This window comes from Vitis riparia, chromosome 11, assembly GCF_004353265.1.
Source record: "Vitis riparia cultivar Riparia Gloire de Montpellier isolate 1030 chromosome 11, EGFV_Vit.rip_1.0, whole genome shotgun sequence".
Lineage (NCBI taxonomy): Eukaryota > Viridiplantae > Streptophyta > Magnoliopsida > Vitales > Vitaceae > Vitis > Vitis riparia.
The window spans coordinates 17473078-17613550 of record NC_048441.1 but is presented as its reverse complement, the minus strand read 5'-3'; the positions used below and the strand labels follow the sequence as shown (position 1 = coordinate 17613550).

Here is a 140473-nt window from a genome sequence, read left to right as displayed (position 1 = left end):
CTGTGACATAAGGCTATCCATGAAGGTCAACAATGAGAAATTTCCATATCTAACGAAGCTCTAGACCAATCAAAGAGGGAATTAATGAAACTCCCTTTAACCTCTGATCTGCAAGTTCTCCATTAAAGATTTTGTGATTTTTCTCTTTCCAAATGCACCAAAACAAGCAAAGGGGCCATTAGCCAAACATGGAAACTCTTGTCCAATTCCTTGAACTTCCATCACTCATGGGCTGGTCCCTCATGCCCTAATAATCTCCACTCCAATGCATGAGGGAGGAAAACCAACCTACAACTACCTTAAATGAAGTTTCATGCTTGCCATGATCAGTAATGAAAATATCGGTAATTACAGATATATCAGTACTTTGATTTTACAGATATATTGAAGATATATCGACGGATATTTTGAAAAAAAATATCGATAGACTTAAAATTGATCGAAACTCATAAAAATGTAAAAAAAAAAAAAAACCGTCATAAAAATGTAATTAGAAGTATAATAGATATTTTAAAGTTATTTTGTTGAAGAATTTGATATGTGTTGATATGATTTATCACATTTGATAATAATATTATATGCATCGATAAAAAATATGCATGTTATAAGTGTATATTTATTATTAAATTACATCGAATATTATTTTATAATAATATTGTGATATTTGATTATAATATATCTAATTTTAAAATATATTTATGATCCATTTAATTTAATTATATTAAGTGATATAAAGTAAATGATGATATATGTATAATTTTTTAATATTTAATTAATCTATTAATATTTTTTAGAATCAATTAAATAATATAATTTTCATTTAATCATATGTTGGTGAAATATAATTACCAAAGAGTAAACTTTCCCTAGGCTACAAAAATCAAAGGCATGCATTTTTGAGCTTGACTGGAGCAGGAGCCGTTTTTAGGGAGCTTTGATTGGACTGGGGAACGCCCATTTAATCATATGTTGGTGAAATATAATAACCTTTTTGACATATCGACCTCCATTTTGCTTCACCGGTCACCAAAACCCAAAATTTCGGCGAACTTTCGCTGAAAAAAAACGAAATTTTCGTCCCTGGCCATGATAATGCACAACTCAAGTTTTTGCTAGGGAACTACCTCTTATTTGATACATTCTTCTAAATGTGGATCTTCTCAAGCTAAGCTGCCACTTCTTCAACTACAATTTTCAGCCTATGATACCTCATATTAATGTGACATATTTCTCCAATTTAGACTACAATAATACAACTCCCCTTGAAAAAATGATTAAGTACCCAAATGTAGACCTCCTCCAATCAATATCCTGTGTCAAAGGACAGCTTTGCTGTCCACACCTTCCTTATTTTAGCCCTTCACACCTTCCATATTTTAGCCCTCCACACCTTCCATATTTTAGCCCACAATGTTTCCTTATTTCTCCATTGATTATTCTGTACAGTTAGCATATATTATTTGATAGATTATAGTTTACATGTATAGGGCTAGAATCATGCTGTAATTTATTTGTTTTTTATTTGCTTTCCATGTAAAGCATCCTTGTAAAGTCTATATATAATATACAAAACTCAAGGCCAAGGTATTCGGTCATTCACACAATATTTTGACATGGTATCAGAGCAAGGTTGCTAATTTTTCTTCCCTCAAATTCTTTTCTGTCTTTTCGGTTTCGGAGGTGCCTCTCGTATCTTTCGGTCAAGTCTGTGTTGATCCGTGCTGCACCCAACCACAACCATTTTTCTCAGTATTTCTGTGGTTATTCAGTTTTCTTCTGGGATTTTCTTTTGGTCCATCCTTTTGTCTCGGGTTCTATTTTTTTCGGTCAAGTCTATTTATTTTCTATGGATTCTGCACCTCTGTGTGTTAAGTTTACAGGCATAAATTATTCTACCTGGGCATTTCAATTTGAACTTTTTCTCAAGGGAAAAGACCTTTGGGGTCATATTGATGGCACGGATGTTGAAAAACCATCAACTTTTGACAAATCTCAGGATGTTGGGTCTTCTCCTTCATGGGCTGTGCTTGATGCACGCATCATGTCTTGGCTTCTTGGTTCAGTGGAGCCTCATATTGTCACCCACTTGCGGCCCCATCGCTCTGCTCAATCTATGTGGGCTTATTTGAAGAAAGTTTATCATCAGGATAACGATGCTCGTCGCTTTCAATTAGAACATGCGATTGCCACGTTTCAACATGGTAGTCTTTCCATCCAGGACTACTACTCAGCATTTCTGACTCTTTGGCATGAATATGCTGATTTGGTCACAGCGGATGTTCCTATTGCTGCTCTTTCAACTATTCAGACTATTCACGCGACTACCCGGCGTGATCAGTTTCTTATGAAACTACGTCCGGAATATGAATCTGTCCGCTCCTCTTTACTGAATAGATCTCCTGTTCCCTCTCTTGATATTTGTTTTGGTGAGTTACTTCGCGAAGAGCAACGCCTTAGTACTCAAGCTATTTTAGAGCAATCTCATGGCAATTCCGGGACGACAACTGTAGCTTATGCTACCCAAGGCCGCGGACCACCTATGCATTCTAAAAACTTGCAGTGTTTTTGCTGCAAGGAATATGGGCATATTGCTGCCACTTGCCCTAAGAAGTTTTGTTCTTATTGCAAGAAGAAGGGTCACATTATCAAAGAATGTCGTATTCGCCCCCAGAATCGTCAGGCCCACGCATTTCAGACTTCGGTTATTATCCCTCCTGTAGCAACTTCTGCAACACACGACTCTCCTTCAGCTGCGTGCTCTATTCCTGCACCTCCTGCACCAGATTACTGCACCCCAGAAATGGTGCAACAGATGTTAATTTCAGCATTATCAGCAATGGGGTTTCAAGGTAACAATTCTACTAAACTCTGGTACGTGGACTCGGGGGCCTCTAATCACATGACTAATAATCCCACCGCTTTGTGTCATGTTCGGCCCTACGCTGGTCAATCTTCCATTCAGACTGCCAATGGCAACTCTTTGCCCATAGCTGCTATCGGCGATGCCTCCTCTAAGTTCACTGACGTGTTTCTTGCTCCTCAGCTTTCCACGAATCTTATTTCTGTTGGCCAATTAGTTGATAACAATTGTGCTATTAATTTTTCTGGTAATGGTTGTGTTGTGCAGGACCAGGTAACGGGGAAGCCGATCGCAAAGGGACCTAAAGTGGGCGCTTGTTTCCACTATTTTTACCTGTTCCAGATTTTTCTCCACTTTCTTCTATTAAGTCTTTTGCTTGTAATAATGTTTCAGATCTTAGTATGGTGTGGCATCGTCGTTTAGGTCATCCCAATACTCAAATCTTATCTCATGTATTGAACTCTGATTTACCTGGTAATAAGGATCGTTATTCTTTATCTCTTGAGTGTGATTCTTGCAAACTTGGTAAAAGTAAAACTCTTCCCTTCCCTTTGCATGCAAGTAGAGCATCTCATTGCTTTGATCTTATCCATAGTGATGTTTGGGGACCTTCCCCGGTTAGTTCACATGAGAAATTTAAATATTATGTGACTTTCATTGATGATCATAGCAGATTTACTTGGGTCTACTTTCTTCGCTCTAAATCTGAGGTCTTTCGTACTTTCACTGAGTTTTTAGCGTATGTTGACAATCAATTTTCTACTTCTATTAAGACATTACGCACAGATTCCGGTGGTGAGTATTTGTCTACTGAGTTTCAAGCATTCTTGGCTTCTAAGGGTATTATTCATCAACGTTCATGTCCCTCTACTCCTCAACAAAATGGAGTTGCCGAACGCAAAAATCGTCATCTTTTAGATGTGGTACGTACTCTCTTGTTAGAATCTTCTGTTCCATCCATGTTTTGGGTAGAGGCTCTAAAAACTGCTACTCACTTGATTAATCGTTTACCTTCTCAAGTCCTACATATGGAGTCTCCCTATTTCCGCTTATTTGCTAAGCAACCTAGTTATGATCACCTTCGTATTTTTGGTTGTGTATGCTTTGTTCATTTACCTCCTCATGAGCGACATAAATTATCTGCTCAATCTGTTCGATGTGCTTTCTTGGGATATAATATGTGTCAAAAGGGATTTGTTTGCTATGATCCTACATTACATCGTACACGTATTTCTAGGAATGTTATTTTCTTTGAAAATCAACATTTCTTTCCTATATCCTCTTCTACTGTGTCATCCTCTTCTACTGTGGTCCTTCCCTCCTTTGAGCAACAGTTCTCAGATCTTCATCTAGTCAGTTCTCGCTTTCAACCAGGTATTGTGTATACGAGACGCTCCCGCCCACAGTCTCTTTCAGTGGCTCACCCGATATCTGATCCTACCACGCTCCAGATGCAGTCAGTTGCAGCACCTTCAGTACGTCGCTCTTCTCGAGTGTCTGTACCTCCGAATAGGTATGGATTTCCCTCTTCCAGTTCTGGCAATTCTATTTCAGCCCTTACTGCTGCATTGTCCAAATTTGATATTCCCACATGCTACTCACATGCTGCTAAGCATGATTGTTGGCGACAAGCTATGCAGGAAGAAATTGTCGCTCTAGAGGCCAATCACACTTGGGACATTGAGCCCTGTCCTCCCACTATTGTTCCTCTGGGTTGCAATGGGTTTACTCAGTCAAGGTCCGATCTGATGGAAGTTTGGATCGTTACAAAGCTCGGCTTGTTGCACTTGGGAATAATCAGGAATATGGTGTCAATTATGAAGAGACCTTTGCTCCTGTGGCTAAAATGACTACTGTTCGTACGATTCTAGCTCTTGCTGCTTCCAGTGATTGGCCACTACATCAGATGGATGTAAAAAATGCTTTTCTTCATGGGGATCTTAAAGAGTGTATTTATATGAAGCCACCCCCGGGATTGTTTCCCTCTCCAACTTCACATGTGTGTAAGCTTCGTCGCTCTCTTTATGGTCTCAAACAGGCTCCGAGAGCCTGGTTTGATAAATTCCGCACCACTTTATTACAATTTTCATTCAGGCAGAGCAAGTATGACACTTCCTTGTTTCTTCGGAAATCAGACATGGGTATTGTTGTTCTTTTGGTTTATGTTGATGATATTGTGATCACTGGTTCCGATTCTGCTTTACTTGGTCAGCTCAAAACTCATCTCTCCGAGTCCTTTCATATGAAAGATCTTGGGTCTCTCACATATTTTCTTGGTCTTGAGGTGCATCATAGTCCCTCTGGTATTTCCCTCAATCAACATAAGTATGCGAGTGACTTGGTGGCTACAGCTGGTCTACAAGGGGCTACTTCTGTTGATACTCCCATGGAATTAAATGTCAAGCTTCGCAAAGAGGAGGGCGACTTACTTGCTGATCCCAGTTTATACAGGAAGTTGGTGGGTAGCCTTGTTTATCTCACCATTACTAGACCGGACATTTCTTTTGCTGTACAGCAAGTCAGCCAGTTCCTTCAGACTCCTCGTCATCTTCATTTGGCTGCCGTTCGTAGGATCATACGCTATGTTCAAGGCACTTCTACTCGTGGCTTGTTCTTCCCTGCAGGCAATTTTACTCGCCTTGCTGCTTATAGTGATGCTGATTGGGCTGGTTGTGCGGATACCCGTCGCTCCATCACTGGTTGGTGTGTGTTCTTAGGTGATGCATTGATATCTTGGAAAAGTAAGAAGCAAGACAGAGTCTCTAAGTCATCTACAGAATCTGAGTACCGGGCGATGTCTCTTGCTTGTTCTGAAATCATTTGGCTTCGAGGTTTGCTTGCGGAGTTAGATTTTTCTGAGACCGATCCTACACCTCTACATGTCGATAATACAAGCGCTATTCAGATCACGGCCAATCCTGTCTATCATGAGCGCACAAAGCATATTGAAGTGGACTGTCACTCTATCCGTGAAGCCTTTGAAGCTCGTGTTATCACTCTTCCACATATTTCCACCGACTTACAAATAGCTGATATCTTCACCAAGGCTCTCCCTCGTCATCGACATTGCTTGCTAAGTAGCAAATTGATGCTTGTTGATCAACCTGCATCAATTTGAGGGGGGCTGTCAAAGGACAGCTTTGTTGTCCACACCTTCCTTATTTTAGCCCTTCACACCTTCCTTATTTTAGCCCTCCACACCTTCCATATTTTAGCCCACACTTGCTGTCCACACCTTCCTTATTTTAGCCCACAATGTTTCCTTATTTCTCCATTGATTATTCTGTACAGTTAGCATATATTATTTGATAGATTATAGTTTACATGTATAGGACTAGAATCATGCTGTAATTTATTTGTTTTTTATTTGCTTTCCATGTAAAGCATCCTTGTAAAGTCTATATATAATATACAAAACTCAAGGCCAAGGTATTCGGTCATTCACACAATATTTTGACATCCTGAACCATCTTCGTATTTAAAAATCCTTCTAAAAAGGTTTTGAGCTCTTGTAGAACACAAACACACACTTAAGCTTCCCCTCAAGTACCTAAAAATCCATTTAATTGCCTCCTAGTGTTTTTTTTCCCTAGGTTAAAAAAGAATTTGCTCCCCACTTCAGCTGCGTAAATAATATCCAGTCTTGTGCATATCAAGACATACATCAAGATCCCTATAGCCGAGGAGTATGGAATGCTTTCCATTTTCTTTGTTTCTTCATTTGAGAAGGGATAAGACTTCTTGCTAAGCTTGAAATGGTCACTAAGAGAAAAGCCAACCAACTTAGCTCCTTTTATGTTGAACCTTACAAGCACCTTCTTAATATAGAAGATAGCCACAACTTCTAGGACTTCCTGTCACACGTGATTACAATTCTTAGAAACACCCTGGTTGTCCCCAAATCCTTCATATTGGAGGCATTACTAACTTTTTATTAACTTGGTATTTTGTGTAAGGATAAGCATATCATCATCATATAACAATGATATAACAAAACTGTTGTTAGATCATTGCTTGACATAGACACAAAGATCTGCTATTATTCTTCCAAACCCATGGCTTATCATAAATGAGTCGAACTTCTTGTACCACTTTCAATTTGTAGACCGTGAGCCCTTTTATTTTCAGTGCAAGCCCTTTTAGTTCTTCCCTGTTAATTTTTTATTGCAAACTACCATGAAGAAAAGTTGTCTACACTTCAATTTGCTCAAGCTCAAAGACTAAGCTAGCTACTAATTCCAAAGCAATTTTAGTGGAAGTCCTCTTCAATATTGGGGAAAAGTTTCATCAAAATCAACATATTTCTTCAGCCTAAAGCCTTTCACCACCAATTCTACATCTCTCTTTTCAACTAGAGCATCCATTTATTTTTTGAAGTTTCTCTTGCTCTAGGAAGTTCTACTAGTTCATAGGAAGTTTTTCTTTTTTGGGATGCAAAGAATCCATGTTATCCTGCATATTCCTGAAAACATTTTGGATCCCCTTTATCTGTAAACACATACTTTGAGGAGGGATATTTAGTTAGACTCTAATGACTTCTAACTAGTTAAAAAAAAATCAAGTGTTTAGGCAAAAAGTAAAAACTTGGAATAAACTTAAAATAGGGAATTGAAAGGGTAATATAAAACAAATTGAAAAAGATATTGAAGTGATTTAAGGAATTTTAATAGCAGACCTCTAAAAGAACATCTTTCCTCTTAAAATCTTAATCAATTATTGAAATTTGAAGAAATCAAGTGGGCTAAAAATGTAAGACAAGCTTAGACCCTTAGGAGACATAAATAGTCGTTATTTCTAAGCAGTAGCCCTCAATAGGAGAAGGAAAAATATGATTTGGAAAATCAGAGACTCCAAAGGAAATTTCAAAGGTTTTTGTTAATCATATCTCTCAAAGATTCACATCTGAAAATTTGATGATAATCAGAAGGAAATTTTGAAGGTTTGGCACAATAAAAGCATTTAATTATTTCCTTGTAGTTATCACAATTTTTTTGTCCTTAGATCCTATTTTTTCCCCTCTTTCTTTATATCAAGGGCATGTGCACTATTTGTAAAAGAAATGTTCCTTCTTGTTTCTTCATTGAACCAGTTACTTTTCACAATTTCCATAGATAATGTACTATTTGGGACAGAGGTACTAGAGGTCACACAAGAATCACAACTGTTTGATAATAAACACAAGAATAAGAAAGCTTATCTCATCATAAATCACCAATTTCACAGTAGTTAGTTGATTTATCATGCTTTGAAAAGCATTCCAAAGGTTATCTACTCACATGTCATTTGATCCTTACCCATGAGCTCCATCAGATTGCCCAAAAGGCATAGGAATGAAATGAAACTTGAAAATTTACAGCAGGATCAGATAGTAGTAGCTTTTGTAAGATTCCAAGTTTTCTTTTCTTTTCCTATAACTTTTCAGCAACCAGAAGGATCAGTATAGATCTGTACCAAATAGTTGCAATATAATTTAACATGTGCAACTTTATATGATAACCTTAATCAAATTTGAAATAAAGAAAGCTTGCAAATTGCAGAAAAAATCCTGTGAAAGCACACATTGTTCTTCTTATATATATATATTTAACAATGCTTCCAAATTATTAAAATGCCCTAATACTCACAAGGAAGAAATTTTGCGATTCATAAAAGATTTCAAGCATCTTCTCCCGCTTCTCATCCAATGAAAGGCCTCTTTTCTTAGACTATACCACAAACCAAAAAATGCAAAGGTTAAGCCTTTCGTCATATATGCCATTTAGGTGAAGCAAAACAACATAAAAGCGGTCGTGTGAGAAACTTTCCACTCACAACAACAATGACAAATGATAGTCCATAATATAGGGGGCCTCAGCCGCATATTTTACTCTGTTTGGTTGCTAAGAAACCGATATATATATATATATATATATATAATTTTGGTCCAACTGAGCTTTCTACAACTACTGAGCTTAATTGAGTTGAAAATTTCAATTTCTGAACACCAAAACAACAAGAAATGTATGCTCTCATATTTTATTTTCCTTTCCATAGTTTTCTCAGCAACCAAACATAGCATTAAAGGTCACGATCGAAAGGGTCCCAGTTCGCTCGCATGTCAATTAACATTCATTTGAATATAACTAAACAAAAAAACAGTTCGCTAACATATTGATAAAAGACAATAATTAGGGTTTCAAGAGATTGATTTTACCATTGAGACGACAATTCAGTGTTGTTTGTCTGGCAAGAAAATGAGGGCTCGTAGATGACTCCAGAGTCCAGACGAGATGGGAGCGTTTCGATTTGGCGGGAAGGCTCTTTAGTTGCCAAATTACTCAAATATCCCTGCCTTTGTGTGTATCTATAATGTTGCTCAAACGACGTCGTGTTAAACAGAAGTGTATTGAGTCCAAATCGTGGGGAAAGCAAATTTATTTAGTTTAAATACATTTCATATTTTTTTTACTTTAAAATATATATATATATATATATAAATTACGACACCTTGTATCAAAATAATAAATTTATCTTTTTTTTTAAATTAAAGTTTATAATATTAAAGTTTTTTTAAATTTCAATTTTTTAAACTATTATTTTTCAATATAAGACTTAAAAATCTTTTTATTGTATACAAAAATTATTGTTATTTTCTAATTTTAAAAAAAAAAAAAAACTATTTTGGTATCTTATTAAAGAGCAATAATTAATTAAAATTTCTTTTGGTTTATTTTTTGCGGAGAAGTTTAAAACTTATTTAACAACTATTTTCAAAAACAGTTTTATGTTATTTAAAAAAAAAAATTGAAGACATGTTTAACAATTTAAAATTTGTTTTTTTGTGTTGTTTTAAAAAAAATGTGATATTTGAAAAATATATATTTTAATTGTTTTCGTTGTTTTCATTTATTTTTAAAAAGTTATCTAAAAAATAATTATATAAATAGGTAGTATAATTAAAAATAAAATATTGGATATAAAAAATATTTTTAAAATATATTTAAAAAGGATTTTTGCCTTGCAAACTATAGAATAAGAAGTTCTTTTCAAAATTGTTACCATTATAGAGTTAGATTCCTTTATATAGAATTCTCTCGTTTATTCTTGTTGATTGAAATTATTTGACAAAGGTGACATACAATATTGCTCATTCGTTCCATGGGAAACACTTTTACGCCCAAAATAAATTCCATAACCTTGCTTTTCTCCCCCCATTTTTGCAATTTTCTAATGAAACAAACAGAGAAGATGGGCAAGTTCATGAGTTCCATTACTGCAGAGCCTACCAATCTGTGATTCTTTTTTTGTGGCCATGTGCTCAGGGTGGAGGTCAGTCCGAACCTTTGCCCTTCCACTCTCAGTTCAAATTGCTTTTGGTTTTATGTCAAGAGTTTTCTTTTTCACACACATGATTCTATGGATGTATAGCTCTTACCTGTTTCATAATGACCTCCACTCACGAGTCATCGGCCTTTCCTTACATGGAAAACTTCCAATTTTTCAAATTGGTCACTATGCCTGTGGGTCTGCTGCCATTACAAGCGAGCTCATTTGTGTCACTTTTTGTTTACTTGAATTGCAGGACTGGAATACTTGCATCATGGTTGCAATCCACCTATAATTCATAGAGATGTGAAGACATTGAACATTCTATTAGCCCATAAGTTATATGCTAAAATGGCAGATTTTGGCCCCTCTAAAATTTTTCCTTCCGATGGCCTTGATACATGAATGGGCACAATAGGATATCTGGACCCAAAGTATGCTTCTACTACAGGGTTTGTAATGTCTCATATCGAATAAGGGAGAATGTTTCTAACTCTATATATGTAGAGACTTCTCTTAATGAAGTAAATGTGTTTTAAAGCCATGAGGATCCATTTGAGTTCAAAGCGGACAATATTTAAACAGGACGAAATTATAACCTATTTAGAACTCATTATTTGTGATTCAATTCAGTGAAGAACCATATGTACTAAACCCCATCAATTAAGAAAACTCATTAGAACAAATTGATGCAATTGGTGCATATGGGTTGGATGGATAAGTACAGATTGTTGGAGGTTGAGCTCTAGCCTCCATAAAATAATCCCTACTACCTATTGACTTTGAAGCAGCATTATTTTATAGCATAGTGATGAGGATGCCACACTTTAATTTGCAGATGAACACATAATTGATGAGAAATAGTAAAGAATTCAACTCAACACATATAATTAGGGCCAAGGGATTCAATCTAGTTGCTGAATATTAAACATGCATGCTGCATTTCAGTGTCGGTTTCTTCTTAAAAAAATGGGATTATTCCTTGGAGCTTGCATGCCGATAGCCTAGAACCATTTTTAATATGCTGTGGCAGTGATGAATGGGCTTGGACATAGCAAGGTGGGTTGATTCTAAGATGAAGTAATTTGACCTTTGATATCATGTGTGGCACCTACCCAGTCTCTGTCATGTAATGGCGGCATTTGTTAATACATCATATGGCAATGCAGCCACCCATGATTTAAGGGTTTCGATTCATTTGTTTGTCATATCTCATAATCGCGGCATTCTGCCTTTTCTTAATAGGCGTTTGCTCGAACAATTATATGACAGACTCTGCTTTAGAAAAAGGTTTGTGGTTAGGCAAGAACATTTGGCTCTTGGGCTGCAAGTCAACGAAAAATTCCAAACACATAAAACGACTCAAATGTTCGATTCTTCAGTTACACCCCCAGACAACTGAGTGTTCAGCTGCATGTCCTTTTCTTCAATGTCCAGACAATAGAAGCAACAAATGCTAAGCCGCCTGAGTGTAAAAGGACTTCCACCTGCCAAACATTAACCCAGACCTTAAAACCCTGGATTTTTTATAATTGTACGGTAAATTTAAAATTAATTTCTTTATTACTTTTAAAGGTGTTTCTTGAAAAGACATTTTATATCATTTTTATATAAATGATACATGTTAAAAAAAAATTGAATTTACATCGAAGGTGTCTCTTCCATAATTTTTATATCAATAACACACGAGAAACACCTTTAACAATTCTTGTGTCGGTCATCCATTGAAATAATTGAATTTATGCTAAAAATGTATTTTCAAAAGACACATTTTATAATTTCATAAAATTAAATTTATATTAAAATGTTTTCCTTTTAAGAGACACTTTTAGTATAAAATTAATTTTTTGATAGTGACTAATATAAAAATTGTGGAAAGTGTTTCTTTAAAAGACACATTTAGTATAAATTCAATTTTGTGGAATTATATAGACTCCTTCAATATAAATTCAATTTTTTTTACTATGTGATTAATATAAAAATTATTGAAGATGTCTCTTCTAAAAACACATTTAGTATTAATTTGATTTTATGGTATTGTGAAAATGATATTTCTTTAGTATAAATTCAATTTTTTTTAACGTGTATGATTAATAAAAAAAATTATGAAAAAATATCTTTTGAAGAGACACCTTTAACTTTAATTCAATTTTATGGAATTATGAAAGGTGTCTCTTCAGTGTAAATTCAATTTTTCTTGAACATTTATGGTTGATATGAAAAATATAAAAGGCGTCTCTTCAAGAAACACCTTTCAAAGTGGCAAAAAGTATTGTAGATTTGGACTTATTTTTCAAAGTACCATTTTTTAAGAATTATTTTTTAAAATAGCCGTACAAGTTAAAAAAACCCTTAAAACTCTGTTCTTAAATTCAATCCCATATTTAGTTAGTGATAAGATAAGATAAGTTATTCCATCAGTTATCTTATACAATATTTAACTAAATATGAGATATATTATTTACCTTCTTTTTTACATCCCTACATGGAATATGTTAATTATATACCATGCATATTTCATATATCATAAATTTATTTATTTTTTTATTAATTTTTTATTTTTTTATGTTACTCATTTTAATATACACATTAAATAACATAAGATAAAAAAATTATTTATAAAGTTTTGTTATGACCCAAATTGGATAAAATTATGAAATTTTTCTAAGAAATATAAAATTGGATATAATTTTTAATAAAATATGATATTCTTAAATTTACGTATTATTCTGTCCCGTTAGGATAAGGTTAAGAATATGTAACCCTTCAGTTACGAAACTCAGTCAAAAAGTGAACTCACATGTGAACAGGATGATAAACTAAAGGAATGGTAAGTCAAGGAGATGTTTCCAATTCCATTATTGAACTTGAACCGTCACGGGAATTGAGAACCTAGCTGGTTACGAACGAAGGTTCCAGGAAGTTTAAGGATTGACTTAACGCCACGTTTTTAATTAATGAAAGCAACATTTCATTAAACTAAGCACTTCCTTGGTCATCACATCACGTCTAAAATAGTAGCAACCAAAGACTAAGCTCCACCATGTGTCATATTATAGAACCCCGGCCTAATATAATATAAGGGAACGTCGTAATTCGGGGACCTTGGATTTGTAAAATCTAGATTCAATACATTCAACCTAAAATAATTAGGGTTTTATGTATGTTTAAGTCAAATTTATCGAGGTATTTTCTTTTAATGATCTTAATACATAAAATTTCAATTATTTTAAAAGACCTCTTTATCCGTTTTTTCCTTTTTCAAACTATATGTCAAAACACGGTTTTTCTTCTACTATGTCTGATTTCCGGAAAATAATAAGGTAAGAAAAAAATGTTTTAAAAAATGATTTTCTTATACCTGATTTTACTATAAAAAAAATATGAAAAAAAGTTATATACATGGAAGAATTAGATCCGTGAAAAAAGTCTTAAAATAATATATAAAAATAATTATTAATTTAAGATTTATTTTTTCTTTCCCCTACCTCAATTGTCGCTTTGTCCTGCCATTCAACGGAAACTTTTGACAGTGGAGACAGTTTCATCAAAGTCCAAAACTTATAGGATGAGGCTAAGAACAGTGCACCGGAAATGATCTAGAAATTTGGCAAGGAAAAATCCAAATTTGGAAGACAAATTTTCCATTTCATTATTCAGAACAGGTAGTTATCATGCTTTTCATAGCTAATGAGCCATTTTTCTCACATTTCATCACAAATTTAAGAAAAGAAAGATGATTTTCGTAGTCAATTTACTTGAGAGAGAGGGTAAATAAATGACTCCGCCATCCAACGACTAGTCAATAAGTTGACACAGGATTAAATGAATCCATAATCAAATTGTCTTTGTTAAGGTGGTAAGCCAATGAGGCCATACTGCATAATTATATTGTTGAAAAACTTGGCTTTTGATTTGTTTATTTGCCTTTTGGTAAATATTCAAAAGTTGCTTCTTTCACATAGATTTTGTGTATCAAACAACTTTGGATTCTTGGATTAGTGTCGGATTTTCTTGGTGTTACAGTGAGATCTTTTCAATAAACAGATCTTTTTGGTCACCTAAATGATATATGGGCTCAAACTACTTGTTTGGATGTTGGTTAACTAACATTTTAATGCATTAATCTCATCTACATGGCCTGCTATATGGTCTCATAAGTGATGTACAAGTCTGGAAACAATCCTATTAGAAGATACAGGAAGGGGGTGATATTCTAATGACTTTGCATAGACCCATTGAAGGAAGTTTCTAAGAAGAAACACATGGGGGAGAGAGAGAGAGTCATAGATGGTTATTGTCAGAAGGCGCGGACGTTTTCTTTGAATTGGCTAACCCAATGCAACTTTCGTGACCACTGACCAGTCAGAGGCAAACAAACTTGCTGACCACAACCGCTCCCACACATACACATTCATGAAAATTTCAAACAAGACAGTATATCATATAAGGTGATGTCATATATATTCTGGGATTTGCTAAGCAAAACAACCTTGATATTACAGGATACAACTAAAAATATATACTAAATTTCATGATTCCACAACTTACAAAGCCAAAGACTAGTAAAACATTCCCTTCTTGTCTGATTTTTCTTTGCAGTATTAGTTTGTAATACTATGGTGATTAAACTTGTGCCTAAGTACTGTCAGCCGATCAAGTGTTAGCTTGCAAACTGGTATAGGGATAGACTGGATGGTTCCCTAAATTTGATTGACCAGACCAGCTTCATGGGCTTGTTCTTGAAAACCAAAGCCACTGAGGAGTTCATAAGGGGATCCAAAGTCAATAAGGAACTCATCCTCTTGAACTCTAACTCCATTGTAGCTGGACCAGGAGGCATGAGTGGTGTTGTCTAGAGCCAGAGAAGATGAGGCAGCTGAAAGGCTTGAAACTTCCTGAGATGATGAAATGCTGTAGCTGGTGTTTCCACTTGTGTTGAATTCAGAAACTTCCATCCGCCCTGGGAGAGGGAATTGAACAGCTGGATTTGAAACCAGACCCTGTGAATGAAAATCTTGCTGGTAACTCACGCCTGTTTGGTATGACACCGGGCTCGAATGTGTACCGAAACCAGCTGAAATTCCATAATCATAGTCCTCAACTTTAGGGATGGAACCCGGGAACTGTACTGAGCTGAGATGAATGATGCTGTTAGAAGTTGCATTGCCATTGTTGTTGCTGCCTTTCTTAAGGTCAGCTTTTCCTGAGAGCTTCTTCTTCAATTTGGTGTTCCAGTAGTTCTTCACATCATTGTCTGTTCTCCGGGGCAGGTGTGAGGCTATGACTGACCACCTAAAACATATAATATAATTTATAAATCAGTGATTATGATCACAAACAAACGATACAATGAACAGATTTTGAAACTGACAATAAAAATTAAAAAATTAAATAAATAAATAAATAAATTTAATGGAAAACTAGCCTGCTTCCTATGTTGTTGTAGAGAGTGATGATAATGTTGTCTTCGTCCTCAGTAAAGCCTCCATGCTTGATGTCTGGCCTGAGATAATTGAGCCATCTCAGCCTGCAACTCTTGCCGCAGCGCTTAAGCCCTGAAACATTAGAAGGAAAGCTCAGAATTTCAGAATATTTTAACAGAAACTGTTTTCAGAACCAGAAGTTAAGGGGAACAAGAAATGGGGTTTTGAAAACACCTTCTGAAGATCAAAGAAACCAACCCCACCAGTCCAAAAACGCCAAAACCATATTCTGGGGTTGAATTAGAGTAATCAAAAGGGAAAAACACATGAAAAAAAGAAAAGATCAAAAGAAGGGAACCTGCTTTACGAGGAAGAGCAATCCAGTTACCACCAGTGCCATGGGCCTCAACAAAGGCCCTGAGAATGTTGTCCTCTTCAGGAGACCATGGTCCCCTCTTGACATTAGCCTTGTCACAACAAGGAGCTCTACCCATGTCCACAAACTGAATTGAAACTTACAACAAACAACAAACTTCAAGAGTTGAACAAGGGACGTGAATCAATCAACAGTAGGCATCCATGTGTGATCCTTTTAAAGATGGATATAGGGGAGGACTTAATTGAAAAGCTTGACTTCGTCTGACCCTTTATTTTAATTGGAGTCGTCATATATAATTTCACTCAGCCAGCCATCTCTCTCTCTCTCTCTCTCTCTCTCTCTCTCTCTCTCGTTTTCTTGTAGGCCAGCAGAAAAAACCCAGTCAACGAAGGTGCATGAGGCACGGAAATTTCATGTTTGGTGTCTCCACTGGGAGTCTCGTACATGTATCATTAAATGGTGAATGCAAAAGCGTATTTCCATTTCTCCTTTTTCTCTAGCCTCCAAATGGGAATGAAAATTTATAATTTATTAATATTTTTTTATTTTTTAATTAAAAAAAAAATGAATTATTAGAGTAACCATGTTTCATACTCATAAAGATTTGAAAAATAAGTTTGATTCAATATTGGAGCTATACATGCCCAAGATTAACTAAACTCGGGCCAATAACGATTTCCGATTGAAATACTTAAAAGAGGTTTATGGGATCATGTGGATGTCTGTACCTATTTTTACTCCTATATTAAAAATCACAATAGGTGTACTAGCAATTGTGTGGTTAGAAAGAAAAATATCGACAGGGATACAACAACGTATTGGACCTGAATATGTCGATCCTTTAGGAATTCTTCAAGGTCTAGCAAATGGTGGTTAAGGATTTGAACTACACTACACCAAAGGAGTGCTCAAGATTGTAATGAATATAACATACCACTAAAATTATTAATTTAAAATCAACTTAATAAATATTAAGTTTTATCAAACACTCCTATATATATCGTAGAATCATCGTAATGCATTATAAGTAAAAACAATACCAATTTGGTCCAGGATTAGAGTTATATTATTACAAAAGAGTGCTTATAGTTTTAGTCGATTTAAGGCTAAAATCGGTTCTATTGAATTATAGGGTATAGAGCCTAATACTGGAATAAAATGGAAAATTTGAAAAAAAAAAATGTATGTGTGTACCACACAATCATCGTAGCGAATTTTTAAGTGTAACAAAATTAGTTCGATTCGAAATTAAAGTTACATTAAATTGAAGGAATGCTCATATTCATCGTTGTTATTGTCTACTATATTAAAATTGGTTCTTTTGAATGATAGGGTAGAGGAAAATTAGTTTGGTTTGAGATTAGACCTACACTTCATCAAAGAAGTGTTTATGGCATTACTTAAGATTGCTTAATCAATTCCTTCAAATTATGATGTCCAGGGCCTTGTATTGGAATGAATTGGAAAATAGAAGTATAAATATGCTATAAAATTAATAGAACAAATTTTGAGGTTAAACAAAATTAGTTTGGTTCAGCTACACCCAAATTTTTATGGGCTTTTGTGTTAGCTCAAACACTCTGTGGGCCATATCACATACTGGACAAAATTTGAAGCCAAATCAAAGCCCAATTAGATCCTACAGAGTCAATGGGCCACTGCACATCAGTGGGCCAAGCCCATGCTTTTCATTGTGCTTCAGTGGGCTTTCTCAGTTCTCTGGCCCATTAGAATGCTCCAATCCCACTTGGCACTCATGGTGCCATAATGGGCTTTCCCAGTTCTCCGGCCCATTAATGACAAAGTGGTTTTACTAGTGTCCCTTCCATACAATTTCTATTTCTTGTCCATAAAATTAGAACTTGTAAAAAATCATATTATTTTATATCTTTAAAAATCACTTTCACGAATTTTAAATTTTGAAATAGTAAAAAAAAAAAATTAATACCTCAATTTTTTCTTTAAATCATTACCTTTTCAATATAAGCTTTTAAGAATTTTAGCATCTTATACAAATAAAAATAGAAAATATATCCAAACAAACATTTGATTAGAATTTTTACCTTAAATTCTCCAAAATCACTATTTCATGTGAAAGTGAAAAGATACTAAAAATAAATAAAAAATTAGTCATAGATGAAACCGAAAGCAGATTGATTCATTGCACTCCCAATGTAAAAAGAAAATGATTGTCACGAAGGAAAAAGGAATCATTATTAAAATATCTCCACCGGGTGATAAAAATTATGATTCAACCTTAATCATCATATCTTATCTTATAATCCAAACCTTATTTAATGGTTTAAGCAATAGAACACTATACACCCCCCATTAATTTATTTCTTTGTCCTTTGAATTATTTTTTAATCCAAAAGAAGAGGAAAGAGGGCGTTTCTTTTGGAATAAAACCCAATAATTTTACCTTTAATCAAGGGATAAGATGGAAAAAAAGTCGATGCAACCAAACAAAATTTGGCTTAAAAATCAAGGGTTGAATGATGGGGACTTGGGGTTTTCAAATGGGTGGATAACTTGGTTTGACGGCAACCTCAATGGGCCTAGAAATCAACCCACATGCAACCCATTTCTTGGGTAAACTTTAGCTTGTCATTGACAAAAATATGGAAATATTTTCTTAATCTATAGTGTGATGGTTGACAATGCATGGGCCCAATGAGAAGTTTTGGAGTGCAAAATTTAAATTAATTGATGAATTATTAAGATTTTCAATTGACCTTGTCAACTACAATGACTAAGATTTGAGATGGCTTTATGGGGGCTCTAGGGCCCCATGCAAGAGGAAAAAAAAAGGAACAAGATAAAAGGGATACAAAATTAGTGGTGCAAATTGTGGGATGGTTTTCTTTGATCTTATTCTAAAATCTAATCTCATCATTGTAATTTAAATTATTGAAAAGAAAGTGTTGGGTGTTGAGTTCTTTCAATTGTTTTGGTGTTCCCTTTCTTTCAAATGAATTGGAAGCTAGCGAATGAGCCGTCCATTTCAGGGAGTTTTGAAATGATGGGTAATATATTAGGAAAATATTAAAATTTCATTATAAATATATTTTTTTTTTTTACCATGGGTTATTGCACCCTGTAACAATCAATATCGAATAAATTCGATGTATAATTCAATATATTATCAATGGTAGGATTTGAATTTAAAATACCCTGACCAACTAAATTATGCCTACAGGTGAATAGAGAACTAAAATAACTTTTTTTCTCGATAATTTTTTCATTAAAAGTCTATTTCACATGATTAAAGGCACTTACATTGCTTAAATTGAAAATTACTTTTTATAATTTTAAAAATCATTTAAAATGTTTTACAGATGATCATTTGATAGATGATTATTTTAAAAATTATTTTTTCTATCTTATATCTTATAATTCAATATATCATTTATGGTAGGATTTGAATTTAGAATACTGAGATCATATCTTTTAGTGTTTGCCCTGATTGATTGAGCTATGCTCACAGGTGAATAGAGAACTAAAATAACGTGCTTCTCAATAATTTTTTCATTAAAAGTTTATTTCACGTAATTAAAGGCACTTACATTGCTTAAATTGAAAATTACTTTTTATAATTCTAAAAATCATTTAAAATATTTTACAGATGATCATTTAATAGATAATTATTTTAAAAATCATTTTTTTATCTTATATCTTATATTATTAAAAATACAATCAAAGTATTTTCTATACAATATTTACAATGAAAACACTGTCGATAAAATATACTTTAATAAAAAAACACTCTGTGGACGTATAAATGAGATTCAAATAAAAAAAAATGATATGATTGATCTCATTTACCTATCATGAAGTTTTATATAAATATAACTAATTTTATTTATTTAAAAAAATGAAAGTAATGAAATGTATTTAACTAAAAACCGAGAAGAGAAGTAAGTGAAATTAACTTGAAAATGATAATAATAATAATAAGTGGGGAAAAAAAATTCCATTTACAGAAAAAGCCAAGATGATCATAGAAAAGATGGGACCAGGTAGTGAAGATTATTTTGCATGCGTGTTTTGGGCCACACAGGTGGAGGAGCGGTGAGGCCATTGTTGAACACGGGACGCCGCCTACTGTGGCTGTCGCCATTGTCGACATCTTGTCCTTCTCCCTTTCTTTTATATTTTATATATTCGCTCGTCTGATAAACTTGTTGGTTTTATGATTTTGAGTATGTTTCTTTAAAAAATAAAAATACATTGTCCGAATTTTGAGAAATTGTTAAAAGCTGAAAATAGCTGAGTTTTCACGTCACTGATTCATCATCATCAATCTGGGTCCAACTTTTCAACACCCCGAGAGGGGCCAAAAGATGGTGAATAGTGGTTCTGTCAAAACCCCATCCCCATCCCCATGTCTACATCAACTCAAGAATGTAAAGAAAAATTGAAAATCTTTCCATGACCCAGTTCAACCCATCCTCTGCCAGCAAAAATGCAGGGAAAAAAAGAAAGGAAAAGAAAAGAGAAGAACACTGTATATTTAATTTAAAGATTGATTGATGAATACAGTTCACTAACCACATTCAATAAAAATAAGTGAGATATCAAAATCAAGGGAGAGTAGGTTTTTTCAGGGTCTAAATCAACTGAGGCAGCATTAGCCATGCTGTAAACATCAAAGAGAACAGAGGCCCATCTCCAAAAACCCATCAACAATCCAAGGGTGGAGGCCCCATATTCTAAAGAACAAAGGGGAGAGAGAAAGAAGTCATGAGGCATGATGTGGTCGTGTGACAGTGGAAATTCTGTTTGGTTGCGTGCAGGAAGGGTTAAACTCATGAAAGATGAAGTAAAGTCGAAACCATGGTAGATCCCACAGTTTCCACCATAACCCTCTTTGTCAGAGATATTTCATTTTGGTTTCTACTCCTTCCTTTCGTCCTCACTCCTCATCCATGTCCCCACCCTCGCAGTGTGGAACTCCATTTTTCCCTTCTTTTCCTTTTTCCTTTTTTCTTTCTTTAAAAAAAAATTATTATTTGTAATTTACTAATTTCTCTCCGGAGTTTCAGAAACTTTTGTCAAACGAATCCCGGAGAAAATGTCTCCCCACTGCTCTAAATAGTCGTCCCCACTGGTTCCAGTTTTTCAGCCGCTGTCTCGTCAAATACGGACCATCCATTGACTGAGATTCTTTACTATATTTGCTCATAAATGAGCAAGATTTTGAGCTTTTTGTGGATAAAGCAGACTACCAAAAATCCGCCACAAGTAAAACACCGGCGAGGCATCCTTGTTGGGAGTTGGGAAATGGGGATTTTCATTAATCTTAAAAGAACAAGTATTTGAATATGAAAACAGAGGAAACATGTAGAAAAGAGAAGCGATAAGGGTGGTGGCAGTTTGATGAAATTTATGCATTACATTGATAATTGCATGGAAATATTTACAATAAGATCAGTAAAATGGGATGATGACAATCGAAGTAGACACAAAAATCAAGCAAAAAACGCGAGGGGATGATCCACCGACTGCTGGGCGATTTTTCAGCAGCAGAGCTCTCCCCCAAAAGCCTTAGATCATCACTATATATGCATATACATATATGGAGTCTGCAGATTATATATATATATATATAGTATCATGACAAGCCCTAATGCCTTCTGAGCTTCTCAGACGAATCTTCCCCCCCCCCCCTCAAAAAAGAGATTCTTCTCTTCACCCATCGCCTCCTAATAACATTTATGTACAGAATCTTTCCTCTTTGGCTTGGCTTGGCTTCTTGATATAATAATTTTCACAGTCGAGGAAATCCAACATAAGACCCACCTGATGAACCCATGATGGATTCAACAAATCAAAACAACAATCACCACCACCCACCACCTTCCATCCATCACCTTCAGAGAGTTCACTTTACCAGCTCTGACACCCACCCAACATCTGGACCAGCACCTGAGGCTGAAGGATCGGGTCGATCCAAAGAGTTTTCCTTGCTCAACTTTTCGAACATCTTGGCTCGCAAGTCTCTCCCTGACTCCACCCTCTCCATGGCTGGCTCTTCTTCGAAGAGGTCCACGAACCCGAGGCCGTGCCGTTTCGGGGCTCTGGTTGGGGTCGACGGCAAGCTGCAGAAGCCCGGTCGGATTATGGAGGCCCTGGGAGACCCGAACCCACCTGGAGAACCCATATGAACGCACCATGAGGATGGTGCTGACTTCACCTTGCTGAGTTGGAGTTGTCGTAGAGACGCAACCATTTCGTTGATGGAGTTCGAGCCCAGTGAACGGCTCATACTCGATGTAATGGGAGACATCGGCGGAGACTCCGGCGGCGGCGATCCCGGCGGGGAAACCGACCCTGGAGAAGACATAAAAGGCAGAGTTTTTGCACAGGAAGCTTCCAGCGCTTGCCTAAGCGGCGACCCGTCATAGGACTCCACCGACCCAGGCGTCCTCGGACTCTGCTGAGGCAAAACCCTCAGCTGCTCAGCCGTGTGAGCAAAGAAGCAAACCCGCCGGCGACAGTTGGGCCCGTCCTTACATGGCTGGGTGCGATAGCGAGCCGGGTGGAGCCAACACTCAAATACGCCATGCGCGAACTCACACGAGTCACCCTTCTTGCAGTTCCCCTTCCTGAAGTCAGGACACGCCGTGCCGGAATAATGAAACTTCCTAGGATCCCTGCGGCGAGCCTTCTCGCCTGGATGAGCGTACGGACACTCAGTCCAGTCATGCGACCGCCCACGTGCGCACCTCCTCACCTTGAACTCAAACATCCGAAAATGATCGCACGAGTATGCGTCCACCGGAATGTCGGCCTCACGACCGGAAATATCGGAGTCCGAATCCACATCAACGTCATTGGACGGGAGATAACGTTGCAGCGCTGTCAACGCCTCCCCAAGAAGAAATGGGGAGTGTTCACCGCCCTGAAGACCGTTAGCATTGGCGTTAGAGTTAACGGAGACACCACTTACCGGATACGGGAAAGACATATCAACCGTAGGATCGTCAAAGTGGGGCCAAGGAGGAACCAGGACCGTCGGATTTGGATGGCGCGATTCTCCGATCATCATCTTGATGCGCTGTCCCCAGAATTCACAGCAACACTTCCAAGGTGTCCCTTTGTTTATAAACTGCTCCAGAACTTCACTCTTAATCATGGTTTGGTTTGTCTTAACCCTGGTCCGGTCCAAATCCTATGAGCCATATTCCAACTGCGGTTAAAAATTGTGGGATGACTTTTACTAGCGCTGAGTGGAATTACTAACGTACCCTCGTTGTTCCTAGGATATGGCACGTGGTTTTACGCTATTGGTTTCTGAAATCTCAGGATAACAAAGGGCTGTTTGGCTCTGAGTCTCTGACTTCTTTAATAATTTTTTTTCCCGAGGATGCCCCTAGAGTTAAAAAAGCCAACAGTTCGAGTTTGGTTGGTTGAGAATTTGAAGATACGATAAAAAGAGGATCCAATCGTTTAATTTTTCAAATTCTCTTGCTTTCTCTCGTTTAATTTCTCGTAAAATTAAAATAAAAGATATCAAATAAAATAAATAAATTTAAAATAACATATAAAAATTAATATATGAATTTTAAATTTATTTGTAATGTATTTATAAAAAAAATACTTTAACTGAGTTTGATTAATTATATCTATATTTTAAATACTACAAAATATTACGGGGTTTAAAAGTATTTCATATTTATTGTTTTTAAAATTTATATCCTAAATGATGAACTTTCTTATAATGTTTGACTTGAAATAATATTTTTTCATATGGTCAAAAATATTTATAAATATATTATATAATAAATATTTTTTTAAAAGCAAATATATATCCATTTATAATTTAAGAAGATAATGTAACTTTAATACCATTTGCACTCAAGATATACAATAATTCATACACGCGCTAATAAACTCTGTTTAATGAACTTCAAGCATAAAAATAGAAAAATTTAATGTCTAATTTTATCTAATTTATTACAAAAATTTAAATATAAAAATACAAATATTTCATGTTTATTGTTTTTAAAATTTTTATCCTAAATGTACTACTTGAAATAATATTTTCTCATGTGGTCAAAATATTTATAAATATATTATATAATAAATATTTTTTAAAAAGTGGATATATATCCATTCCTAGTTTAAGACCCTTTTTCATTTCAAATTTGAAGTCATAATTCTTGTTAATATGTTAGGTTATTAATTAATATATCTTGTGATTTAATGCTATGTTTGGTCATCCACCGACTTAAAAGCCTAAACTTAACATATCCATAAGAAATTATTTTCGATATTGTACTTTGTATAATAATAATATTATTATATTTAATATTGTACATCAAACCGATATACTAGAACTTGATATTTTTATTTTAGTATTTATATTAAAAATAAATTAGCAAATTGAGAAATAATTTTGATTTAGTTATGCCTAAGAATATATAACTCCTGTTTGGATTCACCATTTAAGTGAATCCAAAAACTTAAAAGGTTTTTAGTTTTTCGTTTAATAAGAGTTTTTATATTTGTTTCATATTTTTTATTGGAAATTTGAAATGCTATTAAATTATTTTTTGGTGTTTTTAAATATTTTTATTATATATAGTGTTTTATTTTTAATTATTTTTTATATTTATTTAATAATATTTTATAGAAATTTTCAAAAAACATGTACAAATAATTCTAAAAAATTATAGGATTTGTTCGATAATTATTTTAAAAAATAAGAAAATGCAAAAATGAAAATATAATTATCAACCAAAAACAGTTTTATGTTTTTTTTTTTTACGGATTATTTTCACTTTTTTCTGAGTACTATTTTTTAAAAAATAATTATAAAATTTAGGATGATAATCTAGAATAAAACATTGCATTTATTCGTGATTGTGAAAACATTTGCTATTTTTTATTTTTTAAAAACCCAAAAACAGTATTTGAAAGCAACTTCCAAAAATACCCAATATTTTATTGCTTTCTTTTTTGTTCTTACTTTTTAATGCCCCTAAACTTTTTTGTTGGGAATTCCCCAACACAAAAAAAAAAAAAAAAAAAAAAAAAGGGAGATTCCAATCTTGATAACCATGAAATGTAGGTGCACATGACTCATGAGAAGTGAGAACTCGGTTGGTTGGTTGGTTGGTTCATAAATTAAGTGTCTCCAGACACTTCTAGACAACACCCATATAATTCAACCCACTTTCCATACATTTTCAACTCTTGAATTCCTCCATTAGAGGACAGGTGGAGTTCAATCTGGTGGCAACAATCAAGAACCCATGTGCAGAGGCCTAACCCTTCATACGTGGCTACCCCCTTCAATTCAAATCTTTAATCCCCACGAGCCATGGCCCCTGGGGTACCCTACAAGAATAGGGCTTTTCATTGTATCCAGAGAACTTGGGGTACCAAGGGCTATTAATAAATCATGCCCACTCCACCGCAGAGAATGAAGGGCCCCACCAATTTTAATCCCTTAGTACTTTTCCATCAAACCACTGAACCGTCTCCTGTCGCGCCCCCAAGGTGGGGTTGGTGTTAATACCTTTTCCTAAGAAAAAAAATAGTCCAAATTACAAATTTGATGTGACTTATTTTACATCAAAACTAGGTACGGTTTAGATTGAAGCCGCTAGCTATGAGAAAGGAGAAAATAAAAGCGCCAGAGTCAATAAGACTCAAGACAGTTGGGGGCTGAACAAAAAAGGGTGTAGTCAATAATTGTGAACCGGAAGCCATGTGCCCATGCCTTGACTGTTGTGGTCTACCAGACCATCGCAAGGAATGAGGGTCAAGAGGAGATGGGTTGGAACTTTGAAATTATTAATCAAAACAAAAATTATCTTTATTCCTCTTAAAATATAATTTTTGCAACAGTTAATAATTTTTTTTTTAAAAAACCCAAATATATTTCAGAATGTTTTAAAAAATAAAATTTACATCTAAAATATATTCTTAAAAAAATACTATGGTTTTTGTGTTTTTAAAAATGTTTTTTATTGGTAATTTTTTTTATATTTTTATTTTTTAAACAAAAAATATTTTTTAAAATAGTTAACAAATCAAGCTTATTTTTTATTTTTTTCACAAAAAAAAATTATATATATATATATATATATATATATTTAAAATACTAAAATTTTAAATTATTTTTTTATTATTATTTAAAATATTATATTAAGAAATCTAAATTTTATTATAAAAATAATTTATTTTCGAGTAAATTGTTAAGAATTTATTTATTTTGTTAAAAAATTTTCAATCATATTGTTTGAGTAAAAAAAGTATTTAAAATTTTTTTTTTACGTAATTGAAAATTTAAAATACCAAGGACAGTTTTTTAATAAGTAATATTGAATGAAGAGTAGGGGCAAAATGATAATGTGAGGTGGGGGACAGGGGCACGTGAACTGTTGAGTAGGGAGGGCTCAAACAGTGCCACCATGGCAAAAGGGACACGTGGCATCCAAAAAGACGCGTTCCGAGTTCCGACAAAAACACATCGCGATCCTCTATCCGTACGACAAGGGGAAAATCTTCTCTCTCACGAATGGGATACTGTACGGACGATTAACACGTTTCATCTCTAAAGGTGACGATGCATTCAACTCGGGCCCTGCACGGTACACGTGTCTCTCTGGTTATCTCGTAGGTGACACGTCTTGTACGCGTGGCCTCATTTGCATGTCCTTGGTCTCGAGATTCGCGTGACTTTGACGCTGCTTTTATCTCTCTTTTATTTTTTAATTTATTTTTTATTTTTTCCTGATTTCGATATTATCAAGACGAGAATTTGTTGTTATCCGTTCTGCTCATGATATCATAACTGGGCTCGCTCCGAAATTTTCTAAAGAATTTTTGTTTTATAAAATATTAAAAACTAATTTTTTAAAATTATTTAAGCGATATTTATTCGTTGAAAATATTTATTTTGAGTCTGATTTTACACCTTTTAACTTACCAAAAAATTTTGTTTGGTAGTGAAGAAACCAAAAAACCAAAAAATTTTGTTTGGTAGTGAAGAAAATCTAGCGCTAGGCGGCGATCTGAACCGTTGTTGTCAAGTGTCAAAAAATATGTCGACTTCAGCTAATTTTTATTTATTTTTAATTTGTTATAAAAAGGATAAAACTCTATCCTAATCAATTTTCGAGGAATTAAAATAATTTTTTAAAAGTGTGATAAGACTATAGTTGAATGACCCTTTTTGAAGGTAAAAGTCTATTTTGGCCTTTAAAAAAGTTTATAATTTAACAAAAACTTTAATACAAAAATAAAAATATATATTAAAGCATTTTAATAAAAATATTAAAATATTAGTTACTCAAGTTTATTTAAAAAAAATTTTAAAAATTAAAATATTAAAAAAGTACTTAAAATATTGAAGTATAAAAAATAAATAATATAAATAAAAATTTATTTAATAATGATTTTTTAAAATAAAAAAATTCATGTGAGTTAGGATGTTCAGATCGATCAAAAGGTGCAGAAATAATTAGAATTAAATGTAAAAAATATGACAAAATATGTCGTTACTTGTTGCGGAATTTCGGGTGTTAGTGTAGATTATTAAAAAGTATAATAAGTATAGTAAAAGCATATAGTTTTTGTAAAATATTTTTTAAAACGTTTCGTCTAAAATGACTTGGCGGTGATACACCATGGATTTGGATTTGGAAGGAAAACAAAGGAAAGGTGAGAGTCCACAAGTTGAATTGTTTCAATAATTCCAATATTGAAAGGATGAAAGTCCTGGAGGTTGGTAATGTGAAGGAGAGACCGTGTTTGAATGGTGATTGATTGGAGTGACCAAAAACTTATCCGAATTGAAGGGAAGCTTTTTGAATCGATAAAAGTGGAGTATGTTGCCATGATTCACGAAATGCCTATCAAATCATGGAGTCTTAGGGGTAGAAATGACTGAAAACGATGCCCCTTGGGCCTTGGGCCTTGCCCCTTGGGGCACCTGATAAAACCACTCCGCTCTCAGGGCCTCACAAAACACCCCAAAAGAAGCAGCCAAACGGGGCCTTCAATGTGTGCGTCGTCCAATTGACTCCAAGGGTGGGTGATGAAAGGCGGTGGGATTAGATTAAGATTTTACTAATGGGAAGTGGTGTCAACATTATTGGGATTTAGGAGATCTAGGGTTTTTATCAATTGAAAGTGACATTTAGGCCGAGAATCATAACCTAGTCCCAGTTATACTTTTGGTAGTTCCTATATCCAGCCATATGTGCCTTGAAATGGAGGGCATGTGGCCAAAATTATATAGGGACAGTGATGGTTGTTCCCATTGTGGTCCTCCAAACGAGGGCTCCCTGCCCTAACGCACCTGCCGTTGCCCATTCCCAACAACCTCCACCCTCTGACTCCAAATTTTAAATCCAATTAATTGCATCTATCAAACTCTCCTTATGTTCATCCGAATAATTTTTGTTTAAAAAAAAAAAAAAATCCCTCCCGTACTCATCTTCCTTTCTAGGGTTTGGTACAAGCATGATAGCATAGTATCTGACATAACATCTGAGATGTTTTTAACTTATTTTTTATATTTTAAAAATAAATCATATATATTCATATAATTATTTTTTAAAATATTCATAATAAAACAAATGAAAATAACTTGTTATTTAAAAATAATATATATAAATAGAAAATTATTTTATTTTTTTATTATTAAACATATTTTTATTTTTTCTTTTTTTCTTAAAAAAACAAAAGGTTGTTTTAAAAAATAATTACCAAACAAAACTTTATTTTTTTTTTCTTATTTTTCTTACATTTTTTCACAATTTTCCACTCCTAAATCATTTATAAATTCTTCTTAAATGTGTTTTCATTTATGTTTAAAACAATTTTTTTTAAATCAAAATCTACATAAAAAATAAGTCTTAAAACATAGATTCTCTTAAGTTTAGTTCTTTGAGAGTATTCAGAAAAGAAATGAAAAGTTAAATACGAAATAAGATAAAATATAATTAAGATTAGTTATAAATTCACTTATTTTTAAATTATTTAATCTTTGTATAAGTAAGGAAAATAAGTTCAATGTATTTAAAGAAGCATATAAAAATAATTTATTGATTTTAAATACATATTTTTTTTAATTTCCTTATGTTTTTTCTCATTATTTTATTTTCTTCACATTTTTTCTTAAATTTTATAGTAACCAAATATTGCTTTAGGGTTTGTTATTGAGAAGGGAAAAAAAATAGAAGAAAATTAATGTGGAAGAGAACAATTGGAAAATTGTTTTAGATATATTTAAATTTTATAGATAGATGTATTAATAATGTCAATGCTTTAAAGTGGATATGCAAACAAGGTAGATGGAAGGAGAAATTGATGGATGTAAACATGATTTACATCATATTTGATATTTATTGGCTTGGATGCAATGCATCTTGATTTACCATTTTATGATTACATGATTTTATTTATCTATTTATCCGACACACTACTTTACTTTGGATATTTGATTTTAGTATACGTAGATCGAGTAATGTAAGAATTTACAAGATTACAATGCATTATGAGACTATTCGCATGTGGTTGGATGTTTTGGGTAATGTAAATTCTTTTTTAGAGTACTAAGGGGTTTTATGCAATAGTATTTTGTTATAAAATTATTGAAGGGGAAGATTGTTAGGACATTAAGTCTTGTTTGTAATTGTTGGTAATTTTGTCCTTATTCATATTGACTTATGAAACTTTTTAGATTGTGACTTACTCTCCATTGGAGATTTAAGGTTGCTGCTACCTCAACCAAAGTGTCACAGGTAAGTTTAAAAATATTTGTTTAATGATAAATTAAATGATTACAGTGTTAAAGTGGGTCAATATTTTTTTTTTCTATGAACTAAAATTATTTGAATTAATGTTTTGGAAAAAAATAAGGGACACTCGGGTGGTGGAAACGATGCTCAAGTGCTGTAACCTCTCAAACACTTATCCAATGCTCAAACGCTCGAGTGGTCATCTAGAATATGTTAGAATATGAAATAATTCGTTTTTTGAAAATTTATGAGTATTTTTTTTGGTAAATTCTAGATATCAATCTCCTATGCCTATAGGCCAATATAAACCATTTCTTAACCCAACTAGGGTTGAACACTTTGAGAAAATCAACCAACTTACCCTCTCATTTTCAATATCTCAAAAAAGAATTCAATCTATTCATATAATTGAATTATGAGTTGTTAGAAGAACTTGCGTCATCTTAGAAACGAAGAGGAATCTATTGGAGTATTAGAAATGCTACCTTGTGTACATAGATCATAATATCGGTGTTAGATAGCAAGTCTTTAAGCTAAAATGGTTAGAAAAATCTATATATTTTGATCTCAAATAGTGAATAGTAGATTAAACGTCTTAAACTCCATGGGTTTTTTTATCTTCATAGTTAATATTAATGTGAGGGTTTTTCATATAAAAATTCTTATATCCCTTGCTTTATTTTTTATTTATTTAATATTTAATTATTTTTGTTTATCCTTCATATCTTTTAGTGTTGATTTGGGCATAAGTTTTCAAAAAATCACTCATTCATCCCTTCTAGGCGTTGCCGACAAGAGAAAACGAAGTTTCAAGTAACAAACTCACCGAATAAATCCTATATTTTTTTATTAATTTAATTTTCCTTTCTCTTTAACTTTTTTTTTTTTCTTTTCTTTTCCCTTCTAGTCTTTCTTTCAATTCCTTTGTCCTCTTCAACTTTCCAACAACCAACTAGCCTTAAAATTTGTTGCATACGCGTGCTCTCGTGATCAAGAGTCAATACAATACTTTTCCTAAATTACAATTAGGCCCCGATTAAAGAGATCACTAGAAGTTGCTTTCATATGTTTTGTTTTCTCAATAATAATTTTTTAAGAAACACTTTTATAGGCAATGAATTAGCATATAAATTAAAAAATATTTTTATAATACATTACATAATAAAAAAAATTAAAATAAAATTTATTAAATATTGCTTTAAAATTCGCTTTAATAATTTTCTAAATTAAAAAATTATTGGACAAAATCTTAAATTGAAAATATTTATTTTTAAAACATAATAATTTTTTAAATAAATTTTAAGACTATTCTCAAAACCAACCTTAAAAAAAATCACTTTTAAATAATTATAATCTTAATTTTAAACTTTTTTTATGTCTTAATTTTTTTTAAAATATGGATTAATAATAAAATATTAGTATAAGGTAATACTCGGTCGTTAACTTTAGGGTTCCGTGAGATTAGTCGAGATGCGCGTAAATTAGTCCACACATCCAAGATTATAAAAAAAAATAAAATAAAATATTAGTCTCAGGTGGAGAGTGGTGGGTCTTATATGATAAGTTCATGCCGACTTACCACATGAGAAACACGCTGGCTGCAGTGGGGGCACATCATAGTAGTCAAATTCATATCAAAAGGGCATCTCTATTGTCCCATTTTATTAAAGTGGACGTATTGTAACACATTGGGACCAAATTACTATGTCAAAATGGACCGACGGGAAAATAATTTTGATGCTAACCGTTGCCCTTTGTTAGAACTTATGAGAAGGTACAAAGATGTCTCCTAGACCCGACCAAAAAATAGGACAAAAGCAAATGAAATTCACGACAAATTTGAGGTAATTTCCTTTTTGAAGAATCTCATCATGATGTTTTTTAAAATTTAATTACATTAAAATATGAAGAAAAAAAAAACTTGAGCCCGTTGAGGTGAAAAGTACTTTTCAAATATCGAAAAAGAATTTTTTTTATCGAAATTATGTATTTGATAATAATTTCAAATCATTTTTAAAAAGTTAGGTTATCATTTAAAATTAATACTTGTTACAAAAATCCATTTTTTGTTATGTAAAAAAATCATAAAAATATTACTAATTTTTATTGATATTCAAATAATAATTAATTATTTATATATATATATATTTTTTAAATGTGTTGCATGACACTTACAGGACAAAAACATTTCCACGATAATGACTTTCAAATGAACTTGAAATTATATGAAACTCATTATTGACATTTTTACCCTAATATGTTTAAAGTCGCATTTAACCTTGAAATATGTGTTGAAAATCTAGAACACTAGAGTTAAACAAAAACATTAAATAAATAACATAAAGAAGAAAAAAGGTCATGTATCCAACCCAATAGTTTGAAAGTGAAAGATCCATTTAATAAGCCTTATAACCTAGGATTTTGAAGCAATTATGATGCTTATAAATGATCAACTTTAGTAACTATTCTTGATATCGAGATGACTTAGGCTATGTTTGGTCTCTTAAAAGTGTTAAGGAAAATAGTTTTTTCATATTTATTTTATCATAAAAAAATATAAAATCAAATCAAATATAATTAAAATTTATCAAAAATATATATATTTTAAAATTATTTAATCTTTATATAATAGAAAAAAATAAATTTAAAAAAACATATAAAAATAATTTATTAAATTTAAACCTGTTTTTTACTTTTCCTCTCTCTATTTTCTTTTCCTCAAATTTTCCAAAAATCAAACATAGCTTTCGGAAACCAAAACTCACAATCAATAAAAATCTTGCAACTCAATGCAAGGCACGTATAAGAGCTTCATCTTTATATGAAATTGACAATATATATATACAAATGTCACAGTCCATAAAATAAGAATATTGTAAACGATAAATATCCTGAGAGGTGGGTAATTTACTAATATTATGCTAATGACAGGCTGGTTTGGTAGGAAACCAAAGAAAAAGACATTTGATTGAGACATTTGTATTTAGTAATGAGCTTGATTACTTTCCGACCTAGTTGATGGGTGTTGATACCTAAACACCTTCCCTATCACAGCTTTGCAATGATCGATATTCCAAAGTTTACCAGGGACTCAGGGACTCAGGGACTCAGGGTGGGTCTTTTGAGCATGGAAAGGGGTGGAATTAAAAAAAAAACACTATAGGGGAGTTCGAGGAGGTAATTAGGGTTGAAGATATGGACTAAAATGAGGTCAGATAGGGTATGGAACTGGGACAGAAGGAGGGCAACCCATGTGTCCTCCATGAAATCACAGGAGCAAGGTTGTTAAATGTGACATCATGAAGGTAGGACTGGTCCCATGTTTTGCTTGGAGATTAAACAAATCCATGTGAACTACCATTATGTGACTCTGATCTTTAAAGTTGGAAACCCTTTTTCATCAAGATAGAACCTGTAAAGTAGATGCAGGCCTTATCTAGCTCGAACCGAATCATCGTCCTTTTCTTAATGATTATTAATTTGATGCATAAAAAAACAATTTTATCGCTTCTGGTTTGGATTTGGTTGCATCTCTAGCCGAGTATTGATTCCATCAACCTACTGGTTTGGACTTTATAGGACCAGCTAGCTGATTGTGAAGGTATAATAAGGCTACTACATTCTTCATTGGGAGGACCAGGTTGGTACAACTAGCTATACAAAACTTGAACTTGAGACAGGACTGGCTGGAACAAAGCCCAGAAACCCTAGCCAAGCCCAATATAACTACTGGCTTGGCATTAGAAATCAAGCAAATTCAGTATCTTACAGTATGGTTTGTCGTAAAACTAGGGAAATTTTTGTACTAAGTCTTGCAAACAGACTAGATGATAGAGCCTTTTCTGACCATGGAATAGGGTAGAGAGAAGGCTAACACTAGAAAAGCCTATTCCACCATGCAAGCTTTTCAGGGAAATTGCCCAGCCCATAATTCTCACCACTGTCATTGAAATTGGGTTCAATGGACTCATTGAAAGCACACCCAAGTGGAAACCCAAAACCCCTGGCCCAAGAACACTCACGCAGTCACATCGTTGGAGCCGAAAACCACATTTCATGCCATCATCACAAGAGCAGGAACTTACCAACACACATTGCTTAAGGCTGTTGAGCTTGTACAGATGTAGAAATCATTTGCTCTGAATCCAAAAGATTCTTACGACTTTAAAACTTTTTCAACCAACATGGAATATCATAACCACATTCCATGCTACAAATATTTAGGTTATTGACAAGCACTTGCAGGAGAACATTCAGCTAGCTAAGTGAAGTTTTTTGCATGCATAAAGAAGGGTGACGTTGATCATGAATTAGTGCAGTGAGATGAAGACAATCTCGATCTGGGTCATCTCTCCCGATGGCTTCTGTAGTTTGCAGGAGGTGGATTTGATTTTTTTTTCTGTAGAATAATACCCCCTACTGTTTCTTTTCTTAATTTCGCTCTCTTTCTAGTAATCCCCGAGACTCAATGGAGACGATCAGTGATGGGCATATACAAATGAACCATAAAGAAAAACGATCTTGCATTGTTTTAGGGAAGAAGTAAGCCATGATTTCGAGCTGAAGGACTGCCCAAAAGCATAGAATTGGAACGGGTTAGAGTCGGGTGTTGAGTAAGAAAAATATCAAGATTGAATTGGGTTAAAAGTGTGGGCATGTCACCCGTGAAAACCAACAGGAATTATTATTTATTTGTTTATTATTAGTTATATTGGATATTGTTTTATTTGAATATATAAAAAATTATAACAATTTTTACTTTTTAATCACATTAGAGTTAGAAGTTTATTGCTTTTATTTAATTATTAAAATATATATCTTTGATAGGTGAAGTTTGAGTTTATAAAAAAATATTTATATTTAATTAGTAAATAATAATTTATCTTATGATTTTAAAACATTTTTACATTAATATTTTATAAAAGGATTTAATGTTATAATTGTTTTGCTAATAACTTATAAGAATTGTGATTTTTGATAAAATAAATCTCAAAGAATGACAGTGAGAAATTAACCAAACCCAAAACAAATAAATAGGAATAGAAAATTTAAATGAGGATAATTATCGAATTAAGTTAAGGCATGATAATCACTATCTTTAAAATAGATCGACCCTTCGTGGGTATTAGAACTTAGTATAAAAGAAAACCAATGGTCTACTTCCAGAATTCAATAATCAATAACCTTGCTTTCAATTGAATGAGATGAAGGGATTATAATAGAAATTTGCAGCATATTGTCACGGACTTAGTCGTTCACTAAGCTCGTGCGGCACTTAGGCAAGTCAAAACGCTTGATCTTGCTAAATCAGCCTTGATCCCCAATGCTTAGCTTGCTCGGCTAAGACACTTGCGACTCGAAAGCTTAAGAAGCTTAGTAGGCAACTCCTTAAAGAATAGAAGCTCTTTATTACTTAAAGAAGCCTTTACAAGTGCTTGGAAGCTCACTTGCTTGGTTAGGAAGTGATTTGGGTGGTGCCTTGGCCAAATGAGACCCTCACCTATTTATAAGCACCAAGGGAACTCTCTGAAACGTGGGAGGGTTCCTTACAAATCAAGAATATTCTAGAACATCCTACCCTATTCTATGTACAACCCTATGTACAATAATATACAAGAGATTCCTAGAAGTCTCTAGAAAGCCTTGTACTCCTCTCATGCCTTCCACTATAGTGTAGAGATATGTGGATATCTCTAAGCTTCTCTAGAACCTTCCACACTCTTCCCACCAATGGCTTGGTGTAGATGGCTCCAGGAGTCTTCAGAAACTTCCCTCTTCCTATATAAGCCCATGGGGAGGGTCATTTAAAGTATCTTGTGACAATATGGTTGGAAGGCTACCTTGTAGGAAAAGTGTTAGTTCCTTGGTGAAGTGTACTCTACTAGAAAGTAGAAAGTGTCCATTCCTTTTAAATGTGAGATTTGCATTTTCTTTCTTTTTCACTTTAAAACACTCTCATATACCAACAATGATAACCCATTGTAATTTGAATTGCATATAAGTGCTTCTGACATTAGTTTAGGAGTTCCCAACTTGATCTTAATTGGATTTAAGACACATCGATAGACGAGTTTGAATAGATTAACATTCCAATAAAAAATATAAATAACTCTTTATTTTATGGACAAAAATGTTTGGTGCCTCTCCATTCAAAATTGGTAGGTGATATTTCCAATTCAAAAATTAGGCAAATTTCCATTCCCATATCCAAATGGGTAACCTTTGGATTGACGGAAATTTGTAGAATAATGCAAAAAAGATAAAGTATAATTCATTGTTTATACATTAGCCTAAATGAATATCTAATCATTTTAGACAAAAAGATAAGGCAAATCATATTTTCTTTGGATAAGGTTGACATTACAAATTATTGATTACATAGTCTTAGAAATTTATCCATTGTTCTTTGATTTTGTTGTCTTTATCCATTTTGGTTTTCAATTTTGACTTTGCATGGAAGTTTTTAGGATATTTTATTTTTCTATTCCCAAAAATCTTTAGGGCATCTTTGACAACTCTTTTTTAAGATAATGTTCTATTTTCTAAATAAATAAAAAAACAAAAAAGGTTTTCAGATAATATTTTTTAATTATTTTTACCTTTTTTTGAGATGATTTAAACAATAATTATGCAAACATTAAAAATAAAGATTTAGACATAAAAATTATTTTTAAAATATATTTAAAAATATTAAAAATAATTTTAAAAATTTCAAATTTTCAAATTTTACATAACATCGTAAAATAATTTTTAAAAATTATTATTAAATAAGGTCTTAATTTTTTAATCTAGAATTCTTACTTGTGAAGGTAAATGTAGAGTAGAATCAAGGTATAATATTCAAATAATTACAAGTTTTATGAATGGATAATTGGGATTTATTATCCAAATTACTGAGCTTTAGAAAATACATTCTAACAATAAACCAGTTTCATTTAATATAAAAATGAAAAAAATAAAAATAAAAGGGGATATAAAAACCAACGAATGTGAGTAAGATTTAGTCAAAGGCTTATTGAATGAAAAATACATAAAAACTGCCACCTTTGGCTGGAAAAGCGTCCCAATAGGTTGTAGGAAATATCATTTTTGACCCTCTGCATGAGCATGAATAAAAAATAGGGGCGACAAATCACAGCCCTGAATGATGGCAGTTCGGTAGTTTGGTCTAACTGTTAGGGTGTGAAAAGTAATTTAGAATAAGATCAGATTGTATTTTTTGTGAAGTGGAAGGGGATATTAAAAACCAACGAATAGGTAAGATTTAGTCAAAGGGTTATTGAATAGAAAAATAGAAAAACTGCCACGTTGCAAATTGGTTGACCATGACTGGAAAACCATCCCAATCGGCACTAAGAAATATCATTTTTTACCATGTTTAAGAGCATGACGAGCGCTTGAATGATGTTGGGGCTAACTATTGTTGGTGTCAAGCCAATGGGAGTAAGGTCTGTCCAGTTGTGCTGAAGTTAGATGGACTTTTTCCTTTATTCGTGTTTCTAGAGGATTTCGTCTAGTTTACCGGGTCAGACGGACTTCTTCCTTGCACAAAAGGGTGTTTAGATAGGTGGTCCGAGCACGCCTCTCAAAAGTTTAAGTTAGATAAGGATAGGTCTAACTATTTTGTAGAAGAGAATGAGCGTATGTGCGCATGTATCTTATTCGTGCTTTTTGAGCAGTTTATATAGAGCTAATGACAACTATGCACTCTAACCTTTCTTGTAATGATGGTTACCCTTAGGGCCGCTGGACAATCATATCAAATAAGAACAGTTGACATGTGTCATCTGCTAACTTGCCAAAATCTTTGATTGTGCAGTTGACTGTCCATTTAGTTTGTCAATGTTTGGAATTGTCTGTAATAATTAATTGACATTGACTTTTCGGTGTAAATAGAGTCTCATCCATCCTCAAGTGTCTAGGTTGACACTCAGACGTTAGGCGTGGTTGATCATGCCAAAAATCTTTAGAACTTAACTGGATTGATTTTCCCGTCTGAGAGTTCAATGAGCCCAACCTGTCAATTCCGTTTGCCCTTGTGGAAGAAAAGAAACTTCTCACTTTTGGTATTAGACGGAACTTATCTTGGTTTAGACAGGGTCTTGAACTTGAGAAGAACACATGGAGGGAAACCCCCCACAACTATCAGGGTGTTAAAAGTAAATTTAACAAAAAGATCATAATATACCTTTTTTGTAAAATGGATGATAACATTTCCAGTTGTCTATGACTAATCCAAGAGTGAAAATAATAAAATACATGTCAGTATATTGGTGTTTTGTTGATTGTAAGTGCTTACGTGTCAGCTTTAGAAACGGAAAGTTAAGAGCCTGACGGATTAGACTCTTTGCAAGTCTCTTAAGACAATAGCATTGATACTTATTAGGTTTAGTGAATGCTTACTCTTAAGGGTTTGATACATTGACGATTAATTTGATCAATGATATGCAAAATCCTCATATTAAGATAGGTAGTGCAATTAATAGACTAGGATATATATGTGAAAAAAATGCAACACCTTTACCAAAAATGAGATTATTATAAATTTATCTTTCAATTGGATTCTGATTACGATAAAACAGTATTTTAATTTAGTTTTATGATTTTGGAAAATGCTATATTATGATAGTGATATAAATATAATAAAAAATTCGAATCATTAAATATATCTTATAGACCTAAATCGTTGAATAAAAATACAAATAAATAAGATCAAAACATCAAGATAAAAAAAAATACAAACACTTAGAATTAGAATATAAACTACAAGAGTTAAAAATTTGTAAATAATATAATATCTTATTAACGATGCTTCTTTTATGCTCGTGAAAAAAAGATATTCGATGGGTGTGCAAAACATAACATAATAAAAAAAAAGTTTATAACACATATTTAACCTTCACTAAGATCATCATGCTTTTATTTTCACCTTGACGTGACAAAATAATAATAATAATAAAAAGACAAAAAAAAAAGAAAAAATTGACCAACTCAAAAGTTGGCAATTCAATTACCTCATCACCTTTTGGATCCATTATTTTAGTGGTTTGGTGTTGTGATAGGTAAGGCAAGTTGATAGACTAAGGCGACAAATGAAGTGACCCCACTCCATAATGGACTCTATGTAAAATCTAAGGGTGGGTTGATCATATTTCAACTTTAAAATCTTTCTTAATTGAAGTAGGATTGAACCTACTAAATAAAAAAAATATAATTTTTTGCAAGTGGGTAAGAGGGACAAAGAGAATTGCAATCCTCCCAAGCAAATTACATTTCAATATGTTGAAATTTTCTTATTTCTTATCTATGGATTAGTCGGAGATTGATGTGATTTTGGAACTATCTAATATATTTTTCTCATATTTGATTTTGAAAAAAATATATATATAATTAAAATTAGTTAAAAATCTATACATTTTAAATTATTTAATATTTATATAAAAAAATAAAAATGAAATAATCTATTAATTTTAAGTTTATTTTTTCCCTCGTGAGAATCAGATTAATTTATAATTTATTTATTCCAATTAATATTCTTTTAAAATTTAATTAAATTGAGCTTAAATTCTAATTTCTCTTTCCATAACTATCTAATTTTATTTCTCTAGATATTTCATTGCTTTTTCCGTACTAGTACAATTGGTACTGGCCGGAACGTATGAAATAACTTCACAACGACCTCTTCAAAGAAACGTTTTTAAGCAGATATTTTGGGAGATCGTGTTTTTTTTTTATTTTATCTGATAAAATCACCGGTCTGTCCCATGCAGGCGGCGCCTGCTCAGAATATCACAAGTGGGTCTGCCGTATGGATGACGTGGCGTAGTGATTGCCGTCATTGCTCGACCGTCATTTATATTTTTCCGCGTTTTGCTCGAGTAGGACACAACTCAGCCGTTTGATTTCACCAGCCTATTTAAGAAAAAGTCAAATCACTCGTCGGTCGTGACTAGATGCCGAGTCAGTCGGCCCACCTTTGCTGTATAACTGAAATTTTGATATCATGTCCACGCAAAGCTGACTCATTCCCAGCAACTCCTTTGAACTCTCCAAGTAACCCCTCACAGAAGCGCGTCGCAAAAGCATATAGACATTTAGCCAGATGGCGTGATATCATTGGACGTGGGCTTCACGCGTGTTAGGAATGTTGTATGGGAATTTTTAATACACGTGTCCGATTGATTAGTTGTAAAACCAAGATTTTCCTGTAAGGACTCCAAAGCTTCCAAAATATCAGACAAGGACTTCCAGAGTTTTAGCATAAATAGGCTTCTAGAAAAAAATCATTCGCATATCCATTCGCAAGCTTTTTGTTAATCAATTCTGAGCTCTGCGTCTCTTTTTCATTTCCCTTTCCTTTTCGATTTTCTGTCACTTTTTCTCGAGAAAATATGACTATCCTCATTGACCAGCCTGAGCTAGGTATTGTCTTTTTCTCCTTTGATTCAATCCCTTTTTTTGGGTCTTGCATGTGGCTGATGTTTTGATGGTGATTATGATCAGGGTCACAACCGGAGAAGCTTTACTCTGAGACCATTGAGTTGGTGTTGGACGGCGGATTTCCGGTGCCGAAAGATGGGTTTATGGCGCCTGAGATCAATTCGTTTGGGAACTCATTCAGGTGGTTTTAAATTTTAATTTCTTTTTTCTTTTGAAGTTTTAAATATATTTTTTTTCGGCTTTGGTGGGAATGACTGATCTGACGTGAAAATGGGTGGCATGGTGGCAGGGATTATGATGCGGAGAGCGAGAGGCAGAAGACCGTGGAGGAGTTCTATAGAATAAACCACATTAACCAGACATATGATTTTGTAAGCTAATTCTTAACAACCTTTTCCGAACTTATACGCAGTTTGGGCTCTTTCGACCCTCCCGGTTTTAACTATATCCCATTATACGAGGTTTGAATTTGAAGAAAACTCATAATGCAAATGCATGCAGGTGAAGAAGATGAGAGAGGCGTATGGGAAATTGGACAGGGTAGAGATGAGCATATGGGAATGCTGTGAGCTTCTCAATGATGTTATAGATGATAGTGATCCTGACTTGGATGAGCCTCAGATTGAGCACTTGTTGCAGACTGCTGAAGCCATCAGGAAAGACTATCCCAATGAAGATTGGCTCCACTTGACTGGCCTTATTCATGGTATACAATATACATATATATATATATATCCACACTTTTCAATTTTTTTGTTTCACAAGAACTGATATTTCCAAAGTATTCTATATATGCTTATTTATTTGTTCTTGAATGGGTTTACAGATCTTGGAAAGGTCCTGCTTCATCCTAGCTTTGGAGAGCTTCCTCAATGGGCTGTTGTTGGTGAGCTTTGTGTTTCAATGATGTCATGGTCAATACATTCATTTCCATTTAGACTTAAACTAACAGTTAATATAATTATTGCCATTGCAGGTGACACCTTCCCTGTTGGGTGTGCTTTTGACGAGGCCAATGTCCATCACAAGGTATATTTTCTTCTCAAAAAATGGTACTTCAAATGCAGTAGGTATCTACACAAATTTCTCAAAATAATTTGTGTTTGCAGTATTTCAAGGAAAACCCAGATTACAACAACCCTCATTACAGCACCAAGAATGGAATTTACTCTGAAGGGTGTGGTCTAGACAATGTAATGATATCTTGGGGACATGATGACTACATGTACTTGGTATATATCTATTCGCTTCTTCATATGAACTTGGAATTGGTTCAATGATTCCACAACCTGCATCAGTTTAAAAATGAAGCTCTTCCATCAAATTTGCAGGTAGCCAAGGAAAATAAATCAACTCTACCTCCAGCAGCATTGTTTATCATCAGATACCATTCCTTCTATCGTAAGATGTTTTGGATTCAAACGACTTCTCGATATGTGAAGTTATTCATATGATCTCAATAGAAACTCTCTTTCTTGCAGCTCTACACAGATATGGAGCATACAAACACCTAATGAATGAAGAGGATGTTGAGAATTTGAAGTGGCTTCATATATTCAAGTAATCTACCTTATATGTTTTCTCTTTTTCTATTCATCTGATTGATTTTTTCACACTGTACACCAACCAATTAAACTTATGATTTTTACAGCAAGTATGATCTCTACAGTAAGAGCAAGGTTAGAATTGATGTTGAAAAGGTCAAGCCATACTATCTCTCCCTCATTGAAAAGGTGAAACCACCATTGCTAATTCTTTGATTGATGACTAGTTCCCTTAGTTTTCAGTTTTGTTCTTGCTTAACTGGAGAATTCTATTGCAGTATTTCCCTGCAAAGCTCAGATGGTGAAGAGAGGCTAAGGCATAATGGATCAAGAAAAGGGATTAATTTTTTATTCCTTCAAGTGACCTTGGAGATTGAAACAGTTAGTATGTATGAATAACTTAATAAGGAAGCTTGATGGGCTTGCTTCAGTTTATTCTGTATATCACTGTATCCTGTATCAAATACTAATGTTTGTACCATGCCTTTAATTTGTTTTGAGAAAAACATTTCTCAGCTTCAATAAATGATCATGAATCTTGACTTATGATGATGCCCCTTTCAAATGCTTAGATCTGAAACTGAACCAGGTGTGATCTTTCTTTTCTGATTACAATGAGAATTAAACCTGGACAATTAGATATATTTTTTCTTGGGTTCAGGGAGAAGGCAAGACTTACACACGTTGTAATAGGATCATTTGAGATGAGTTATAGCAAGAGTGCGCGTGCATGATAAAGTAATTATTGTAGAAAAGCATCCCATACCATGAGGAGTCATGAGCCTTGACCATTGACCAACCACCTCCAAAAAATGTAATTGATTATTAAATTTATTCCTATATAAATGGCTCCAATATTTACTAAAAAGATAAATAAATAAATAGAAATTAACCTTTGTTAGTGCTCTGGTGGGGTTAGCCCAGCCCAGTGGGTTGGAAAAACTGGGCTGGCCCATGTTGTTTTCATGCCTTTTGTTTTAGGGTAAGTTTAGTTAGTAGGGAGAACGGAGGGAAGGAAAAAAAAAAACCTGAAAAATGTGAGGAAAAAATGGAGGGAAAATGTTAAAATATTTTCTTCTCCATTTTTATTTAAAAATTTGGAGAGAATGCATTGCTCAACATTAATTTATTTTTTCTTTCCCTAATTTTTTCATAGACAATTAAATAAGAGAAAAATATGATAAATTTTCTTTATTTTTTTTTATACTTTTTATAGAAGCTCCAAGCTATTTTTCTCACTCATGACTTTGATATCCATGCAACATTTTCGATGAACACTTATCTGAACATGCACAAATGGCAACCAATTGTGTTTCTATACGACATGGTCTTTTGAGCTTTTATTTTATCTTTTTTACTTTTGCATTAATGAATGATTGTATTGTCACACTCGAGTGGGGTCCCTATACTACTACTAGCAATAATGGCTCCTTAAAAGGCCATGTGTTTCTATCGGCAAAATTTGTGTTTTTAGTACTCACGACAATCATTTGAAGTGTTCAATTAATTTGGTAGCGAGGTAACTATAATGATGTTTCTTTTCTAGGGAACATGTCTTTTGGAAATTCAAACACACATTGGTTGGTGAATGGGCATTTTAGACCATAAATGACATACAAACATAGTGCACCTAAGGTTCATCACCTCCCATGTAAATAATTGTTTATGAGCACTTTTAGGAACCCATTGAAGACTTCCATTGAAGACTTTCCTACGAACCTTCCTTATTCTCTCTTTTTCCAATTCTTATCACCCTTTACTTTTATTATTTTCGTATTCCATTGTTCTTTGTTTGTTTTTTTGCCTCCATTGGTTCCATTACTCATTCTTCATCACTTTTATGTCTCATTTTTTCATCTTTTATTTTATTTTTACTTTTTAGATTTTTCTTTCTTTTTTCTCCAACCCATGGCCACTTCGTATATCCTGGACTCCTTTGAGAGTATGTTTGGCTTTTTATACTAAGTAGGCAAAAGGATTGATCTCTTGCCATATTGCAAGGACCCTAATTTTTTAATTGACAACTACCAATAACACACTTCACCGTTCTCATTTCTAAATTGGTTTAGACTTATTTTTTAGTCTCATTTGAGGGATTCTTCCATTTCTTTTAGCTCCACCCTTGTCGAATATATTCCCATGTCATTTGTCTACCTTTCGATGCCTAGTGCTACATCAATGGTTCAACCTAAGCCTCAACTTAGGGGATATTTTTTTCTTACATATATAAAAGGAGATAAAAAAGAAGAGTATGTTTGTACTTGTTGTCCCCTTAAAGAGATCTTGCCGCTTGATTTTGAACTTGCCATGTGATATTGAAAGTTGGGAGAATGGCCATATCAAGGCCATAAGGGAATGAGAATTTGATTCTTGAGATGAAAACAAGTCATTGAACGTCCTCATATCTTTTGATCGACTAGTGAGTTTCCAACTTAATTATATCATTCTATCAAATTTCCTACAAACCTTGAAGGTGCAAAATTGATGCTAACTTTTAACTTAACGTTATTCACTCCACTTTGCTTTTCACCTATAAAGAAGCATGACAAATTTTGCTATCTAATCAAAAGTGAGTGAATTAATGTTTCAACAACTACCTTAGAAAAATTGGACTAAAAACCATATTTAATTTTCCTAAGGAGATTGGTTAATGTTGTACTACACACTCTTCCATCAACGAATTCCATTTTTTTCCAATCCCAAGTGCCATCACAGTACCACAAACAACTATTAGGTAATTTGACGAAAAACTTAGACTATGTTAAGCCTTTCCAAAATACTAATTTGATTGAAACGGAAAAATTCCTTTTTACATATTTTGATATGTAAATGTCAGCTAGTAACATACCAAAAGGAAGTGGAAAGATAATTGTGAGACTTGATTTAGCCTAGTTGAGAGTTCATGTTAGCTAGTTGTTGATTAGAGCAGAATATGTGTTCCAATAGTACATATATGATATATGATTTATGTAATATAAAGAACTCAAGGTATTTAATTGATCTCAAATTGATTTTAAGATCCTAATCATGAACCCAAAACAATAATTAGTGAATGGTCATATTGGTATTGTAAAAATATTTATTAAATATGAAAGAACTTATGCCATAAGAAAGTTTCTATATGAAATAGTATTTTTTTTTTTACTTTTATATTAAGTTTTATTATTATTATTATTATTATTATTTTAAGTCATGCATTCTTAAAACATAGTTAGTTATACAAATATAGAAACACTTATTGAGTTTTAAAAAAAAGTTTTTGATTTTTTAGAGTCTATATCTTTTTACATTTGCGTTGGCAACTCGACCATTAAGTTCGAGTGAAGATACTTTTCATATTTTATCTATATTTTACTTATTTCAAGTATTTGAAACCAAATATAGAATTAGATTTGAGGTAGAAGTTAAAGTCAAACTCAAAGATGATTTTCAAAAAATGGTATTGGTATTTTGAAATTTTATTAAATATAAAATAAATTTTGAAATAATTTCAAATTTGTGTATAGAAGAACAATAGTTGACTTTGGATTGACATTTGGGAGGCAAAAAAGTATGTATGTTTTTTTAAAGTTTTAAGAAAAAATAATATATATATTTTTTTATAAAAATTAAGATATGACTTATGTGAGATATTTGGAGGTTAATAAAAGTTAACATTAGGGCTTGATCTTCCATGGAGTTGTAGAGAAAATTGAAAAAATTACCCCCAAACGGTCCCCAGAGACTTGTGGTTTTTAGAAATCAATCCAAGCTTACATTTTCGTCTTCTTCACCTTTTCCTACTGCGTCCCTCCTGCGTCCCTCTCTCTCATTCCCTTCCTACAATTTGTCCATAGACTACGCATAGAAACTAATAAAGAAAAATCCCCGGAAATGATTTCATTTTTGCTCATCTGTGGAATTCCCCCATTTTTCGCCTTGGATTTCCCATTCAGATCCTCTTAAATCAATACCTGATACAGTCATAATGCTTTGATGATGTTTCCACTGATAAATTAGAATTTTTTTTTTTCATTTTCCTTTTTATTTTCTCTGGTTGTTCATTTCAGAATTAGGGTTTGTTTCTGTAATGAGTTTCGATCCTTTGAATGGCGACAGTTTCTTCATGTGTTCTTTACATCATTCTTAATACGTTTATCCTTTTTATCAGAAACCCTAGTTTTATCTTGGGTGAAAACGATGAATTATCCATCGTCGACTTCGATTTCAATTCGTTTCACGGTGATTACACGCCTCCGTCGCCGCCACCTCCGGCTTCGCCACCCCATCCTCCGTCGCTGTCGTGTGAAGGGGATCTTGGCGGAAACGGGTCGTTTGATACCATATGCGAGCTCAATTCCAGTTTGAATTTTGGGAAGGATGTGTATATAGAGGGGATTGGGAGCTTGCATATACTTTCCGGTGTAATTGTTAGCTGCCCTATGGTGGGATGCTCAATTTTGGTTAATATTAGTGGTGAATTCGTTATGGGTGTGAATTCATCGATAATAGCGGGTACTGTGTTTGTGGAAGCGCAAAATGCGAGCTTGAGTGACGGTTCTATCATCAATGTGACGGCACTGGCGGGTGCACCACCACCCCAGACCAGTGGGACGCCATCGGGAGTTCAGGGCTCTGGTGGAGGGCATGGAGGGAGAGGGGCGAGTTGTGTTACTGATAATACTAAGCTTCCAGAGGATGTGTGGGGTGGGGATGCATACTCGTGGTCGTCACTGGATGAGCCAAAGAGTTATGGGAGCAAGGGGGGGACTACAAGTAAAGAAGAGGATTATGGTGGGGGTGGAGGGGGGCGAATTGAGTTTGAGGTGGAAAGTGCAATTGAAGTTTGCGGGAGTCTCGTGGCAGATGGAGGTGATGGGGGTGTTAAGGGTGGTGGAGGGTCTGGTGGCAGCATCTACATCAAGGCCCCTAGAATGTAGTCTCTTCTCTCTTGATTGGCTTGACTCAAAAACGATTACCCATTCATGATTGCATACCTTATTTGGTGGCTTATCAAAATTTTCCCCCTTTTGCATGCTTCTTCAATTGTCCGACCTAATGCATCGGCTGAAATGTCTTTTGATTGCCCAGTATTATGTGTTTTCTTTTTATCATTGCAGTTACTGCATGCACCCATTTTCATGCATTCTTTTTTGTATTGCTCCACTTATTCAAATTTGTGAACCATTAAATGTTAAAACAAAGTTGTTTGGCAATGGTTTAGTAAAGATTAAAAAGTTAAACAAGAGGATTTGAAGGATGTGACCTCATGGTGGACATGAGAAGTTGTAGAGAAGAAAAGAATTTCAGGTACATGGTACCTATAATTTTTTTATTTTTATTTCCTCTACATGCTTTTGCTGATCACAAACGAGGGCCTCAAGTTGCCCAAGAAGACCTGTTCCTTGCTTTCCCTCACTCCATTCTAGCTGGTGATCATGATCAAACGTCTTCAACTCCTTTTGTGAAAACCACGAGATTATTATTCATGAAATAACACCTCTTTACTCCTTTGAACCGGCTTTAGGCATCATATCACTTGTGAGGGGAAGCTACCTTCTTTGTGTGTCACATGTGAAATAGGATGCCCTAAAAAAGGACTAGTAGGACAGTACACGAGCTATGGAAGGGTCATGCACCCAATCTAGCATACCTCAATGTGCAGGGGTGCTTTGTGAAAGTTCCCTTACTCTGAACCTAAGAAGAGAAAACTAAGTCCAAAACCCCTAGGGTTCATAGGATATTGCTGAAAAACAGTGTAATACATAGATTCCTAGTGGTTAAATCTGATAGTAATCTAATATAGATAAACACCATAATGGAGATAAAAAATGTTGATTTCTTTGAGACTATCTTTCATATGAAGATCATAGTTTTAAAAGGTGCGCCTAGGCACAAGGTGTAACCACACAATCCTCTCAATGCCTTGCTTGAGGTAAGGCACATCACCTTCAAGGAGTAGCGGCCTAGGCACATGAAGCATGCGCTTCTCACCCAGATGTGGGACTCTCTGTTGGCATGTCTTCTTTTCTCTCCCAAAACAAGGTTAAAATGGCGTTGTTTTGCCCTGTTCTTTTTTCTTTTTAAGAGCAACACCAAAATTGTGTGCTTTGCTCTTTGAAATAAAAGAAAAAAAGACCCAAATTAGGGCTTTGAATCTCCAAAACTGTGACTATCAAAGGAGAAGAGGAGAGAAGAAGAAGAAGAGAGGAAGGAGAAAGGGAGGAAGGAAGAGGAAGAAGAAGGGCATACCCATGGGTGCTTAGAGGCTCAAATCTCATATTTCTTCACTCAATGGTGTATTTTTTTCATGGCTTGAAATTTGTATTTCTCATTTATAATTTTATATTGATTTTTTTAGGCCTCATTTATTTTATTTATCTTTATCATACTAGATAATGATATCTATATTTATTGTGATAATTATATAATGATACTATAATATTTATCTCATTTTTTATTTTTATTTTCAAACCGAATACATTGTGATTTATGTTTATTTTATAGATTGGTCGTAATCTATTTATCATAATAATTACATAATGATAATATGCTAGTTTATATGCTTGGAACTCTTTTTTATTTTTTATTTTTTGTTGATTAATGTGAAGTTTTAGATAATATTTGATGATTATTGTGTCTAGGATAGATGTTATCTGACCCTTTGATGATGCTAATGGGAGTTCAAGAGGTAGAGAGTAGAGCTTCCTTTTGGTAGCTAGTTTGATTTGACCTAATTCGAGGAAATGTCTCTTCACTTACTTTATTGCCACCAACCCTTTCTCGAGAAAACATATTAAAAGCGCATAAAAGGAGGTGCCCTAAAGACACATGAAGTATACAAAAGACGCCTAGTCTAAATGTGGAGAATATAAACGAAAAACTCTTTCCTTTGCTTTAAGCTCGATCAATCTACCAAGTTTTATGTACACTTTGATGCAATTTACAAAAGTAAACAAAAACTTGGATTTGATTGGTTGAGTTTGACGTCTCAATGTTATTAAAAGCCTTCTCGTTCCTTTCCTTCCAAAGAGTCTAAAACAAGCACAAGGGTGTAGCCCTCGACATTTTTTTTCCATTTCTTTCCCACAGAGGAATGTCATCCCAAAAGGTTCCTTCTAATTGAAAAGTGCATCACCTAAACCACTCCAAAGAGAGAAAATAACTACTGCCATAACATACTTGCTTTGGAGCAATGGAGAAGTAAGTAATCCATTGTTTCTTCGTTGCCTTTGCACAAATAACACTTATTTGGCAAAAGTCCTTTTAAGCTAGTCCAATGCTAAAATTATACTCCAAGAATAGTTTTAAAAGGTGTGCTGTAAGCGCACTTAGGCACAAGGTATAATGTCTTGCTTGCCTACAAATGTGCCTTGTTGAAGAGGCATGCTTTGTCTACTTTACTCTTCCTTTTTAAACACTTTTATTCTTGAAATTTCTAATTGTATATTGAAATTTATATAATTTTGTTACATTGTTATTGAATGTTTCTTTTAAATGTTTGGAATCTTAAATTTTTAATTGATTGGATTAGACTTTGAATCATATTTTATAAAATTTATATGCATTTCAAGTTGCAACTCACTTCACTCAGGCTCACGCCTTGTGTTTCACCTAAGCTGTATGAGACTTTTGCGCCTTAGGTGCACGTTGCATCTTTTCAAACTATGACTACAAGTTGCTTCCCAAGCAAAGAAGTCAACCTTTGTTGGTGCCCATGTGTTCCACACTACACTTGTTAGGAAGGGTTTTTCATCTCCTGTGACCGAGGATGAATGAAAGGATTTAATCGAAAATTGCCAGTCTTGGCCTCATTCCATCACAATTTGTCCTCCACCTTCCTTTGAATCGAAAATGTTTACAGTTTCTATATATATAAAAAAACTTTACTTCCTTAAGCTCCCAATCTTTGACCTGCCTTGAAGAGTGGGGGCTTCGCCTCCCTTTTGACCAACCTACTCTCACACCTCTGCTACCCACCCATCTTTGTTAGATGTGATAGAGAATAAGTTTGGGAAGACTTCTTTCAAGGGTAAATCCTCACACCAAAGAACTTTCCAGAGTTTAACCCTTCTCCCATTCCCAACTATAAAGTGAGATCTACTTTTTATACCTTCTCACTCATTTATGATAGCTTTCCACACCCTCATTCCAAATCCTTCTCTTACGATCTCACCCCTCTCGAACACCATCCCCCATCATCCTCTTCAAACTTCCCTATAATGATTTGTCTCCAAAATGACTCATTTTTTGTAGCAAATCTTCAAACCCACTTACCATGCAAAGTCACCTCCCCATAGAAAGTCTCTTTGGATCTTTTTAAGTATTGAATCGACCTTTCTTGGAATGACAAACAAGGACATGTGATAGATTGGAAGGTTTGATAAAGTGCTTTTGATTAGATTGATTGTCCCTACCTCATAATGGTATTGTATATATAAAATTTATACATGTGACTTGAGGTGCATCTCACTTCACTAAAGCTTGCGCTTTGTGCCTAGGCTCCGGATGACTATATGCCTTAAGTGCACCTTTTAAAACTATGATGAAGATTAAGATAAAAAAATTAAATTAAATTGTGCTAGGAAATATCTAGAGACAAGTTTAATGAAAAATTTGAAATTCAATTAAGAAGTAAAAAAAAATAGAAAAGAAACAAACCTTGGAGGTAATGTTTACACATTCCTTGTGAATGAAGACCCTAAAATGTATAAAGTAGTTATGGCATCTCCTGATGCATCATTTTGGAAAGAGACGATAAATAGCCAAATAAAATCAATAATGTCTAACCATACTTAGGTGTTGGGAAATCATGGATTTACCATTTGGTGCTAAAACCATTGGTGCAAATGGATTTTTAAGAGGAAATTAAAACCATATTGGTCAATAAAAAATTTTAGGGCTAGGCTAGTTGTCATGGGTATAAATAAAGGAAAGAAGTAGAATACTTTGATATCTATGCCCCTTTCACTAGGATTTCCTTTAGTCTTGATGAGTTGTTAAAAATTTACAATACACGATTTGAAACAATGATATGATACAATTTTTATGAAATTGCAATCCATATTATATTTAAGTGTATCTTATGATGCATATATGATACATGATATGATATGAGGTATAAGTGATGTGGAGACAAACCATTATGTGTTTCCTTCCCCTCTTTATTTGCCTTAGCTGCTTCTAAGGAAGTTTGGGTGGCGGACGTTTGGAACTTAGTAGTCGAAGAGGGTGGATGGGCTCCTTGTTTCTCTAGGCCTTTTAATGATTCAGAGGTGGAAAGTGTGAAGCGTTTTCTATTGAAACTTCAAGACAAAAGGGTATATAGGAATGAGGAAGACATGGTGGTTTGGAAGGAGTCAAAGAACAGTAAGTTCTCAGTTAAATCCTTTTCTTTCGCTTTGGAGCCCAGTGACCCTTTATTGTTCCTGTGGAGCATCATTTAGAGTTCTTGCGTGCCACCTAAGGTGGATTTTTTCACATGGGAGGTGACATGGGGAAAAGTCTTAACTTTGGATTAGGTCCAGAGGAGGGGGTTTTCTTAGGCAAACAAATGTTTTCTTTGCCACTTTGAAGAAGAAATTGTTGATCACATTCTTGTTCACTGTCCAAAGTCAAGGATTCTATGAAAATTGCGTTTTACTCTCATTGGAGTGTTCGGTTAAAGCACTCTTTGGGTGGCATGGGTCTTTCTTGGGTAAAGTTCACAGAAAGTCTTGGAAGATGACCCCTTTATATATTTTTTGGATTGTTTGGAAGGAAATGAACATGCTAACTTTTGATAATGCAAAGTTTTTAGTTCAGAGGATGAAAAACTCTTTTGTTTGTATTTTGTTGTCTTGGTCTAGGATGTTTGTAGATGTGGGCCCTATGTCTTTTTTTTTTGGCTTTATTAATTGGCTAGATTCCAAGTGAGGGTAGGTGATGTTTTATGTTCTTTTCCTTCCCCCCGCTTGGTTGAGTCTTTGGGTAGCTGGTTTATACTTCTTGTATACTTTGGGATGCTATTTTTGGTGTTTCTTTTTTTTTTTTATATACTCTTCGTTTTACCTAAAAAAAAAAAATACATACATTTTTAATTATTTTTCATAATTTTTAAGAAAAATCAAATTTCATTTTTTATTAAAAAAATTCTTAGATTAATTGTTTAAAATGCTATGGTAAGGTTATAAATTGGTCATAAAATGGAGAGAGAGGTAAAATAATTCTATGTAAAAAGCTACATTCTTGTTGTCAAAGGTGATGTTGGTAGTTAAGTAAATTTATTCTTATAGTGAATATTGAAGAATTTCTATTTGAATGATTTTAATTTTGACATTGAAAATGATGGTAATTGATGAATAAAAACTTTTACTTAATATATTTGTTTTGAGAGTATAAAATGTTGGAACTTTAAAGATGATATATAAAGACATGTGTATCAACAACACATATAAGTACATATGCCTAGTAAAATTTGGAACTAAAAATTATATCTAAAGAATTTAAAAGTTTATTTTTGTGAATTTCTTGATGAACCTATACATTAAACTTATATTTTGTTAAATCGAACTTTTCGAAACTTTAGTATTCAATGTATTTAAATGTTATGTTATAGTTTAAAACCTTTAAATCTTACTATCATTCCTGACATTGGTACCATATTATTCCATATTTCATGCTTCCAATTTATATGTACATGTATGCATATTTTTTCTATCTAGTTTTTCACTATATAAGAAATTTACTATACACAATATGATATGATGCATGATACAAAAAAAGAAAAAAAAAAAAAGAAAAAGTAAAAAAGAAAAGTGTGTGCACTATATGTTTTATGACTTAACAACTATGCTTCTATCCATAACCTGGTAATTCCTTAGATGGACGTCTAGACTGCATTTTTGAATGAGGAATTGAAAAGGAATGGATATCAAGTTTGTGTTTTTGAATGAGAAAGTAGAAAAGGAAATTTATATGGACTAGTCAAAGGGTTATGGTCCTTGGAAAGGAGCAACAGGTATGTAGACTAGTCAAGTCCTTGCATGGAATTGGAAAAGAAATGGATGTCAAGACTGTGTTTCTGAAAAAGGACTGGGAAAAGGGAATCCATTTGGGTGAAGGGCTGTGTAGTTCTTAGTGAGGAGCAAAAAGTATGTAGTCACCTGAACAGGGTAGTTTTACATTTGTACTCATGCATCCTTCAAATCACACTTGCAGGCACTTTTCTTCTTAATGTATTCTTGTATAGTGATATAATTAATTAGTTTATAATCTCTAACTGTTCTTGGAAACCTTATTGACATAATATTCCCATATGAAGCGCAGGACTGGAAGTGGCAGAATAAGTGCGGCTGGAGGTAATGGGTTTGCTGGAGGTGGTGGTGGAAGAGTTTCTATCAATGTTTTCAGCAGGCATGATGATTTAAAATTCTTGGTTCATGGTAAAACTGTTATACTTTGAGGAAGAGCTTGTATCTGATGAAATGAATAAGAGGAATGCTGCATTGATCACACACCACAACACCTCCCCCACTGCCACTTAACATATATTATATTTACACCAGTACCTTTGCTGTTTGTGGAGCCTTATTGTGTCACTAGAAGCTCAACATCTATTTTTGCAGGGGGCAGGAGCTTTGGCTGTCCTGAAAATTCAGGTGCTGCAGGGACATATTATGATGCTGTTCCTAGGAGACTTATTGTCAGCAACCACAACTTATCTACAGATACTGACACGCTTCTCCTTGAGTTCCCTAATCAGCCACTTTGGACAAATGTTTATGTTCTAAATCATGCCAAGGCTTCTGTTCCTTTGCTCTGGAGTCGTGTGCAGGTCATTGAAGTGCTAACATATAGTTTTCATTTTTGAATATTCTCTTTATTTGCCTTTCTAGGTAATGGCTGTTGTGTTGTTGAGATGAAAGGCCTTCTTTGGCACGATGATTTTCTAATCTTGCATGCTGTTTTGTCATTGAAACATTGTATTGATCTGGGAATAAACTGTGTTAAATAGATGTGGTCGATTAAAGTAGATTATTATTTTTTTATTTTTTGGTTTGTGGGGCTGGGTGGGGGTGGCATTTGTGCTACTGAGCCGGAAATTAAGAAATTTGGATGAGATGATGGGCTGCCTTTTTCTCTCCCTAAGATGAGCTGGCATATATAAGTCGTATTTTGTTGCTTTAGGAAGTTCCACACGACACCTATTTTTTTTTTTTTTTGATAGGAAACGACACCTATTTCCTGCACTGCTGACTTCCTTGTTTTGTTTATTTTTGAATTGCTTCAATCTTTGTATCTTTTTAAAATTTTTCTGTATTGTTTTTTCTTTTACCATTTTTTTATAGAAAATTCTCATATTTATTTTGTGTTTGTGGTCTAAAATAGCCTAGGAAAATGTTGTTTCTCATTGGCATCAGTTCCTCTTCCTTTTCAGCTAAGTTGTTTCATTAGGGGAAGAGTCACATTTCCTGTGTTGGCATAAATTGAATTTGTCTTTTCTCATCTTCATGTTTTACTGCAAATAGAATTCTTTACCTCGGTTACTTTTTCTTATGTTTCTCTTTCAACTCACAGATATCTTCTTTCAATATTTTTTTATAAATTCTGAAATAGAATTTAAGTGGTTCCATTGTGGTGTACTGTTTCCCCAAATTTATTTACTAATGCATTACGTAGGTTCAAGGACAACTTCATTTATCATGTGGCGCAGTTTTGAGCTTTGGGCTTGCACATTATGCCTCATCAGAGTTTGAATTGATGGCAGAAGAGCTTTTAATGAGTGACTCGGTGATCAAGGCAAGTGGCAGGCAATACGTCTTCTCTATTGTTTTTTGGTTGGTGATCTATTGCCCTATGTATGATTCTCTTTTTGTTTTTAATTTTAATTTTGATAAGAAACACACATTTCATGGATTTATATAAAAAAAAATAAAGGATACAAGAAGGATCGACTTTCCTTAGATACAAACAATGGAAAGTGACCACAAACAAAATGGTTTCAGCTGAACCCATAAGATATGAGCCTAAATCATCAAACTAGTTGTAAGGAACCAAAGATCCAGATAAACACTTATGGGGTAGGGTATCCTGGGCAAAAGCTTCTAGCAGTAAACCTCCTCTGATAGCCAGTTGTTCCAGTACCGCATTGGTACATCTCAACATTTGAGAAAAGCAGGCTCATTTTTAAAAGATCAAAACATCTTTCAGATCAACATATCCCATTTTCATGCTCCCTCTTCCCTTGAGCAACTCATGAGATAACAATTGGCAATCTTCCTTCCATTGGGAAATTGCTAATCTCTAAAGTTTTCACCTTAGTTGAGCTTTTCATCAAGGCTAGGATCTCTGCCTCTATAACCATCCTTGATCCACCTTGCTTAGAAAAAGCCCTTATCACATTGCTCCTGAACGCTTAAGGGTTTCTCAGTCACAGCTTTAGCAAAAAACCAAAAAGAACTTTTCTGCAAAATCCTCCTGAATGGGCATCAACAAAGAACCAAATAGGAGCTTCCCTCTTTTCAGAAACTGCTTTCTGAATGGCAGATCCTTCTTACACCCTCATGCAATTTGCAATGTGTTAAACTATCAGATAGTAGGGAGGATAAATGGAAAAATGACGAGATCAAGAAACTTAGATTCAATTATCTGTTGCAATTAGTCACCTCCAAATTCAGCAAATCTATAGGCGATCTACTCCAGAAACTTCCTTTGATTCTTAACAAATCTCCCATTTCAGATTGCTGTGTAGTTCAATCAAATGACATCTGAAAGCTCTGTTGATTTTTTTTTTTTAATTTTTGTAAAAAATTATAGCAAACCATATCTAATCTGTTCTTTTTTTTTTTTGGTATCGAAATTTAGATACCAAAATGACACCAGGATTTGCTGAAATGGAGAAATGGATAACAACTTCCTCTTTCCTGAACCCCCCAATATAATGGGTGTATCATAACTTTCTTTCTCTATTGGAAAACCTGATTATTATTCCTTGGTTATCAAGGCCTTGGTTATCAAGGCCTTGGTTAAAGATTTCTAGAAGAGCAAAGAGAATAGAGCATAAAGAAGGATTGTAAAAGGAATTTTAGTTGAAGGTGAAGTTAATTATTTTCTTATCGGAATGTGATACAAGAAGCAAGGGGATCATGATGCACAACAAGATTGTGGTACATGAAGGGGACTGTGGCATGCTAGGAAAGCATAGCACGCAATGAAGCTGTGGTATGGAGTAAGGATTTGGTTCAAATAAATTTCTTGAAAGAGTGTATTATAGAGTGATAGAAAATTGACATAATGAAATTTAATCCATCTTCAATCTATTGCTCTTTTGCCTATAAAAAAAATAAAAAATAAAAAAATAATCCAAGGTGGAGGTTGTTGGAAAGTGTCTCAAATTCTTAATTGTTATATATATTTCTTTTTGTTATAAAATATTATATATAATTTCCTAAGTTCATATGTCATCACAATTAAATTCTTTATAGAATAAGGAAATTTATTAGGAATATCTTTATAAATATTCTAGGTTATGACAATGTTTTAAAAGGCCAAAGGTGGTCTTGAGGTGTTTTGCCTAAATGAGGTGAGACTTAAGCCTTGAGGTAGAATGAGGCGTAAGCCTCAACTTAAACAAATAAATAATTAAAAAAAATATAAAAAAATAACAAAAATTCATAAAGTCACAAGAAAATTGAATAAGAAAAAAGACAAACTTAGTAATGATAAAATTAATTATTTTTCATTGTTAATATTTTTTAATTTAGTTCTTTTTTCTCTAAAAAATTTTAGTTGTCTTATGGGTTCATCAAATAGTTTTCAACATTACTATTACCATCATTAATAGGATCCTCTAAGGAATATAATCATATCCAATTGTTATATTATATTGCCCATTGGTGTTTATATCTATCTATCCTCCTTCTTTGTCCACCAATTGAAGTGATATCTTTTATCTATCAATAATTAGATTTTATACGAGATCAACCACTAAGACAATTACCAATTCCTTTAGTCTTCTCAATCTCTCTTTTTCCTTCCATTTAAAAGGTTAATTGGAAGTCAACTAAGCCTTATTTTGTAAAAGGTTTAACTAAGGATCCAATAAAAAACTCAGAAAATCTATATTAAAAGTCCACAAAAGCATGGATGATAGAACTCATTGAATCTCATTGAATATTAATACTTAAGTCTCATTTGTGGATGTAGGTATAGTTGACTAAATGACGTTAAAACCTTATCTACTTTAATATGTGGATCGTTTTATCTTTGTGTTCTTGCATTAACATGTCTGCATTGAAACTTTTGCAATCACAATAACTTCTTCTCTAACTTGTTTTTTCCACCATGCAAACTTCCTCTCCATTTCTTTGAAAATGGAAGTTGGGATGAGGCTATCCTTTGATTTTCAATTATATTGGACTTTCACAAATTCTTATCCATATTTCCAACCCAAATTTTAGCTTTTATAAGACCAGCTCTTTAGAAGTTTCATTCTGTCCCTGTCCCCATCCTCCCCCTTCCTTGCCAATCAAATCAATTAATTCTGACTCACAATGTCCTGTTGCACCTTCATATCAGCTTGTCCTTGCTCCCATGGTTTGAGAGAAATGTTTGTTCTATGCATGTCTGAGATATTAGGCAAGTTAATTACAAGAAAGGTGGATTATCTTTACATTGATGGCTTCATATCAAACTTATTTTATCTCTATCTTCCTTTGATGTCCTGCTCAAATTTTCTTTTTGAACTTCGATTCTGTAATTAAGTATATGGTTCTTAGATATTCTATTTATTTGCCAATTATTATTATAATCATTATCACCATGATCATCGTTATTATTTTGGATTTTATCTTGCATTTCACTTCTTCATCTGCACATATTATTATTATTTTTAGTATGGAGTTTATCTTGTGTTTTTCCTACATATCATGATTACTGTTTATTCATACTCTTGCTGTTTGCTTCTTTATCTGCTCATTTGGGTGTAGCACTTTCTTCAGGTATTCATAAATTCACATTTGAAGGATTTCATCTCTATTCTCCTCAAGCCCCTTGATTGTTTATTTATTTATTTTTTTAAACTTCTGTTTAGCATTACTTGTCTACACAATTCTATGCTGTTTTATTTTATTTTACATGTGTTTTCTTTTGAAATTTTATCATGCACTTGCTTAGTGAATTTTTATCAGCAAACGTTCTTAATTTGGTGGTGCTTCTTCATCAGCTCATCTTAATGACAGTTGGACTGGAAAAGAGATATAAGAATGAGTGTTTTCTTTTGGAATTATATCATGCATTTGCTCAGTGACTTTTTAGCACCACAATTTCTTAATTTGGTGGTGCTTCTTCATCAGCTCATCTTAATGACACAAACTTCTGGAGACATTCATAACTCTACTTAAGCTCTGTATTATCATTGCCTCTGCTTATTGCCATATGTAACTGCGGCAATTTAATCACTCCTTATTGGTCTGATAAAAAAATTGCTTCCTTTTGGAATTTGTTGATTTGAATACTGTAAATTTATTATATGTAATAATATCCCATTTCATTTTTATTTTCTATTTAGATATATGGGGCTCTACGCATGTCTGTCAAAGTGCACTTGATGTGGAATTCCAAAATGCTTATAGATGGTGGTGGTGGTGATTCACTTGTTGCAACTTCTTTGCTTGAGGCCAGCAATTTAGTGGTTCTCAAGGTATTTCAAACAAAACAACTGAAAAAACCTTGTAATCCACCAGTGTCTCTCTTTTTTTTTTTTTTTTTTTTAACTGCAAAACCATGATTTATGTTGCTTTCATGTATGATATGCCAATCATATTTGGTTGTCAGGAATCATCCGTGATACATTCTAATGCAAATCTGGGAGTTCATGGCCAAGGTTTGCTGAATTTGTCTGGACCAGGAGATCTAATTGAAGCACAGCGTCTGATTCTGTCATTATTTTACAGTATCAATGTAAGACAAAATCTCCCCATGCATTTCACTGTGCATATTTTCTTTAATTTGAATATTCTTTTCAAAACCAAACCGGCTAGCTTAGAAAGAAATTTAGGCATTTTTGAGTCATTTGAAATCATCTGTTTGTCTTTCTTGTTAGACGAAAAAATTAGAATAATTTTGGCAGCCAAGTAAAGGCCAAAAATTCATTTTGTATAAATTGCCATTCCTCTTCTAGTCTTCCTTTTCTGTCTCTATTTTATGTGGTGGAAATTGTATGTACCTAATACTGTTTAGTTTCCTGGCTCATTAGATGGTCTTCCTTTGCCCTTGCTAACAATTACATTTTGATGGTGTCTTTGACTTTGGGAAAATTGTTGAATATCTTCTGGTTCTCATAATTTTCAGTAAGCCTATTTCAGATGTTGTACTTGAATATTGGAATTAATGGTCAAAATGTAATGTAATTTTGTATTCATTGCTTTCTTTTAACCTTAGAATGGCATTGTTCAAACTTCACCATTCCACATTTTTTGTTGTGCTGGGTGGTCCATGCTTCAGGTTTGGGCTCATTCTCATAGTTGAGTAGAGGGATAATATGGACAAACTTTTGATATGCTAATCACTTTAGATAGAGAAGGAATCTTTGTTTATTTATTTTTATTTTTTTAGATTACATACTTCAATTTAATGGTTCATTTTATGTTTGGGATTTGTTTATTAACTCTTAGATTAAATTGACTACAAGAACTGGTGCCTTAATGTGCCCATTTGGATGTTATTTGATCCATTGGGTGTATAATTTATTTAATGTAGTGTTCATGTCTTGAACATAAGTTGAAAGACGAGTGGCTTATACCTTGTTACTATTCTTGGTGTGAGGCTCAAGGCAAATGCCTAAAGTCATCTGGGCCGATCCTTCAGTTTTGAAGTGCTCACAAGACTCAAGCCTATGGTTAAGACTGTCGAATTGGTCAGGAGACTAACTCCTTGCTTCTTGTGGCTCTGCTCTTGGTCTGAAATAAGCGTTTTATAAATGAACCAAAAAATAGGGAGGCTTTGTTAGCCAGAGCGGAGGGGAGAGAGGCAGATTGAATTTCTGAAGCTGACAAACACGAATATATTTGGGAGAGCAGTTTGATCCCCCTCTCTCTCTCTCTCTCTCTCTTATTAATTGAAAGATTAAATTTGTAGAACTATTATGACCAATCATATTATTTAATATGAATAAATGATTGGATTAAGTTGCTTTGGTGTTTATATTTTGAACAAGTTTCTAGAAATATATTGAATGTTAGGTCTACCTTTATCCCTAAATTTAAACAAATACATTGTGCTGACAATTAGACATGTTTTTGGATTTTTTAAATTTTATTACTTATGCACTTATGCTTGTGTACTGTTCATTTCATATTTTTCCCTATGCCCCATTGAATTTAACTGTTTCCTTTTATGTGTTCTGAAATTTGAAATTCTTTAACCTGCTTTATGCATCATTTGATGTCATGACATTGTTCTCCTGCTCCTTGGATGTGGTTGAGTTTTGAAAAATCTTGAAATTATCTTTTTCACATGAAGGTTGGACCTGGATCTGTTCTGCGGGGTCCATTGGAGAATGCCAGTGATAATGATGTGTAAGTTTTGAATAATATACTCTTTCAGTCACAAATTATGCACAGGCTGCCATTATTTCTACTTGGTTGAATATCTATTTTGATGAATAAATGGTAGGACACCACGACTCTACTGTGAAAGCCAGGATTGCCCCATGGAACTACTTCATCCACCTGAAGATTGCAATGTGAACTCTTCACTGCCCTTCACACTTCAGGTGTTCCTTTTATCAGATTGATTCTTAATTATGATCTTGGTTAGGTTATACCCTTTGTGCTGTGATGGGTTTTTGGTTTCTTATATGGTTGGTTGGTTTGTTTCTGCAGATCTGTCGAGTTGAAGATATTATTGTTGAAGGCCTCATAGAAGGATCTGTTCTTCATTTCCACTGGGTTAGAACTGTGGTTGTCCACTGTTCTGGAATGATAAGTGCATCGGGGCTGGGTATGAATTTTGCCCCTTAACTGTTAAAAAATTTCAACACAATCCATGATCAGCAAGTTCATTTGGACACGAAATAATAAACACCATGTTCTTTCATTATTTTTATTTTCTAGGTCCTGAAGTTTCCTAGATTGACATAACATTATTATTATTTTTTAATTTAAATCTTCTCTTTATTAGATTTAATTTAAACTATGTAGGGGTTAAATTATTTTCTATGAAATTTGGACTTGTGCAGGCTGCACAGGTGGGGTGGGCAGAGGAAAAGTTTTTAGCAATGGCCTTGGTGGTGGCGGTGGGCATGGTGGCAATGGTGGGGATGGATATTACAATGGCAGTTATATTGAGGGTGGTGTTGCATATGGAGATGCTGATTTGCCTTGTGAACTTGGTAGTGGAAGTGGAAATGTTAGTCTACTGGGTGCAACTGCAGGCGGAGGGATCATTGGTGAGCTTTTGGATATGATAACTATATATAATATATATCTATGTATGTTTGTATGTATGCTTTTGTATGTATGTATTTTGTGTTACTCTTTAGACAAGACTGCTGCAAAATGATAAGGATCGCCAGGTGCATCCATCTGCACTCAAATCCCCATTTGCTTACGTGATATCTGTTATTTATTTGTTGATGCCACACTCAAAATGCCTCCAGGTTCAGCATTAGGGTCCCAATGCTCGAGTCACTAGAGAAGAAGTTAAGTGTCATTCTTCAGGAACACATCTAACATTGCTAAGAAACTCAGCCTGAAAAATATTTTAGGAGTTCTGCAGATCACCCATCAGTTGGACTATTTTTGTAAATATCCCTATCCTTTGTGATTCATTTGTTTTTCTCCATTGGTTTTGTAAAACCTTTTGTTATGATGGTTCTGAATAAATTTCTGAAAGAATAAATAACAGATATTATACAGTGCTGTTCCTGCCTTGTGGGGTCCTTGGAAAAATCTTATGCTATACATCAACATTCTAAATGTATGGTTAAAATTATACTTTCAAGAACAAGATGGATAACAGAAAAATTTATAAACTACTAAATTTGACTTTAAGTTAGGAATCTATATGATAATCACCACAAACAGTCATAATGAATCCAAACAAACAAAACATCATCTGGACAGGGCTGCTTATCTTCAATGTGCTCCCCTAATTTTTGGAACACTTTACCAATTTAAATGCATGGTATAACTGTATAAAAGAACTGACTTTACATGAAACTTGGGTGCAAGATTTTTGTGTTCAAATTGAGAAATTTTGGAAATGCTTCCATTTTAATAATTTATTATTATCTAAAAACTATGAGAAAATAAAATTTGACCAAAATAAGTTATGTAATTGAATTTTTGGTTTTAGGATTTCTAGGAATATCTTTCCCCCCTTTTTTTTTTTTTCCAAAATATGGAAACCAAGGTAAGCTGTTCCTTTCTTTGTTTTTTAACTTTCTCAAACACAGTTGGAATATGGACAGGCCTTTTGAGCCTCTAATTTCAGATTGAGGATTGCATTGATGGTCATTATCAGAGGTTTAGAATCACTATCCTGCAATTTAATCTTTTCAAATATGCATTTGAATACATGTTTGAATCCTTATTTGCATCTTAATAAATGACTTATATGAAAAATTGATCAATAACCGAATCTTGATTTTTTCAAATTTTGTTAGCCTTGATATTCCTTAAAAATTGCACTTATCAATTGTTTACTGAAATTAAGTTTGTCTATTGAAGTTTATCATATGATTTTTAAATTAAATCCTTGCTTGCTCTACCATGAGGTTTCCTCCTCTTCTCTCATTATTTGCTCTTATTCCCTTTTTCGATATATTTTGTTTCTATATCGAAAAGGAGCAAGTTTAACCATATGCTTTTGTTTTCAAGCTCTTGGGGAGAACAACCTTTTTCCTTTTCATTCTTTCCCACTTTTATTGTTTTGATTGTAATTTTAAAGAATAGGTGATACTTATGTTCCATGGCTTTATGGTGTGTCCATTGTCCTGGGGAATTTAGTATCTTGTCTTTTAAAAAGCTATGGCATTAGCTCCATTGCATACTTAAGTATTCCATTTCATTATATTATTTAAAAATTAGCCCCACTGCCTATTTCTTTCCCTGATAGATCTCATGAGTAAAGGATAGGTTGTATAGGTATTTTCTTTTAGTGCTGGTTTTTTGCTTGTGTTTGTTTTTGCACTCTCTATATGCTCGTCGTGTACTGGGGTTGCACCCCTTTTCTGCAAGTGCTCTTAATCTTATCTATTTGCCTATCAAAAAGATTAGTCAGATTAATGCTCCTCTCATCATTAAAAGCAGGTTTTGGTATTTGGTAGGCTTCATAGTGAAGCTCTAACTTACATATTTTTTTTGGTTTTCTTTAATACATTAGAAACAAAGGTTATACTAATACTGCCTACAATTTTTTACTTCTCTCTTTTGGTTGTTTGGACCTTTTTCTTTCTTTCTTTCTTTTTTTTTGGTTTGTTCTGTTTTCCCCATTTTTGAATTTGTTTTGTAGTGAATCAAAAAGTATTTGATACTTATACCCCAAGTCTTAATGTTTTGCCTTGTCTCTTGTAATGATTTAACATGTAGCCTCTTCCCTTGGTCCTTCCAAATTCTGGCCTTACTTATGTTGATTATTTAAATGCTCCATTTTCTCGTGTTATTTAGCCAATTAGATTAATGTTTCTTTAACTGTTAGTGGGTAATTGCAGTTTGGTAGCCTTGAAGCAATAATCTCTACTTTGGGTCATTTGAAGGAAGTTTAGAGGAAATGGCACTTGCATGACGTTTTCTTGATATCAGTTTGGGAATTGATTCACCTCTTTTAACATTCTTTCTTTTACCTTTTTTCATGTAGTTGTATTTTCATCCATAGGGAAAAAGAAATGCCTCAAAACTTGGGTTACCATTCACATCCTGCGGATATTTTGTGTTCTTTTCCCCCTTTAGAAACTTGCTTGTGATTCTTATGCCCTCATTAACAAGAAGTAGCAACCATTTTTTTTTCTTTCTTTCCTGTTAGGCAAACAAAATTTAAATTAGATTGTGACAAAAGGGGGGTGCAACCCAGTCCAAGGGATGTCTACATAGATCATTCAGAAACAAGAAGTAGCAACCTTTGCATTATTGTATCTTCAGTGTACATCTCTTTTCTGTACTTATGCCACATTTCTTTTATTAGTCCAATATTTTATTATTTAAGAGATGAAAATATAATCAAATGCTAGTGATTCCATTTGTCTGATGCTTTAGTAGCAGGTGGATCTATGGTATAATTTATGGGTGGGATTTTTTTGTTTGTGTCTGAAGGCCAGTAGGAGATAATTGTGAGTTTAATTTATCAGACTTAGTTATTGCTTAAGCTCAGTTTTCATGTTGCGCTTATGTTAATGATTCTGGTCTAGTTACATATTGTTTTTATTATTTCTTTTGTATGCATAAATAGTTATTACTTTATATTTTCATTTTTTGAACAGTGATGGGTTCATTGGAGCACTCATTGTCAAGTTTGTATGTCAATGGTTCACTTAGATCTGATGGACAAAACTTTGGAGAAAATATAAAAAAGGGGGATGATAGGATCATTTCAAACATGGGGTCTGGAGGTGGATCTGGTGGAACCATTCTTTTGTTTATTCATACATTGGCCTTTGCGAATTCTTCTCGAATTTCAGCTGCTGGAGGATATGGTAGTCCCAATGGTGGAGGTGGTGGAGGTGGTGGAAGAGTTCACTTTCATTGGTCTGACATACCCATTGGGGATGGGTATCTGCCCATAGCAAGTGTGGAGGGAAGCATCTATACTGGGTTTGTATCTAATCATATATGATTTTTTCACTAGTTCACTTGCTTAAGCCTCTTGTCCTAGTATGTTGCTTAACATAAACGTTGAAGGGTCCTTATATTTGATGGTCCTTTTTATTTAATAATGATTTTAGCACAGATCACCTTTGTGTTTTGAGCAAACTACCCCACACTGATGCTTGGATTCAATTTAAAATTGTAATATTCAACCTTGTAGAACTCATCATGAGATAATTAATAGTTATGAAATAACCGAACTTTGGAAAATATGTCATCAATATGTTACTTCTGATTCTTTTTTCCTTTCTTTTGATTTCTTTGTATAATGCTCAAAATTAAGTGCATATATAGTTGTGGACTTTGGATAGGGATTTATCCACTAGAGTGATAGCCAATTGAGATCTCACTAATAGGACAAATTGAGACCGAGATTAAACTCAATTGGGTAAAATCCTTGATAAACCATTTAGTTCCAGTAACTTGTTGCTGTTAAGTTGCTGAAATAATATAAGAATAATTGGCAGTTTCTTTAAATGATTATTGTTAAAGGTGAGAGGTGGTGGAAATCTTCAATTGCACTAAAAATAAATAAAATACGTAAATAAAGTTATGATTTTGATATTTCTAATCTCTGCGGTAGGGCAACTTTATTGTTGGCCCCTAAATCTTTCCCATGTATCCTTGGTGCTTAAGAAAATGCAGGATAAGTTCCTCAGATTTTGAACCTTTTTTCTTTCCATGGCAGGGGAGGACTTGGTAAAGGTCAGGGCCGTTCAGGGGAAAATGGAACTGTTACTGGAAAAGCCTGTCCAAAGGGCCTCTATGGGATCTTCTGTAAGGTAGCTTTGAAATATTATCATGTCATTGAATCCTTTGGACTTATATTATGGTCTATTTTATTGTAGGCTTTATCTTAGATCTATCATGAAGTTGATGCACATTCTGTCTAAAACTTTTATGTAGTCAGCAGAGGCCAAAAACTTCAGTTGACTTAAAGTTTGCTTTGGCTGATTGGTTCATTGTTTGTTCTTGCTGGTATTTTACCTAAATTTGCACGTATCCTCACACATTTGAACTTTTTAACACATTTTCAGCCAATTGCTGGAACTATATATCATTTGGTCGGTGAGCTGTTGGTAGACCTATATATCAGTTTGTTTCTCAAATGAGTCTTTGCAGTTCATATCATTTCCCTTTATTCATTTCCCCTGCTAACGAGTTCGTGAAGGATGCTTTCTGATGAATTGTTTCCCATAAAAAAGATATCAGTATCAACTAGTATGTTGAGGTTTTGAAATTATGAAGATATTGTTGAATATCAATATCAGTTTAGAAAGAGCATATGTTAGGAAAGGACTTGGAAACTTTAGATAAAAACTTTGAGAAATGTATATATTAACTTTCATAGATGTTGGAGATAGTGATGGAGATATTGTGTTTACGTAAATTGTACTGCAGGAGTGCCCAATTGGTACATTTAAGAATGTCAGTGGATCTGATGAAGCCCTTTGTTATAATTGCCCATCCCACGAGCTTCCACATCGTGCCATATATATTGCTGTTCGAGGTATCTCTTAAATTTTTCTTTGGTTGCTTTCTTATGCTGAAAGCTCTGGTATTTTTTATGCATGCTTTTACTTGCACAGTATTGTCCTAATATTTCTTATACCTTTCTCGGCCTTTTGGCTAAGAATCAGATCAAGTATTGTTCTAATATTTCTTTCTAGAAACTTGAAATATGTCATTGGGCGGGATAATTGTTTTTTTCTTAGACTGAGAGTCACATCTCTCTCTCACACACACGTGCGCATATGTGTTGTCTTTCAGGGTAGGCTCTTTATTTATTTATTTAATTTTTATGGTGGTTATGAGGTTGTGGTTGGGGGTTTTGTGTGGATTGGGTTGGCTATGTTATCATGACAAGGAAAGAGGGTTGGTCAGTTTTTCACCAAAATCTTATTTCTTTCCTTTTAACAGGTGGCGCTGCTGAAAGTCCTTGTCCTTACAAATGCGTTTCTGACAGATATCACATGCCACACTGTTATACAGCACTGGAAGAGCTGATCTACACTTTTGGTGGGCCATGGTTATTTGGTCTTATTCTTTTAGGGCTCCTCATTCTGTTGGCCCTGGTGCTCAGTGTTGCACGGATGAAATATGTTAGTGCGGATGAATTACCAGCCCTTGTGCCCCCTCGACGTAGCTCTCGGATTGATCACTCCTTCCCTTTCCTGGAGTCCTTGAATGAGGTTATCCACCAATTTAGTTCCTTGCACAATTAATTCTTCTCATGGCATATTGATCAAATTAAGTGCCAACATTTAAATCAAGCTGCTAACTCTACAGTCTATTCTGAGGGTGATAATCCTATTGTCTTTCAGGTTTTGGAAACGAATAGAACCGAGGAATCCCAAAATCATGTGCATAGAATGTATTTTAATGGACCTAATACTTTTAGGGAACCATGGCATCTCCCTCGCTTTCCTCCAGAACAAGTAATAGAAATTGTGTAAGCTCTCTCTCTCTCTCTTTCATGTACAATGGTAATAGTGAATATTCAGTTACAATGAACCAAAAAATTTAATGATTTTTTAATTGCTTCATGTTATGATTTTTTCAATAATCTTCTACATGGCAGATATGAGGATGCATTCACTAGATTTGTGAATGAGATTAATGGTTTAGCTGCTTATCAGTGGTGGGAAGGATCAGTGTACAGCATTCTCTGCATTCTTGCATATCCACTCTCATGGTCATGGCTACAGCGACGACGGAAAAAGAAATTGCAACGACTTCGTGAATTTGTTCGCTCAGAATATGATCATGCTTGCTTACGTTCTTGCCGTTCACGTGCTCTGTATGAAGGGCTTAAGGTTTATCTCTTCACAAAAAATCTCTTCTAACTGCTTTTTTCAGGCATTCATAAATCTAGCCTTTCTTTGTATTTATCAATTCATTGCATTTAATATGTTGTTTTTAATTTTAAAAATGAAATCATCGAAACAAATATGATCTTTCTTATTGGACCGGTTAGGTTGTGGGATGTTACCCAAATTAATTGTGGAATGTTCGCTCAGAATTTGTTGTTTTTTTTTTTTTGTTTGTTTTGTTTTTCATTGTGGTGGTTGTTGTTGTTGTTGTTGTTGTTGTTGTTGTTGTTGTTTTTGGTGCTATTGTTTCCAGTCTCTAGGTTTTCTGTGTTTTTACCTTAAAAAATTTCAAGGATCGACTTTGATGGTATTTCAAGTATTTGCAAATCATTTATGATGGCCCAAGTCAAGGTAAAGGGTGACAAAGGGTTTGTGGGAGGTTACAGGTTCAAGTCCTAATGGAAACAACTTTACCTATCAACAAAAATGAAAAAAAAAATCATTGATGATGGACTGAAGGCTCCCCTCTTCACAAAATCTCTTCCACATTCACTTTTTTTGCAACAATCATGAATATATCTTTTTTTGTTGGACTTGTGTGATGCAAATAAAATCATCCGTCATTCAAAATTTGTGTTGTCTTGTCTGCAGCACTCCATCTATTCTTTAGGTTTTCTCACCCCAGAGAAGTGTAATGGTCAAGATTCAAGGGTCTCAATGTTGGTGGTATTCTAAATTTTAAGCATGTTGAGACATCAGTGTTAAATTCCTCTAGTACTTGACCCTTTGTTTGCTTTGAGTTATATAAGTGGGGAGAGAGAAGAAACAATGATATAAATAATACTTTGCGCAACATTAGCAAAGAATTCATTGTAAAAGACAATTTCAGAGCTTGAGTCACCCTTCATTTGTCCCTTCTGAATCTCTTCAACAAGGGGTGTTAGTTTTAAAATTAAGGGAGAATTTTATTTTCCTTATACCTTTGTTCTTTTTCATAATCTAGTTGAGTATCTTCATCTCACTTTCTTTTTTAAACTTCTACATTAAAGTTTTTATTGGAAGAAAATGGCTACATCAATCACATATAGAAACCAGTGGAGCTGCAGCAAGTGTGAGTGCAGAAATGGGGATGCTGAATGTTTACTGAAAACAACAGATCTTATAAAATATAAACATCTTATAATTTTAACAAGCAGAATGCATACCCAAAGAAAAAAGAAAAAAAAAGTGATGGTATAAAAGCATCTTATTTTTTAATGAGCTTATTCCACTTGTGGTTACCTGTAAGAAGATAATTTTGAATAGGAGAGCTCAAAATCATCAAGGATTCTTGTACTTTGCTCCTCCCAAATGCACCAAAGAGGAAATGAGGCACCTGACCTCCTATAGGCTTGCTTCTTCTGCTTCACGCTGTAAACAACCAACAGGAAAACAATTTTTTTTTTCTTTTTGGTTTAGCAAAAGGTGAAAATGTATTAACAGTGCCTAAAAAAAGGGTGCACCAAAGTACACACAATGTATATAATGGGTATCGACCACAAGCAACAAGAAGCGAGAAAACAAAAAAACCAGCTTCCTCTCCTTACTTGAGTCAATCCAATCAACAAAGCCTATCATGGTCGATGAATGTCATCTATGTACACTCTAACTCATTCCCAAAATATGCTAAAAAAAGCATATTTATTTGCTTGGTTTGACTGTTCAATGTCTTCAGATGATTTTCTATTTCTTTTCTTCCATAACATCCAAATAGGCACAAGGTAGCAACACTTTTAAGCTATTTTCTGTTTCTTTCCTATGAACCATGCCAACTCAAAACAGTTTCTCTTACTGTTGAATACATCATCCAAGCCACACCAAACAGAGAGAAAACTAGCTGCGCAAGATACATGCTTTAGAGCAATGAGGGAGTATATGATCAGCCGATTCTTCCTCATCTTTGTGTATAAAGCATCTATTTGGTATTATCCATCCTCTCCTTTTGAGTTGATCGATTGTCAAAATCCTTCCCCAAGTAGCTTCCCAAAGAAATGAATTCCACCTTTATAGATACCCAGGGATTTCACACTATGTTTGCAAGAAATTACTATCTTCACTGAGCAAGGTAGAAGTATAAAGATTTAACAGGGAACTTGCCACACTTATTTTCCTTTGAACCCATTCTATCTTCCTCATCTCTCTTGACCGAGCTCAATTGCAATCTTTGTAAAAAGACCACCACTTCTTCAATTTCCCAATCGTGGAATACCTTGAGAATTGATGATGCCACCTCCCTCCCTCCCAACTTGCTCCGACACCTCTGCTACCCATGAATCTTTAAAGATGGCTATGGAGAATAATTTCAGGAAAGATTCTTCTGAGGATAGGTCTCCACACCATCGATCTTTCCAAAATTTAACTTCTCTTCTGTTGTCATGGAGCTGCAAGTTTTATTTCTTCTTTAGTATTCTTGATCCTGAAGGTTACCCAACTCAACTTGGAAAAACCTTATTCCTACTACTTAGGTCAGTTACCTGGATCCATTTCTGCCATTTTGCTTAGTTCAGAATTCTTGGCCTCTATGGGATATGCAGAACGAAACAGGACAAAACAACAAAAAAAAAAAACTTCTAATCCCAACCAGTGCTGGTAATTCTTATTGGAGCCAGAGTTCTAACATTTCTTCATGGATCTCATTTGGGATTGGATCAAGTTTACTCTGTACAAGTTTCTTTTCAGTTTTATGTTTTTTGTTTTCTTGCTGGTTCTTGAGCTCTTTTTATAGTCCTAATGTACTGGGTATGTGCCCTCTTCTTTTGGTTAGGCACCCTTAATCTAATTTTCTATTTGCCTTTCAGAAGGGGAAAAGTCAGTGACAAGTCTTGCTTTGTGAAGTAGCATTTCTGTTACCGACTTCCAAATAGTTGTGATAAAGCATTGTAGATTGACCAATGCTGATGTTCCATCTAACCTTGTTTCTTTATCGGTTCACATATTATAACATTGCTTGTCTCTGTTTGACCCTGATGGAAATCAATATCTCCTGGAGTCACTGATGAGGATGGCTTTTGACAAGATGACACTAAGCAAATTTCTGTTACCCTGTTACTGTTCCCTAGTAGTTGGGATGAGGAATTTCTGATTGATTTAATTTGATTGTCCTTTCCTAGTGCCATAAGCTTATGTTCCTTGTAACTTGCTTGATAATAATGGAAATTAACAGCCTTGACTTTGCTATTTATGGCATGTGACCGCAGGTAGCTGCAACTTCTGATCTTATGCTTGCTTATGTGGACTTTTTCCTTGGTGGAGATGAAAAGAGAACTGACCTCCCTCCTCGTCTTCATCAAAGATTTCCATTATCTCTAGTTTTTGGTGGAGATGGAAGTTACTTGGCTCCTTTCTCTCTGCACAATGATAATATTTTAACAAGCCTCATGAGTCAGGTAGCTAGCTATCTCTTATTGATTAAGATAATTGACTATTTAAGATTGTCATTTATATGAGTTCTTCAAACCATGTAACCTTTTTTTCAATTGTATTTTCTATGGAAATAAATTCTTTTGATTGTTTTTTGGTTCAGTCTGTCCCACCCACCATATGGTATAGACTTGTGGCTGGTCTGAATGCTCAACTGCGCCTAGTTTGCTGTGGACACCTAAGGATAACTTTGGGTTCTGTTGTCAGCTGGCTTGAAACTCATGCAAACCCTACCTTATGCACATATGGTGTACGCATTGATCTGGCTTGGTTTCAGCCAACAGCTTGTGGCTATCGCCAGTTTGGACTTCTTGTATGTGCTTCGGAAGATGAAAGTGTGCCAACATCTGTTGAAGGTGTAGATGGATCTTCATTTCCTGAGCATCTGTCACGGTAACAATTTGCATGTCATATTTTTGGGGTTCTTTTGCTGCCATTTTATATTTTGGTTTCTTGTTTTTAATCTGTAATTTGTGTAGTACTCGGAGGGGAAATCTGCCGGATCATTTGGGAGCCAGTGAACATCTAATCCCTTGTAAAAAGATATTTGGAGGGATATTGCATGCTAAGAACTTACAAAAGCTTCAGGAGAAGAGTGCTATATGTTACCCCTTCTCTTTTATCATTCATAATACTAAACCTGTTGGTCATCAGGTAATTTTATTTCTTGCAGTATGACTATAGAATCTACCATATATAAATATTAGTATCTGGTGGAACTTTTAGGATGCTCTTTCTTCCTTTTGCTCAACATCTTCTTTTTGCATTATTGCAGGATCTTGTTGGTTTGGTCATCTCTGCTCTGCTCTTAGGAGATATTAGCTTAGTTTTGCTTACTTTGCTTCAGATGTATTCTATTTCACTACAGGATTTCCTCTTAGTTTTGTGTATCCTTCCCCTGGGCATACTGTTCCCTTTCCCATCTGGAATCAGTGCTTTGTTTACCCATGGACCTAGGCGATCGGCTGGTCTTGCACGTGTGTGTGCTCTGTGGAATATAACATCCTTGATTAATGTTGTAAGTTGTTCTCTCTCTCTGCCTTAAATATTAAAAAAATAAATAAAAAATCAAGCATAAGTTGAAGCTTCAAGTAGTACTGCATAGACATGGGCAAATCACTGATATTCCCCAAGCAACGTAATATTCTGAGTAATTCATGAACCGTTAATGATTGACTTAAAATAATTCCACCATACTTTACCTATCAATCCAGAGTTAGTAATTTCTCCCAGGAGCAAATATATCTTAGTCAATATTCATAACAATGATAATGGAATGATTTGCAATAAAAATGTGTCAATCCTTTATTGACTTACATAATGATCCTCGTTTTGGCACTTCAGAACTTTGTTTTATGGAATGTTGACATCCTGTCTGAATAAGCATTTTAGATGTATCCTAGAATTGTTTCCTAGAGCTCTAATCCTGTCTGACTCTTCAATTATTTAGGCTCATTTCTTTAATTCTATGATATTGAAACACAAAATGTTCTCTTTCATGATTGTGAAATTTACAATTACTTTTCTTTCTTGTAACAGGTAATTGCCTTCATATGTGGATTTTTTCATTACAAAAGCAAAAAGCATGTAAACTTTCAGTCCTGGAATTTTAGCATGTAAGGAGCCCTTATCAGCTGATTGATGATAATTGTTTGATAGCAGTATTACTAGTTTGTATTAGTGATTGCAGCAGCTGTAGCTGTTACATTGTGAAAATTTTCTAAGCATTATGTGGTGGTGATGGTGATGGTGAGTGCAGGGATGAAAGTGAATGGTGGATGCTTCCTTCTGGACTTGTGCTGTGTAAAATTATCCAAGCACGACTCATCAATCGCCATGTGGCTAACCTAGAAATTCAAGATCACTCTTTGTATAGCAATGACCCCAATGTGTTCTGGGAGTCATGAAGGCATTCACTGACCAGATACTACATCCCAAGTCAAGTCAAGACACACCTTTCTCCATCCCCCCTTTTCAAATCTTTTTTTTTTTTTTGGTTCCACTCTCTTATCTCTGGTATGTTTTGAGAGTGAGGTGAGTGAGTGGCGTTTAAAGGTGAGAGAGTGAGGCATTAATTATTATGTATTCCTCCTGGACTCTATGCTGTATGTTTCTCCATTATATTAAAAGAAGGCTTGAGCCTATTCTTTATAGAGCTTGTCTTCTCTTTTCAGAACCGTATTAATCATGGCCATTGCCAAAGTGGAAATTCTGGTAGCCACATGAGCTGCCAAGTGTTCTCCACATTTGTGACTAGCCTAAATCTCACGACCTTTTCATCTTTCTTCTCATGAGGCTTTGTTTGTGAAAGGCCTGTGGAGGTTCACTGGAGATGATGATGATATAGCTTGCAGAAAGTACTTTATAAGAAACACTTTTATTGAGAAAAGACAATGATACTTGTTAGTAGGAAAGCATTTTTTTCATAAGCACATATTTGTGATTAAGAGCACTTTGTGAGTGATCTTAATGTTTGAAAGCGTTTTCTTGTAAAAATTAGGCATTTATTATTTTTTAAAATTTAAAAAAAATATTTGAAGTGATTTATGGTTAATCATAGGTGATTTTTTTCAAAAATTATTTTTAAATTTATACTTAAATAGTAAATGATTTTCTTTAAAATTGAGTGAACTATTATCAACAGAAGTGTTGAAAGTAAAAATATTTGTTTGAGCCAAAATCACTTCAAGTGAGGTCTAAAAGTGGCTTCTATTTACTAAGCTTATATTTGGTTATTTTGAGGAAAGAAAAAAAATGATTAAACAATAATTTTCTTATATTTGATTTTATTAAGCTTATAGTTCTTTTAAGGAAAGAAAAAAATAATTTAAAAATCGATGAAAAATAAGGCTTTCAGGTCATCTTTTGAAATGCTCAAAAATCATGATTGATTGTTTCATTGACAGATTTTTTTTTACCTCCAAGTTATAAATGGAACTACAAATACGAGAATTATTCTTTTCTCATAGCACAAGAGTTTTGACATTTGTTTTTCAAGAGAAAATAGGAAAAACTTTAAGAGAAATGATTTTTGTTTTTTTTTGAAGAATTGTATTTTTATTTGTTTTTTATGGGAGAGAGAAAGGAAAAAACATATTTTTTTTTTCTCCTTAGTGTTTAAGGAGAGTTTTTATTGGAAAAAAAATTTATTTATTTATTTATTTATTTAATAGTGACAACTGTTGGATAGTTTTAGAACTTCTAAAAACTACTCAATTTTCACATTTATTGAGTAAGGCTGGGTCAACCCACTTTGGCACCCAAACCCAACTCCAACAAAATAATTTTTTTATATTTAATTTTATTATAGAAAATAATAATAAAATTTAAATACAAATAAAATTAATTAAAATTTTATATATTTTTAAATACATAAATACTTCATTGATTTAAAATCTTTTCTTTATTCTCCTTGATTTTTTTTTTTTTCCTATTTTCCCTCAACTTTTTTAAAAACTAAATATAAAGTTGTTATGTAGATAATAAAAATGACATGCAATTAATATTCTTCTTCCAATAACATTATTGCTATGAAATTAAATTTATTTCTTATTAACTAATTTTGACAACTTCAAATTAGTTAATAAGAAGTAGATTTAATTTCATAGCAATAATTTTAAGTGAAGCAAAACTCACAATTTTAAATTCCTTTATTACGTGAAACTGATAATCACATAAAATAAGTGATGATCACACTCCACTTAGGCTAAATTCAAATTCAAATTCAAATTCAAATTCAAATTCAAAATCAAAATTGATGGGCATCAATTTCTTAAAATCAAATGATGGTCACTCCCACCTAGGGTAATTTTAATTGAGCACGGCTAATTCAAATTCAAAAATCGTGGGCATCAATTTCTTAGACCCAATTAGAGTCTACATTCATCTTTGGTTTTTCTTTCTCATCCTTCCGAAAAACGTAACAATTATTTGACCAGAATCTTTTGTTATATCATTATATGACATTTTGGGTATTTTCCAAAAATATGCGCCGAGGTAGAAGCAAAGCCGATCAACGGTGGAAAAGGCGTCAGTGGTGACGATATTTTAATGCACGTGAGTGGCCCCACACTCGATCATAAGGCGTTGTGATTGGCGGATGGTGGTCCGCCACTCTGTTTTAGCGTTTTGCTGTGTCCAACCGATGTCAAGGTTAAGGTTGAGTCCTAGTTTCATATCCTACACTGCTTCTTCTTCTCTTTGTATGTATATATAGGTATTGGCAGTTGGAACTGAATTGAGTTCTTATAGGTTTTTCGTCATCTGGCAGTTGTCTATTTTGTGGGGGTGTGGAAATGGGGCAGCGGGGCATGGAGGATCCACTTCTGGGCTATGGTGACCACTCCAAGAAGAGGAGTTTTGGCAGAGCTCTGTGCTTCTTCCTTGCTTTGATAGCCACCATCACATGTGGGTTTTTCACTGCTTTTTAATGCAATTATTTGTCTCGACTTTCTGGGTCTCTCTTAAGATTTGATGATGATGATGAAACCCAATGATGAGAGATGGGTGTGGGCTGATTGTTTTCTTGTTTTTGGCTTGGGGTTTTCGGGTTCTTTGGTTTTGATTCAGTTCTTTTGTTTCCTTCTCTTGGAATTTCATTTTTTATCTTTATTGTGAGAATTTAATTACATTGGGATGCGTCTGGCTTTCATTGGATGTAGTGGTGGTTGGGCTTTATGATTTATGCACGTAACTGCTAGATAAGCTTGGCAGATCCATGGCCATAAACGGGTGGCCCCGGTTGGAGATGGGTTTTTGTCTTGTGTTTTTTTGCCAAGACTATTTGATTGGTTTTCCATAAATTCCAAACGTTTTCTTGGACGGCTGTGCCTGTGGAAAGTGTTGGGACTTGCAAAATCTGATTGACTTTCCCGAATTTTACTCGTGAAGTTTCAAAAATTGTTATTTGAGTGTTTAGCTGAATTTTACTCGTGAAGTTTCAATTCTATTTAGGTGTGATTTGCGAATCTGAATTGAGATTGCTTTCATGTGAATATGAGCTAATCCTAAAAGCATGATAAGGACGCTGTTTTTTCTGTAGAAGAGTGCCATTAGATTTACCTTTTCTTTTTTTTTTTAGACTTGTTTGCTGTTCACATTTCGCTTTCATGGGGTATATTCCATTTAATGTTGAGCATATTGCTTGGTTCCTGTTATAGGCCTTGTACTTGGGTTTGTGGGCAATTCAACTAGCTTGTCACTCACAGCTGAGAGCAAGTATAATGAGAAGACAGAAATTGAAGATGCTGGCATCGTTGAATCAAAGCAGGGTGTGGTTGCTGCTGATGATGGCCGTTGTTCTAAAATCGGTGCATTTATGCTTAGAAAGGGAGGGCATGCTGTTGATGCTGCAGTTGCAACTGCATTGTGTGTGGGGATAGTTAATCCGATGGCAAGTGGAATAGGAGGTGGAGCTTTCATGATTGTTCGATCTTCATCAACCTCAAAATCCGAGGCTTTTGACATGAGGGAAACTGCTCCCTTAGCTGCTTCACAGGTTCCTAATTCTCTCCTTAACTTCAATCCTTAGAACAGGTTGACATGGTCTGGTTGGACCCTTGTTTCAATGGGTCCAATCTATCAGATATCTCACATCACAGAAGCTCAGTCAAGTTGTCATTTCTACTAGAGGTCTCTTTTAGGCTGGACCCATTGGATGGTAGGGGAACTTCAAACCATTTTCTCCAGAGTTCAATTAATGTGTGTTTGTCTCCTGGCTGTGATATAATGATGTATTTCTGAACAAACAGAACATGTATGAGAACAATCCCAGTGCCAAGTATCTAGGTGCACTGGCTATGGGTGTTCCTGGGGAGATAGCTGGCCTTCATGAAGCTTGGTTGAAACATGGGCGACTGGCTTGGAGGAGTTTATTCCAACCAGCCATACGACTAGCTAAATATGGGTTTGTGGTTGCTCCTTATCTCGCAAAGGCCATAGCTAATGGTGCCCAGTTGATCCTGAATGATCCTGGATTACGACAAGTATTTGCTCCAAATGGGAAGCTGTTACAAGCGGGGGATATATGCTATAATCTGGAACTTGGCAACAGCTTAGAGGCAGTAGCAGAACAAGGGCCACAAGCCTTCTACAATGGAGTTGTAGGGGAGAAGCTAATCAAGGATGTGAGAAAGGCAGGTGGGATTCTCACTATGGAAGATTTAAGGAATTACAGAGTGGATGTAACTGATGCAATGGCTGTGAATACCATGGGGTACACTATATTTGGAATGCCACCTCCTTCAAGTGGAACGCTCGGGCTTTCCTTGGTGGGTGTTCTTCCTCTTCCTTTTTACACTCTTCTGTTCTCTTTGTAGCCCTTTAGTACGGTTCAATTCTAGTATGGAAAATCCCTACACTTTCTCCTAGTGGTATGGCATGCCAATTGAATGACTCTAACCACTTTGATTAATGGAACTCAGATACCAGTTGGTGGGGCTGCGTATTAGGACCTTGGTTTAGCTGATTTTTGGATGACATATGTTGAATTTTATTTCCCTACAATCCCATATTTTTGCTTGAGAAGCATGTGGACTCACATTCTAAAGTTTGGTGAAAAATAGGTTCTAAACATCTTCAATAGCTATGGGAGTTCAGATGCTGCAAGAGGATCTCTGGGTCTTCATCGCATGGTTGAAGCACTGAAACATATGTTTGCCATCCGAATGAACTTGGGCGATCCTCATTTTGTAAATATTAATAACTATACATCTGATATGCTTTCTCCATCTTTCGCTGACAAAATTCGGCAAAAGATACTTGACAATACAACTTTCTCTCCAGATTACTATTTGAACAGGTACAAACTGCCTGCCCTAATAATAATTCCAGCAGTCTAGTATTGTCATCAACATGGTTGTGATGCTGAAACTTTTATTTATGGATTGCCAGGTATAGTCAGCTTAGGGATCATGGAACCAGCCATTTCTGCATTGTAGATGCAGATCGAAATGCTGTGTCTATGACAACAACTGTAAATTATGGTTTTGGAGCAGGGGTTCTATCTCCATCTACTGGCATTGTGCTTAACAATGAGATGGACGACTTCTCAACCCCAACAGAATTATCTCCTGACAGACTCCCTCCTGCTCCTGCAAATTTTATCAAACCAAACAAGAGACCTCTATCTTCCATGACCCCGATCATTGTTGTGAAGGTAAGTGTGATTAAGCTAGAAGTGACTACAAATGCATGGTTAATTTATCTCCAAAAAGGGCTCGTCTCTTGCATTTTTCTTACTAGTTCCTTGGACAATTGTATCTTTTTTTGATAAGTTGTTCTTCCTTTGGATCACTTGCCAGGACAACCAGCTAGCCGGGGTCATCGGCGGGAGCGGTGGTATATACATAATTCCGGCAGTGCTTCAGGTTTTCCTCAACCATTTTATCTTTGGAATGGAACCTCTAGCTGCCGTTCAGAGTCCAAGGGTCTACCACAGGGTTTGCAACCTGATCCTAAACTTAGAATATATGAACCCACATTTTAGAAGCAGTCCTTTGATTTAATCTTGATTCTGTGCAGCTAATACCCAATGTGGTTTTCTATGAAAACTGGACGGTGATTGATGGTGACCACATAGAACTTTCAGAGGAAAGGAAGCTTTTCTTGGCGGAAAGGGGGCATCGACTGGAGGCTAAGGCAGGGGGTGCTATCAGCCAGCTTGTTGTTCAAACCCTTGAAAAGCCCATTGACATGGGCAGAAAAAATGGCAAAGATTTTAATGCAGAAACATTCCATGGAACCCTTACTGCTGTAAGTGACCCTAGAAAAGATGGGAGGCCAGCTGCTGTGTGATCCTTAGTTCTTGCTTAATTGAAATATCCTGTGTAAAGGTTAAGGGGTCCACCAGCATGCTGTATTAGAAGATCTTTTTTGATGAGTTTAATAAAAAACAACAATGTAAACGATCCCTAGCTACTTAGAATGATTCTTTTTCTTTGAACCACAACTGAAAGCCATGAACATATTTTATTCTTCAACCACTTCAGAGAGTAGTGTCCATGTTTTTAATGCTAGAAAAATGGAGTTGATGTTATGAGGGTGATTCCTTGCTCTCAAATGAATTTAATGTTTCTTTGGTGCAAGTCAAGTGATTATAGAATCTGAATCTTGTATGTGAAACCAAAGTTTGTTTAATCTTGACTTTAATGATAATAAAATAAGACTTGAAACTATTGATTTATCTTAAATGCGTTTAAGATCTTCGTAGTGATTGGCATTCAGATAAGTCAAGTCAAAGGAATATAAAATAGAATCAAAAGATCTTAAAAAGAAGATTAATCAAGATTATTTATCTAGGATTTCTTTGTACGGATGTTAATGCATCAAGTTCATATTGTACTATATTTTTATTTGAGGCATTTAAAATATCCAAGTGCCTAAATCTGTTTTATTCTTTTATAAATTGGATGATGAATCTTTCTAAATGAAAATCACCTTTGTTTAAGTATCATTTATAGTTAAAAAGATACTCAAAATGATAAGGAGTTTATGTTTATCTAGCTAAGTTTCTTGAAAGATTTTGTGCTTAAAGATGTAAAAGTTACAAAAATCATAGAGTCCATTTATATGTCTTTTAATGACTTTTATAAAAAATGAGATTGATTGTTTCAAGGATACAAACCATATTTTGACATGTATTTTATTATTTAAACAAGGTTTTTCAGTCTTAAGTTTTCATATCAAAACAAGTTGAGTCATTAAAAGTCATTTTACATCATTTTTTCATATTTTTTTTGTATGTTTGACCAAGATTTAATCAAATCGACTCAACCAATTACTATTCACTGAACTGGTTATCGTTCATTCGATCGATTGAATTGATGATCGAACAATAAAGCTCCTATGACCTAATGGTCGCTTTTTGTACCTTCTACCACCTAACAACTAGTATTAGTTCAATTAGTTGGTCGACAAGTCAACCTCATATTGTGTTTATCGGTTAATTTAGGTTTCCAACATCTATTTCAAGGTTCCTAACTTGCTATTTTGCATGGAAGAGAGTTTAAAGAATTTTATTTGAGTCTTAAAGAAGAGTTTTTTCAATGGACTTTGCTTTCAAATTTCTATATCCATTTAGTGTGCCTTAATCCTAGTTTACCTTACATCCATTTGAGCTTAGACTTGTACTAGGATTTTGTAAAGTCAATTCTCTATTAAAGTGTAATCTTGTGAAAATTACTCAGAAGTGAAGTATATCTTAAGAGGGTGCTTTAGAACCATAATTCAAAGATAATAGTTTGCAAGCTTTGGCTTCTCTTGGAATCATAATCCAAGTGAAAAGCTTGAAGGCTTGAGAATTTTATTTAGTAAAATCCTCACCATCCAATTTAAGAAGAGTAGACATAGACGAGGTTATATCGAACCACCACAAAATCTTGAGTTCGTATTTCTCTTTTCCTTGCTCTTTTAATATATATCAAATTATTTTTTATTATATTTGTTATATTATTACATACAATTGTCACTTGCTTTCTAAGTTTAAATTTGTAAAAAGTGATCTTCATACAATTCTCCTGCGAGGGTGATTATCTTGGATTGATATAGCTAGGATCTAACACTCTACAAGACATGCATGAAACAAAATCAAACCAACTATTCCTAAGTGCTTGAAAGGCAGACCCTTTTGGAACCATCAGGAGAGTGCTAAGATATCCCTCTAAATCCAGATTTTTCACCTTTCTCGAACTAACATTGAACAATAATCCTACAGCACCCAGTACAGAAATATCGTTCACCATTGCTGAATCTCAGCATTGTGGGTTTTAACTCTCCTCCATATTCAATAAGTACAATTAAACCAGGAGAAATTTCTGATAAGGGGGTTAGAAATTGATACCATTCATTAATATTAGAAGCACTGTAAAAGTAACCCAGCTTTTACGGTATCCCAAGGATTATTAAGCTCAGTTCACCCCATGTCCAGACATGGTTCTTAGGGTTCATAAAATGCTGTCTCAAAGGATTTTTCTAACAGTTCCATGAAACTTGCCATCAATTTCCAAAGAATAAGTTTAGGCACTTCCAAATCAATCTGAGTACCCATATTTTACTACATGATCTATTCAATCAACAAATGATCTTTACGTTTTTATAGAAAACTGTACTCATGCTCTGTCTTTTGCTTGTTGTACAAGAAGGTAATAACACAAATGAGATCCAAGCCTCTTGATTCAGAGGGAAATTCCTGGCTTGGCAGTGGAAATTTTATGATGCTTTGTCCATCAGCTGTATTGGGGCCAGAATGTTAGCCTTGCTTGTCTCAACAATACACCCATTCATGACCATTTCCTCCAGCATGAAATGCGCTTTTTCCAGATGGAACATGATGTCTAGTTCACACTGCAAATTTAGACAGACAAGAAATAAAAGAAATGAAACAATTACCATGACATGTATTATATGGACCAGAATGGGGAAGATCAAAACTTGGAAGATAGGTCAGAAGTCCTTTCTGATCATTTCATGGGAAGACTTACCACATTGCCAAAATGGCGGTCCATGGTTTCGACTAACAGATGTATGAACTCCAGAATCGCAAGTTCATTCTGCAAAAAACCAATGAAATTAATGTAGAAAAACATGTCACATGATGATTGAGATAAAGAAGAGAAGAACCTCTCTCGGTCATTTGAGGTAATACACACTAAAAGGTCAGCTTACAATGTCCTAATGACTTCGCTAATAAATAATAAGGTTTTAATCCACAATCATTTTTGTTCCCTTAAGTGCACAATTGGATTCTCCCTTGCAATTTTATCTTATTTTTAATTTGTTGTTTTATTAACCTTTTCACTCCTGTGCATCAAATGGGATCTTCTAAATAGTATCCTTCATCACAGTTTGTTTCTATTTAAGTGGACACATGGTTTAAGTAGGCATTATTCATGTGTTCTTAAATAGAAGACATGTTTTATGACACCCTAGGCTTTGGCTCCTTTCAGCTCACACATCAAAGGCAGTTGTTGTGTGTGTGGTTTGGCATAACAAACGCCACCAGAGAGTTGAGCTCGAAGCCAAATTCATTTAATCACAAAGGTCTTAGGACCTAAGGACACAACTTAATAACATGATATCCATTTTATCTCCTTCTATACTGAAAGTCAAATTCAAGTTTATACTGAAAGTCAAATAACTGATGTTAATCTAACTTTACTTAGAATGGACTAGGAATTGGTTCTTATTTTTCTTTGTTGGAAATACCTATTGGGTTTGTGTCTAACAGAAGGAATTTCAGATACATACATCATGAAATGTTCATGTAACATAGGCCATATGACTTTTCTAGGAAATAACAAGGTTTTAATGTAAAAAGAAAGCTCTCATAAATTGCTAGGAGAGAGTACATGCCACAATCATCTGCTCCTAGTTATTTTATTACACTTTCAATTCTGTTCACAAATGAACTCTTTTCTAGTATTTTGTTTTGTCAACATCCAATTTTCATCCCTATTGCCACCAAATTTTTTTATCAAATCCTAAACTGAACAAGCTTTCTACTAGAGCCCTTTCACACCCAAAATGCAAGTATAACTAAGCAAGTTGAAGGGATCAAAAAAGCATCTAAAAAATGCAAGTAGGCTGAGATCATATTCTTCAACAAGAGAGACATTTTACATTGCTCTAGGCTTGCAAATTTTAGTTCGCAACAAGATAGCCTTTTAGCCTTGGAGCAAGGTTTAGAACAAGAGACAACTATAATTACTGGCAATCACTGATTCACCATTAAACATGTCATAAGCATAAACGACTATACACAGGTCCTAAAACTGATAAAGTAGGTGTTACTGTCAAATATGAACCGACTAAAAACAGGGAAGGATCAGTTCTATTATTCCAGTGTGCCTATGGATTTGGTTCTAAATCATACATATAATATCACCTTCTCTAAATCTCAGTGTAGAGATAATAAGATTCTAAACTTATAGAACAAGCAACCAAATTCACACCTTAAATCAGCATGAATAAGCATCAGACTATACTGTCCAACTTTTGTATGATTATATTAAAAAATTGACCTATCACAATGATATTCCCCCACTATTTTCAAGTGGATGAGAATTGCCAACTCCAAAACTCCTTAGAAGCACATAATGCACAAACTAAAACACCGACCAGATACCCAACAGTGGCACAGATGGAGGGTCTGTGACATGCACTTTAGAGCCAGATGGAATTAGCAGTCCTTAACTCAAAACAATTCAGATGTTATACCTAAATTGCACTCAAAAACTATATCTTTGGTGGCATGGCATTTCAGGATTCGAGTGAAGAACCATTTCATAATAAGGAAAAGATCACTTACTTCACCATTGTCAACTCCAACCAAGAAAAAGAGTGATGCGTAGCGCCTGTACACAATTTTGTAGGTCCGATGCTCAACAAATGAACACTGTTCACACATGCAGAAAATATTATTAAGAGGGAGAAAAAAAAGGCAGAAGCATTTGCCATCAAACGTAATAGAACTATTAGCACAACAGGTGCACTTTAACAAGCACTTGGACACCCCAAAGGCTTTGTTTATTGAACCAAACTGGGGCATCAGAATTAGAATCGGGATCAATTTGTCGATTTATATGAGTGTATGTAATTGAATTGAAGGTTCAAATCCAGAAAGTTAAATTTTTTTAACACAAACAGTTTTTAAAAATTTCCAATTCCCCGCAACCAAACATACCCAGAAGGTTTCTCTGAAGGACAATAACGACAGCTTGATTTTCTGAAGGACAATAACGACTTAAACAAAAACACTAGTTTTGAGTCCTCGGAAAAGCAAGAAATTGAAAAAGAATCGATTCAAAAATTAACAATTGGATCTGAAAAAGACCTCGCCGGATAAGATTACTTGCACTTCCCAAACACTTTGACTAGGGTTGTGCTTATCACACCAATTGATGCTGAGGAATTTGAATTGGAACTGTTCTGTTGATCCAATCACAAATTCACATCGCCAACTCACAAAAGCAAATATTTCCACAAAAAGCAAAGAACTTTCAAACACCACGGAGTTGAAATTTTCTATACCCAAGCAACCTAACACGCCCAGAAAGAAAAATCCCATTCTCTGAGGATCAATCACAGATAAAACAAAACATTGTTTCCAGGAAAATAAAAAAACAAGAAACAAGAAACTAAAACGGATTCATTTAAAAAACTAGCAATTGGATGAGAAATAAAGACCTGCTGCTCATTACGGGCAAGGCACTTACGAACGATCTCGCCTTCGAGAGCGCGTCGTTCTTCCAGGGTGAGGTACTCGTAGTACTGAGCGAGACGGGTCTGGCCTTGCTTGTTCACCATCAATATGAATCTGATCCCCATTTTTGCTGATCTTCACTTCGATTTTGCCTGAGAACCTAGGGGAAAGGGTTTTGGCCTGGAGGTCAAGGATTACGGGTACCATCCGCCATATATAAAGCATTCGGATCCGACCCGTTTTGTTCATTGGGCTCGTAAATTGTGTTCTAAATTCTAATTTCTAACTTGATTATTCTTGAGATTTTTGGATTATTTTTTCATAGAATATTATCACTAACATGTACAATTGGGTAAATTAAGGTAAAGTTAGTTTGATTGTAATTTTACTTTTCGATTTTTATTTTGAAATTAAATTTGAAAAAAAAAATTATATGTGGTAATTTGTTTTATCCTCACAAAGTTATATAAATTGTTTCTTTTTATTTTTTATTATATAATTAACAAACATGTTTAATATTTATATAAATTAAAAACGTAATAAGAAATAAAATTTTCTTTTATAAATAGGAAACAAAAAATCCAAACCATGTTTTAAATAACAATTTTATGTTTTAATTTTTAAATGATATTGTTAAAGGTGGGCGCAACTACAAATCAATGAATGAATCACCCACCCAACCTAGCAAGGAAGTTATTAACTTGCCAAATACACTATTCAACTGGTCTTAGGTCCTGTTATACCAACAACTATCATCATCTATTAGAATGAGAATAATGTTATACTAACAATTGACATCATTTATTAGAAAGAGAACAAGAAGCCTTGATATCCATCACCTTTGATGGTAACAACATTCACTCTAACATGGAGAAAATTAATGCTATTGAGATAAAAACCCTTAAAAGCAAGACGTAATATAACAAATGAGATTTTAGGTTCCTCTATTCTATCAATGTTTGTATTTATTTGAGTATTTAGGCCTACATCATTTGTATTATATATGATTTGGGTATATTAGGAGTTATATAAAAAGATTCAAGCCATGGATTCCTTACAAGTTGGTAAGTAGTTCATAGTCGTTTTATGAACTTAGGCAATTCATTTAATTTTATGGACATCAAGATGAGTTTTTCATAATGAGTGTATTAGTGTGTATAACTATACATGAAACAAAACTTATAATGAAATCATAATAATAACTAATCAAATATTCATGATTTTATCGAACTACTATGTTACATGAACTATCAACCTTAAGAAAATATTGAGTTAGTGTTAAGGTTTTCAATGGCTTTGACCTATCGGTAAAATCATGAGATGATTATATATTTCCTATGGATTGGGTATTTGATAACTAAGACATATGATAATAGATATTTTTAACAAAAACACCGTGATTTCTCATAAGATTGAGACAATGTGTTTCTTTAGATGCTTTAAAGAACTTGTGATCAAGAAATCTATGATGCCGCACTAATTCCTTAAGTAGAATTTAACATATATATTTTATGAACTAGATTATGTCCATTGATTACATGATAGAAGGATGTGAGACTAAAAAAAAAATGCAAAGTAATATTAAGAGAATGATAACATCTATTTTGTTAGATTACGAATATCGGTTCAAGGAGAGTTTGCATGCAGTAGATAGCAGGTCATAGATTGAAGAAATTGATTAAATTGGATTTGATAAATGCTTATTTAGATGTAATAACATAGGATACTATAATGCAATGGACTTTCTTTAATGAAATGTTAAGTTACTTTAAAATTGAAATATGAGGAACCGGTATTCTTATAGGTCCCAATGGTTCTTGCTCTTATATTCTCTTTGTTGGCATAAAAAGTTTTAAGGATTTATGGAGAATTAATCTTTTATATGCATATTGACATTTTGGTAAAAGCATAAGGTTATATAGGATTTTATGATTACTTATTTTTTATTTATTTGAATTGAGTTAATTAATTAATCATTAAGATTAATTAATTAATTAGGATTTAATAAGATAGATTAAGTGTCATCAAGCCAAGGTGAGCCAAAGTTGCTCAAACCCGATAGAGAGTCTATATAAACCCCATAAGTTTTAGAATTAGATTCTAACTTTTGAGACTAGTAATCTTTCAGCCTCTTCCACTCTCATTTCAAGGGATGTAGCCACTCTACAAAAGTAACATTGATCTAAGAAGCCCTCGGTTAGCCCTCTAAGGTGAGCTATATGTCACGGACTTAGTCGTTCACTAAGCTCGTGCGGCACTTAGGCAGTCAAGACGCTTGATCTTGCTAAGTCAGCCTTACTCCCCAATGCTTAGCTTGTTAGGCTAAGACACTCGCGACTCAAAAGTTTACGAAGCTTAGTAGGCAACTCTTTAAAGAATGGAAGCTCTTATTAACTCAAGAAAGCCTTTACAAGTGCTTGGAAGCTCACTTACTTGGTGTCTTGGCCAAATGAGGCCCTCACCTATTTATAAGCACCAATGGAACTCTCTGGAACCTTGGAGGGTTCCTTACAACTCAAGTATATTCTAGAATGTCCTACATCATTCTAGGTACAAGCCTATGTACAAGGGTATACAAGAGACCTCTGAAATTCTCTAGAAGGCTGTGGACTCCTCTCATGTCTTCCACCATAGTGTAGAGTTGTGTGGATTTCTCTAGACATCTCTAGAACCTTCCGCACTCTTCCCACTTTAGGAGTCTCCAGAAGCTTCCTGGCTTTATATAAGTCCATGGGGAGGCTCATTTGAATCAACTTATGATATATAGGTGTAATAGGCAGAGCATTGCCAGCAACCAAACGGGCTACTATAGATGACTGAACAACTGTGCCACAAGAAGAACACATTCCAAGTTCATATAGGAGCAATTGCCCCCTTAGTAACTTGGCTTGTGCTAAGCAGCTCTCTCCAAAGTCAACCAAAATTTGTGAGTGCTCACCTTATTCTATGGTAAACAAACCATCTACCCATGATCACATCCAAGGATGGGTGAGCAAGAAAGCTCCCCCCTCCCTCTTCTTTGTTTATGGTCAACCAACTTGTCATTCTCCACACCCTTTTTTTTTTAAACATAATATGCTATGCTTAAAAGTTCGGTTGGACAGCCCAATTTGATAGAGCATTTGTGGCCATCAAGCAGTAATTAGCGAGCCTCTCTATCCCTAGCCTATGCCTCGATCACGCACTGCATCATCAGACAATCAGCACGGAGTAGGATCTATAGGCATTGACTTTGCTGTCTTTGTCGTTATTGGTTTGTTGGTTGACTTGCTCATCGGATGCGAAACTTGGGTGAATTCCTGCTTGAGTGTCTTTTGCTGTAGGAAGCTTAGTTCAGTGCGTGGATCGACTACTTAGCCTTGCCTAGCGCACCATTTGTTGTCAACTCTTAAGTTCGACTCGACCAATAATTATGTTGCATTCTATCTATTCCAAACATCTTTATTAAATCCGAATTTGTACTCAGTTTATCTAATATTTTTTGAATAAAATTTAGTTCATGAAATTCTTCCATCTATAATGTTTTGTATTTGAGATTCTTCCTTTGTCTCAAACAACTCGAATTACAAAATCACCAAGACCCAAAAAAAAAAAAAAAAAAAAAATCCTAAATTTGGACCCATTTGGATATGTATAGAAGCTATTATTACACACAAGATGTTTTTAAACTTTTCAAAACCAAATCCAGACCGTGCCTATAACAATCCTACTCCTAACTTTTGTTGCATCGTTCTCATAGAAGTAAACAGTGATGAATAACCCAAACATGATTGAGTTAGGAAGTGATGCCTCAAATGAATATATCCCAATTTTTCTCTAGATGTGATTACCATCACAGGCTTCAATCACAAGACAACAAACCAAGGAACTTGTTCAGAAATTAGACATATTCTGAATTGAGATGGAAAGATGGAAATAAAGGAGGCTGCATAAGATCAAAGCAATGATTTTATGCAGGTTCCATTTTCATCCACAAAGACCCCCACCACCCTTCAAGTTGCAAATTTTGCGATTAATCAAGAAGGGATTAATATTCTGAATCTGAATTTTATTACTTTCAGATAAATATTCCAATGCTAAGAAGGGATTTAGCTACACAAACATGGGCACCAGAAAGGCACTTAAGCCTTCAAGGAAATATTGTCTTTTCATATTACGTCTCAGCAATACAGATGTCCAAATATAGTGGACTAACTTTTGGCATGAACTTCATGTTTTTATACTAAGTACATGAACTTCATGAAAGCCAAAACAATAGAATCAAGGTTCAGAGTAGATAACAAATTCTTGGAACTGCAAGCTAAGCAATAACAGTAACAATCTACAGAACATTACCGTACAAATCTCAACATGCATTGCTGATCACTTTCTCAAATGCCTCATCATCTCTACCACTCTCCCCATTCAACAACTGGGATTGCGGTGCTTCCTCTTTCTTGTCTTCAATAATGTCTTTAGGGCTCAAAAAGCTTGGCTGATTGGTAGAAGACAGAAGCCTAGCCCACATTCTATCTGTTATCACGACTTTGTTCTGTCTTTCAATAATTCGCTGCAGACCAACCATCCAACAAGTAAAGCAGTTAGAGGTGGTAGTTTCCCTATTACTAGAATGTTGTACTATCTTATATAGCATTTCTTTTATTGTCCTGTTTGAAGGAAGGCGGGGGGATACATTTAAAAGGAATCAGAACTTTGAACTTTCTTCTGCCTAATGCTAACTTTGAAAAGTCATTAACAGTCCTACCCACCTTGATCCTTGTCCAACAAAAACAACCTTTATGTCAAGTTGTACACAGTTGCAGAAAAGGACACCACTAGTAATTGTCAAATAAAAACACCCAATTCTCTATTTGCTTTTTGATAAAGCAATCTCACATAACATTGTATTCAAAGAATTTTTTTGGTTACAAATGAACACAATTTAAGAATAAAATACGAGAGATCATGTGTGTGTCCCTGTAGGCATGTGTGTGACAGAGTGTGCGAAAAGGGTCCAAAGAAGAGGGAGTTTTTTTTGGTTACATATGAACACAATGTAAGAATAAAATACGAGAGATAACAATTCCCTTTTTCTTTTACCATGCTCATCCAAACCAATAAATTCTTTTTTAGTTATTCAACAAAACCAATAAATTTTTTTAATGAAAATGCTAACTCACATAGAAAGGTATATAAGAATGTCTGCCATTGACAGGCCCAACTGTAAACCCTGTGTACCCTGCCATTGCTCCATGAACAGCACTTTGAGCAAGAAGTGTGCAATAGACATTGTCAGATGCATTGCTTGGAACAGCACGGATCATATACGTAGGATCTGATAGACAAAAAATGCAGCACTTGGTTAGACCAGCCATTGCCCAGCTTCTATATATTAGAAAGAGAGTGCATACAAACCTATATATTTGAGAGTTATGCCCATCCTTTTACTTGTTGAGAAATGATCCTGCAAACAAAGAAATTAAACTGATGAATTTATCTAAATTCCATGAGTTGCAAGTCTTGTGATTGTAGCATAAAAATTTCACTTATTAACTTGCTCCAATAACAAGGAAAAGAAAAAAAAGAACCATAACTTTTTGCAATATATGGCTTGTAATGGAAGCAGTAATCTTCCCATCCTAGTTCCCCAAACAAACAGTGTAGTCTTTCATGGACTACCTTACTGCTCCATGGAAGGAATTTCTTTTCAAGTCAGAAGCTTTCAGTAAGATATTGAATAAAAAGCCAAAATGACAACAAACATATATTAAATTATGTGGAAAATTGTTAAGTTCAATTACATTTTCAAAAGCTCAAGATAAGTAAGCTTGAAAATGCATGTGCACAAAAGCAGACAGATAAATGTAATGCACCAACAAACCAATCATATAAATGTAGATGATTTTATATATATGGTACAACTTTGGTCAGAATCCCTACCCTGATTTTCTGCGATATCCACAGCCCAACATCTTGGAGAAGCTTGTTTCCTGAAGCATCCTGCCTGTCTGCATAGCTCATGCTCTCAGAAAGAAGTTCCTGACCAGCACCTTCAGCCATTACAATAACCATGTGCCCATTTTCTTTGAGTCGCTTTTCTATGTATTCAAAAAGTCCACCTGGCCCTTCAAGATAAAAGGGTGATTCTGGAATCAAGCAACAGTCCACATCTCGGCTGGCCAGGGTAGCATGCATTGCAATAAACCCTGCACCACAAATCCAATTTAGATTGTAGAGAGAGCAATGCAAACTTAGAACAGAAACATAAATAGGAGAAAGAAAATGGACAGCTCTGTCAGTGACAAGACAATCAAGTCCAAAAGAAAAACCATAATGATTGGTTGTAAGGAATTAACTGGATTAACCATATATAAATTGGTAAGAGCTATCAACTTTTAGATATTTACTTCTTACTTGTTCTTATAGAGGTGGGAATTCTTAGCATGACTTGTGAAAACAACTCAAAAAATGGCATGAAGTAGGTTTTGCTTTGATCATATTTTTATTGCAAACATGTCAAGCCACTAAACCTATTTATTGAACAGCATATGTTTGTGTTAGGGGTTCCACCCATTCAACCTATTTAATTATCATATCATGTTAGCATGGTTATATTTTGACCTATATATGACAAAAATTTGGTTATCTTATCATTTTGATGAGATTATGGCACACATCACATAAGCACTGCTTAATTCATATAGTTGTGCAATTGTTAGTATAATTTACATTTATTTTATTATATTCTTTTAATAAATCATTTGTCAAAACAAGTTAAATTACAATTTTATGAAAATTTAAAGCATTAAACAGGTTAAAAGATTTATTGTTGTATTAAATGGATTATTATCATGTTGGGTGTAATGTCAACCTAAACATGACTCAAACCAACTCGAGACTTTTTAGTGAAAGGGTTACATGGGTGGTCATATCATGCCATTATATAGTAAATGGATCCTATCCATGTCAAAAAAATTTGATACAACATTAAGTGAGTTGTATCCTGGTTGAGTAATTTCCTAACACAGCACAACATAATTGTCGCTCCTAATTTTCTTAGATACAGCCTCTTGGATGCTTGAGAGTGTTTCTATGCACAAATGAAAAACTAAAAGAAAAATTACTTGACAGTGCTCATAATAGATAACATTAATTATACTAAAAATGATATATGTCACACTGATTGTTAATCATATAAAGAGTAAATCACATCATGACAGAACAACTGGCATAATCTATTTTGCCATCCATAGAGCTTTAACTCTATAGCTATTTAGATTGTGTTCAAGCAATTTCTAGCATTTCCGAGAATATTAATTGGTGTAGTGAAAAAGAATTTGCTAAGTGACTCCAAGAAGTGGGGAGTTTAGCTGAATACTTGATCCTAACTCCTACGCAAGCTCCTCCATGCATTCTCAGAATAGAAGAGCTGTTGACATGAAGACTGCCTTAAAAGAAGTGAGGCAGATGAACATATGGACAATAAAGACATGAAACTTACCGCTGTAGCGACCCATTAACTTGACAACACCGATACCATTCTCGATACTTTCAGATTCAACATGTGCTGCATTAATAGCACGTTGGGCCTCCTCAACAGCAGTGTCAAAGCCAAAGGACTTGTCAATAACCTGTACCAGCAATAGTCGGAGGTAAAAATCAACTAAAAAGAGAATTGGTCAATAAAAAATAGGAAAAAAATTGTTTTTGAATTTATATCTATGCAATAAATCAGGTGTAATATCCAACCGGTCCTATAATCAGCAATTAAGGAAACAAAGAGATGTACCGGAATGTCATTATCAATTGTTTTGGGAATTCCAGCAACTGCAACTTTTAGACCACGCCTTTGAATTTCCTGCACAATTAACAATCAGTTCAATAGGGTTCAGCTACAGCATATCATTTTAGCCCAAAAATAGCCTAGGAAATGTCATAAACAGCAGGATTTCTGAGAACAGAGAAAAAGGAACTGGTAAATTTATATGCAGCATTTCTCAAACTATGACTTACGATATTCCAGTTTTACAAATAAAATTACCTCAAAAATCACAGATGCCCCTTTTTGAGTTCCATCACCTCCAATTATGTAAACCTGAGATCAACAAAGCTATAAATCTAACGTCCATGCATTGAAGAGGTGTGCCCAGGTGTCGCAAATACACAAAACTCTGAAAGTGTGACTCAGATAACTTGGACAAGAAATAGTATTGTCTACAGACCTGATTGATTCCACGATCCTGAATACTGTCAACTATCTTTGAGGTATCATGGCCACCTCGTGATGTCCCAAGTATGGTTCCCCCACGTTTATGAATATCATTCACAACCTTTGGTGTTAAAGAAGTTGTATTTCGAGAATAGAAACCCCTGTATCCTCCCTACAGATCCATCAGTGTCATCAGGTTGTAGATACACCAAATTAAGCATTAGAAAATCAGTTGATCTATAATTATTTCTTGCTTGTATTAGCAGTTTCAGTATTGCATGGACACCTGAATTTCAGAACAAATCACCTTATGTAAAAGAAGAATTGAATGGACTGCAATAGAAAAATGGAAATGCTACATAATGATACTGAGATGGAAATTGTAACAACTCACAGATATCCCCAGGACTCTGTTTACACCATACATGTAGTTCAAGCCACATACTATTTCCCTAATCACTGTGTTGAGGCCAGGGCATAAACCACCACATGTCACAATACATGCATGAACTTCATCAGACTCAAAATACACCTGGAAAAAAACCCAAAAGAATATGTTAAGAGAAAACCTATTGTCTTTTATCATTTCAAATTCCATGAATATAACAAACAAAGACTTACCTTTTGACGGGGTCCAGCACGTCGAAAATGTGTCCCTCTTGGACTACTCTTGTGAACAACAATCTACAAAAGAGGACAAAAGAGGGGGAAACATAAAAGTAAAAATGATTTTCATTATCAATCATGTATAAAATGGTCCCCATATACCCTGCTATATCCAATCCATTGAGATGTGGGAACCAACTTAATTGGGTGAAGTTAGCTATTCAAACCATTTGTTTGCTATCACCTCTCTAAGGCAGTTGATGGCAGCATATATGCCTAAGCAGACAAACTTGAAACCATTTCTAGTATTAAGGAAGTTTTTTTCTCAATTGAGATTTATATATGCCATTGATGATTTCTTTTTCAGATAACAAGGAGATATTGTGGGAAGACAGAACATAAAATAGAAGAAATTCATGAAAAATGCTAACCTTTTGGGCAACAGAGTCATCATCATTGACAAAATACTGCCTGGAAAAACCCAACATTACTTTGATGAATAATAAATTCTAATCAATATTAATCAGAAGCATATGTTACAGCACTTAACTGCACTGAAACAAAAATATGCTACAAGGGTTAGAGAACCCAAATCAACTTACTTAACAACTGAGTATGCAGGATTATCTTGCAAAGGATTGTGATAGGTCTGCCATAGAAAAAGAACAGAGACACGTCAGACACGGCCTATTTCCCATAAGGTAGCATTAACAAAGAAGTACATCAAATTATGGTTTTAGCATCCAAACAGTGAATTAAGCAAACAAAGAAACAATTTCAATACTGTAAAATGGGTTTTGATTTGTGGTTGGTATTTAAGCCCCCAATCAAAATTCATTATTTTAATGGATGTTCTAGTATAGATTTGGTTATTGGTTGAATTCACTGGTTCATATGAGACTCCTACATCCATGTATTTTCAATAACCAGGAATAGATGTTGCACGAGATTTAAGGACTCCATCAGATTCCAGAACATCTAGAAAGGAGTCAACCCTAACTACCATCTTCGTGAAAGTGTGTATTGCAACCACCTGCAGAAGTCAGGCCTACAAGCATCTCACACCTATGGCAGCTGCACATGTCTTTGCCAGCAAGGGACTTCAATTACTTTTAGGCATTTTACTTACCAAAAACTTGCAAATATTTCTGGGAAGACAACCTGCTAAAAAAAATAGAAACATTCTAGATCTTAACTTTGAACTCCTGCATTTCCCAATTGATAGAAACAGCTAATAGCTAAATAAAATATGAGATCTACATCCAAAACCCAAATGGAACGTTGATCATTTCTGAAACTTGAATAAGTACTTGCAGAAATATGTACAAACATCATATAAACTAATTAATATTGAAATCAACTGTGCATTGGATAGGAAACATGGGTAAAGCAACTGGGCTACTTAAACAAACCTTGTCTATACAATTCCGTTCTGTTTAGTTGCTGAGAAACCAGAGGAAAATAAAAAGAAAAAGAAAATTCATATTCCCCTATTTTGGGCTTCGAAGAAGGCGTAAAAGCCATCTCAAGCAAAGCAACATCAGGACACACTTGAACTCTATCAAAGCTGACAAATTTAAAATCAGTTTAAAAAGAGCAAAACAAAATTTTCAAGTGAAGAAAGGTTGTCAGCTTTGGATGGTTACGGTTATCCTAGGACAAGATCAAAACTGAACAAAAACTAATTAAAGCAGAAACTTCATGTTCCGTTGGTTGCAGAGAAAAAACTGGAAAAGAATCAAAAGTTGAAAACTGATCAGAGCCTCCGGTAAGCTGATCACAATTCTACCGCTTGGCCTACTTGAGTCTAGTTTCTCCGAAAATCGGAAAACAAAGACAATTCAAAATCTCATTTCCTCTTCCTTTCCGCCGCTTTCTCAGCAGCAAAAATAGAGGCACAACTCAATAAAAAATAAAAAATAAAAAATAAAAAAGCGAAAGGGATCAAATTCATACCGGAAGATCAGGAATATAATCGGCCAAATGAGGAACATCCTCGAGCACGTATCCAGCATCGCCGGTGACGATCTTCGGCTGAGCATTACCGAAAGTTCCCATCGGAGCTCGCGACGATCCGACCTTGGGATTAGAAATAGACGCGAAACCGTTGCGCAGATTCAAAGTCAAAGATTTGGAATTAGAGGAATCAAAGGAGCGTGAATTAATAGCAGAAACTGAAGAACAACAATGAATGGAGTCCATGCAAAAAAATCAGACAATCAAAGGACGGCTTTGAAGCAGCTGAAGACGACTCAGCCATATTTATAGGAGGCGACGCTGATGTCGATTTTGACCAACCAAATTTGAAACGCAGACCTCTTTTCAGGTTCGGTTCGGGTACATGTTTCCGAAACAACAGGCCGAAACTTCGCTTACGCTTCGGGCCTTTGTTATAGCGAGAGTTCACGGACAGCCGGAAGCCAGTGGAAAAAAGGTATATTCCCGATTCTCTCTCATTATCTAGGAAAAATAAATTGGGTTGTGTAAAAGCGTAAATTACTGTATTTAGAAAGTTATTAAATTTATTTTTTAAAGGAAAAAATCTTTTCCTTTCTATTTGTGTCTTGCGTCTTCAATGCATTCAAAATTATTTCACTTTCTTTACTCGATCCCCTTACATTAAAATTGTCGATGATTTTTTATTTCATATTTTGTGTCATGTGTTGTTTTTTGATGCCAAAAAGGTTGTATCATGCTTTCAATTTTTTTTTTTATCATTTAATTATTGAAATTCATTTATAAGTATTTAATTATGGTTGTTGGATCAATATATTAAATAATTTTATTTGAATTGAATTGAATTCTTTATATGTTTGATTGTTTCATCTTAGTATGATTTCACAATTATTTGCATTAATTATTTTATTTCACACATTTTAAAACATGATTATCTTATTTTTAAAATTTTTATAATGAATTATAAATAATGTAATAAAAAGACTGTAAAGGATTTGTTTGGTAACTGTATTTGAAAATAATTATGAAAAATGGTTTTTGAAATCAGTTTTTAAAAATTGTTTTATAATTTTTATATAACAAAAATTTATTTAAAAACTTAAAATATTTTTAATATGTTTTTAATATTTTTAAATAATAATTTTTAAAAACTATTTTTTAAAAATATCTTTTAATATTAGTAATATTTTTATTACAATATTTAAAAAAAAAAATCACTTTTTTGAAAATAATTTTCAATTATAAAAAAACACTTCCATTTTAACATATGTTTAAATCACGGTCAAACCTCCTAGAAGAATACATCATTTTAAAAATATATATATAAAAAATGACAAAAATCAATAACGCAACTTGGATATGAAACATTTATTTTATTATTTTATTTATTTAGACCCTTGTAACGTGGAGTGGTTATAATTGGCGGCGTAAACTTGGGGGACAAGTCTTTTTCCACAATCGAAAGTGAAAATAGTATAGAGGTTTGAAATTTCGGTCAGCAAAAAGAAAAGCAGGGGAACAGACTTTTCTCATTTTTCTCGAATCTCTTCATAAAAACATGACCATCTGCGGGAGTCGAAATAAATGGGAGACAAAACCGGACTCCAAAACTCTGCGTCCGTCCCTGGTTTTCTTGGCATTCAGGGATGCCCAATAAAACAATGGCTTCAAACCAGGGAGTGAAAAAACAGTCGACTGCCACCTACATTGAAAAAGCGACTATAAAAAAAAAGTAACATGGACCCGCCGATGGGATCCACGTCCAGACCAAATTCAAAACTCGTTAGTGGTCCCCTCTGTCTGATAAAAATATTTTCATTATGCTCATCCTACGTTTAAATCTGTTAACCCCATGCCCCTTCCGCTATGTATTTTATCATTTAGTCAGGCGTGGAAGATGATGTGATACATACGTACAAGTGTTGTTAAGGTCGTATTCAAGGGCATGGGGCATGTGTGAGACTGGGTGGCGCTGGTTGACTCCACGTGTTGGGCGACCCACTTTCCAGCGCGGCCGCCTTGTTGGAGAGTTTGGTGATGGGGTCGCGGGGGTTACGTGACGGGCCAAATGAGAAGAAAAAAAGTAACAATGTTCATGGACGGTGGGAGGATGGAGGGTCTGGAATTTTGTGGATGCGGCGCTTTCAATTAATGGTCATCAGTCTCGCGTCTTCTGGAAGCCTTCCACATCTTTCTGGGATCCTACCAATATAGTCTTCTGTTTTCGAGTAAATAAATGAAACCCATATTTTCTAGGCAGTTTCTTTCCTCAGGTTTAAACTTTTTCCTCTCTCTCTCTCTTACCTTTCATATCATGTGTTTATGCATAAGCACGTATGGGAACCACACCCGGGCATGCGCTGATCTTGATGTGCTCCTCGCTCCATGTTGCAGCGAAACTGACACAGTGTTACTATTATAATTATTATCATATTTTATGGTATGCAGCTGATGAAAGTGATTAAAGAAACAAATTCAATAATCATTTAGTTGAGGATAAGAAATTGTTTTCTGGGGTTGACATCTCTAGGATTCCCCACACTGGTGTCACAGCTTTAAAGCATCCAAATTTATTGGCTATAATCTATCGAGCCATCATTTTCACACACTGAACCAATTTCTTTTTCAATGGTGGTCAGCTTGTGCAGGGACGTTCTTGTTTTGATCACTAGATTCTTACCCCCTATAGCGCCTAATTCTGAACAATGGAGCAGGGGGTTCTCTGTAGAAACTACTCTGGGAGATCCCATTGAATGATTTTGGGATTGTGCACTTGAAGGAAGGGGAAAGTAGGCCTGTTGTTACATGCTTATTAATTTGAGTCTTTGGGGAGCATGTTCATAATTACTTAAGATCAGAATCCAAAAAGCAAAAGCAACATAAATGTTCATGAGGCCATTAGCTAGCCCCTTCTGATGGCAGGGAAACCTGTGACTAAATTTTTTCGGGCTCGTTGTAGTACAAGTATGACAGTTTTCTGTCAAGTTTTGAAGTCATCTGATGAGCAATGAATCCATTGTAACGATTGTCGTATTTCGAAATACAGATGTCGATGACCTTTCTGGACATGTGGTCTTCTTTATAGAATGGCTGGCTTACAAATTCATCTAGAGGCATCCACTGAAGAAGCAGAATAATGCCAGCACAATCAGTTGAGAGAAAACAGAGAGGAAGACAAAACTGATCAGTCTGTAAAATCAAAGCCTTCAATTACCTTAGCAGCTTGAATCTCCTTCTCATCTATTGTGATTTCAAAGGTCAGAGGCTTAAGCATGCAGACAAAGAGCAAGTCTGATTGCTCGAATGCCACGAGGTGGGCATGTCTATTAGGTTGCACCAAAGAAAGACAAAGATAAGTAAGTTATAGCCAAATCTAATATTAATTTGATAATGCCCCGGATTGTTTTCTTCATGGAAAGATGTATAATTTATTTTCTTTGATTTTCAGAAACTATTTTCAGGAAAATGGCCAGTGCTCACCTGAAAGCAACCATTTCCAAGAAAATTGTGTCAATCTGCAAAGAAAAAGAAGAGAGAAGGGCATCTCATAAGAAATCAAACACTAACAATAAAGTTAATAGTAACAGCAACAACAGCACGGGGAGATTAATATGTTCTTACTCCAGTTTCTTCTTTAACTTCTCTTACAGCTCCAGAGAATATTTCTTCAGACTGACATGAACCAAAAGTAAGAATCCTTCATTATTCCTATCAAGGAGATGCAGAACAGCAGAGGAAATATTAATCATTAAGAACCGAAAATGAGTACCTTGTTAATATAACCAGTAGGTAACTTCCACACCCCAGAGCAGCTACATGGACATTTTTCTTTCACCACAAGGACCTAAATACACTCAAATTGTAATGTGGAGCTCTAAAATTGTAGAAAGCCGCAGGGAAAAAGATTTAGGACCATAAATATGAGTACCTCTCTTTTATGGTTTATCACGAATCCTCCTATGCCAATTTGATGTGAAGGGCTAGCTGGGAGCAAGCAGGGCTCATTAGGAAGCCAGTATGTTAACATGACATACCCGGGTTCAGCATGATGGAAGTTGAAGCCCTCCTAGAACCCAAGAACCCGAGAGTTAAAGCAATTTTTCTTTTAGGCTAGTGAATAGATGAATGCCAGAAGATCGTATCAGCAAAGTGATTCATAATATGCCATTGAAGTTACATTCAAATGAAGTAGGTAACCATTACCTGAATTGCTATTGGAACGAGGTCAGCTTGCTCTAGCAGAATCTTGAGCCATATTCCCCTTTTCCCCTGCATTGTCAATTAAATCAGTTATCAATTTTCAGAAGCTTGTCTCTACTTTATAAAAACTTAGTAGTTAGTATGATTTGCTGATTTGTGTGTTTATTGCAGATTAGGTATTGCTTGGTCTCGTGCCTTTAACTCCCAGTTGGACATAGAAGCCCGAAGGGCAGATGCAAAAGCATTTGCACTTGAGGGTAAGTTCTCTGGGTTGATAACAACCCCGTCGTACTCATCCTCCCATGCATCAAGAAATTCGACGGGAACGCTTGGTGATGATATATGGGGAGATAAAACTTGTATCCCTTTTCTCCTGAGCACATAGCCACCTCTTAGAGATGGAATGGAGGAGGAATTCAGCTCAGAACTATTAACTTCTAAAGGAAGTGTCTTCCTCCAGAGACCTGTGGATAACAGAATGAGAGTTTATTCACAGTTGTCTATTGCTTTCATAAAAAGAGAAGTAAACAAAGGGACTAGGACAAAATGATCCTACCCCTTGACAACCCCTGGAAACTGCAACTCTCTCTCCACGAAACTCTAGGCTTCTCTGAATAACTCTGGCAATATATACCCGAGAAATGCCAGCCCTTCACTGCTGCATCCATGGCCACTGTTCAAGGAAATTATGATGGATCGGAATTCTCATTGCTTATGCTATTAATATTGCTCATGAGGGACGCTCATGGGCCTGCAGAAGGAAAGGTGTGAATATTACAGAGAATAGCATCCTGAAAGACAAGTAGGATGAAAGGGATGTCAGTTCAAATTTTAGCTAATGATAACAAAGCTTGCTAATGTCTAATACTGATAGTTAAAGCACTGACACTAATCATCTCACACTCTTTTATATAGACAAACTTAAAAGTTATGATAAATCGCTCTGAATGAATGGGTGCAACTAGTCCTTCCACTACTACTGTCAGTATACTCATCCATATTCGTGTACAGAAGGGATGGGAATATGCTCCCCATTTCAGCAATTTTTAGACTTTATGCTTAATCTATTTCAAACCCGTACTTTGTTAGGAACATTAACATTTTGGACCCCAACATTCTACTTTTTGAAAACAGAGGATTATAGCTTATCATCCACTTGCTTCATATATGGAAGTGATCTTATTCTTCTGTCGCTGGACCATTCTCCCCACTTGTATGCTGGTCTCAGCAGTAGAAGCATCTGGGGTAATCTTGTCTTTGTTTTTAGTTCAAATTTGGGGGAATTGGTAAGCTTAGCTGACTCTATGCTTGGAGAATATATAGAGAGATTTCATGATATTCCAATTAACGAAAGGAATGCCGAATCATTTGAACAAGAAGAAATGTTCTATTCCGTACTCTTGCATTAGCCACAAGGTGCTTACGTTACTACTCCAAATGGATGCCTGGAATGGGATTAGATGATCTATGGAATCCAAGACACAAAGAACATGAGGTGCTCATCTATGGAATTGTGACTCGGCATTTATGCCATGTGTGAGCATATTGCAAGAAACGCTTCGACATGCCTGCTTGAATTGATAAAGAATATTTTTGGTTAAAATTCTAGAACCCACCTAGGCCAAGGCCATTCAATCAATCTTAACATGCTCACTTCAGTTTTTTTTTTTTCTTACTACTTCTTTTTTAGTAAACCTAATTATTTTTTTATATAAATAAATTATAATGATACACTTCCGTACAGTTATTATGTTAGAATCATTATATTTCTTTTTAGCACTGAGGGTAAATTAGTCATTTTTTATTTCAAATTAACCTTTTTCTTTTATATTTCTTTTGATTGTAATTTAAACTATATTTGTGTTACAACTATTTTTTTGAACCGATCATAATAAGGAATCCTAAACTTTCTTTTCCCCTTTTTTGTATATGATTCTTTTGAATCTCACATGGTATCAAAGCAAGATTGATTTTAATGAACCTTTTAATTCAAGATCTCATTGAAGAGGGTTTAATCACATACACAACTTTTGCCTTGAATTTTTTTTTCATTGTGTTTCATCATAGAATTTCACCGTGAGTGTGTCAATTTCTTCTTCTAATGGTAACCCATTGTTAGACCCTACTTCATATCGTACTATTGTTGGTAGCTTGGTCTATCTCACTATTACATGTCTGGGCATTGCTTATGTTGTTTATATTATTTGTCAATTTGTTGTCTCTTCTACTGTACTTTATTAGGCTACTGGTTTTGTATTATGAAAGTATTTTCAAGACACTCTATTTCAAAGTCTATTACTTCTATCCACTTCTTTTTTGGAGATGCATGCATATTCTAATGTTGATTGGGTCAATGATCTAAAAGATCGCAAGTCTATCACAAAATTTTGTATATTTTTTGGGGGAATTCTCTTATTTCTTAGAAAAGCAAAAAATAAACTATTATTTATTGATCTTTTACAAAAGCTAAGTATTGTATTACAACATCTACCACTAATAAGATAATTTGGTTACACTAGTTACTTGTTGAGACGAGAGTTTTTCTTTCTTATGATAACAGGTTGTATACAACTCCATTTTTTATAAAAGAACTAAGCATATTGAGATTGATTGTCAACTCACTCGTTATCACTTTCAACATAATACTTTTACTTTGTTTTTTGTTTTTTTTTCCCCATAGATTGCATATTTGTTTAGCAAGTCATATATGCTTTTGTTTTTTCAGCTTTTGGTCGACAATCTCTTGATGCTTTTTGTAGATGCATTATGAGTTTATGAGGATGTTAGAGTTATTTATTCTTCATATTAAAATTATTGTATTTTTTCAAGAGCAAGGTAAATTAGTCATTCTATCTTTTATTTCAAATTAATCATTTTTTTTTTATTTCTTTTCTTTATAAATCTATTTAAACTCTATTTGTACTATACCTATTTTTCAAGTAATTATAATAAGAAAACCTAGAATTGTTTTTCTCTTTTTAAATTATTTGAAAAATATATTTTAAAAAAAACATAATGTATAAATTTTTTTTATTTTGAAAAAATATCGTCATACTACTTTCAAACTTATCTAAAAATTGAAATAAAAATATTTCAAAACATGTGAACATTTTCAGTGATACAAACTTTGGGTTGCATGGCCGTATAACCATTCTAGTAAAAGAATATCACATCATATGGTTGGGTCAAGCTCAGAAGGTGCCACGAGTCACCAAGTTGGACGGCTGAGATCCTATCTTCCCAAACATCAAACGGCTCACACTGATTGCTGATGAAAACTGCTGAAATTTGACACGTGTTCGGGTTTCATTCCCAAAGGACGCAGCCATCGTTCTCTTTCGTAGTTGATCTCCAAGTCTCCCACAACCTCGGCCCAGTGGATTCTTTCTAGGGTTTCACAGTGTTCGATCGACATGTACAGAACCGCAGCTTCGCGTGTTAGGGCACTCAAGGTCAGCACCATTTTGAATCTTCCCTCTTTGATTTTTGATATCGTAACTACAATCTGTCTAGTTTTTAGATCTGATCGTAGTTCAGTGGTGATTTTTTGGGTGATTGATATGTTATTGGATGTGGCTCTGTTTGGCTGTTGGGAAAATGTAGGAAAAGAAAATGAAATTTACGGATATTGATGATTTTTCTTCTTTCTTCTTTTATTATTATTTTTAAATAATATCCTCCACCAACTGAGGTTGATGAAATTATTTGGCTTGGCCGAATTGAAATCTTCATACAATAGAGAACATAGGTGTCAACAACTGGGCATTTTCTTTTCTTTTCTCTAGAGTTGGATGAAGGAATTTCTTTGGTCGTCTGGAATTTGAACCTATAATTCGAATTCGCTGTTTGGTTGATTTTTGCACCGAGTGACTTGAGGAACCCAAATCCACAAAAGAACTGTTCTACAATTAAAAAAAGGAAAAATTGTGTTCCAGTGTGTTTTAACTGTAGGTGAAATATGGTCTCGGGCAACCAGGCAACCAAATGTCGCTGGATTAGATGGTTTGGGTGCCTTCTGCATCAACCCAAGAATTTAGACTTACTTGGAATGCTAGAAGATTGGTTTTTGTGGCTATTTGGATTGTGTAACAATCTCAAAAGGGATAATTAAAGAACTGATAGCCATTTCATGGTGTGCCATTGTGGTGTCTTGGTTATGTTGCGCTCTTATCTTCTCTTTTAAGCTGTAATTCAGTAGCACAGAATTATATGCATGTTTTACGGTTAGTCTGACATAGTGTGGATGTGTCATGCCCCGGTATCAAAAATGGGATTAGGGCCGTGCAGGCAGTAGGGCCCTTATCAGATTTGCAAGTTCAAGTGCTGTTGCCACAAGCTCGTCATCTTCTGGAGGTTTATTTAGCTGGCTGATCGGAGACAAGTCCAAGACACTGCCTCCTCTTGACTTCCCGCTTCCCAATGTTGCTCTCCCACCTGCACTGCCTGACTATGTTGAGCCCAGTAAGGTTAAGATAACAACTATTTCCAATGGTGTCAAAATAGCCTCAGAAACATCAGCTGTAAGTGTGGCTACCTTTATAAAATCAATGCTTCTCTGTTATTCCTACTTGTGAAGGATATTAAGTTTATGTTGTACTGACAAACCTGCTGTTGATTGGCTTTCTGGAGCAGAATCCTGCTGCCTCAATAGGGTTATATGTTGACTGTGGATCAATATATGAGACACCAATCTCATTTGGAGCCACACACCTTCTTGAGCGTATGGCCTTCAAGAGCACAATAAACAGGAGCTACCTACGCGTTATACGAGAAGTGGAGGCAATTGGTGGCAATGTGACAGCGTCAGCCTCTCGGGAACAGATGGGGTACACCTTTGATGCTCTCAAAACTTATGTTCCTGAAATGGTAGAGCTTCTTATTGATTCTGTGAGGAACCCCGCATTCCTTGACTGGGAGGTCAGTGAACAGGTAAGATATCACCATGATTGTCGACTATCAGTTTTCATGCTTGCAGATGCTTGTATTGAAGCTGCATTCTGCCTTCTGTAGCTTGAAAAGGTGAAAGCTGAGATTGGAGAAGCTTCCAACAATCCTCAAGGCTTGCTTTTGGAGGCGCTTCACTCAGCTGGATATTCTGGGGCTTTGGCAAATCCTCTTTTAGCTCCAGAATCTGCAATAAACAGATTAGACAGTACAATTTTGGAGGAGTTTGTTGCTGTAAGTTGTAAAGAATGTATTAGACCAATTTGTTTTGCAAACCATATTACTTTACAGTGTCCATTTTTCTGGATCTTTTGTGTTCTTAAGCGGTGGATTGGCTTGGGCATTTCAGTTAAATTATACTGCTCCTCGGATGGTACTTGCGGCTTCTGGGGTTGAACATGAGGAACTGTTATCTGTTGCAGAACCACTTCTCTCTGACCTACCCAGTGTTCCTCGTCCTGAGGAACCTAAATCTGTGTATGTTGGAGGTGATTATCGCTGTCAAGCTGACTCAGGGGTGTGTATAATAAATGTTCTGTTTAAAAATATTCTTTGTTCAATGTGCATTACCAATTAATAACTTTTATTTCTTTCTTATATGCCAGAAAACACATTTTGCTCTGGCCTTTGAAGTTCCCGGTGGTTGGCATAAGGAGAAGGAAGCAATGACTTTGACAGTTCTTCAGGTATTGGATTTTTATTTCAGGTTCCTATGGTGAATCAATGTGCTTGAAATAATTTCTTGTTCTTTCTAGCATTATTTACAAAATGTGGTTAGAATTGCATTCTTTCCAGGTCCCTTAGCTTTCAAATATGTCACTCCTGTTCTTATTTGGTGCCAAGTTAGGAAGTAATAATAAGTCCCACTTTCTGCAGATGCTAATGGGAGGAGGTGGATCTTTCTCTGCTGGTGGTCCTGGAAAAGGGATGTACTCACGACTATGTAAGTTTCTCAGATACACACGTGTGCATTCAGAGTTTTAAGTTGAGGTTGAGATACATGCAACACATTTTGCATACTTGTGCATTCAGTATTGCATATGTACATAAGTTATTAGTTAAAACATACAGTACACAGTATGTATATCACATGCTTATCATACAACGATATCACTGGCATCAATTCTCTTTTCTACTCATTCTCATTTTGTATTTTAAGTTATTACTGGTTTTATGACTTTGACATTTGAATACTTTAACCAATGACAAGCAGATCTTCGTGTCTTGAACACATATCCACAAATTCAGTCATTCTCTGCATTCAACAGTATCTACAATAATACCGGCTTATTTGGAATTCAAGCTACCACTGTAAGCCAGCTCTTTGAACTTCCAGTTATTGGGATAGATATGAAAATATTTATCTTATACACCCAAAATGTAATTTCTGATGTATGTTTCCTATAATTTCATGTGATCACATTCTTTATCTGTATGAGTTGCCTAACTTTTCCTGCACATGCTCTCTAGTTGTCATATTAATTTTTTTGGCATTTTCATTTTTTTGGCATTGTTAATATAATTATTATTGATGCATTCTATTGAAGTGACTTATCAATTCCTTCAACTAGTTTTATGTTGATTTTTTTGTCTAGTTGATCATGTTGTATGCTGTTTCTAGTATTTGCACGAATTTCAGTTTTTCATTTTTATCCTTTGCATTGCTGGTAGAAATGCCGTTGATATTTGATGCGGTACATGAAAGTGAAAGAGAAATGATGGGATTCTATGAATCACCCCAGAAACCTTAAACTTCATACCTAGGTTCAGCTTGCATCACATAAACAAGAAAACATTGAAAGCTGGCAAGTTTTGTGTTTTTCATTCATTGATTTTTTAGAAGATACACTAATCAGCATTACTTGGAACTAATCACAGTAATAATAAAGCTAGGAAATCAACTTTACTTGAACTAATAAATAAAATAAAGGACTTTTGAAAATGTAAACCGTTAATTACTTTGAAACCCTTTGTCTAGGCTCATAAAAAAAATTCTGGGCTGGAATCCACATTGAATTATATGAAATTACAACTGAAAAGGGTGTATCGTTGGAGAAGATTGTCATGATACATTTGCTACCTTTTGTACTACAATGATGCCATAATAATTCTTCCCAACAACCCCTCAACAGCCAACCTGTACACCTTTTTTTTCTTCTATGCATGGAAAAAAATTCACTTGGCATGGCTGGTCTTTAGGTATAGGACAGTAATTACTTTAGACAATGGAATAAATGTGCATGTATTTGGTAACTTATTTTTTTGGTGAGTCTTGTATTTTTATAACCTCTCTTAACTGATATTTCTCATGTTTTTGGATTCAGGGCTCTGATTTTGTATCAAAAGCCATTGATATAGCAGCTAAAGAACTGGTTGCAGTTGCAACACCTGGACAAGGTTTGCTGCAAAAGCTGGTATTTTTTCTTGATGGCAACTTGCTTAAACGGATTTTACTGACATTATTTGCTCATTCCCCCCTCTTCTCTCCTCTTCCATTTCTTTCTGGCTGAAAGTTGACCAAGTACAGCTAGATCGTGCCAAACAGACCACGAAGACTGCTGTTCTGATGAACTTGGAATCTAGAGTAACCATTTTCTTGAAATTCGTCCCTTTTTTTATTTTTTTTGAATTTGAAACATTGTTTAGGGCTGCATTTTTTTGCAACTGGTATCATTTTCGTATGAGCTCATGATGAAGGTTTATCTTGCAGATGGTTGCATCAGAAGATATAGGTAGACAAATCTTGACATATGGAGAGAGGTATGGTCTGAGTGGTTGGTTTTCTTCAGTGTCTTTTGAACTAAACTTACCCTAACAGTAAGGGACGAGGCTCTCATCCTTTGTTTTCTTATGCTTCTATTGAGAGACCAATCATGCATTTACCCTTATACTTTTACATATGAACCAAATTAGTGTTTTGGATGTTGAATTAATGCATGCTTATTTTGTACTAGGAGAAAGAATTGTGAACTAATGATGAGTATCTTTAACCAAGCGGCATGTTCTGCCCTTAATGCCTTTGCAGATCCATACTTAAACAATTCACTTTCATAGTAAAAAACAAGCATGTCTTTAATTAGCATTCAGGGCCACTGTAATTTTGGTTTCATATGTTACAACTGAAAGGCTACCTACCTATATTCAAACATAGTTGGAATACAAATAGATGCAGAAACAAACAAATACAGTTTGCTTCTTCTCCTGGAGGGTTCCAAACAACCACTCTTATTTTTAGCGGTCTATCTGAAGGTTCTATAATAGCTGAACTTTACAATTCAGTAATAGTGGAAAAGTGCTGAGGGGCCAGCCAATTTGACCTTATTATAACCGAATTAATGAATTCCCATTACTTGAAGAAAAAGATAACTGAACTTGTGAACCCCACATAGAGGTCCAAACCCTGATCAGGTCTTTGGTTCTCCATAATTTAATGTGGGTTCCACATTCATTGGTCCCTGCAACATGAAGTTAATTATGTTCTTGACAACATCAGCTTCTTTCAAACTGTCAGTCATTCAATAAATCCATTCTCAATGAGTGGTGAGATTCAAGTGGACATATGACTGGGGGTTCTGCTGTCCTTTAAAAGGCCTCTCAAACTCTGTCCCGTTCTTGATCAGCATTGTACAGAATCAGTTGATTTCCATTGTAGCCTTTGCTAAATGAACCACCTAGTTTGGATACCTTTTTGCATTCTTGCTGGTGCATTGGCATTCCCAGTATTCTAGAATGTACTTCTTAATATTAATTGAAACTAATGTCACTTTAGGAAACCTGTGGATCATTTCTTGAAGGCTGTGGATGAGGTTACTTTGAAGGATATTGCTTCCATCACCCAGAAGCTTCTTTCTTCCCCTCTCACAATGGCATCGTACGGAGATGGTAACTTTTCTATTTCCTAGAAACCCTTAACTGTTTTATGTTTCATTAGCATGTTGTGGTGACCTTTTCTCCTCTTAATCGTTGCATTTGTTTCCCAGTTATTTTTGTACCAAGCTACGAAAATGTAAGCAGCAAGTTCCAATCAAAGTGACATCACTTATATATGCCAGAAGCTGGGTAGTGGCACCTGTTTATTGTCCTTAATTTGTTGGACACATGCTTTTGTTGGATGTATGCTTATCGTCAAGCTCTCTTACAGCCGACACCTGTTGAGAATAAGAAAGTAATTTTAAACATTCTCCATCTTAATAAAATAATTTGGTGATCCTGGGCAAGCTACATTTTGATGCACAGCTCTTGTTCTGACCCTTTGTATTTGTTGCTGGCAGAGTTTCAGGGTCTTTGACAGATACGGTTTCGTTTCTATGTTTGATGTAATTGTCAATTTCATTTGTCACTGAAATTTTGCATTTCTTCTCTTTTTTTCCCCGTTTGGTTTTGCCTTTATGTGAATCAGAGTCTCAAGCCTCATTGATTGTTTTTTTTTTTTTCCATCTATTCATTAGCACGTTCCTAAACAACCACATCAAAACTCCCCACATTTTGCTACTGGGTTCAAATTTGTTTCATTCGATGATGGGCTGCCTGTTATTTCTTCTTATGAATTAATGCCATTCCTCATGCAGTGACCCGAAAGGCAAGTTTGCAGATTTTGACTTGTGCTCATGATTAGATATGAGAATGTTAGCTAAGTGCGGATGATAACCACTATGATTAGCAGTGGACCAAAGGGAGAAAAAATCTCACTACAATCCTCGAAAACTTGGAAAGATACAGTGGGATATTATGGGCTGGCTGGTCCCGAGGCATTCAACTAACTTACATATCATACCGACATTTGGGAAACATGCCTGAGCTGCAATGATGGTATTCTCAACATTTTTCTCAATTGAAGCTCAAAAAATGCATGGTGAATGAATCAAAGGGGACCATCTTTATCAATTCCCTGGGAGTTGACAACCTTATTTGTTCTGATTGAAAAAGGATGGTGGAGTAAAATAGAAGGAACAGCCAATATTAGATGAACCTAACATCATCCTTGCCCCCAGGATTAGGGGTCAAACCCAACTCACATCACAAAACTTGTAACAAATCCCAACTTCCTCTTTTCGCAAACGTTTGAAATGGGCACTACCTTTCCTCTCTATTGACGCCATCTTTCTCCCCTGTTTCTATCTCCATTGTCTTTGTTTTCCAGAGCTGGGGCTTCTTTAAGTCAAAATTCTTCGCCAACCACTCATTTCATCAGTTACAATCTTGTTGACCAAGAGTAATCTGTCTGGCGAAAAATATACCGAACATTAATGTTTATAGTCCTTATGATTGGTTCTTAGTGCCTATGGGATTATAAAACTGATGTTTCATTGGGTGCCATCTTCTTAAAACCCTTTAATTTTGATCACACTGTCATTAATGTCTCAAAACTGATGATACTGCAAAAGGTCACAATAGTAGAAAAAGATGCCAGTAAACATCACAAGGTAAGCCATATTCGTTAAGTATGAAACAGTCTCCCCTTTTCTTTTTCCGGGGGCATCATGACTTCTTCTGTGGACCCCTGATGTAAAATTGGATAATGGAACACACTATATTGTCAAAACCTGCTGAGGTATTCCAAACTCTACTGAATTGACCTGTAGCAAATGCCCAAAAATATATGTTGGAACTTGGAAGGAACAAAATTTGAAGTAAAAGAAGCTCAAAATGCACACATGTTATGAGGGGGAACAGGGTGCAGGGGCCCTTTTATGAATGGGAAAAAGGGTGGTGGGTGTATTATTGGTGTTTGTTCCTAGAAATGACAATTGGTTCAGCATGGACCTACCAAAAATTGTTGCTCCATTAATGTGACTTTGTAACCCAATTTTTATGCATGCTGATAAAGCTGGGTCGCTTTACTATTAATTAGCAAGAATACGAGGATCATGTGTTGTTCAGCCATGTTTGTGCAGTGTCAAATACGGTATACATGCATCACACATGGAATTTTCAATTCAATATACTAGTGGGGACTCCCAGCAATACTAATATCATGTTCATCAAAACCCACTCTTGTATTGAAATTCACTTCAAAAAGCTCATTAATAATTATGAATATAAACCCATAAAGCATCTTTAAAAAACTTGTATATTTTAGAATATTTTTCTTTGCAAAATGGGTAGAAGGATGTCATAAAATATTATGTGGGTGCTGCTAAATGTACCCTAGAAAGTGTTGGGACTGGGATATTTGATGTATTTATATATGTATATAGTGGCAGAATATTACTGAGAATTTAGTATGATGATAAACTGGAAGTATCCCTTTTATGCAATTCAAGAAATTAAAGGAAAAAAAATGAATACCAGGGTATTATTTGGGGCATATGTGGTGAATCAAGAAAAAAATACATGTGGGTTCCATTGCAAGGCAGTCAAGAGTCAACTCATTGGATAATCACAAGAAATTTGATTCCTTGGGACAAAAGTAGAAATCTGAAATATGATATATTTATATACATAATCCAAGGAAGCCATACAAAATTTAATGGAGATCCATGTATGAATTTGAGGCAGGGTTGCAATATTTTGAAATAAAAATGTAGAATATATTCTTGAGAGGGCATGATATTAATTGGATTTAGTGAGTTAAACACAGGGAAGAGAAAAGATAAGAGACAAATGAGGAATGATGACCATCTGGTTCTACAAACATATCACTGGACATCCATCATCATTGATTCTTGACCGCCCAAAAGAATGCAATAAACGTGAATGCACACCATCATCTTAGATCAAGTTGCTTTTGGGGGGGAGTGTGAAGATTTTCATGGTGGGGTCAGATAATGGTGGGGGTGGGTCAAGTCTGATTGAACAGAGGGTGTGGAGTGAAGCACATTAGACAAACCCCATGAATTGGAAAGACACAAAACCCTAGAACAGCATGTTATGTACATAAATAATACATCCAAAAAGAATGACAATTGTTTTGTTTTTCTTAGGCTTTTTTTTTAAGATGGGCTAAGTTATTGGGTGCTTCTGCTTGAAGTTTTGTAGATTTTTTTTTTTTCTATATTTTTTATTTTTGGGTATTGTTTATAGGTGATTTTTATAAGGTCTAATTACAAGGGGAGTGGTGGTGGTCCATCAAGTATACTGCTCATTTGCCTTGCATATCAAGCAACCTCCTGTAACTCATCTCTCTCTTTCTCTCTCTTTCTCTCTCTCTCTCTCCTTCTCTGCAACATTCATGGCTTGAGAATCATGATCAGCACTCCAGCTCAAAACCCATGTGAGTTCTTATCATCTTTTCTTCTCCATGTTTCCATTTTTCACAAATTCTTCCACTCCCTCTTCTCACAGGCGAAGAAGTTTATATATTGAAAAAGTAGAAGCCAAGCATCTGCCTCTCTCTCCATTTAGGCTTGAGCAAAAGTTTTGGCTGCAACAAACACAAACTGTTTCTAATGAGAATCTGTTATTCAAAAATAATGTAATTTTCTTTGATTTCGTCTTTACTACTCAAAACTTTACTGTCACTGCTTGAAGTTGATATTTGGTCTTCACAAAAATTCTGGCTTTGAACTTTCATTGGTTTTGATATCATCCTTTTCTGCATCAAATAAAATACATATATTTGTGTTTTTTTTCATCAGAAGGAATAGATTAGAGTATAATAGAGATGGGGTTTGGTTGCTGTGCTTTTGAATGTGTGCCCTTAGTAACAGCTGTGAAGGCCGTTGCTTGCTTTTGCTTTAGTAGTCAAGGCTCAAAACAAAGGTGTGGGATGGCTTGAGCTAGCTTTAGAACAACCAACTGGGGTTTTCTTTGTCTTTCTTTCTATCCTCTTCTCTCTCTCTCTCTCTCTCTCTCTCAAAAATCCGCCTACATACTCTACTCAAATTAGCAAGGACTTAAAGGTGATATGTAGGTATGAGAAACCTTTTCCTTTTTCTCACTGGCTTCAGTTAAAGTAGAGGGAATTCTGATGTTTTCCATGGTTAAAGTGAGTTTATAGCTCGATCCCACTGTGACAGTTTCTTCTTTTAATTCCTCTCTTCCTCCTCTCCTCAATCCCTTTTCTCTCCCTCTCCTATTCTCACCAGTTTTCCTTTGGTTTTGGGTGTGTTTCTCACTTGGGTTTCCTAGGTTTTCTTGTTTTATTTAGATTGAACTAGGCTGGTAGAAGATATACACAAGGTTGTTTATCAGCTTGTTTTTATTGCCACTCCATTTATTTTCAGTTTCCCTTTTGTTGTTTTCTTGTTCTTTTGTTTTTCACAGAATCTTCGGCAACTTTGTTGCTGTTGTTGCCTTGATAAATGTCCGAAAATCACAATTCCAACAACTGTTTATATATAGTTTTTCCTTTTGTGATTTGGATTTTCAGGGTTTTAAAGCTCACGCTAACATACCCATCAATTTGTTTTTCTTTTTATAGTCCACGGAACATCAGATCTCAATCAAACTTATGAGAAGGGTATTTTAAATCGAAGTTCCCAACTGTAGAGAGTTTTTTGGGACATGAATAGTGGTTTGTTGTATAAAGATGAGAATTTTGTAGAAGATTTTCGGTCAAGTTGAGAGAACTAAGAAAAGTCTCTCCTCTACGTACAAGTTGGAAGAACAATGAATAAGACTCACTTGGGCTCCATCAGCAGCTCTGATCTCATTGATGCCAAGCTTGAAGAGCATCAGATGTGTGGATCCAAGCAGTGCCCCGGTTGCGGACACAAGCTCGAAACAAAGCCGGTGGGTATATAATTTCATCATATTCTTCCCTTCAGCTACAAGATTCTCATAGAAAAAATAAAGAATCCATTCATCCGACTTTGCTGGTTTTTTTCTGAACAAAAACCATATTTGAATCCTTCATTTTTACCCGATTTTGATTTTCGGATGGGGTTTGCAGGACTGGTTAGGTCTACCAGCTGGAGTGAAATTTGATCCAACAGACCAAGAACTGATAGAGCACCTTGAAGCAAAGGTAGAAGCCAAGGACATGAAATCTCACCCTTTGATAGATGAATTCATCCCTACCATTGAAGGAGAAGATGGGATATGCTATACTCATCCTGAAAAGCTTCCAGGTACCAAATTAAATTTCCTTTTTTTTTTTTAACATTATTCAATGTAAAATTTTATTGTTTTCTCATCATTTCTAGGGTTTGTTATGACTTTCCAAGAATCCCAGTGTCTTTCAGTTTGTTGCACCTAAGTTAACCTAACTTTGATTTTGGCAATGCTTCATTTTTATTTCTTTTTTCCTACAGGAGTTACAAGAGATGGTTTGAGCAGGCATTTCTTCCATAGACCTTCCAAAGCCTACACTACTGGAACAAGAAAGAGAAGGAAAATTCAAACCGAATGCGATTTGCAAGGCGGAGAAACCCGGTGGCATAAAACCGGCAAGACCAGGCCGGTGATGGTGAATGGCAAACAGAAAGGGTGCAAGAAAATTCTAGTCCTCTATACGAATTTTGGGAAAAACAGAAAACCTGAAAAGACCAACTGGGTCATGCACCAGTACCACCTGGGGCAGCTTGAGGAAGAGAAAGAGGGTGAGCTTGTGGTCTCAAAGATATTCTATCAGACGCAACCAAGGCAATGTAATTGGTCCGACCGCAGTGCAACCACTGGTGAAGGAAACAGTGAGCCTAATAGCCGACGGGATAGTGGTAGCGGGAGCTGTTCTTCCAAGGAAGTAATTCCCCAGAGAGATGAACTGTCTGGAGCTGGGGTTGGTGCTGCAATATCAAGTTACAGTCCTTTGGATATTCAGCAGTTGAAATCTGATCATTTTAGTTTTGCCCCATTCAGGAAAAGCTTTGATGAGGTACTTTTCTTCATCCAATATTAATCAATCTTTTCATTATCTAAACCTTCCATTTATTTTCTTCCATGTTCAAACATTTACTGATGACTAAGAAACAAAGAGAGAAACCAACAACTGCATTGACCTTGAAACATGAAGTTTGATTAATTATCAATACAGCTTTAGTTTAAACAAAATTTAAAAAATAAATAAATAAACAAATAAAAGGGTTTTTGCTTATAGGATTTACCATCAACATGAACAATAGTTTAATTGTATCATTTGATAAAGAAAAAAAAATAGTAAAGAGAAAGAACAGTGACAAAAGCTTTATCTAGGGTTGCTTTTTCTCATTCCAATTGCTTGCACAAACAGCATGAAAAACTCTAGGGACCTCACTTGATTATCCCCATCATCTAACCAAAGATAAAGAAAGAATAAATGAGAAGAAAATACCCAAAAAAAGAAAGTTATGAAAAAGGAAAAAAAATAGAAGAAAAAGAGTGTGAAAATGGACTGGCTAGCAAACTCATTCATGGGTGCGTGTCTTGGTGTTGTGTTGTGTTGTTTGTTGCAGGTGGGCATTGGAGAGGCTTCAACGGCAAGGGAGGCCCCAGCATCTGGAACATGCGAAGAGCATGAGATCCACGACCACCAGAGGCCACACCACGTGACCCCTGACCCCCAACCCCAACCCCAACACCACCACCACCATCACCACCATCCACATCATCAACTCACCACTGCTGCCTTCCACATCACCAGGCCTTCACATTCCATCTCCGCCATCATCTCTCCCCCACCCCTCCATCACACCTCCATTATTCTTGATGAAGACTCCTACCATGTCTCTAGAATAATGCTCCAAAATGAAAATTTTCAGGTAATAATGCACCCTCACATGTATTTTTCTTATTCGGCCTGCTTTTCTGACAGATAAAATGTCGTTACGTTAATTTGTCAAACAAAATCAATAATGTTATCTTGCTTTTTTCGATAAAACGTCGTTTTGTTATTTTTTTTCAAATAAAATTAAAAGTACTTATACATATCTGTCAGACATATTCAAATTCATATTTAAATATATATATATAGAATAAAATTAAAAGTACTTATACATATCTGTAAGACATATTCAAATATATATTTAAATATATATATATATAAACCGAGTTGCATAAAAGTGCAACTCGGGTGTACAGTGACTGAGTTTGAGACACGACCAGTAACTCATTGATGGTTTTTGGTGTCTGTTAAATTGCAGGCAAACAACTGTCATTTCACTTGCCAATCTAATAGTTGTAGACATGATCATTTACATGGGTATTTTTTTGTTTTTCTTAAATGGATTCTGAGCAGCAGCATCACCAGCAGCCGCAGCAGCAACATCATAAACTAGGGGGGAGGTCTGCATCTGGCTTGGAGGAACTCATAATGGGCTGCACTTCAACTGATATCAAAGAAGTAAGTATGAACTTTTTGACTCTGAAATCCATGAGCCATGTATGCCATGACACCAACCAAAGAATATGTAGGCAACTAAAATAAAAAAAGAGAGAGAAAAAGATAGAAATCAATATCTTTATTAGTAATTATTCTAAACTAAAGATGAGAAACTAGAAGCCTTTTTCTTTTTCTCTTTATCTCTTTTTCTCTTTTTCATTTCCATGTTTAGGCGGTTTTTAAGATTATTTCATGTCATCTTATATCATATGCAACTTCAAAAATTAAAGAGAAAAAAGAGGAAGACTAGATCTCTAGCATGAGTAGACTCTCGAAGAATTTATCTTTAAAATTAATTAGCTAATGTGAAATGAGAAGCTGATATTGTGGAAATATTGATCAAGAAACAAGGATCTCCCTTTAGGTTTCTTTTGAACAACAAAGGGAAGTGACTAACTGAAGCTGAAACTTTTCTCTTGAGCCTGATTTTCATTTTGAATTTGCTGTGGAAGTAGTGAATGAGAGCTTGGAAATGACCAGAAAACTTTTTCCACGTGTGGTTTTGGAGGCACGAGATACAAGAATCAATCAACATAGATGCAATATAAAATGGAGGGTTTCATGACTTTATTACACCTCTTTTCCTTAACACAGAAAACAAAGGCGATGTGACCACCCATTAACATTGTAGTAATCAAGGAAATTGAGAAAAAATGGTGGAAGGAGTTAATTAAGGGTTTTATTTGTGGCCTGACATGAAGAAAAAACCCACCACAAGAAGACAATTTGAGGAAGAAAAAAATGACAGAAGGAGGAAGCTTCCTGCTTAATTTATTGTTTTTTTAATATATGATAAGCTTTTTGTACCCTAAATTAACCTAATGTACAGATGCATGCTTGTATTTGTTTATTAATTTAGTTTTTTTCCTTTTTGGGGGTGGGAGTTGCAGGAGTCATCCATCACAAACCCACAGGAAGCAGACTGGTTGAAGTACTCTCCCTTCTGGCCTGACCCTGACAACCCGGATCATCATGGGTAGAAGCAAAAAAAATAAATAAATAAAAATAAAGGAGAATAAACAAAATACTCTCGGAGACAACATCATTATCATCATCATTAGTACTTGAAGTCTTCCTGAAGTTCTTTTCAAGACGAGTCCAAGAACCCCCAACCATGGTTTGCTTTTATTGTTTCCCTTTCTTTTTACTTGGGGGCCTGGCTAGAAGGTGTCTGATGGCTCAACTGAACTAACTGTGCAACAGTCCATGTTGGAATGTTGGAAAGAGAGAGAGAGAACAAAAGGAAAAAGAAAGAAAACCAAAGAAAAGAAAAGAAACCAAGAAAGGCTGCTGCTCTACTGACAATAGAAGGAGAACCAAAGACCCAAAGCAAATCCCATCCCGCCATGAAAATCATCACCATTATCATTACAGTATCATCTTTATATATGCCTATTCTTATTATTTATTTATTTGTAGTTGTTTGTATAATTTCTTCTTCTTCTTTTTCTTTTTAAAGAAAATACCAAAGGGGTTGTGCAAATTTCGACAGGATCATTGTTAATTGTGTTGTGTTTAAACACTTTCCTAGTAGATTACTATATGAATATTGGGGTTCATATGATTTCCCTTTACAGAAAATAAAGATGTGTTTAGATATTATTGGTGTCTTTGTTGCCTCCCTTTCCAAACATGGCTTAGCCTTGCTATTATTACAAACAAAGCATGTCTCAATGGATGTTGAAGAGTACAAGAGTGCCTCACACTTTACCTGCTTTGATATCAATAGGTCTTGTCACATTCCTAAACCAAATTTTCACATCACTATGATTACTACTTTAGAGCCCTAATATCATATTGTTCTCAAAAGATAACACAATTTCTATCTCTCTCTCTCTCTCTCTACTATATATATATATATATATATATATATATATATATATATATATATATAGTAGCACTCTTATTACCATATTAATGGAGATAAATTTGAGTTACATTATTAAGAAAAAACTGAATCATTTGATTGTGAATGCCCTTCTTACCTTAAGCAATTGTCAGTGAGAGCTCCATCAGTACCTGTACTACAGCTGTTCGATGAATTATTTCCAAACTTTGCCATAAAAGTAGAACTTCATTAAGGGAATGGGATACTGCAGCAAGGATAGAGGGTTAATATACATTATCTGAACTTCATTCCATGCCCAGGGTGTTGATTGGGTTCTTTAATTAGGTATTACTAGAAAGAAAGAAAAAAGGAGCAAATGAGGAGGTGGGATTAGGTTAATGGTTCCGGAAATTTGGAATCCCCATACAGTAGTAACAGAAGTCACATTTTATATCACTCCCTTTGTTTTCTGTTACTTGAGAGAAAGAGGGAGAGAGAGCTCTTTATAGCTTTATTCTATTCCAGATTCGAGCCTTTTCATCAGCAACATTACATAGTAGAGAATAGAGATGTGCTTAACTCATCAAAGAAAGAAAGAAAGAAAGAAAGAAAGAAAGAGAAAGAGAGAGTAACGTGCATGCCATCTTTTCTTTTATGGGACGTGCATGAAATAAAGCAAAAATCAACATGGAACTGATCAGGCAACTTCATAGTAGTTTCTCTAGGGAATAAAGACAGACCAAGGAATGAGAGGACAAGAATAAACTTTAACTTAGAAATTACCGATGTCTCCTACCTCCCCCCATCACAATCTTCTTCCATATTTATACATGCCATTAACAATATGGATTTCTTACTACTAATTCATAATTACTCACTGCTAAGACCCCATTATTTCTCGCACACGACATGAGTAAAAGGCCGTAAAGCAGAAGTTATTAACAAAGCATGATGGTTAATCAAATTTTCGGTATCATGCATAGCTCTTAATCAGCATGCATGAAATTTTGTAATGATTCAGTTTGGTTTATTCCAGCAGACACATTCAAAGACCCAGTATCCATCACATACCAATCTTTTTCCTATAACCCCCCATTAATGACTCAAATGCGAAGTTTCTCTTTAAAGTGTATTTTAAAAAAAAGCCATACATCTTTAGTTTGTTTTCCAAAAGATCTTTTCGGTGCAAAAGATGGCTGTACTGTTTTGCATTTCACTTTATGATGCTCGTATCAAATCTTTCTCCCACAGGTGATTTCAAGAACTTTGTCTTTGTGTTCTAAACTAAGATCCATTCATGCTCTCCAAAAATTAACTTGAAAACAACCAAAACATTAATTAGGAGGATGCTTGCTTAATGAAATGAAATGTATTGAAAGTTTAGGCCAACACTGTGTTTGTACAATTACAACCCAAAGGAAAGAGAATTAGCTCTGCCACTTTTGGAAAATGAGTTTTGTGAAGGTTTTGTCATATGTAGATAAAATTTCTTGGATGCTGAGGTTCCTGGAATGTTCCTATTGATTATAACATCACTAAATCTCTAAACTTTTTGTATTATCTTTGAATATTTCTGCATATGATATTGTATCAAATCCTCTTTCTCTTTGGATTATGTACTGGTTTGATGTTAATTGGTCAACTGAACAATGATAATAATAGAAATGTAAGGGTGATATATGTCATTCAGTGAGGCGTTGAATTTAAGTTGAGACTGAGATTCTTTGGGTTACTTTTTGCTAATAAATGGAAAATCCAAAATGGAACGGCGGTGGTAATGTGGTGGTGGTGGGGAAGGAGATACATTTATAATATTAAAAGAGAGAAAATAGAGTGGAAGGGGGTTGTGGGGGGGAAGGGCAAGTGTCTCTTTCCACATGCAATATGAAAAAGAATGACAAGTCTTGTTCAACCTAAAAAGGTGATATTCAATTCTTTCACTTTATAGAAGATTTTGGATGCTTTTGGAGAGGGGGAAGTGTTAGCAGTGTTTTAGGGTTCCTCTGTGTGCAGATTTGGTCCCATAAAGAAGTTGCAGGAAGAATTGTTGATAGTGCAAGAAGGAATATCACAACATGTGTCCATGCCCACCTTTTTTGGATTCTTCAACAAGAAGTGCCTCATCACCTTCCTCTCTTTTCAGGTACAAACCCACCACACCCATGCACACTGCCTCCCCCTCCAATGCTACAAAATCAATCTCACCTCCCCTCCATTGTACTTCATGGGTCCAGTTTGATTTTCATTTTTTAACATCAAGTCTTTGTAGTACAGGAGAGGGTGAGACCCAACATTTGCTATAGGCTATTTTACTTTCCATTCAACATGGGTTCAGTCATCAGTGGGCTTCCCACATGCCCAAATGCAAAAAATGGAACCTTCGAATTTTTAATTATCTGTTTGTATTGGGTTTAGTCACGTTACAGATAGGCAGTAGTACTGGTAGGTTAATGGGTAGAAGCAGAGAGGATCCTACTCCACTAGGAGAGTTGGGGAGTAGTTGGAACTACTAGTTTTCTTACTTGGTTCAAGAACTCAGATTTCTTTGTTTACACCATATCCTTAGTTTAATGCCTAACATTTGAAATATTCTAGAGAGAATTTTTCAGATATCAGATATGATTCGTGTTTAAAAAGGCTAGGCTATTTTTTTTTTTTTTAGAAAGACAATGAAGTTAATAGGTTTGGTGGTTCCCATTTGGTTGAACTAAGCAAAAAAATGCAAGGAATAAGAAGGAAAATGTGTAAGTGGCCGTACAATGGACTACAAATGCAAGTTTAATATAATGTAATGGGAGTGGGTTAAAAAGGCAACAAAGAGGTGCGAAAGAGATCGATGGAATATAGAAGGAATGCCACTCTGGGTGTTGATACAATTTAATATGGCTCCCGGACATGGATAAGGATCAATCAACATAGTAATGGTATCAAACCATTAACAAAGTTAAAGTGCCCGGATGAATTTGTTCATATATTTGGGAAGCCTTGATTAGTCTATGCGTATATTTATTCTACCATAAAAGTACACCAAACTTCTAAATTCTATAGATCCTGTTTAGCTCCAATGCAAATGGAGCGATCATTGTGATCAATTGGGTACATGCCAAGTGATCAGGTTGACCTAGAGGCAAATATGAGGCATACACATATAAGATCCATGGGCCCAAAGTCTTTAAGACAATAAATCAATTAAGAAAAATTGAAGTGAACAAACTAGTCATTCAAAGAGACATAATGGGCTTCAGCTACTGGCAAATGTGAGAACCTGTTAAAATGGAATTTTTGGGGTTGTCAGTAGTCACCTTCAAGAACAAAATATAAAAGCAAATTCTATTTTAAAAAGGAAAAGAGGCTGCTTAATTCTTGACTAAAAAGGAAAGGAGTCGTAAATATGCATACTGCAAACTAAGCCCATATGGACTAATTCCACAACTTCAAACTGCCGATACGAGCAGTAAGAGGTAGCCTGCAAACTGACCTCGGATGACTGGCATCCGCTATCACTGTTAGTGTTTGGCACCATTTGATCACACCAGCTATTAGGGCTGTACACTTTAAAGACTCGAGAACATGTGCGGATGACCTAGCAATGGAAGGAACAAATTGGAACAGCTGCTGTCAATTGCTTTCCTGCATCTGTGCTAGACCCATCTCTTGTCCCCAGTGTGGCACAAAGAAAATAGCATGCTCAACAACACTGACTCAAAAAACACTAGAATTTCTCAGAGTGGAAACCTTAAAGAGTGTGCCTCGTTGGTACAAAAGCCCCAGGCTTCATAAGCAGTAGACTGAAACAAATAAAAACTGAAGCAAAGGTTATGTACAAGTAGAATTGCAGATCACTCCTCACCCATCAATTCAGTGTTATATTTATACACAACATGGAAGAGCTCTTCAACTTTCTTTTTCTCTTTTCACCTTTTTTCTTCTCTGCTAAACACAATGATACCGAAAGCATGGGAAATTGATCATCCTTCTACAATTATTTCCATAATGCTTTTCTGTACAAACCACCATGAAGACCATGGGACTTAACAAGCACGTGCCTCAGACAGCTGCCTAGAAACAGGTCCGCAGCCACCAGGACCTTTCAAGGATGCAAACAGGCAGGACAGCCTTGCCATCATCATGGGTCTAGCCCTCGCCACTCGGGCAATAATTGCCAGCTCCTTGCCAGCATCATCACAATTGCTGTGATAACCTTCTAGATCTGCTTTTGTTATCAACACTGCATCTCCAGACGGAGAATATGATGTAGTAGTTGCTAATTGGCGCTTGTTATATTCTTGAACAGCCTGCTTATTATAATCATTGATGTGTAAGAAACAAGAAAAAATACTGAGCAAAATATTGGTTATAAAGCCCTGGTAGTGCCAACATTTTGAGAACAAATAGCTATAACTATCTTAATATGTAAGACAACCTTGCATTGCAAGGGGACAGTTCCCTCAAAATGTTGCAGACTCCATCTTGTTCCATGTGACAAAGTGTCCTTGACAAACTTTCGAATGAAGTCCTATGTAAAGTATCTAACTAATTTCTAAATTCTCCTGGGCATAGACTAAATTGGCCTCAGCCCATTCAAGATCACATTTTTTCGAGACTCATTGTAGATTACCTTTTTTGCTTGTTCCCTTCCATAGGTGGGATGTAGTAAGAAGCTACAACAAGAACTTACAGAAACCCTACAGGTTTTCCGTTTTACAAAATAAATAAAGCAATTGTATTAAAAGCACCAAAAAATACAAAATAAATGAAGCCTTACTGCTTACCTTCCACTGTGAGGGAGCTAATAGCACACGTGGTCTTCTAGAACGAACATATTCCAGGGCAGCAGCAGGTGTCATGTGCTTATACTCAACCTGCAAAATTTGAGAAAACAAAACCTCAACTTTATAACATTTATACAAGAGATAAGAACTAAAACATTTGACATTCAGCTAACCCAACAGGAAAACCTTTGGCAACAGATAAAAAAGTTTCAACACAGGTTTTTTTTTTTTTAATAGGCAATTAGAAAGTCTGTTCGAAGGTGCCTAACAAAAGGGGGTGCAATTCAATGAAGAGGATGAAATGTTACCAAATAGCAAAGCACAATAGTTGTGCTCCTTCCTCGTCCAGCTTTACAATGAACATAAGTAGTTCTACCGCAAGATGCATTCTCTGTTCCCCAGAAGGGAAAACCCAAAAAGAAAAGAAACTTTCATCTCAACTACACACCATGGCATCTAAGAATCACAGAACTGGCAGATGTAAAGTCAAAGAAGAATTGCTCACTATGAATGAAATCTACAGCACGGCTAATATCCACAAATGAAGGAGCAAAAAGGTAATCTCTTGTGGGAATTACCAGGTGGTCTATCTCATGAGCCTGAAAACCATCAAACAATGGAATGGGAGAGGTCATAAATCCACAAAAAAGAATGTTCAAGCCAACATTTTAAATACTTAAAGGGAATAGCAAAGGATACATTGATGATATCTAAAATGAGCTCTATGATATTCTAATATTTTGGCTTTTGAAGATAACAATCAAAAATGGATTTTTTTTTTTTTTTTTTGTTTATGGGCAAAAAGAGGGCATGTATTAACATGAAGTATACAATCAAAGCCCAATATAAGCAAAGAGGTAAGGACCCAAAAAAAACCTTCTCCTTACCTGAAATTCAAATCATCTATAAAATCTAATGTCGACAATCAAAAAATGGAATTAAGGAATATTCATGAACGAAAACAAATATCAATTCATTTATTTAAGTATTTCAACAAAAATTTCTAGTACTAAGAACAATATAGTAAAATCAATTTGTTTTAAACACTTTTTATTTATTTATTTATTTTTTTTTTTGATAGACAAAAAACACTTCCTTTCATAAGACCGTTTGTCATGAAGAGTTAATTGATTACCTCTGGAGTAACAAACCCTATATTTTCTTCTTTCCTAAATGCTAGAACAGATGACTAATAGACCACTCCCTAAATACATCCTAGCTTTTCATCCCTGGGACCCTCCCCAACCAGTCATAGTAAAAAGCGGTACCTAGGCCCCAGGAAGAGGATGCTCCTCAATTTTATTCTAGTCTTGAATGATTTGATGCAGAGTTTAACAGCACAATTACATGTTTTAAAAAAACAAGGAATGGACAGACCACAAGCATTGAATACACATGTCCAATCCACTAAAGAAATTACTCATTAAGCACTGCCACAATATTTTCTTCAAACATGGTGCTATTTGTTATAATTTGACTTATCTGTTTTAGTTATGATTCTGATGTGATAAACTCATAATCTTCAACAACAAAAGCCAATCCAAGCATATCAATAGAAGGGATGACACAATGCTATTTGTTATAATTTGACTTATATGCTTTAGTTATGATTCTGATGTGATAAACTCGTAATCTTCAATTACAAAAGCCACAAAATCATATCAATATAAGGGATAACAATCTAACTGCATCATATTGTCAAGAACCACTCACATGATACAAGGACGTGGGAACCAAAGTTTCATAAGGTTCATTTAAAGTAATTACGCCACCTACACCAAGCTGCTTCAGCCGTGGGACATCCTTGGGAAATGGAACCGCACCAAGCAGAAGGAACTGAAACATATGATACTTGCAAAATGAATTAAAAAATATATATATATATCAAAGTGAGCTTTTTGACAGTCCCAGGATGTCATGACCATTCCAGAAAATCAAAGGACCAAAAAATCAAAGAACATTCCTGCAACGATTCATATACATATGCATAGCATGAATTTCAAAACCATAAAGACATCAAACCTTCAGTTTGGCTTCCCAGAATACCATGGAAAACAAAACAAAAGAAAATTTTAAACCTCATATGTCCTTTCTCTATATGGGTAACCACAAATTGAAAACACACCACAATTAACCCATATAATTGGATTAGGAAATTTTTTTCCTTTTTGTGCTCCAAAACAATGAAAAATCTAATATCTAAAGTTCAAACTCAATTCGCTTCCTTTACCCACCTCCTATCAGCAATAAAACATAGGATAAACATGAAATCTATCATGAAAAAACAAAAATCATTAAAATAAGCACAAAAATCAGAGAAAACAAAACCTGATCAACTTCATCCCACCATCTGAACTCCGCCTGAATCTTGTTCCGAAACACATTATACAGAAGAGTCGGGTAGAAGAGGATCCGAGCCCCCGCCCCGACCAAAGCCATCTTGGCATCAACCTTAACAACCTGCCTTCTATAAATACTCTCCTTCCCATCAAATTCAACATCATCCAAATCTTCGATCTTCATTTCTAAATATTCGAAACCCTAAGACCAATCCTGATCAGTCCAAACCCTAACAACCTGATATAACACAAATTAAAGTCCAGTTTACAATCAAATAGACAGAAAAGAAAAACCAAAGAAATCGAACCGAATAACACAATTGGAACAAAAGAAAGAAACCCCAGAATAAAATTGGTACTGCGGATTCCAAACCTTTACCAAATTGTACGAAAATTACACCAAACGAAAGCAGAGAAAATGGATTCTCTACAGCAGCATATGAAATTGGAAGGCTTTTAGTGATTCTCCTTCGAGAGCTGGCACTATTGCTGCGATTCTCGGTGTCTTCAGGATCGAGATTGAGAAAGAAACAGTCATGTGACTTCATGCGTCCAATAAGGTTATCGAATCGAGAAAGTTTTTGTAATTTTTTTGGCAATTTATTTTTAATTTATTTACAAGAGAGGGTCAATGCATGGAGGGAGAACCATGTAATGATTTAGTTATGCCCTTGGACTTTATTTTAATTACGATGTGACCCTGTGTGTAGAGGCTTCTGCTTTACTACACTCCACCCTCTCTGCAATTTGTGCTTTTTGCTGTATTCTTGCCACGTCATCATGAAAGAAGAACAACCCCATCCGTTTTATTGCCACGTCATCCAATGAGATTGCCCTTTTTAAGACGTGGATATTGTAACCCCCACTTATTAATCCTTTCTTTTAAAATGTTAAAAATAATAAATACCATTAAAAATTTATCCCTTTTCATTAATCACATTTTAATAAATTTTATGTATTTTAAACTTCCACATTTTTTTTTCATGATAATCAAATTTTATTATTTGGGATTTATAAAAAGGAAAAAAAAATCTATAAAAAATTATTTTCTAATATATGACTATCACAAAAAATATGAAAAAAATAATCATTGTAATTAAAATTAATTATAAATTTATGTAATTAAAATTATTTAAAATAATTTATTAATTTGATTTATTTTTTCTTTTATTTTTTAAAATCTTTTTCTCAAATTTTCTAAAAGACAAAGATAGAATTAGAGTTTTGAAATCACGCTTTTTATTTTTTTTCCATAAATAAAGATATACACATGGTTTTGGATTTTTCAATCTTATATGAGTAAGGTTGAATAGAAAACTTTGGCCAAGACTTAAGAGATAAGATATGGAATGTGGACTAATTCAATTTGGAATGTACACATATCTCTTAATCTTGAATCATCTTTCTTTGGATGGATAATATCATAGTTGTCTTTATATGTCACCTTCATTGGAAATAAGGCGAAGAAAATCATATAGTTTTCCCATTGGTGCTTTCAAGATAACTTAAGTCTTAAAGTGTAATGGCTGGAGGAGATTATTTTTTCATTATCCAGACGTAGAATATCATAATCATCTTTTAATATAAATACAATATCCTTATATAAAATTATATATTTTTTCTCTTATTTGATGTGGAATATCGCAATCAATATTCCTTATGCAAACAAAACGTCCTTATATAAAATCATAAATATTTTCTTCTGTTCAATATAAGATATCATAATCGTTTCATACAACATCTAGTTCAAACAAACTCCCATACAATGTCTTAATTTATGTCCACAAGATTACAAGACTAAATAGACAGATACGTATCATTTCTAGTGATCTGTTCACAACTCAATACATATTGGTCGTTCTAAAACTAATGAATTCTCATGACTTTAAAATATGTTTGTAATATTAAAGAGGGTCTTTATATATATAGCATTAAGAACTTTTTCATCAATTAAATGTAAGATATCATACTAAGCCGAATCCAAACTCTATTTAATATTTTTATAACATTTATAATTTATATATATACTATATAGTAATATTTATTTTACCTATTTATTTTTATTTTTTTTTTAAATATCACATTATAATTATATTATATCCTTTTTCATTTCTCTAAAAGGACATATGAATTTATTATTATTTTTTTGTTATTGTATTGAAATTTGATCTTATTTATTTTTCAAAAGTTAGTATAAATTTATAAAATAAAATAAAAGAATAAAAAACATTTGTGGATAGATTTTGCAACATACAACATGAAAAAGGCAATCAACTGAACTTAATACAACCAAATCGTTAGAAAAATGAGCTTGGAATTGTGTTAAATAGCTCATGTTAAAGTTAGATTGGATTGAATTTAGATTAATTGTTTCTTAATTTAGATTTAAGCTTGGATTAGCCACCAATCCGAGCCCACACAAACCCAAGACCTGGCCACAAACCCATGCTTTGAAATGGCTCATTGAATCTTTTGATTATAGTTGAATCCATCATGAAGGAATCACTGTGTACGGTTTTTCAAGAATCAACCATATTTAGTGAATTAGGTGAATGCTTTTAGTTGAAAGGGTTGCCACCTGCCCATCTGCTTCCTATCTTCTAACACTGGACTGGTTGGTTGGTCAAGTTAATGCCTTGACCACACCATGCACAGGCCCATGACGTCCTTCAGGTCTCCTTCAACACATGGATGATCTCTTGTTCGCTGCTGTCTGGTGCCTCAACTGCCGCACAATTCTTGGCAATTGATGAGTTTTTTTTGCTTGAAATGGCGTGGGAGTGGCGTTGTTTTCCTCCTTTGTTAGCGGACATTAATGAGTAATTATATTACTTAGAATCTCGAGGGTAGTGTAATTTCGATACTAGATAAGAAAAAAAGTCTTATGTTATTTATAAGTTATTTTTAATTATATAAATATATTTTAAAATCGAAAAACTTAGAATGGATAATATTTATAAGATTGAGTACGAGTCCTTATAAATAGTATTATAATGGACCCTCGCTTTTTATACGAGAGTTTGTTTGATTTTATAATATTATGAGACGCATATGAAATCACTGTGATATTCAATATTAGATATGAAAAAAAGTTTTTACTATATATATATATATATATATATGAATTTTTTTTAGTGATGGTCAACATGTGGGGACATAGAGCACGAACTAGGACCATGTACCCTTGACACCGCCCCACGAAAGCATGTGCCCATGCCTCATGGTCCAGCCCCAATCTCAAAGCCACCACTTTACCATAAGCCAATTTTTGAGGTGGGCTCATAGACTCTGTCCAGTCATCTTCCCTGGGCGTGACGAAACCTAGAAAATGATAAGCAAATAAGATATAAACTAGGTGTGTCCTCTAGCATATCCCCTATCAACCGAGTACACTTTAATTATCATAAGCATCCATCAAAGGTATCAATGTTGGAGCCCATGGCGACCCCATTATGCATACCATTCCAGAGCTCCAACACAGGTAAAAAATGCCTCACCTGCACATCCAATTTGTTGATGGGCAAGCCAAAATGTACCTGAGAAAGGGGTGGAGACAAGATGAACACCTTACAGAGCACGGCAATGGAACCTACACCTACCGCAATTCACCAAAATTTAACCACGTGAATGCACAGACCCAATCTAGCACCAGTCCAAACAACAAAAGGACAAACTTTGGTTTTAGCAATGATCATAATTTTTAACAAATTAAAGCAAAATTGCACTCCAAAATGATTGTGGGTTCACAAGATCAATAGGGGAGGAACTCGAGCTGGATTTGTCTTACTGTAAAAAGATCAACGGGGTCATTGATGAGTGTAGGGGACTCAACAAGCATCACCACTTTTTCTATGTACCAACATACTAAATACTAAAATCACATCACTTTGTTTATAGGGTATTTGAATTTTCATGTGGCCATGCTTCAAAACAACGACTTTGCAGGTCTTCCACTTATAGTGTGCCAGTAGAATTGCAACCAAAGAGTCCTTTTTTTATATAAATTTTTTGTTGGTAAATTGGTTGCCATGGGAGCTAGCTGCCATCCGATTGGGTTCCAAATTCAAGCCCACTAGCTTTGTCAAAACCACTTCCACATGGGTTTCCTTTCATCTTAAAGATGACCTTTGCCATACTCTCTACCCTCACATACGAGAACAGAGCATGTTACCATCATTAGAGAAAATTATGATGTGACGCACTTGTGCTCTTGTGCCATCATTCATGCAAGAATAAATTCAAACACCAAACAGAATGGAAAGGGAGGTAAGCATCAATCATATGAAGTGGGAAATTAAGATAAATATAGAATATGATTTGCCTCAAATGTAATGTTTAACCAAGAAAATCATGCATCGGTTTGTTGTTTTATTAAAGTATTCATAACTGGTATTCTTCAACAAATTCAGCAGCTTTTCTACTGTGTATATGCTTTCAGCTATCATAAGTCATTTGCGTACGGAAAAGGTTGTAGAACAGTGAAGCCCACAAATGTGGACATGGATAAATAAATGTTAGCAAGTGAAAAAATAAAAGCAGAGTTGAGGAGAGATTAATCCCATCAAATTTCTTCCTTTAATGCTCCAGCCTTCAGCTATATTTTTACACTAGTGTACAAGCAGTAGGCATCTTATTATTGAGATGAAAATGGAGAAGAGTTGGGTTCTGGCTTTTCTCCTCCTCCAAGTACTTCCAACAGAAGGTGATTTTGGGGTGGGTGCCGGAATTGGTGTTGGAATTGGCAATGGTGATGGTGGGGGTGGTGGTGGGGGTGCATCTGTGTGGATTGGTGGTGGGATTGACGGCCAAAACCCTCCTGGGTATACAGCTTCAAGCCTCAGCAGTGCGTACACAGCTCTCCAGGCATGGAAATCTGCTATTACAGATGACCCATTGAAGGTTTTGCGCACTTGGGTTGGCTCCAATGTGTGTGCTTACAGAGGAGTCTTCTGTGCAGATCCTGAAGAAGATGGGTCTGGACAAACCGGCCCTGTTGTTGCAGGAATAGATCTCAACCGTGCAAATCTTCAGGGCACTCTTGTGAAGGAACTTTCTGTCCTTACGGACATGTCTCTCCTCCACCTCAGCGGCAACAGATTCACAGGCACAGTTCCTGAAAGTTTCAGATATCTCCTCTCTCTCAAAGAGTTGGACCTAAGTAACAACCACTTCTCGGGTCCTTTCCCTACAGTGACTCTTCTCATGCCAAATCTCATATATCTGGACATCAGATTCAACAACTTTGCAGGGCCCATTCCTGATGATCTCTTCAACAAGGAGCTTGACGCCATCATAATCAACAATAACCAGTTTGATGGCGAACTTCCTCCAAATTTGGGGAACTCACCAGCTTCTGTGATAAATTTGGCTAACAACAAGTTCAGTGGGAACATCCCAACTAGCTTTGCGTACATGAATCCTAAATTGAAGGAGATTTTGTTCCTCAACAACCAATTAACAGGGTGCATTCCTGAGGGAGTTGGGATGTGGGATGGAATGGAAGTTTTGGATTTGAGCCACAACTCACTGATGGGCCATTTGCCAAATTCAATTTCTTGTCTTGAGGAGATTGAAGTTCTTAATTTGGCACACAACAAGCTGTCTGGGTCACTCTCAGACCTGGTCTGTTCACTGAGAAGCATTGTGAATCTGACTGTGGCTTACAATTTCTTTTCTGGGTTTGGGCAAGAATGCTCCAAGCTGTTCTTCAGGAATGTGGGTTTTGATTTCTCAGTGAACTGCATTCCGGGAAGGGACATGCAGAGGCCTCAACCAGATTGCTCTGTGATTCCGGGAGGGGGGTTGAACTGCTTGAGAATCCCTTCTGCAAGGCCCCTCATTTGTGGGTTGGTTGGAAGCCCAGAGACTGATCCAAGCCCATCATCTCCATGAGGGAGAGAGACAGAGAGGGAGACCAGTGCTGTAAAACAGGTTGGTGACGTCTCTTTCATCAAATGACAGTAATTATGATGCAGAGCTTCCTAATTTATTTTTCTGGATTCAGTACATCTGTAAGTTATTATATCTCTCTTGAATGGATAAGACATGCTCAGAAAGTGATAGAAATGAATTTATTTTAGTCCCTTAATGTATGATTCTGGTTGGAGTGCTTTAATCATATCTTTGACTTGCAAAACAAAATATTAGAAAATAAATAATATAAAAATATCTTTTATCTCTCACACGCAATTGCCGTGCTACACCATTCATGGCGCATCCTAATATAAGATTTATCCTATCATAAAATTATGTTTCTGCACTCTACCCTGTTTTTTTTCTCTTCCAGAATGAGATCTCAATCCATCCTTAAAAGAAGTTGCAGCAGCAGCTCTTATCATGACTGTTTTCAAGTCACTCTCAGAAATCCAGTTAACCAATATCCCATGAAAATTTTTCCAAATGGGATTTATGGAAACGAGATTGGACATCATTTTTGTAATCTGGTAAGACTAAAAAAAACCATCCCTCCCTAACCATAGGAAGCAAGAACTCAAGAGATTAACCAACAACGTTAACAAGACAGGCCTTGTAAGCACCTACAACCTCTCAAAACCACAAGTACATACAAATTGTTTGAAAGAATTGTGGTGAATAACCAGTCTAAGAACTTCCAAACAAGCAAATGAATTACAATAACATTGGCACAACTGCCTAATGCTATTATTAGTTTTTTTTGCATTAAGGAATGTAGTACATTGGATTTGGAAGTTTAAAGGACCGTCTAGCTACTGCGAAACCCAACAAGTCACTCCACTGATCTCCAGAGCTTCCATGAATCCTATAACCCTCATCTTCTAACTCCCTTCGCTTCTCAGACTTGTAGACTAGGGCTGTTTTGCCACTATCTGCACGTCCCCTGTTTCATTCACCAAGGTTCAATCATCATTTAACCAATGACATTTTACATAAATGGTTAGTTCTTTATATCAGTAACTTCTTAAGCATAAGTGCTGAAAGCAAATACTGATTGATATTAATATATAAGGTGTGTAAAGAGATTTACAAACATCAATCCAAATTGGCTAATATACCTTAAGAAAAGCCTTTCCCAATTACTGTACCCCGCATATACAAGGTTTTTCTCTGTGACATTCCTCTGGGGTTCAATCCGCCCAGTTATCAGAACTATCTTGAATCCCAGCTGTTCAACCTCCCTGTACAACCTCAAACTCGCCTGCAAAGCAGGTGCCTCAGCCAAATTCACCCATTCATCGAATGTTGTTTCATCAAAGGCCTCCGACCTATGTCCAAAACAAGCGGGTCTAAATAAGTTCATTAATCCAACAATAAAGTTCTCCATTCTGTGGCAACAGTCTTAGCAGTAGAAATCAATGAACTCATATGCCTCATGATCGTTCATGAATTAATCTATCTAGAACACATCTTTCATGATTTGGGACAAAACAGGTACATGAGGAAAGAAGCACGACTCATAAAATTTCAGTAACAGTCTTTCATCTTAGTGAAGGTTTATCTATCTCGAGCAACAAATATAAGTCATCCAAAATGTATTAATTTTCTTCACAAATCAAACAAAAACTCTAAAAGATAGTGAGATTTGATCCAATTCTAACCTCACTTAATTTCAATCTGACAAAGCTTTCTCCCAACTATCTGGAGTCAACTGTGCAATCTATCTACTGCCACATACTCTATTAAATCATCGACCTTAATTTCCTTTCTCATAGCGTTGAGAAACCGTTCTTTTGGCCCTCCACCTACTCCTTGAGTGGTTTGGAGAAAAGGGGTTTCCTCCATTGTTGGTGACAAAAATGATCATTTTCTTCTACATCATTGTCACACTTTTATTCGGTCAAAAAGGTTAGAAAGGACACAAGTTTGACTTGGCTGGCTGCCGAAAGCAAAAACCTATATGCGGTAACAATCAAGTGGGCTAGGAGAGTGGTTGATCCTAAGACGTGGGGGGAAGTCAAAAATGCATAACAGCATCTGGAATGAAAATGCAGCTATCATCTCTCACAAAGAACAGATTCCAGAGCATAATCAATCTACCATTTTACTGCCAACAACAATGGCCCAGAATGCAATACTGAATTCAAAAGAGTGGAGGGTGAAAGAAGCAAACAGAACCCAGTCAATCAAATTTCTAGTAGATGCGGGTCTATTACCCACTGTGCCATTCGCCTTCCTGTGACGGAACTACGAAGATAGATTTATTTAACCTAACGCACGGTTCACTGTCGTGCGATTCAAACGAATGTGAAAAAGGGCATGCTCTGACAGGCCCAAGTTTTTAGACTTCTTTTTTAATTAATGGTATCTCTACCAACCAATCCACAACCAGGATAAGGCCAAATACATCCACGTCACGTGGCAACATTCGACAAATCCAACGGCTACGATTCTATCCCTTACCCGAAACCGTGGGCCGCGTAGTAGGGCAGATTGGAGAGCAGGGTCTCGTCGATGTCGAAAACCCAGACGTCCTTGCCATCGCCGGCAATCTGCACCGTCTTGGCGAATGACAGCGAGTCGTCGGCCGCGAACTCCGAGTCCGACCTGTACCGGTCGCCGGTCATGTAATCCTTTACCCACTGCACGCACCTGTCGGGAACAGACACCCAGACTCCGGCGTCGTTGGTCTCGACGGTGAATCTCCAGCTATCACAGAAGAGGACATCGTCTCTGGAGAGCTTGGTGGAGCTGCGGCGATCAGGCGTGATTCGGATGAGGGAATCGGAAAAGGCGCGAGAAATGAGGGCGAGAGAGAGGGAGAAGAGGAGAAGGCGGCCGGAATCCATGGGAGGAAACCGAGAAAGCCCTTCGATTTCGAAGGAGCTTTCTGGGTCTGGATTGAGAAGCGAATAGGGAGAGAGTATAGGTTGGGTGTGGGATGTGGGATGGATATGCTATAAATACTGTGGGTGATGATCGAGCTGTTCATATTAATAGAGGATACTATAAAAAGGAGGAAATGTTTGATAACGATAATGTTACGCACGTGCCTTTTACAGGGAATGAATTGAGGAATCAATGGTGTAATGTGGAGGATATCCACCAGTCTTCATATGTGGACTGGATTTTTTTTTGGATCATTTTCTTCCTACACAGTTGCAGATTTTTTTTTAAAAAAAAATTTCCTTATAATTTCATGTTAGCCTATGATGTTAGAAATAAAGATGACAACAATTTATGTCACGCAAGAAAGTAACATTGTGATTAAACAAGACAACATTGAAAGGGTGTCTAAGAAAATGATTTGACGCCTATGATTTCAAACATTTTCTCAAAAAGGAATTTGTGTGATTAGGGAAGGATAATATTGAATGGGTGGAAATTATGTTACAAGAAAATGATTTCAGATCTAAGCAAAAGGGAGAAATTAATAAGATCGTGCAATATCTCTTTAAAACTGGAAATGTCGATTACAACTAAGAACATTATAGCATAACTAAATACTCAAACATTACACCTAAGAACATCGTAACATAATTAAATAAAAGGGAGAAATTGGATAGGGATAATGATGAGATTTGGCATCGTAAAGTTCAATATATCCTTGAAGAGCAAGAAGCTCTTAAAACGCTAAATCATGTATTGCAAGAACTTGAACAAGGGAAACTTTACTCAACATAAAAGGGATCAAGAGACCTATGTGATTTGGAAGAGAAAGAATTATCTAGCTCGCATTACATTGCTAAGTCGTATGGAAGATGACCCTTTGATTGAGTATGAAGTATACAAGACTACTCAAGAAATGTGAAAAGTTGTTAAACAAAAGTATGGTGGTCTTTTTGCTACGAAGTTAAGATAGCTTGTAATGAAATTTGGAAATTATAAGATAAGACCGAACCATAATATGAACCAATATTTTAAGGAGATGAAAAGAATGATAAGAGAGCTTAAGATATCAGAGCATGTCCTCATTAGTAAGTAATAAGTTGAGGCTATCATTAGATTTCTACCAAGGAGTTGAGAACACATAGTAGTGAACATGACGCATAATGAGAGCATCAAGACTTTAGATGATATAGTTTACCATTTTGATTTAGAAGTCGAGTGACTAGCAATTGTTAGGCCTAATGAACAAGCTTATGTAATTGAATCTAATTCGTGCAAAGCTTCAAGCTTTAAGTGTAATAGAAAATTCTTTAAAAAGAGTAAGAAATTTGAGTCTAATGATAATTTAAAGAAAGTGAAGTCTAGGGCATGCAAGAAGTTTTAGTGTATAAAGAGGGATAAGAGAAAGTTAAAATGTTACAATTGTGGCAACAAGAGTCACTTTGGTCATAAAGTGCACTAAACCAAAGTAGATATGATCTTGTTCAACAATCTCATGTGCTTCCATTTCTAGTTGTATAATGTTAATTGAATTTATTTGTATTACATGTATTTCAATATGATAAACGAGGAAAGTAAGTGATTAATCTTTGCATTCTCACTACATAATATCCTTAGGGCATATTGCAATTATAATAGCCCGTTAAAGTACTCTTTTGTACTTTTGGCTATGTTTTGAAGTGACAAATTAATGTTGCTATTTTGATATGTTTCCAATATAAATAAAGTAATTTATCTTTATGAAATATATTAGACAAACAATTAATTTGAATTTAAAAGATATGAGCTCAAAATGCAGATTTTTTTAGGTTACATTGACAAAGATGTGTTCACGTATTGCTTTTATAACTAATATAATTATGAATACACTTATAATATTATAAAGTATTCAACTTTGAAGGATTAAGTGTATACATTAAAATCTAACTAAATAAGTCTTGAGTACAATGATACATAATTATTATTATTCACTCATAATTTTTAGGGTTAAGTTACTATATATCCTTGATAGGTACATAAAATTATAACTTTCAAATTGTCACTGTGCTCACATGGTTGCATGATTCATTTCCCTATATGAATTACCTTCAAAAGAGAAATAAGATGAACTTGGATATTATTGATCCGGTTATTTTAGATCATCTTGTACAAGTAGGAGATATTGGACATGGGTTTGGGTACCTAATTGGATTAATCTGACTTGACTTAATACTTTTAAAAATGTAGGGTATAGTTTCTAGGAGGGTTTTTTTTTTTTTTTTTTTTTAACTACATAAAGAACTGCTATATATATATATATATATATATATAAAAGAAGTGTATACTTCTTTTTAACAAAAACAAAAGGCCGGGGGTTTTCTCCTTAAGATCCTCTCTTAAAGTTTTTCTTTTATGAAAACAAAAGTTAAAGGTCTTGTGTTGTGAAATTCGATGGATCTCGCATTCATAGTTTCATTCACAATTTGAGTTAAAAAACTTGTCAATGAAATAATCAAATTTGAATTCTTAGGCATTTCTAAAGATAATATGAAATTCTTCTATATATATATATATGTTTTTTTGTCAACCCATTGGGAATACAAACTTGCTCCAAATTCTGAAAAATAAAACAAATGGTGACCTCTTTGCTCTTATAGGCTACAAGATGTCCTATGCTTAAACGAGAAGGCAATAAACATGGACAAAATCCGAACAACAGAAGAAATGTTTAGTCTTACATTTTGGTTGCCAATGGGAACCCTTTTATAGGTGCTAATATTCAAGGGGCTAGTTGTCTTTACTTATGTTTGTTTTAGTGAAGCTTGCGTTGGGTAAGGGGCACGTATAAATCAATTCAGATTTCTGGATCCAAGGTTCCACTTTTTTTTTTTTTTTAATCCCAAGTTGGGTTGGACTTTAATCAATGCGTATTGTTGCACTTAGAACCCGTTTAATTATGATTTTAGTCTAAAAAATATTTTTAAAAAAATATTAAATGTTTGACAAAATTTAAAAAACTACTTATAATAATAATAATAATAATAATAATAATAAATCATTTATAATTTTATTTTTTTTTTTTAAAATAATTTATAGATGATTTTCCTCAAAACTTCTAAATAATTTTTTTTTTTAGAAATTTTACATTAAGAGAATGAATATTATAGAGTATATACTTGGAGTAATGCAGGGTAAAAGAAAAGAAGTAAAATGCAAATTAAAAGAAATTAATTCTGGGAAAAAAAAAATTCACATATTCAGCAACAACTACAAAATGAAATAATGATGGAAAAAGAATAGATAAATATGAACAAGCAATTGCTGTTTCTGTCTGTACAGTTTCAATCTGTAACTCATAAAAGTTATACATACAACAATTCCTTAAATAAGAGAGACAAAAAAAAAGAAAAAAAAATCCTCTGATCAGTTGTTGGAAAAACCCAAACCAACCGAATGATAAAAAACAACAAGAAGTTGTGACTTTCAAAGACCAAACTCACATATAATCAGCTGAGAGATCAGCTTCACAAACCAATTCAGAGGCCACACTCCCAAATAGGATCAGAAGAAAATTTTGAAGAGATGTGAAGAAGGAGAAAAAAAAATGAGGATGGAGTGAGAAAAAAAAATTGGAAAAATATGCAAATGTCTTCTTTGCTCAAACCAACAGTGATTTACTCCTATGAGCAAGAACTCATTGGTTATCACTGCATCAGAAGTGAAAATCTGCAAAGGGAATTGGATGGTTTGGAGGGAGATTTCAAGAGAAGGAATCTTGTTCATCATGGCAAAGCTCTTTCCTGAGTTTACGTGAGAAAAGGCGGCAAGCATCCATGCTAAGATCAATGGCGGCCGAGAGCGCGATAAATAGAGCAGCATCGGCCATGCAAGTTACATGCTGTACCCCAACTTGAACCACAGGCTTGCTCACCTTTCCTTCGCCTTCCACAGTTGAGCCCATCACAAACCCTCTAAGCGGCAACAATGAACTCAAAGTAGAATCTCTCATTATTCTACTATCAATGCAAAATTGTCCACCCCTTTTGATGTTCATGGTGGATTCAGCAATGGGTATCCCACTAGTTGGGCCGCTATCAGTTACAAGCTCAAACTTGTAACCCAGGCCATCAATTGGTCCTCTCTCACGCCAGGCCTCGAGACGACCCCACGGCTTCCAGCTACTGACGGAGAACCCATGAGGCCGGAGGATGAGCCAGGCGCCAGGGTTTGATCTGGACACACGGTCGGATCCTGGGGAGGGGACAAAGGGAGTGATCATGGAGGCAGATGCAACGGGGGAGCCAGAAAGGTCGTAAATCATGATCATCCACCCTTTTCGCTCCCTCCCGGGCCGTTCTCTCTCGTTGGAAAAGGACCTCATCCATCCTCTATTATTGCCGTTGAAGTCCGACGCGAGGGACCTGATCATACAGAACACCAAGAAGCAAACATCAGCATCGGAACAAAAGAGAGGTCAACAAAAATTCAAACAGCAATATCAAAACCAAAACACAAAATAATAAGTTGCACATGGGAGGATCCAAGGTGGTTGCGCTTTGGCAGGTGGGGAGATTTGGAATTGTCTCTTTTGACCAAACTGGGGTATGCATTATTCAGCAACGAAGAAATAAACCTCCATTATCAGTTTAGGCTCTGAGGTTTAGCTCAAGAAACTTGTTTATTAGGAAGTCATTTGTTAACAGCTCATGATTGGAGGGCATACGGTAATATTCTCATATACAGGGTTCTTCTTTATATTCTTTTCTTCTGTTTACAAAGTTAACAAGGGAGCAGTGACTGGCCCATTTTTTGAAAAAGTAACAAATGCAAACAACATTGGGAGAGAAAAACTAATTGAACCCATCATTGTGTCTAATTTAAAATGGGAATATGACAAGAAAATTCACTATGCTTCGTTTGATTGCTAAGAAAATGGGAGAAAAGGGTAAAATTCCAAAAGTCTTTCTGTTGTTTTTCCTCCTCCTTCTCTCATCAGCCAGAAATCAAAACCGGAAAATTCCAAAAGCCAAGAACATAAGAATTGTACAATAGGCCCATGATCTCGAAGGGAAAAAAATAAGTGGGGGAGACTTACTTGAAGCCCAGGACACAAAATTACTGAGAAATGTTACATAAAAATTCTAAGTTCCATATCATTTAGAATTTCAAAATGCCCAACAGCCAAAGTTCTCAAAACGACTTATTTTCGTATCAAGGTCTAAAATTCAATTCTCTGATCTGTGATTTTTCCTCTTTTCTTTTTCTATTATTTTTATGTTAATTACAAGAGAAGCAACATCAAAATTCAAGTGAATAAGGTGCAGCCAACTTGACATGTGATGTTAGTTTCCCAGCTAAAGAAATAGACAATCCCATGCATCAACCACAGCCTTACAGCGCGGGCGGGGCGCAGGTTAGCACAGCAGACTAAGGAACTACTAAATTACGCAAAATGCCACCAAAACTCACCTGGATCTTGAATTCCGGTCTGCGCTGAACTTGCAGCTGAAAACCGGCTGCCGGATGTTCCCCTGTATCTGGAAAACCACTGGACTACACTCCGGTTCGCCGCCGAACTGGAAGACGAATCTTGGGTCAGGTTCGGACCGGACGACGAGGTGTAAACGGGCGGAGGGCTTGCTAGTTTCGTTCCCAAGCTTCAACCACCCGTTCTGGAACACGTTGGGTCGAGACTCGGCGCCATCCAAGTTGATCATCACGTGGACGCGGCCCAATAGCTTCCCAGAGCTGACACCACAGGTGCGGCCCATGCGGCCAGTATACACTGACACACGCAGCGTCAAGGGCTTGCCGGAGAGCCGCCGCAGCAGGGCGGAGTCGAGGTGGAACCCGGCTGAGGAGATGGTGGAGTCCGGCGATGGGTCGCCGCCTGACGAGCAAAGCGGCAGTAGAGCAGTCTGCGACGGAAAATTCTTTATCCTGAGTTTGCAGAAGCAGGGCGTCGTCGAGGGGTGTACACCGGAGCCCGCCGGCCTGGTCGCCTGCGGCAGTTTCAGAGCCAGTGATTCCACAATGAGCCGCACGAACGGACACGGATCCATACTTCTCTCTAAAACAAATCCCCCCTCAACTCAGAGAATGAGAAAAAATCAAAGCGATCGGAGGTTGTGGAAAAGAGAAGTAGAGAGCTTCGAAAACATCTATCTGTATATCTACCTTCCAAGGAGTGAACGAATGTCGGCTGAATCCAGCATTTTTAACATCACTCGAGCACTCTCTCTCTCTGTGGATTTTGTCTGTTTGTTTTGCGGGATTCTGTTTTCGCGCGAGAAATGCGAGAAGATTGGATTGGGGTGTGGAATGTGTCAGTGGGTAGAGAAAATAGCTAGCGTGGTGGGTATATCTCGTGGGCAAGAGGATGGGACCCAGTACCCAGTGGGTGGGCCAGCAACAGCTGGATAAAGGCTGTCACCACGTTGTCATAGGGAAGCACAGCTGGAGTTGATTGGGGGAGAATTTTTCTCTCAAAATTTTTTTCCGCCGGAAATATCAGGTGTCTCTGACGCCAGCATAGCCGCTTCCTTCTACTTACAGTTTTGGACGGCTGTCTATGACGGCGCCAGCAGTTTTATCCATATTTTATTTCATTCATTATTTTTTTTCCCTACTTTTATAGACGTATTATCGCCTGACATCTGTCACAATTTCTTTTCTTTTTAATCGGTTTTTATATTATTTTCTTAATCACATTAGCAACAATGCTAATGTCAATTCATTTCTTACTTTATCTTATCAACTCAAAAAAGAATGAAATGTGAAAAATAATTTTCACAAAAAATATGATATGAAATGTTTCTTAAAGATCGGACACATCATAATTAAGAAATTTAAAAAAATTAATTGATTTTCAAATAAGATGATGTAATAGCAATCTCTTAATTTCACTATAGTAATGGATTAACTCTTAATCATAAATAATTAAGCCCCCGGGTTTGTGGGAAGTTGGAGGCGTAAAGCGTTCAAGGCCCATGGCATACAAGGCAACCCATTCCCACGAATAATATTAACATCGAAAGCCATGAGCTTTACTCCTTCAAACACCATGCAAAGCATGACATCGCCCCTACGTCCAAGGTATATTCCATCTGCCTAAACCCTTTGAATTATGAACAATGACTTTTGGGGCAAGCTTTGTCAACAAATCTTCTGCTCCACCTCTTTTCTGTCCCTCCATGATAACCCTTATCCGTAAATCATGGAGCTTAATCCTTTCCGGTACTGGTCTGACTTCTCGTGTTACATACACCTTTTCACCCCTCTCTTATCCAAACCAAAATCAAAATGTATTTCACCTCGCAGCAGCTGGGGACCTCATGGATACGTCAAGGCTGCAGCGTGGGGAGCAGAGCATGAAGGCACACAGCATAATGTTTGTTTCATCGCTACGCCACCAAATTCTTCCCACGGCGTTATGACTACTAGCCCCCGTCCCCATACATACAGCTTGTTAACAAATTTATAACAACAATGATAGCTACTTCATCCAATTACTTCTACAACAAACATATGTATCAACCATTCATGTAGTTTTGCAGTGTGGGTTTTCATCATTCAATGGTCGATCACTCCTGGACCATCTCGACAATACATGT

General features: G+C 35.2%; 16 protein-coding genes across 26 annotated transcripts in view; 7 read left to right on the top strand and 9 right to left on the bottom strand.

Moving 5' to 3' along the window:
* LOC117925288 (meiotic nuclear division protein 1 homolog) overlaps nt 1-9159 on the bottom strand; it is a 15663-nt gene extending 6504 nt beyond the window's left edge. For all 3 annotated transcript variants that reach the window (XM_034844264.1, XM_034844265.1, XM_034844266.1), the window contains exons 1-2: nt 9054-9159; nt 8485-8565 (exon numbers count right to left, since the gene is read on the bottom strand). In XM_034844264.1, coding sequence (XP_034700155.1) covers nt 8485-8565; nt 9054-9056 — 84 coding nt within the window. In that variant the 5' untranslated portion in view covers nt 9057-9159. The remainder of the gene's footprint in view (nt 1-8484; nt 8566-9053) is intronic.
* Nucleotides 2526-3357, top strand: LOC117925290. Its single transcript, XM_034844267.1, has 2 exons — nt 2526-2849; nt 3128-3357. Exons 1-2 carry the CDS (start codon nt 2540-2542, stop codon nt 3163-3165), a joined length of 348 nt encoding a protein of 115 aa, XP_034700158.1. The 5' UTR covers nt 2526-2539; the 3' UTR covers nt 3166-3357.
* A 5446-nt stretch (nt 9160-14605) lies between the features above and the next one.
* On the bottom strand, nt 14606-16272 carry LOC117924706 (transcription factor MYB36-like). Its single transcript, XM_034843424.1, has 3 exons — nt 15950-16272; nt 15594-15723; nt 14606-15460 (listed from the first exon to the last, which is right to left on the bottom strand). Exons 1-3 carry the CDS (start codon nt 16083-16085, stop codon nt 14869-14871), a joined length of 858 nt encoding a protein of 285 aa, XP_034699315.1. The 5' UTR covers nt 16086-16272; the 3' UTR covers nt 14606-14868.
* A 5044-nt stretch (nt 16273-21316) lies between these two features.
* LOC117925162 (zinc finger CCCH domain-containing protein 20-like) lies at nt 21317-23123 on the bottom strand. Its single transcript, XM_034844065.1, has one exon. It carries the CDS (start codon nt 23106-23108, stop codon nt 21855-21857), a length of 1254 nt encoding a protein of 417 aa, XP_034699956.1. The 5' UTR covers nt 23109-23123; the 3' UTR covers nt 21317-21854.
* A 16889-nt stretch (nt 23124-40012) lies between these two features.
* LOC117925313 (probable inositol oxygenase) lies at nt 40013-42260 on the top strand. The gene is made up of 11 exons (XM_034844303.1): nt 40013-40152; nt 40234-40351; nt 40460-40541; nt 40672-40876; nt 40997-41056; nt 41147-41199; nt 41280-41402; nt 41502-41571; nt 41652-41730; nt 41822-41903; nt 41993-42260. Exons 1-11 carry the CDS (start codon nt 40122-40124, stop codon nt 42017-42019), a joined length of 930 nt encoding a protein of 309 aa, XP_034700194.1. The 5' UTR covers nt 40013-40121; the 3' UTR covers nt 42020-42260.
* A 3151-nt stretch (nt 42261-45411) lies between these two features.
* LOC117925661 lies at nt 45412-72962 on the top strand. Its single transcript, XM_034844726.1, has 22 exons — nt 45412-46629; nt 53001-53116; nt 53300-53508; nt 54354-54473; nt 58243-58374; nt 58509-58634; nt 60195-60250; nt 60348-60447; nt 60557-60674; nt 60913-61122; nt 64153-64483; nt 65226-65319; nt 65939-66047; nt 66458-66729; nt 66862-66989; nt 67119-67353; nt 70587-70775; nt 70913-71202; nt 71289-71463; nt 71585-71827; nt 72349-72425; nt 72569-72962. The coding sequence occupies exons 1-22, from the start codon at nt 45803-45805 to the stop codon at nt 72714-72716; spliced, it is 4305 nt and encodes a 1434-aa protein (XP_034700617.1). The 5' UTR covers nt 45412-45802; the 3' UTR covers nt 72717-72962.
* Nucleotides 72963-74879: 1917 nt separating this feature from the next.
* On the top strand, nt 74880-78893 carry LOC117925599 (glutathione hydrolase 3). 2 transcript variants are annotated; one of them, XM_034844661.1, is made up of 8 exons: nt 74880-74961; nt 75080-75216; nt 75969-76306; nt 76560-77078; nt 77373-77608; nt 77701-77965; nt 78111-78248; nt 78331-78893. In XM_034844661.1, the coding sequence occupies exons 1-8, from the start codon at nt 74909-74911 to the stop codon at nt 78601-78603; spliced, it is 1959 nt and encodes a 652-aa protein (XP_034700552.1). In that variant the 5' UTR covers nt 74880-74908; the 3' UTR covers nt 78604-78893. The 2 variants fall into 2 exon arrangements, with proteins under 2 accessions (XP_034700552.1, XP_034700551.1); XM_034844660.1 differs by having other exon boundaries at nt 74882-74967.
* Nucleotides 78894-80785: 1892 nt separating this feature from the next.
* LOC117924566 (AP-4 complex subunit sigma) lies at nt 80786-84213 on the bottom strand. The gene is made up of 4 exons (XM_034843224.1): nt 83992-84213; nt 83114-83200; nt 81288-81356; nt 80786-81150 (listed from the first exon to the last, which is right to left on the bottom strand). Exons 1-4 carry the CDS (start codon nt 84130-84132, stop codon nt 81016-81018), a joined length of 432 nt encoding a protein of 143 aa, XP_034699115.1. The 5' UTR covers nt 84133-84213; the 3' UTR covers nt 80786-81015.
* A 3881-nt stretch (nt 84214-88094) lies between these two features.
* Nucleotides 88095-95210, bottom strand: LOC117925246 (ATP-dependent 6-phosphofructokinase 3-like). Its single transcript, XM_034844202.1, has 13 exons — nt 94758-95210; nt 93404-93450; nt 93233-93272; nt 92817-92879; nt 92590-92727; nt 92209-92367; nt 92028-92081; nt 91776-91844; nt 91488-91617; nt 89927-90192; nt 89402-89450; nt 89167-89321; nt 88095-88556 (listed from the first exon to the last, which is right to left on the bottom strand). The coding sequence occupies exons 1-13, from the start codon at nt 95001-95003 to the stop codon at nt 88353-88355; spliced, it is 1620 nt and encodes a 539-aa protein (XP_034700093.1). The 5' UTR covers nt 95004-95210; the 3' UTR covers nt 88095-88352.
* Nucleotides 95211-97581: 2371 nt separating this feature from the next.
* Nucleotides 97582-99683, bottom strand: LOC117925553 (nudix hydrolase 8-like). Its single transcript, XM_034844591.1, has 9 exons — nt 99514-99683; nt 99153-99421; nt 98961-99026; nt 98686-98823; nt 98527-98601; nt 98379-98429; nt 98238-98272; nt 97972-98080; nt 97582-97877 (listed from the first exon to the last, which is right to left on the bottom strand). Exons 1-9 carry the CDS (start codon nt 99623-99625, stop codon nt 97692-97694), a joined length of 1041 nt encoding a protein of 346 aa, XP_034700482.1. The 5' UTR covers nt 99626-99683; the 3' UTR covers nt 97582-97691.
* Nucleotides 99684-102259: 2576 nt separating this feature from the next.
* On the top strand, nt 102260-108361 carry LOC117925424 (mitochondrial-processing peptidase subunit alpha-like). Its single transcript, XM_034844427.1, has 13 exons — nt 102260-102409; nt 103235-103477; nt 103590-103886; nt 103968-104135; nt 104251-104418; nt 104507-104587; nt 104778-104844; nt 105115-105212; nt 106226-106298; nt 106415-106485; nt 106612-106661; nt 107671-107783; nt 107882-108361. The coding sequence occupies exons 1-13, from the start codon at nt 102371-102373 to the stop codon at nt 107932-107934; spliced, it is 1521 nt and encodes a 506-aa protein (XP_034700318.1). The 5' UTR covers nt 102260-102370; the 3' UTR covers nt 107935-108361.
* A 2611-nt stretch (nt 108362-110972) lies between these two features.
* LOC117924465 (NAC domain-containing protein 75) lies at nt 110973-116742 on the top strand. 7 transcript variants are annotated; one of them, XM_034843073.1, is made up of 8 exons: nt 110974-111114; nt 111186-111315; nt 112264-112574; nt 112735-112912; nt 113096-113658; nt 114215-114520; nt 114997-115101; nt 116025-116742. In XM_034843073.1, the coding sequence occupies exons 3-8, from the start codon at nt 112452-112454 to the stop codon at nt 116118-116120; spliced, it is 1371 nt and encodes a 456-aa protein (XP_034698964.1). In that variant the 5' UTR covers nt 110974-111114; nt 111186-111315; nt 112264-112451; the 3' UTR covers nt 116121-116742. The 7 variants fall into 7 exon arrangements, with proteins under 7 accessions (XP_034698968.1, XP_034698964.1, XP_034698969.1 ...); XM_034843077.1 differs by lacking the exon at nt 111186-111315 and having other exon boundaries at nt 110973-111114; nt 115000-115101; XM_034843078.1 differs by lacking the exon at nt 111186-111315 and having other exon boundaries at nt 116031-116742.
* Nucleotides 116743-120666: 3924 nt separating this feature from the next.
* On the bottom strand, nt 120667-124668 carry LOC117925467 (putative dual specificity protein phosphatase DSP8). 2 transcript variants are annotated; one of them, XM_034844478.1, is made up of 7 exons: nt 124453-124668; nt 124069-124317; nt 123454-123576; nt 122246-122339; nt 122049-122131; nt 121741-121830; nt 120667-121263 (listed from the first exon to the last, which is right to left on the bottom strand). In XM_034844478.1, the coding sequence occupies exons 2-7, from the start codon at nt 124261-124263 to the stop codon at nt 121000-121002; spliced, it is 849 nt and encodes a 282-aa protein (XP_034700369.1). In that variant the 5' UTR covers nt 124264-124317; nt 124453-124668; the 3' UTR covers nt 120667-120999. The 2 variants fall into 2 exon arrangements, with proteins under 2 accessions (XP_034700369.1, XP_034700370.1); XM_034844479.1 differs by having other exon boundaries at nt 124459-124668.
* Nucleotides 124669-128242: 3574 nt separating this feature from the next.
* LOC117925231 (leucine-rich repeat extensin-like protein 4) lies at nt 128243-130194 on the top strand. Its single transcript, XM_034844184.1, has one exon. The coding sequence runs from the start codon at nt 128721-128723 to the stop codon at nt 129969-129971; it is 1251 nt and encodes a 416-aa protein (XP_034700075.1). The 5' UTR covers nt 128243-128720; the 3' UTR covers nt 129972-130194.
* Nucleotides 130195-130557: 363 nt separating this feature from the next.
* LOC117925232 (acid phosphatase 1-like) lies at nt 130558-132964 on the bottom strand. Its single transcript, XM_034844186.1, has 3 exons — nt 132456-132964; nt 131111-131320; nt 130558-130935 (listed from the first exon to the last, which is right to left on the bottom strand). The coding sequence occupies exons 1-3, from the start codon at nt 132839-132841 to the stop codon at nt 130758-130760; spliced, it is 774 nt and encodes a 257-aa protein (XP_034700077.1). The 5' UTR covers nt 132842-132964; the 3' UTR covers nt 130558-130757.
* Nucleotides 132965-136135: 3171 nt separating this feature from the next.
* On the bottom strand, nt 136136-139177 carry LOC117924464. Its single transcript, XM_034843071.1, has 2 exons — nt 138330-139177; nt 136136-137281 (listed from the first exon to the last, which is right to left on the bottom strand). The coding sequence occupies exons 1-2, from the start codon at nt 138920-138922 to the stop codon at nt 136621-136623; spliced, it is 1254 nt and encodes a 417-aa protein (XP_034698962.1). The 5' UTR covers nt 138923-139177; the 3' UTR covers nt 136136-136620.
* Between the last annotated feature and the right edge of the window lie 1296 nt (nt 139178-140473).

Excerpts from the sequence above, each read along its gene's own strand:
- LOC117925290 (XM_034844267.1), top strand. The coding sequence starts at position 2,540 with ATGCATTCTAAAAACTTGCAGTGTTTTTGCTGCAAGGAATATGGGCAT. Across the intron at positions 2,850-3,127 it reads ATCAGCAATGGGGTTTCAAG|GACCAGGTAACGGGGAAGCC; the intron begins GTAACAATTCTA and ends TGTGTTGTGCAG.
- LOC117924706 (XM_034843424.1), bottom strand. The coding sequence starts at position 16,085 with ATGGGTAGAGCTCCTTGTTGTGACAAGGCTAATGTCAAGAGGGGACCA. Across the intron at positions 15,724-15,949 it reads TGCTCTTCCTCGTAAAGCAG|GGCTTAAGCGCTGCGGCAAG; the intron begins GTTCCCTTCTTT and ends CTAATGTTTCAG. Across the intron at positions 15,461-15,593 it reads TACAACAACATAGGAAGCAG|GTGGTCAGTCATAGCCTCAC; the intron begins GCTAGTTTTCCA and ends TATATGTTTTAG.
- LOC117925162 (XM_034844065.1), bottom strand. The coding sequence starts at position 23,108 with ATGATTAAGAGTGAAGTTCTGGAGCAGTTTATAAACAAAGGGACACCT.
- LOC117925313 (XM_034844303.1), top strand. The coding sequence starts at position 40,122 with ATGACTATCCTCATTGACCAGCCTGAGCTAG. Across the intron at positions 41,057-41,146 it reads TCCTCAATGGGCTGTTGTTG|GTGACACCTTCCCTGTTGGG; the intron begins GTGAGCTTTGTG and ends TTGCCATTGCAG. Across the intron at positions 41,200-41,279 it reads AGGCCAATGTCCATCACAAG|TATTTCAAGGAAAACCCAGA; the intron begins GTATATTTTCTT and ends TTGTGTTTGCAG.
- LOC117925661 (XM_034844726.1), top strand. The coding sequence starts at position 45,803 with ATGGCGACAGTTTCTTCATGTGTTCTTTACATCATTCTTAATACGTTT. Across the intron at positions 53,509-54,353 it reads TGCTCTGGAGTCGTGTGCAG|GTTCAAGGACAACTTCATTT; the intron begins GTCATTGAAGTG and ends TGCATTACGTAG. Across the intron at positions 71,828-72,348 it reads TAACATCCTTGATTAATGTT|GTAATTGCCTTCATATGTGG; the intron begins GTAAGTTGTTCT and ends TTCTTGTAACAG.
- LOC117925599 (XM_034844660.1), top strand. The coding sequence starts at position 74,909 with ATGGTGGTCCGCCACTCTGTTTTAGCGTTTTGCTGTGTCCAACCGATG. Across the intron at positions 74,968-75,079 it reads CAACCGATGTCAAGGTTAAG|TTGTCTATTTTGTGGGGGTG; the intron begins GTTGAGTCCTAG and ends GTCATCTGGCAG. Across the intron at positions 77,609-77,700 it reads CCAGATTACTATTTGAACAG|GTATAGTCAGCTTAGGGATC; the intron begins GTACAAACTGCC and ends ATGGATTGCCAG.
- LOC117924566 (XM_034843224.1), bottom strand. The coding sequence starts at position 84,132 with ATGGGGATCAGATTCATATTGATGGTGAACAAGCAAGGCCAGACCCGT. Across the intron at positions 81,357-83,113 it reads TTGGAGTTGACAATGGTGAA|AATGAACTTGCGATTCTGGA; the intron begins GTAAGTGATCTT and ends GGTTTTTTGCAG. Across the intron at positions 81,151-81,287 it reads ACCGCCATTTTGGCAATGTG|TGTGAACTAGACATCATGTT; the intron begins GTAAGTCTTCCC and ends CTAAATTTGCAG.
- LOC117925246 (XM_034844202.1), bottom strand. The coding sequence starts at position 95,003 with ATGGACTCCATTCATTGTTGTTCTTCAGTTTCTGCTATTAATTCACGC. Across the intron at positions 92,368-92,589 it reads ACAGAGTCCTGGGGATATCT|GGAGGATACAGGGGTTTCTA; the intron begins GTGAGTTGTTAC and ends ATGGATCTGTAG. Across the intron at positions 92,082-92,208 it reads AGGATCGTGGAATCAATCAG|GTTTACATAATTGGAGGTGA; the intron begins GTCTGTAGACAA and ends TGTTGATCTCAG.
- LOC117925553 (XM_034844591.1), bottom strand. The coding sequence starts at position 99,625 with ATGGATGCAGCAGTGAAGGGCTGGCATTTCTCGGGTATATATTGCCAG. Across the intron at positions 98,824-98,960 it reads TCGTTCCAATAGCAATTCAG|GAGGGCTTCAACTTCCATCA; the intron begins GTAATGGTTACC and ends CTTGGGTTCTAG. Across the intron at positions 98,081-98,237 it reads TTGGAAATGGTTGCTTTCAG|ACATGCCCACCTCGTGGCAT; the intron begins GTGAGCACTGGC and ends GCAACCTAATAG.
- LOC117925424 (XM_034844427.1), top strand. The coding sequence starts at position 102,371 with ATGTACAGAACCGCAGCTTCGCGTGTTAGGGCACTCAAG. Across the intron at positions 104,136-104,250 it reads TTTTGGAGGAGTTTGTTGCT|TTAAATTATACTGCTCCTCG; the intron begins GTAAGTTGTAAA and ends TGGGCATTTCAG. Across the intron at positions 106,299-106,414 it reads AGTTGCAACACCTGGACAAG|TTGACCAAGTACAGCTAGAT; the intron begins GTTTGCTGCAAA and ends TCTGGCTGAAAG.
- LOC117924465 (XM_034843072.1), top strand. The coding sequence starts at position 112,452 with ATGAATAAGACTCACTTGGGCTCCATCAGCAGCTCTGATCTCATTGAT. Across the intron at positions 112,575-112,734 it reads ACAAGCTCGAAACAAAGCCG|GACTGGTTAGGTCTACCAGC; the intron begins GTGGGTATATAA and ends TGGGGTTTGCAG. Across the intron at positions 112,913-113,095 it reads TCATCCTGAAAAGCTTCCAG|GAGTTACAAGAGATGGTTTG; the intron begins GTACCAAATTAA and ends TTTTTCCTACAG.
- LOC117925467 (XM_034844478.1), bottom strand. The coding sequence starts at position 124,263 with ATGAAGATCGAAGATTTGGATGATGTTGAATTTGATGGGAAGGAGAGT. Across the intron at positions 123,577-124,068 it reads GGTGGGATGAAGTTGATCAG|TTCCTTCTGCTTGGTGCGGT; the intron begins GTTTTGTTTTCT and ends CATATGTTTCAG. Across the intron at positions 122,132-122,245 it reads TGCTGTAGATTTCATTCATA|AGAATGCATCTTGCGGTAGA; the intron begins GTGAGCAATTCT and ends TCTGGGGAACAG.
- LOC117925231 (XM_034844184.1), top strand. The coding sequence starts at position 128,721 with ATGAAAATGGAGAAGAGTTGGGTTCTGGCTTTTCTCCTCCTCCAAGTA.
- LOC117925232 (XM_034844186.1), bottom strand. The coding sequence starts at position 132,841 with ATGGATTCCGGCCGCCTTCTCCTCTTCTCCCTCTCTCTCGCCCTCATT. Across the intron at positions 131,321-132,455 it reads TACGCGGCCCACGGTTTCGG|GTCGGAGGCCTTTGATGAAA; the intron begins GTAAGGGATAGA and ends TTTTGGACATAG. Across the intron at positions 130,936-131,110 it reads TGGGAAAGGCTTTTCTTAAG|GGGACGTGCAGATAGTGGCA; the intron begins GTATATTAGCCA and ends TGAATGAAACAG.
- LOC117924464 (XM_034843071.1), bottom strand. The coding sequence starts at position 138,922 with ATGGATCCGTGTCCGTTCGTGCGGCTCATTGTGGAATCACTGGCTCTG. Across the intron at positions 137,282-138,329 it reads GACCGGAATTCAAGATCCAG|GTCCCTCGCGTCGGACTTCA; the intron begins GTGAGTTTTGGT and ends CTGTATGATCAG.